The following is a 144,179-nucleotide window of genomic DNA, read 5'->3' as shown; positions in this document are numbered from 1 at the left end:
GATGTCACACCACTTCCTCAAACTCAACTTGTCCAGAACTGAGCTTATAATATTCCTCCCCCACGTGCCTCTTCCCTTGACTTCTCTGTCAAGAGCAATGGCACAACCATCCACCCATCCCCACATGTCAGGGTGCTAGGTGTTATCCTGGATTCTGAACTCTCCTTTCAGCCCCACATCCAATCACTTTCCAAAGTTTGCCGCTTCAACCTCCGCAACATCTCTAAACTACGTCCCTTTCTAACCAATGAAACCACAAAGCTCCTGATTCACTCCCTGGTCATCTCTCGCCACGACTACTGCAACTCCCTTCTCATTGGCTTACCTTTAAACAGACTATCCCCCCTGCAGTCCATCATGAATGCTGCTGCCAGACTTATCCACCTTACAAACCGCTCAGTGTCTGCTACTCCTCTCTGCCAATCCCTCCATTGGCTGCCACTCGCCCAACAAATTAAATTCAAAATACTAACAATAAGTTACAAAGCCATCCATAACTCTGCCCCCAGCTACATCACTAACCTAGTCTCAAAATACCAACCTAATCGCCATCTCCGTTCCTCCCAAGACCTCCTGCTCTCTAGCTCCCTCATCACCTCCTCCCATATCCGCCTCCGGGACTTCTCCCGAGCCTCGCCCATCCTCTGGAATTCCCTACCCCAATCTGTCAGACTGTCTCCAAATGTATCCACTTTTAGGCGATCCCTGAAAACTTTCCTCTTCAGAGAAGCCTATCCTGCCTCCATCTAATAACTGCACTATTTTCTCCATTAGCTCATCCCCCACAGCTATTACCCTTTTGTATAACTTGACCCTCCCTCCTAGATTGTAAGCTCTAACGAGCAGGGCCCTCTGATTCCTCCTGTATTGAATTGTATTGTACTTGTATTGTCTGCCCTAATGTTGTAAAGGGCTGCGTAAACTGTCGGCGCTATATAAATCCTGTATAATAATAATAATAATAATAATAATAATATATATATATATATACACACAACACCTGGGATGCATATATATACACAATACACTGTACGTGCAGCTAACTGACTGACTGCCCTGCCTAATCTATCTAACCTAACCGGTTCAATACAGGGCATTCATTTTCACCCTCTTCCTTCCCTGGCCAAGTTTTAGTTTTCAGCGCTGTCGCACTTTAAACAACAATAGCGCGGTCGTGCAACGTTGTACCCAAAAAAAATTGACGTCCTTTTTTCCCCACAAATAGAGCTGTCTTTTGGTGGTATTTGATCGCCTCTGCGGTTTTTATTTTTTGCGCTATAAACAAAAGAAGAGCGTCAATTTTGAAAAAAACAATATTTTTTACTTTTTGCTATAATAAATTAACTCAATTTTTTTTTTTAAAAACAATTTTTTTCCTCAGTTTCGGCCGATACGTATTCTTCTACATATTTTTGGTAAAAAAAAATCGCAATAAGCGTATATTGATTGGTTTGCACAAAAGTTATAGCGTCTACAAAATGCAGGATAGATTTATGGCATTTTTAAAAGAAAAATATTTATTTTTTTTTTTAACGGCGATTGCGATTTTTTTCTGTGACTGCGACATTATGGCGGACACATCGGACACTATTGACACATTTTTGGGACCATTCACATTTATGCAGTGATAAAATTGCATTGATTACTGTGTAAATGTGACAGGCAGTGAAGGGGTTAACCACTAGGGGGCGGGGAGGGGTTAATATGTTTCCTAGGGAATGCTTCTAACTGTAGGGGGAGGGGATGTACAAGGGGAGGAGACCGATCAGTGTTCCTCCGTTCTGGGAACACAGATCGCTCTCCTCTCACCTGACAGGCTGTGGATCTGTGTGTTTACACACACAGATCCACGGTCCGGCCCAGTTAACGGGCAATCGCGTGTGCCCGGCGGCCATCGCGGCCGCCGGGCACACGCACCGGGTCCCGAGCAACGCGGCGAGCGTGCGCGCCCCCTAGACGGCGGGGATTTCCAGGACATCATATGACGTCCACCCAGGATGGGAGATCCCATCCCAGGACATCATATGACTATATGTGGGTAGGGAAGTGGTTAAATCAAATGACACTGTCTCTCTGTCTCTCAACGACGGAACACACACTACACAGGGCCGCCGTGCAGGCGGCCTTATATAGTGTGGGGTGTGTACTAAACCCCCTGAGCCATAATTGGCCAAAGCCACCCTGGCTTTGGCCAATTACAGCTCTCTGTACAGACGGTGCTGTGGTTGGCCAAGCATGCGGGTCATAGTGCATGCTTGGCCAATCATCAGCCAGCAATGCACTGCGATGCCGCAGTGAATTATGGGCCGTGACGCGCCACACGAATTTGGCGGGAACAGCCCATATCGTTCGGAATTCGGCGAATGGGCAAACAGACAATGTTTGAGTCGAACATGGGTTCGACTCGAACACGAAGCTCATCCCTAATCATGACATAAAAGGGAGAGATAACTTCAGACAATACATCAGACAGTGTGGGTTAAGGGGAGCCCCCAGGAATATGCAAGTGTTGTAAGTCCTCACTATCTCTTCTATTTCATCCAAGGGTGCAGAGCTTTGTTAACGATGGTCTCAATCAGGTACTGGGTGGAGACCTATATCTCTGCGAGTGTATATGTCTCTGCCATAGTATCCCCATTCTGTTTGTTCTCAGTCTTTTAAGCATTCTCAGCACTTTCAGTGTCCTTTGCAGTGGAGTGAGTAAGGCGCTCAAACCTCACAGACACTTTCTTTTTGCTCCTTTTGTTTGTCCCACTGCTGCTTCACTACGGGGAAAGAGAAATCATTACCATCTTGAGCCTGGACTTTATGGTCCAGGCTGGCCTGGGTCATCCTTGTTGCACCTGGTCATATCTGAAAGGTGTCCCAAAGGATCCCAAAAGGTAGCCCCTGGCAGTGCCCTAATACGGAGCCCAGAAAACAGTGACACCGGATAAGGAGACTCCATAACAGACTGACGATTAGAGCTGCAGCTGCAGGCAAGCTAATGTGAAGTGCTGCCGGCTAATCAGGATAGCAGTGCTGGAGTATCAAGCAGGAGCTCCAGGTCTTTCCCAGTCACTCACATGCAGGTCAATCCCCACATTTTTACAAGAGGAAATCCCTCTCTGATTGCTACCAGAGTACTCCAATTTCATGGGGTGACGCTTTATGCTTGGGTCTTGGATCCCACCAGCTGTTCACCTGTGTGACCTGACCTACCCTAGACATCACTGTGAGGGATACTGTCTACAGAGATAATTGCAACTAGTTCTGTCCAGTACTGCATTACTGAAATTTTTATTTTCAGCTTTAGTCTTGATGTTATAGAGTCTTTTGGAGACTTTTCTATACAGCCATATGTTACCCTGACTGAGTCACAGTGACATTGCTGTGAAGAGTCCATGTTTGTGCAGATTTCATTATTCTGCAGTGTGTGTGTGCGTAGTACTTTTTTTTGCCATTCTGAATCTATTTTGCATTATTGATTCAACTTTGTACCTGTTTACTAAACTGCGAGTTGCTGTTACTCTCTGATCATATGTCTGATTACTCATTCTATTAAAAGTGCACTTTGTTTAAAAGCAAACAGGAGTTTGTGAGGTAGCTTCTATGTCAGATATCTGTTAAATGATGTAGAATATTCTAGGTTGCTGGGGTATGTTCTCAGCCAATTCATGAAAGAGCTAGAGGCTGCTGTTGAATATTACTTCCCCTAAGTTTTTACAATATTTTTGTATAACTGGTGCACCCCTTTAAAGTTAATATACTAGCACAAAAGCAGACATAAAATTTACTCTGTGCTGGGCTTGGTGTATAACCTTAATTGTGGGTTGTGGCACTTTCCCAAATCTGCATTCAGACGCAAGAGGAGAATGGTCTGGTTTTTAAATCCAGGTCCAAAAATAGCTGCATTTTTATACATATTTGGAGTGTTCAATGGTACGTACTATCTGTACTAGTCTGAACAAGTGAAAAGCTGTAAGATTACGTTATAAATTAGCATTGTAAGATGTTTCCAATCAATTCACTTCAAATGCTTAATTCTTTGTTTGGGCATCCCCTACACTTATCCACCATCTCAACTCAAACAAACAAAGTCCCCTGCAAAGATAAGAGTTAATCATCATCCACATTCCCATTTGACTTGTCTTCAGTAAAAAAAAAACAGATGAAAGAGAAAGATATAACATCTCTTAACAAAAGAAGTCTTCAGGCCCTCATAAAAAAACAAATTAATCCAGAAATCTTGCCAGAGCTACACTTCAACATGATCTACAGCAAAGAAAGCCTTGGCGATAGTATTACGATTAGGGAAGAGCTTCGGGTTCAGATTGAGCATGTGTTCTTAGCAAATCCAACCCACCCTCTGTTTGTGGACATAGCAAACTAATGTGTTCATTTAGCTGCCATTTAATAACCAACTACCACTAATGCACAACCTGGCCTCTGAACTTAGGTCAGATAGCTTAGAATGGCCAGTAATGGGGACTTTATTATGTGCAAGCCTTTCACTATAAAAAGGCAGGGTTTCCAGTAGCCATATTGACAATGTGCTTAGCTGGGTTGTGAAAGCACATGAAGTGCTGCTGATAAAAGTGCAGAAGGACAGATTAGAGTAGGGCTTGGAGGCAATTTTGTTGTAAAGTAAACCCTTGACTGAATGTCCTTTAGGGAGAAAAACACAGGGGCAGATTTACTAAAACCGGTGCAAACAGAATCTGGTGCAAATGTGCACAGTAACCAATCAACTTCTAACATCAGCTTGTTTAATTAAAAAAATTAATTAATTAAGGAATAAAATTTGGTGGAAACTGTGACAATGAGAAGCCACTTAAAGTCAATCAGTATGCGGTAAAAAAGGAAGACCACAAAAAATTCTTACAGTATAGATGGTGGTCCGTATCCCCTTAGCAGAAAGAAACAAACTTCCTCATCTGAATACCATCACCAGCCGTCACGTGGCTCCCTTGTCTGTCTGTCTCAGAGCTTGTCTTCCCAGGTTCCATCACAGCCAATACCATCTAGGAGGTGGTGAGAGTGACATGCGCTGTGCCGCACAGACATTTAATTCATATGCTGCTTTATCCTGTGCTTCTTGAGTCTTCCTCAAGTCTCAGGTGATCGAGTGCCTTTTGCAATTGCATCGATCTTGGAGGAGTCCAAGGATTGGAGATCATCTTATAGTGTATGGTGATACAAGGCTCGTATATCACTTATTTGTGGTACCAACAGGGATTATCCGTGCACAAGGTGCTGGTGATGGTATTCAGATGAGAAAGTTTGTTTCTTTCTGTTAAGGGGATACGGACCACCATCTATACCAGTGTTTCTCAACTCCAGTCCTCAAGGTGCCCCAACAGGTCATGTTTTCAGGCTCTCCATTTATTTGCACAGGTGATTTGATCAGTTTCACTGCCTTAGTAATTACCACAGCCGTTTCATCTGAGGGAAATCTTGAAAACATGACCTGTTGGGGCTCCTTGAGGACTGGAGTTGAGAAACACTGATCTATACTATAAGAATTTTTTGTCGATTCCTTTTTTACCGCGTACTGATTGACTTTGAGTGGCTTCTCATTGCCACAGTTTGCACCAAATATTATTAATTATTCTATTAGCGCTGTTAGTGCTGGGATGACTGTTTTGATTTTTATCTTTTGTGCATTTTGGTAATTGCGTGTTCTTATAATAGCTGCTACCGTGCATTGATCTGTCTTTGTCCATTAGAGTGCTGTGATCAGTGACACCTGGTACTACTGATATATATCTTTTGATTGTTTAATTAAGGTTTGACAATAAAACCTAGAAGCTGATTATTTACTATGCACAGCTGCACCACATTCTGTGTGCACCAGTTTTAGTGGTCAGCATTTCACTTACAGCCTTGCCATCTTTGCCAGAGGAGGGAAATTTACAGAAGGACAGCAAAGCATAGCGAGTTTAGTGGTCAAGAGTATGTAATGTATGACACAACATGTAGGGTGCAGTGGTAAGGAATTTGTAAAACACCTTGTACATCACATATTCAAAACCAATAGAATCTGTATGCTTTGCTATATGTTACATACTTCTTACTGTCATATACTATATATAAATTGCCACTGGATTGTGCTCCTCAATGCTGCACTCTGTACAATTGGTTGTATGATACACATTCTTTGTATATTGGGCTAAATATAATACACCCTTTACCACTGCATTCTGTATGCTGGGCTGTATGTTACATACTCCAAAACTAACAGGAAGACAAGGGCCATCTAAGTATAGCAAATATAAAAGAAAAAAAAACATTTTATTGCGCAATTAGAGCAACTCACATAGAAAAGTGAAGGCAGTGCTTATCTGAATCAACCACTCAACCGCTCCCATAATTCCCATGGTGTCTAAGTTGAGTGACACAGAAAGTCATGCTAGGTTTCCTCGGCGGAAGGACTGGAGCCTTCCTGGGGCAGCGTGGAACACACTGGGGAAGCTGACATGACATCACTAGTGATAATGTGTGGGCATGGCTACACACTGTGGAGCATGTGTGCTCCTTCCTCAGGCCTTCCTCAGATCTAAGGAGATGGCCAGAGGAAGGAGCACAAATGCTCAGAGAGATGCATGTAGTCCCAGAAAGTGCCTACATTTCTTACACTGCTCCAAGCTACCCCACTAAGGGGAAGCTACACAAATAAGACCCAACTGCCTGCATGTTGTTCTGGTCTAACTAACTTCCTAGCTAGCTCTCCACATTCTTAATATGACTTAATGCAGGATGCCCTTTTCCTATCAGGGGTAAAACTTAAACCACAAAGCTCTTGAGCCTTCCCTAACTGCTGGCTATAGGGACAGCTAGTGGGCTTGTTGGAATGTTATTCCAACAAGCCCACTTTGTGCAACAACTACATCAACCAGCAGGTGGCAGTGTTTATTAGTTTGTAGCTGCATCCATGGTGCTGTATACTCCATTGTCTTTTCTCTGATAATAAACTTCCTGTTTTCTGTCTGCAGTAGACAGAAAGCAGCAGATACGCCCATGTGGACTGTGCAGTGCCTGTTCTGTGGGGCTATATACAGGATTTCTAACATTTTATGGGCCCAGACATAGCCCAGGCACTCACAAACAGAAAAGCTGTGAGTCCAGTCATAGCCAGCTACAGCTACAGTACAAGATACAGCAACAGAAAGAAGACTGCAAAAGAATAAATGTAACACAGCTGCAACAAAGCTTTCATTTGATATTGATAAACCAGAACTACCAGTTTTGGAAATTCTAGATGAAAATTCTGCTAATAAGAGAAGGTACAGTGCCTTGCAAAAGTATTCACCCCCCTTGGCTTTTTACCTATTTTGTTACATTACAGCCTTTAGTTCAATGTTTTTTTAATCTGAATTATATGTGATGGACATAACACAATAGTCTAAGTTAGTGAAGTAAAATTAGAAAAATATATACATATAACTATTTTACAGAAATAAAAAATTGATAATTGGCATGTGGGTATGCACCCTCTTTGTTATAAAGCCCATAAAAAGCTCTGGTGCACCCAATTACCTTCAGAAGTCACATAATTAGTGAAATGATGTCCACCTGTGTGCAATCTAAATGTCACATGATCTGTCATTACATATACACACACCTTTTTGAAAGGCCCCAGAGGCTGTAACACCTAAGCAAGAGGCACCACTAACCAAACACTGCCATGAAGACCAAAGAACTCTCCAAACAAGTAAGGGACAATGTTGTTGAGAAGTACAAGTCAGGGTTAGGTTATAAAAAAAATCAAAATCTTTGATGATCATAATCTATCATAACCAAATAGAAAGAACATGGCACTACAGCAAACCTGCCAAGAGACGGCCGCACACCAAAACTCACGGACCGGGCAAGGAGGGCATTAATCAGAGAGGCAGCACAGAGACCTAAGGTAACCCTGGAGGAGCTGCAGAGTTCCACAGCAGAAACTGGAGTATCTGTACATGGGACGACAAGAAGCCGTACGCTCCATAGAGTTGGGCTTTATGGCAGAGTGGCCAGAATAAAGCATTACTTTCAGCTAAAAACAAAATGGCACATTTTGAGTTTGTGAAAAGGCATGTGGCTAGGACGGAGGTTCACCTTCCAGCAGGACAATGACCCCAAACACACTGCTAAAGCAACACTTGAGTGGTTTAAGGGGAAACTAGTAAATGTGTTGGAATGGCCTGGTCAAAGCCCAGACCTCAATCCAATAAAAAATCTGTGATCAGATTTAAAGATTGCTGTTTATAAGCACTAACCATCCAACTTGAAGGAGCCAGAGCAGTTTTGCAAGGAGGAATGGGCAAAAATCCCAGTGGTAAGATGTGGCAAGCTCATAGAGATTTATCCAAAGTGACTTGGAGCTGTGATAGCCGCAAAAGGTGGCTCTACAGTATTGACTTTGGGGGGGGGGTGTGAATAGTTATGCACATTGACTTTTTCTGTTATTTTGTCCTATTTGTTGTTTACTTCACAATAAAAGAAAAATCTTCAAAGTTGTGGGTATGTTCTGTAAATTAAATGATGCAAATCCTCAAACAATCCATGTTAATTCCAGGTTGTGAGGCAACAAAACATGGAAAATTCCAAAGGGGGTGAATACTTTTGCAAGGCACTGTATGTGGACATGCATAAATTAAGTCAGGCCAGGGCCGATCCTGGGCAGGTGCGCAGGGTGCACTGCACCCAGGCGCCGCAGAGGTGGGGGCGCCAAAGCACCAGAGTGCTCCCCTCCCTCCTCCTCTCCTTGGCCTTGTCTGTTTCACACACAGTGGCATCGGTAAGTTTATCCCTTGCCCCCCGCTTGTGCCCCCCCCACTAGGGGCTGGGGGGTCACATGTGGTAGCACACAGTGGCTGGGAGCTTTCTCTGTTGCCTGTGTCCTCTCCCACACATGCTGCTGCAGCCCAGTGCACATAGTACAGGAGAGCATAGAGAGAACCGAGTGGAGGGAGGATCTGCCCTGACCACCTAGGACTGATGAGCGAGAGATGAGCTCCCTCGGAGGCTGTGCCCGGCCCTTGATCCAGGGTCCTGCTGCCACCCAATCCAGCCTCCACTCAGGTTGGGAGATTGTGGTGGACCTGACAGGAGGAGAGGACTCGGGAGGCAGAAGATCAGGCCACCAGCTGACTGCCAGGGGGAGAAGTGAGTGAGCCATCACACAGAGCCTGAGCAAAGTCCAGTGGGGTGACTAGGGTTGAGATTTGGGAAGTGTAGGGGGTAATGTTGGGGGTTAATAGTGTGTCTGCTGAGAACAGTGATGGGGGTTAATAGTGCATCTGCTGAGAACAATGATGGGGGTTAATGATGCATCCGCTGAGACCAATGATGGGGGTTAATGGTGCGTCCACTGAAATTAGTGATGGTGGTTAATGGTGCGTCTGCTGAGACCAGTGTTAGGGTTAATAGTGCGTCCACTGAGACCAGTGTTGGGGTTAATAGTGCGTCTGCTGAGACCATCTGCTGTATCATGTCTGCAGTCTCTGAACATCTCTTGTATCATATCTACAGTCTCTGATCATCTCCTGTAGTATGTCTGCCGTCTCTGACCATCTCCTGTAGTATGTCTGCCATCTCTGACCATCTCTTGTATCTTGTCTGCAGTCCCTGACCATCTTCTTTATCATGTCTGCAGTCTCTGACCAGCTCCTGTAGTATGTCTGGGGGCTCTTTCTAACAGACTCTCTAACAGAATCCCTCTCTGTGTGCAACAGAGAGACCCCCATCCAGGTCCCATTAGTGTACTCTCTTCCTGTATTTTCTTTATTGTTAAAAGATCATGGGAGGATCCCAGGGTAATGAAGACTTCTTAGGGGAGCATCTCTGTGTTTGAGTAGTTGCCATAGAAACATTTGTAAAGGGGAAGAGTTAGTAAGATAACCACGCCCATGTGGGGGCTCCAGAAATATTATAGGCGAAGAAATAAAAGATTTTCATGCCGCAGCACTATTACTCACTATTATGCACTATTACTTTCATAACTAAACTTATGAAACGCTTGTCACAGCACTTGATGCACATCCAGATGATGAACTAACATTTGAATATGTTAGTGGCAAGCTTGTGGATGAATATAAGCGTAAAAAAGCAAGCATTAAAGTATAACTAAAGGCAAAACTTTTTTTTTACATTTTGGATAGAGTGGAGATGGATTAGAACTGATCAGTTTTTATTGCTGTCTGTATTACCGCTGGGGAGATTAATTGAAAGTGAATGTAAAAGGAAATCCCAAATTTTGGGCTGCCAAAAAAGTAATAGAGGGGAAATCTTCCAAAAGTGGCAATAATTTTGGTGACCTAGGGATCCCCAAGAGATTCCCTTAATTTGCAGAGATTTCCTCTCACTTCCTGTTTTGGCTATGGGACAGGAAGTGAAGGTAAATCTCCCTAATGGGACAAAGAGGGCAAAAATAAACCTTACAGGGGTTATAACCATTTCTTACAAACAAATGGCCACTGCCCTCACCTATAACTGGCCTTTGAAGCAAGGAGCACATGGAAAGGCAACACATGCAAAACAAAACCAAAGAAATTTCCAGCTCAACTTACCGACCAGCCTGCTAACCAACTGAATTGTCCTGTCCAGCAGTATGTATTAAAAACAGGCATTTAGTTTGCACACACGTGTAGGCTACAGAACCCAGTCAAGGCACCCCAGTGTTTTCCGTAGTCCTAACTCAAAATTTTGAGAGCCTCCACTGTGGAAGCACATGCAATTATAATAGATAGGCAGAGGGCAGGTGAGCCTGGAGGGAGCACACTCCTCCTTAAAAGCACAGGGGTGCACTGGACACCCAGCATATAACACCATGACAGCAAAGGTGTCCAGTACGTCCCCTCACTAATATTTCAACAGTACAAACATATGGTCACTGCCCTCACCTATAACTGGCCTTTGCAGCAAGGAACACATAAAAGGGCAAAGCATGTTAAAGGGTGCTTCCAGATTCCGATAAGCCCCCCACCCACAGACTCCCACAACCACCGCCCATGGTTGTGGGCGAGGCCTTTGTCCCCATCAACATGGGGACAAGGTGCTTTGGGGGGGGCAGAGCCCCCCTGCCCCAAAGCAGGACACGTGGCCTGGTATGGTTCCAGGGGGGGCTCATTGCCCCACCCCTTTCCTGGCCTGCCGGGTTGCATGCTCGGATTAGGGTCTAGTATGAATGATGAGGGAAACCACATGCCATTTTTTAATTTTTGTCATGGGGTTCCCCCATGCTTTTTCCCCCAAAATGTTCCCTAATTCGTTTCGATTTGAATCGTTCCGAAAATTTGGAATTCCTTAGAAAATTAATAAACAAAATTAAATTTAACAAAACAAAACAAAACTAAATGAATTCCAAAACGAATCAATGAAACTAAATTAGTGACATAATGAATCTATCCGAAACTAAATAAAACAAATTTTTCCGTTCTGCACATCTGTCTACTTTTGTAGTTTAGTTTGTTTTTGCATTCTAGCTTTCCAGATTCTGACATCTGCTTTTAAATGACCTTGTTTCTTGCACACAAAACATCCACATGTTTCTTGTTGCATGTTACTGTTTTTATTCCTATTATTTGTCTTTAAAACAGATTCTGTTCAGAAGCATTGTCACTATTAAAGTAGAACTGTAGGCAAAACTTTTTTTTAAATTTTTGGATAGCGTAAGAGAAGGTTATAACCCCTGTAAGGTTTATTTTTTCCCTCTTTGTCCCATTAGGGAGATTTACCGTCACTTAGCCAAAACAGGAAATGGGGGGAAATCTCTGCAAATTAAGGCAATCTCTTGGAGACCCCTAGGTCACCAGAATTAGTGTCACCTTTGGAAGATTTCTTGTCTACTACCTTAGAGCAGAGCCCCAAAGCACCCCCCATGTTGAGGGCATGGGGCCTGGTATGGTTCAGGAGGGGGGGTGCTCGCTTGACCCCCCTTTCCTGGATTGCCAGGCTGTATACTTGGATAAGGGCCTGGTATGGATTTGGGGGGGGGGGCGTTCCCCTCAAAATCCATACTAGACCCAAAGGTCCTCGTATGCATTAGGGGAACCCCATGCTGTTTTAAAAAAAAAAAAAATTATTGCTGGCAATCTTTTTTTTACATTTCCGATCTCAGTGGGGAAGCCCGCTGACAGCTGATGAATCATCTTTTGTTAAGGACGCAGTGGCCAGATTCCCAGCCCACTCCTTAATAACCAGCTATTCTTCACACAAAATTTGAATCGGTCAATAACTTTTCGAACGATCCGAATTTGAATTGTTACGAAAATGTTGAAATCGTTAGAAAACGATTCGTTAGAAAACAATGTTATGAAACGATATTTAACAAAATTCATTACTATCTCATTCCGAGATTCAGATACATCTGAATCTCAGAATAACCAAAAATTTGTACGAATTTATATTCGGACCAAAACTAATCGCATATGTCTAGCCAAAAGTGTGAAGGAAGAAACTGATTTTGTTTCAGATAATGAATGTTTTTCAATCCAAAAGTTTCACCTCATCTTTGCAGGCATGGTGTGTTGATTCAGGAGCTACGAGTCACATGACAAAATTACAGAAATGTCTTTATTCACCTTGACCAGAGTAAAACAGAATAAATCACCACAGCTAATGGGCAAATAATGGAATCAGAAGGAATAGTAGACATGTGCAATTTGTTTCATTCCGAATTAGTTTTTCGCCAAATTTCGACAAATTTGTTAGTTCAGAAATATTTGAATTAATGAACACCCATTTAACAATTTTTTATGAAAATTCGTAAATTTGAAATATCTTAAATTCCTAAATTCAAAAATCTGAAAATTTGAAAATTAACTAACTAATAATAATAACTTTTACTAACTATGAAATGGAATAACCAAATGCTGCATCAATGCCGAAATAACGAATGCCGCATCTAAATGAATGGAACGTAACTCATTAATAATGATAAATAATAATAAAAACATTTTATTGATATTATTATTTATTATTAATTTGTTACGTTTAATTCATTTAGCTGTGGCATTCGTTATTTCGGATAATTCGTAACTTCAGATAAATTTGTATTCGTTACGTTCATAAACAGACAAATTTGAAAGGAAATTCCAATACCTATAATCTAATATTTAGTTATTATTAGTTAGTTAGTTAGTTAGTTATTATTTTGGATTTTCTTGACAAATTTTTGAATTTATGAATACCACATCTAAACAAATGGAACATAATTAATCCAAATTTTTCTGAAGTTACAAATTTATTTGAAATAACGAATTTCGATCATAAAGAATGACCCGAAAAAAACAAACAAAAAAATAACGAATGAAAACGAAAACGAACATTGGCAGTGCAGTGTCTAAGGAATAGGAGAAGGTTTTCTTACTGTTAGGTACCTGGTAGTTGAGCCTGACTGGTAGAAGAAGACCTCTCCTAAGCGCTGGTTCAGGAGCCACTGGAGTGGGAACAGTGGTCTCTTGAGCACAGTGGGTAGAAGTGCCTGGTGTGGGTCCTTGCGGTGGCTGACGCAGGAGCTGGGAAGACGTCCTTCCGGAATGGCTGAGCTGCGGATGCAGGCAAGTGGGAGCTGGTAGCAAGCAGGCAGGTAGAAGCTGGTAGCAGGCAGGCAGGTAGAAGATATGGCCGCAGCAGAACCTGGAGCTGGAAGAGCAGACTGGAACAGAGTCACAGGACACAGGCAAAGCAGAGTCAGACAGTCCGTTTGGCAGGAGATCAGGCAGGTATATGGCAGGAGGGATGATCACAGATTGGTCAGGCAGGCAGGCAGGCAGAGGTTCGGCAAAGGGTCACAAGATATAAGCAGAGTCAGGCAAGCCGGGTCGGGATGGAGACAGAAGAATAGTCAGACGTAGCCGGGTCAATAGCAAATAATAACAACAGGCAGGGGCGCACGCGGGAAGGCGCAGGCGGCCCCGGTGGTGAATTCAGCTGAACTGCCCTGGAAAAGCCCCTCGTGCACACACGCGCACGCATGTTCGCCCGACGGGCACCGGCACGTCCCTGACATTGCCCCCTCTCAACGGGCAGCCTCCGGATGCCCAGACAACTCTTCTTTTCAGGATGAGCAGAGAAAAAGGCATGAATCAAATGTTTAGCGTGGATATTGCTGTCAGGTTCCCATGAATTATTCTCTGGACCATACCCTTTCCATTTGATCTAAAACTGTACTTGCCCCAGTCTCTTCCTGCAATCAAGAATGGCCTCCACCTCGTATTCCTCATCTCCGTCCACCAAGACAGGTTCAGGGACCCTGGTGCCCCTATCAGGAAAAGGATTGGTCACGGCAGGCTTCAATAGCGACACATGGAATACAGGGTGGATTTTAAGTGAGTCAGGTAAACATAATTCATAGGAAACTTCATCAATCTTCCTTTTCACTGGGAAGGGCCCGATAAACTTAGGAGCAAACTTTTTAGAAGGACAAGTCAGTTTAATGTTATTGGTAGACAGCCATACCTTATCACCAAGCTGAAGGTTTAGGTCTCCTCTTCTCTTTTGATCGAAGATCCTTTTACTGTCTGCTTGTGCCTTGGATACTGCTTCCTGTAACATCTGATTATTGCGAGAAACTGTAGTGTGTCCTGGACCGCTGGAATTGAGGATTCTGGAAGAAAATCAGGTAAGAAAGATACATGAAAACCATAATTGGCAAAGAAAGGAGACTGACCAGTGGCAGAGTGGCTGGCATTATTATAAGCAAATTCCACTAGGGGCAGCAGGGACACCCAGTCATCTTGTACAAAAGATGTAAAACACCTAATGTATTGCTCCAACGTCTGATTTGTCCTTTCTGTTTGCCCGTTAGTTTGGGGATGGTATGCTGAGGACAGGGCTAGTTCAATCTTCAAGATCTCACACAGGGCCTTCCAGAAGCGTGAAGTAAACTGCACCCCCCTATCAGATACTATATTTGCAGGAATTCCGTGCAGCCTGACGATCTCTTTGATGAAGACACGGGCCGTCTCTACAGCAGAAGGCGTCCCCTTTAAGGGCACGAAATGGGCCATCTTAGACAGACGGTCGACGACCACAAAGATCGCCGAACATCTTTCCGAGCATGGTAGCTCAACTATAAAGTCCATTGCTATCATCCTCCAGGGCTTATCTGGTATGGGCAATGGCCTCAACAGTCCCCAGGCTCGGTTCCTGGGGGTTTTGTTCTGGATGCAAACAGGACAAGAGCTGACGTACTTCCTGCAGAATTCTTTCAGATTAGGCCACCAGAACGTGCGTTGCACGAGTTCAAGGGTCTTATGCACCCCAAAATGTCCTGCAAGTGGATGGTCGTGAAGCAAGGTCAGCACCTTGACTCGGACGTTCTCTGGTACAAATATTTGACTTCCTCTCCACAATAATCCATTTCGAGGTGTTAAGGTGGTTCCCTGGAGACTTGAAGGTTCTGGCGATGCTTCTCTGATCAAAGACAGGAGATCCGTCTGAAGAAGTAAGAAATTATCAGAATGGTGTCAGGTACGGAAAGGTCTTTAGGGCTATCGAACGTGCGTGATAGTGCGTCTGGTTTTATGTTCTTAGTCCCTGGCCGGTAAGTGATGTGGAAACAGAAACGTGTAAAGAATAAGGCCCAGCGAGCTTGTCGGGGTTTCAGTCTCTTAGCAGATCTCAAGTATTCTAGATTTTTGTGATCGGTATATATTGGAACTGGGTGAACTGCGCCCTCTAACAGATACCTCCACTCCTCCAATGCTGTCTTGATAGCAAGTAGTTCCCGATCACCCACGTCATAATTCCGCTCTGCCGGCTAGAGTTTCCTAGAGAAGAATCCCACGGGATGCATCAGGTCCTTGTTGCCCTGCCGTTGAGAGATGACTGCACCCACGGCCACTTTGGAAGCATCAACCTCCAGAATGAAGGGTAAAGATGGGTCAGGGTGGCTGAGGATCGGAGCTGAAGTAAAGCGCCTTTTCAATTCCTCAAAGGCCTCCTGAAGCCTCCGGGCTCCAGTGGAAACGACAGTTCTGCTTGGTTAACTGCGTGATGGGTGAAATGATGGCAGAAAATCCCTTAATGAATTTCCTATAGAAATTTGCGAATCCAATGAAGCGCTGCACGCCCTTCTTGTCCAGAGGGGCTGGCCAATCTAGCACGGCTGACACCTTCTGAGGGTCCAGCTTGATGCCAGCTGGGGAGATCACTAACCCCAAAAACTGAATGTCTTCTTGCTCGAATTCGCACTTCTCCGCTTTAGCATATAGTCCGTGCAAACGAAGATGGCCCAAGACTCTGCGAACATGTTCCCGATGTTGATTAAGTGAGCTGGAAAAAATTAAAATGTCATCCAGGTAGACGATTACAAAGATGTCTAGGAAGTCTCTGAATACATCGTTGACCAGATGCTGGAATGTGGCAGGGGCATTGCATAGGCCGAAGGGCATGACTAAGTACTCGTAGTGCCCAAACCGGGTCCTGAAAGCCGTCTTCCATTCATCCCCGGCCCGGATGCGGACCAGGTTGTAGGCTCCTCTTAAATCCAGCTTGGTGAAGATGCTGGCAGACCTCAATTTCTGGAATAATTTGGGTATCAGAGGCAACGGATAGCGGCTCTTAACCGTGATTTTATTTAACTCCCGATAATCCACACATGGCCTAAGAGTCTGATCTTTCTTGGAGACGAAAAATATTCCGGCACCAGCTGGGGAGGTAGAAGGTCGAATAAAGCCCTTTTTGAGATTCTCATCAATGTATTGCTTGAGTGCTTCTTGCTCTTTTTCAGATAAAGGGAAGATGCGCCCGAAAGGAATCTCGGCCCCAGAAAGCAGCTCAATTGGGCAATCATAAGGATGATGGGGTGGTAGGGAGTCTGCTCCCTTTTTACTGAATACGTCCGCAAACTCCCGGTAGACCTCTGGTATGGTTTGAAGCAGGTCTTGGTCAACATCCATGCAAAGTAAGGTGGTAGCAGATTTGGAGGGTTCAGGTAAACAATGTCTTTGGCAATAGGGTGACAAAAACTTGACTTCACCGGTAGTCCAATTAATGTGGGGGTTATGGGCCTGGAGCCAGGGCATGCCCAAAATGATCGGGAATAATGGAGAGGAGATAACATCCAAAGTTAGGATTTCTTTATGCTGAGATAAACAGGTGACAGACAGAGGAAGGGTTTCTTGAGAGACTTGTCCCGACCTGATGTGGGACCCATCGGCCAGAAAAACTGAGAGTTTGTGAGTCTTGTCTTTCAGGGGAAGATTTTGTTGAGTAGCAAAGGCAGAGTCAATAAAGCAGCTACATGCCCCAGAATCAATGATGGCGTTGACTTGAATCGTTCTTCCCTGGAGCTGTAACGAGAGAGGAAGAGCAAGTTGAGTTGCATTGGAGGTCATAGCGGATAGACTGGCCGGAGTAAAAGGAAAACACTTACGGGTCTTGACTGGGCAGTTGTTGACATAGTGGCCTGCACCACCACAGTAAAGGCAGAGGTTTAGCTGGCGTCTGCGCGCCCGTTCTTCTGGGGGCAGAGTAGAACGTATTAATCCTAGTTGCATTGGTTCAGGAGCATCAGGCGTTGGGGTAGCTGGGCTTGTGCAGGCGGAAGGTAGGTATCGTGAGGCAGGAGCCGGAACTCTTGCAGTCATCCACATTGGGCGTGTTTGCTGGGAGGAACATTCAGACCGGCGTTCACGAAGGCGTCGGTCAATCTGGATTGTTAGGGCAATAAGTTCCTCAAGGGTATCGGGTATTCCAACCCGAGCAAGCTCATCCTTTAGACCCTCAGATAACCCCATGCGGAATTGATGGCGTAAAGCTGCATTGTTCCATTGAGTGTCCGCGCTCCAGCGTCGAAAGTCCGTGACATAGTCTTTGGCCGGTCTGCGGCCTTGCTGGAGCGCGAACAGAGCTGACTCGGCTGTGGCAGTCCCCTGAGGATCCTCATACAACTGGGCCATGGCTTCGAAGAAAGCGGGCAGAGACTGGATCTGTACGGAGTCAGTTTCAAGCAGGCGGGGGGCCCAAGTCTGAGGTTCTCCTTGCAGGAGGAATATAACAAATCCCACTTTGGTAGCCTCTAAAGAAAAAGTCCGTGGCTGTAGGGCAAAGTAGAGTTGACATGCGCTGCGGAAGGCCCGGAACTTGGTTCGGTCACCAGAAAACCTTTCTGGGATGGGGACCCTTGGTTCGGGCGGAAGCATGACCACAGAGGGAGAAGAAGCTGCCTGTGCTGGGGCAGCTGCTGAGGCAGAAGTCACACACTCCAGGGCCACTGAGGTTCAGGACTTGACCCTCCAGTCTGGTGTAGCTTTCTTGCAAGGTCTTCACGGCCTGGGTGAGTGCCGCTAAGTGCATGCAGATCTCCTTAATGGGGGAGGTCTCTCCTGCAGGCTCAGTAATGGCTGTTCGTACTGTTAGGTACCTGGTAGTTGAGCCCGACTGGTAGAAGAAGACCTCTCCTAAGCGCTGGTTCAGGAGCCACTGGAGTGGGAACAGTGGTCTCTTGAGCACAGTGGGTAGAAGTGCCTGGTGTGGGTCCTTGCGGTGGCTGACGCAGGAGCTGGGAAGACGTCCTTCCGGAATGGCTGAGCTGCGGATGCAGGCAAGTGGGAGCTGGTAGCAAACAGGCAGGTAGAAACTGGTAACAGGCAGGCAGGTAGAAGATATGGCCACAGCAGAACCTGGAGCTGGAAGAGCAGACTGGAACAGCGTCACAGGACACAGGCAAAGCAGAGTCAGACAGTCCGTTTGGCAGGAGATCAGGCTTGTATATGGCAGGAGGGATGATCACAGAATGGTCAGGCAGGCAGGCAGAGGTTCGGCAATGGGTCACAAGATATAAGCAGAGTCAGACAAGCCGGGTCGGGATGGAGACAGAAGAATAGTCAGACTTAGCCGGGTCAATAGCAAATAATAACAACAGGCAGGATACAGGAACTCAGGTGCAGAGCTGCAGACGAACAGCACCTGATGAAAGCATCTGACAACCTTTTAAAGGGTCCTTGGCACCAAACAGCGCTAGCGTGCACGGGCGCACGCGGGAGTGCACCGGCACCCCCCAGTGGGGAATTCAGCTGAACTGCCCTGGAAAAGCCCCTCATGCGCACGCGCGCACGCATGTTCGCCCGACGGGCACCGGCACGTCCCTGACACTTACTGTCCTATTTCCCAGACTGTCATTAGAAAGATACCGGTGAAAAATGTTCGGTATATCCCTGCTCTTGAAACAAATCTTTTGTCTGTGAAGAAGCTCAAAAACAACCCAAGTTGACAGCTGTACCATCACAAACGGGGATATCTTACTTGCAAAGGCTAAAATTACAGATGAACTGTATCAGCTGAACTGCAATGAGGTGGTTGATACTGCCAGGGAGGAAAAACATTCAAACCGCATCCACGCATGGCACAGACTACTTGGGCACAGAAATCCTGACATAATAAAGAAATTAACTGAGAATTACTATACAAGTGGAATAAAAATTATTCCATGTGATGAAACAATGAAATGCACTAGCTATATAAAAGGAAAAATGACAAGAAAAGCCTTTCCAAAGCAGAGTAACAGCAGAGCTAAGAAATCTCACCTACATGGTTGTATTCTCTACCTGTGTTACCAGTGCTAGCCAGCGTGACTTCAGATGAATTGATATTGATTGAATATCGGAGGGTTTATTCCATTTTTTTTGATCAACCATATTCCACACATGACTGACTGACTGACCTATGACAGTGCAGATATCCCTGTGGGTTTAGTAGGTTGTGGGTTCATACTGACCAGTGTATCCCCGTTCCATTACGGGGCAGTGTACTACACGCCCATTGAGGTTATGAGGTTGATCACGGCACCCTTTAGGGAATGGATTTTAGGGATCTCAGGTAGGTTTGCTTAGAGACATTCTTCAAGTGGGGGCTCGCTTTGGAGAGGATGGGCTCAGCTCCCTGTAGGGACTGCATCCCCCACCCCTCATTTGTTTACGAGGGGTGGTGCATTTCTGTTCCATGCAGAGTGAGGTATTAAAGACAACATAGGGGAGAGGGTGTTGTTGGGAGGTTTTGGGGATTGTGGGGGTTCTGTTTTTTGTGCGAGCAATGTTTTGTTTAGTTTTCTGATGCAATAAATGATGTAGTTAACTCAGCTGGGTGTGTAGAATCCTCTGTTTTGTATTTTTGTTTATCATATATTTTGATTACACCCCCTATATATACAGGGTGAGTACTACACATAGAAATTATTATTATTATTATTATTATACAGGATTTATATAGCGCCGGCAGTTTACGCAGCGCTTTACAACAACATTAGGGCAGACAGTACAAGTACAATACAATTCAATACAGAAGGAATCAGAGGGCCCTGCTCGTTGGAGCTTACAATCTAGGAGGGAGGGTCAAGTTATACAAAAGGGTAATAGCTGTGGGGGATGAGCTAATGGAGAAAATAATGCAGTTGTTAGATGGAGGCAGGATAGGCTTCTCTGAAGAGGAAAGTCTTCAGGGATCGCCTAAAAGTGGATAAATTTGGAGACAGTCTGACAGATTGGGGTAGGGAATTCCAGAGGATGGGCGAGGCTCGGGAGAAGTCCTGGAGGCGGATATGGGAGGAGGTGATGAGGGAGCTAGAGAGCAGGAGATCTTGGGAGGAACGGAGATGGCGTTTAGGTTGGTATTTTGAGACTAGGTTAGTGATGTAGCTGGGGGCACAGTTGTGGATGGCGAGTGGCAGCCAATGGAGGGATTGGCAGAGAGGGGTAGCAGACACTGATCGGTTTGTAAGGTGGATGAGTCTGGCAGCAGCATTCATGATGGACTGCAGGGGGGATAGTCTGTTTAAAGGTAAGCCAATGAGGAGTGAGTTGCAGTAGTCAAGGCGAGAGATAACCAGGGAGTGAATAAGGAGCTTTGTAGTTTCATTGGTTAGAAAGGGACGTAGTTTAGAGATGTTGCGGAGGTTGAGGCGGCAAGCTTTGGAAAGTGATTGGATGTGGGGCTGAAAGGAGAGTTCAGAATCTAGGATAACACCTAGCACCCTGACATGTGTGGACGGGTGGATGGTTTTGCCATTGCTCTTGACAGAGAAGTCAGGGGAAGAGGCACGTGGGGGAGGAAATATTATAAGCTCAGTTTTGGACAAGTTGAGTTTGAGGAAGTGGTGTGACATCCATACAGATATGTCGGTTAGTAAGTTAGTGATGCGTGAAGAGACTGATGGAGTGAGTTGAGGGGTGGAGAGATAGATTTGTGTGTCATCAGCATAGAAATGATATTGAAAGCCATGAGAGGCTATCAGCTGACCCAGGGAAGAGGTGTAGATTGAAAATAAAAGAGGTCCAAGAACAGAACCTTGGGGGACCCCGACAGAGAAGGGAAGAGGAGTGGAGGAAGTAGAATTGTAAGTGACACTGAAGGTGCGTTGGGATAGGTAGGATGAGAGCCACTGAAGAGCACAGTCACGGAGACCGATGGAGTGAAGTTTTTTGAGGAGGAGGGGGTGGTCAACCGTGTCAAAGGCAGCTGAAAGATCCAGAAGTAGGAGTACAGAATAGTGTCCGTTGGTTTTTGCAGTTAGTAGGTCATTTGTGAGTTTTAAAAGAGCAGTTTCTGTGGAGTGTTGAGGGCGAAATCCAGATTGAAGGGGATCAAGAAGGTTGTTTTTAATGAGGTGGTCACTCAGTTGGTTGTAAACCAGGCGTTCAAGGAGTTTAGAGGAAAAGGGGAGCAAGGATATAGGGCGTAGGTTGTTAAGATTGGTAGGGTCCAAGGATGGTTTTTTGAGTATGGGAGTGACCAGTGCATGTTTTAGAGCATCGGGGAAGACGCCAGAGGTGAGGGAGAGATTGAAGATGTGGGTTAGAGAGTGTAGGATGGGGTCAGAGGGTGACCGTAGCATTTGAGAGGGAACAGGGTCCAGGGGACAGGTAGTTAGGTGGGCGATAGAAAGGAGTTTAGCAACTTCGTCTGGAGTAGTAGATTTGAATAGAGGTAGTGTCAGTTGTATCTGTTGACATGGGGTCTTAGCTGGGGGAGATACCTGTAGAGTGGAGATTTTATCACGGATTGTATCAATCTTGTTTTTGAAGTGATTAGCGATTTCCTGGGCAGTGAGTAAATCAGTGGGGGGAGGCGGTGGAGGACAAAGTAGAGAGTTGAAGGTAGAGAAGAGTTTACGGGGATTGGATGAGAAGGTATTAATAAGAGTTGTAAAATAGGTTTGCTTGGCAGTGTGGAGGAAAGAATAGTATTTTTGGAGGGCAGATTTGTATTGGTTGAAGTCTTTGAGAGACTTAGTCTTGTGCCACAGACGCTCAAGAGCGCGACTACGTTTTTTGAGAATTTTAGTGTCATCTGTTTGCCAGGGTTGTAGAGGTCGAGGCCTGATTCTGCGTGTAGTGAGGGGAGCGAGCTTGTCCAGGGTGGAGGACAGAGATTTATTGTAGATGGATATGGCTTGGTTGGGGCAGGACAGTGGAGAGATTTTGTCATAGAGGTGGTCGGTAGCAGAGTAGAGGAGAGAGGAGTTGAAGTTGCGAAAGTTTCTACGTTTGACGGTTAGGCGATTGGAGGGAAAGGTGGTGGAAGACAGGGGGAGATAGAAACTAATAAGGTGGTGGTCGGAGAGAGGAAAAGGATTGTTTGAGAAGTTGCATGGAGTGCATAGGTAGGAGAATACAAGATCAAGGGTATTGCCATCAGAGTGAGTAGAAGCCTGTACCCATTGCTTCAGGTCAAATGAAGAGGTTAGACTAAGAAGTTTAGAAGTAGCAGGAATGTTTGTATTAGCAGGGATGTTGAAATCACCGAGAAGGATTGTGGGAATTTCCGAAGAGAGAAAGTAGGGTAGCCAGGCAGAGAACTCATCAAGGAAAGTCGATAATGGTCCAGGGGGCCGGTAGATCACAGCAATTTTTAGGGAAGTGGGAGAGAATAGACGTATACAGTGGGCTTCGAATGATGAGAGTGAAAAAGAGGGAGGAGGGAGAATAACCTGGAAGGTGCTCTGGGGGGATAGGAGGAATCCCACTCCACCTCCCTTGCGTCCATTAGGCCTGGGGGAGTGAGTCCAGTGAAGGCCACCCTGGGAGAGGGAAGCAGGAGAAGGGGTGTCATATTCGTGGAGCCAGGTTTCTGTGAGAGCAAGTAGATTAAAGGAATTAGTGACAAAGAGGTCATGAACAGCAGTGAGTTTGTTGCAGACAGAGCGGGCGTTCCAGAGGGCGCAGGAGAGAGTGAGGCTGGTGTTGGCAAGAAGAGGAATGGAGACTAGATTGTGTAGATTGCGACTACTGCCAGAGGGTGTAGGGTGATGGCGATGGGTGTGTTGGGCACAGTTAAATAAAGTGGGCCCAGGGTTTGGGGAAATATCTCCAGCGATTAGGAGAAGCAGAAGAGTGAGGGAGGTAATATGAGAATATGATTTGTATGAGGGGACATGCTTCAGTATCCTGGGGGGTATGTTAGCAAGTGGGCTTAGAGTTAGAAAGAGGTGATGAGTGCAGTAATAGGGGGAGGGGAGAAGTGAGGGTGATATGTACAGGTTGTGGGGTGGAGCAGAGGGATGTAGAAAAGAGAGTTTGAGGAGAGAGGCAGCAATTGTGAAAAGGAGGAGAGGTAAAGAGTGCATGTTTCAGAGAGGAAGATGATAAAATTAGGAAATGGGGTCACCTGCAGTCTTTTATAGTTTGCTTTGTGCAAATCGCTGAAGTGCAAGAGCAGTAGTGTCACTTATTTTCAGAACCCCACTTCTTTGGAAGAACCCCCTGTATGTGCAGCCCCCTGTATGTGTTCCCCCGTAAGGAAGGCCTTGTTTTTATACTGTGTGTTGGGTGTGGGTTGAATCTGGCAATTAATCAATTAGGAGGGCATATTAGCAACACAGCTAGCAGGGCATAACTTTCACACCACAATCAAACTGCAAGGGGACTAAAAGGCCAAAATTGTAAAGATAAGGCAACCCATAATTTAGGTAAGACTTAATGGCTAAATAAACATTGAAATAATGTGAGCATGGCTACAGATGGAGTTGAAACAGTGGTGACAAACAGATTTACCCAATAAGCTTTTTTGCAGTCATGCAATGTTCAGTTTTAAGGTATGTGGAGATATAAACGCAGGTTTACCCAATAAGCTTTTTTGCAGTCATGCAATGTTCAGTTTTAAGGTATGTGGAGATATAAACGCAGGTTTACCCAATAAGCTTTTTTGCAGTCATGCAATGTTCAGTTTTAAGGTGGGATTATTAGGTGGGATTCCCATTTTTCTCTTAATTTCTTTTATTTTTGTAATAAAGAAATTATCTGAGAATGACTATGCAAGTGGAATACAAATTAGTCCATGTGATTAAACAATGAAATGCACCAGCTGTATAAAAGGAAAAATAACAGGAAAAGCCTTTCCAAAGCAGAGTAACAGCAGAGCTAAGAAACCTCTGGACCTAATTCATTCAGATCTTTGAGGTCCAATGAAAAAAGGAAGGTGTACTTGTGGTATACAGTGAATCTCAAAATGAATATAGAATTCTACACCAAGACACAAACAAGGTAACCATCAGTAGAAATGTAATTGTTGATGAAACCTCAGTGTGTTCAAAATGTCATGAACAAACACAAACACTTCAAACAGGGAAATTCCACATCAGTGTCACATGAAGAAAAGTAACAAAGTAACACAGCAATAGAGATGAACACAGACAATCCAAATGCGGTAAAAGAAGAAACCAGGCCACAAGAGGCTTCAATCAGGAAATCCACCAGATGCAATAAAGGCATTCCAGCCAAATGTCTGTCCTATGTTGTTCACGTAGCATTAAAACCAGAGCCAGATATATGGGATAAGATGCAAAAACTCATGAGAAACAAAAGTGGATCAGAGCTGCTGATGAAGATTGCAGATGCTTTGACAAAACCGCTTTCAAGAAACAGATTTATAGATTTATAGAACTGAGATTTGAAATTAGACTAATATAAGGAGTAGTTGTTTAGTGGAGGTGTTGGAATATAATGTTCATTGGTATTTTGTGCAACAACTACATCAGCCAGTAGATTTATTTGTTTGTAGCTGCAGCTATGGTACTGTATACTCTACTGTCTTTTCTCTAATAACAAAGTTCTTGTTAGCTGTCTGCAATTAAACAACAGATAAGTTCATGTGGACTATGCATCGTCTGTTCTGTAGGGCTATATACAGAATTTCTAACGGGGTTGAACATGAATTACAATGGGTCATACACATATTAGAGACATACTACAACCATCCCTTGAAGGTGGTGGCACTCAGCTTAACCACTTAAGGACCGCCTAACGCCGATTTACGTCGGCAAAGCGGCACGGGCAGGCAAAATCACGTACATGTACGTGATTTGCCTTCCGCGGGTGGGGGGTCCGATCGGACCCCCCCCCCGGTGCCCGAGGCGGTCCCGTTCTGTTCCCCGGCGATCCGAGATGAGGGGGAGGCCATCCGTTCGTGGCCCCCCCCTCGCGATTGCCGCCGGCCAATGGGAACATTCCTTTGCTGCTGTATGCTAAACAGCAGCAAAGGAAATGATGTCATCTCCCCTCGGCTCGGTATTCCGTTCCAGCGCCGAGGGGAGAAGACATCAATGTAAGTGCACAACACACTACACACACAGTAGAACATGCCAGGCACACAAAACACCCCGATCCCCCCCCAATCACCCCCCCCCCGTCACAAACTGACACCAGCAGGTTTTTTTTTTTCTGATTACTGCATAGTGTCAGTTTGTGACAGTTACAGTGTTGGGACAGTTAGTATTACCCCCCTTTAGGTCTAGGGTACCCCCCTAACCCCCCCTAATAAAGTTTTAACCCCTTGATCACCCCCTGTCACCAGTGTTGCTAAGCGATCATTTTTCTGATCGCTTTATTAGTGTCACTGGTGACGCTAGTTAGTGAGGTAAATATTTAGGTTCGCCGTCAGCGTTTTATAGTGTCAGGGACCCCCATATACTATCTAATAAATGTTTTAACCCCTTGATTGCCCCCTAGTTAACCCTTTCACCACTGATCACCGTATAAACGTTACGGTTGACGCTGGTTAGTTCGTTTATTTTTTATAGTGTCAGGGCACCCGCCGTTTATTACCGAATAAAGGTTTAGCCCCCTGATCGCCCGGCGGTGATATGCGTCGCCCCAGGCAGCGTCAGATTAGCGCCAGTACCGCTAACACCCACGCACGCAGCATACGCCTCCCTTAGTGGTATAGTATCTGATCGGATCAATATCTGATCCGATCAGATCTATACTAGCGTCCCCAGCAGTTTAGGGTTCCCAAAAACGCAGTGTTAGCGGGATCAGCCCAGATACCCGCTAGCACCTGCGTTTTGCCCCTCCGCCCGGCCCACCCAAGTGCAGTATCGATCGATCGCTGTCACTTACAAAACACTAAACGCATAACTGCAGTGTTCGCAGAGTCAGGCCTGATCCCTGCGATCGCTAACAGTTTTTTTGGTAGCATTTTGGTGAGCTGGCAAGCAAGCACCAGGCAGCGTCAGGTTAGCGCCAGTAGCGCTAACACCCACGCACGCACCGTACACCTCCCTTAGTGGTATAGTATCTGATCGGATCAATATCTGATCCGATCAGATCTATACTAGCGTCCCCAGCAGTTTAGGGTTCCCAAAAACGCAGTGTTAGCGGGATCAGCCCAGATACCTGCTAGCACCTGCGTTTTGCCCCTCCGCCCGGCCCGGCCCACCCAAGTGCAGTATCGATCGATCACTGTCCCTTACAAAACACTAAACGCATAACTGCAGCGTTCGCAGAGTCAGGCCTGATCCCTGCGATCGCTAACAGTTTTTTTGGTAGCGTTTTGGTGAACTGGCAAGCACCAGCCCCAGGCAGCGTCAGGTTAGCGCCAGTACCGCTAACACCCACGCATGCAGCATACACCTCCCTTAGTGGTATAGTATCTGAACGGATCAATATCTGATCCGATCAGATCTATACTAGCGTCCCCAGCAGTTTAGGGTTCCCAAAAACGCAGTGTTAGCGGGATCAGCCCAGATACCTGCTAGCACCTGCGTTTTGCCCCTCCGCCCGGCCCAGCCCAGCCCACCCAAGTGCAGTATCGATCGATCACTGACACTTACAAAACACTAAACGCATAACTGCAGCGTTTGCAGAGTCAGGCCTTGATCCCTGTGATCGCTAACAGTTTTTTTGGTAGCGTTTTGGTGAACTGGCAAGCACCAGCGGCCTAGTACACCCCGGTCGTAGTCAAACCAGCACTGCAGCAACACTTGGTGACGTGGCGAGTCCCATAAGTGCAGTTCAAGCTGGTGAGGTGACAAGCACAAGTAGTGTCCCGCTGCCACCAAAAAGACAAACACAGGCCCATTGTGCCCATAGTGCACTTCCTGCTGCATTCGCCAATCCTAATTGGGAACACACCGCTTCTGCAGCACCCGTACTTCCCCCATTCACATCCCCAATCAAATGCAGTCGGCTGCATGAGAGGCATTTTCTTTATGTCCTCCCGAGTACCCCTACCCAACGAACCCCCAAAAAAGATGTTGTGTCTGCAGGAAGCGCGGATATAGGCGTGACACCCGCTATTATTGTCCCTCCTGTCCTGACAATCCTGGTCTTTGCATTGGTGAATGTTTTGAACGCTACCATGCACTAGTTGAGTATTAGCGTAGGGTACAGCATTGCACAGACTAGGCACACTTTCACAGGGTCTCCCAAGATGCCATCGCATTTTGTGAGACCCGAGCCTGGAACCGGTTACAGTTACAAAAGTTAGTTACAAAAAAAGTGTCAAAAAAAAAATATATATATAAAATAAAAAAAAAATAGTTGTCGTTTTATTGTTCTCTCTCTCTCTATTCTCTCTCTATTGTTCTGCTCTTTTTTACTGTATTCTATTCTGCAATGTTTTATTGTTATTATGTTTTATCATGTTTGCTTTTTCAGGTATGCAATTTTTTATACTTTACCGTTTACTGTGCTTTATTGTTAACCATTTTTTTGTCTTCAGGTACGCCATTCACGACTTTGAGTGGTTATACCAGAATGATGCCTGCAGATTTAGGTATCATCTTGGTATCATTCTTTTCAGCCAGCGGTCGGCTTTCATGTAAAAGCAATCCTAGCGGCTAATTAGCCTCTAGACTGCTTTTACAAGCCGTGGGAGGGAATGCCCCCCCCCCACCGTCTTCCGTGTTTTTCTCTGGCTCTCCTGTCTCAACAGGGAACCTGAGAATGCAGCCGGTGATTCAGCCAGCTGACCATAGAGCTGATCAGAGACCAGAGTGGCTCCAAACATCTCTATGGCCTAAGAAACCGGAAGCTACGAGCATTTTATGACTTAGATTTCGCCGGATGTAAATAGCGCCATTGGGAAATTGGGGAAGCATTTTATCACACCGATCTTGGTGTGGTCAGATGCTTTGAGGGGAGAGGAGAGATCTAGGGTCTAATAGACCCCAATTTTTTCAAAAAAGAGTACCTGTCACTACCTATTGCTATCATAGGGGATATTTACATTCCCCGAGATAACAATAAAAATGATTAAAAAAAAAAATATGAAAGGAACAGTTTAAAAATAAGATAAAAAAAGCAGAAAAATAATAAAGAAAAAAAAAAAAAAAAAAAAAAAAGCACCCCTGTCGCCCCCTGCTCTCGCGCTAAGGCGAACGCAATCGGCGGTCTGTCGTCAAACGTAAACAGCAATTGCACCATGCATGTGAGGTATCACCGCTAAGGTCAGATCGAGGGCAGTAATTTTTGCAGTAGACCTCCTCTGTAGATCTAAAGTGGTAACCTGTAAAGGCTTTTAAAGGCTTTTAAAAATGTATTTATTTTGTTGCCACTGCACGTTTGTGCGCAATTTTAAAGCATGTCATGTTTGGTATCCATGTACTCGGCCTAAGATCATCTTTTTTATTTCATCAAACATTTGGGCAATATAGTGTGTTTTAGTGCATTAAAATTTAAAAAAGTGTGTTTTTTCCCCAAAAAATGCGTTTGAAAAATCGCTGCGCAAATACTGTGTGAAAAAAAAAAATGAAACACCCACCATTTTAATCTGTAGGGCATTTGCTTTAAAAAAATATATAATGTTTGGGGGTTCAAAGTAATTTTTTTGCAAAAAAAAAATAACTTTTTCATGTAAACAATAAGTGTCAGAAAGGGCTTTGTCTTCAAGTGGTTAGAAGAGTGGGTGATGTGTGACATAAGCTTCTAAATGTTGTGCATAAAATGCCAGGACAGTTCAAAACCCCCCCAAATGACCCCATTTTGGAAAGTAGACACCCCAAGCTATTTGCTGAGAGGCATGTCGAGTCCATGGAATATTTTATATTGCGACACAAGTTGCGGGAAAGAGACACATTTTTTTTTTTTTTTTTTTTTTTTTTGCACAAAGTTGTCACTAAATGATATATTGCTCAAACATGCCATGGGAATATGTGAAATTACACCCCAAAATACATTCTGCTGCTTCTCCTGAGTACGGGGATACCACATGTGTGAGACTTTTTAGGAGCCTAGCCACGTACGGGACCCCGAAAACCAAGCACCGCCTTCAGGCTTTCTAAGGGCGTGAATTTTTGATTTCACTCTTCACTGCCTATCACAGTTTCGGAGGCCATGGAAAGCCCAGGTGGCACAAACCCCCCCCAAATGACCCCATTTTGGAAAGTAGACACCCCAAGCTATTTGCTGAGAGGTATAGTGAGTATTTTGCAGACCTCACTTTTTGTCACAAAGTTTTGAAAATTGAAAAAAGAAAAAAAAAATGTTTTTTCTTGTCTTTCTTCATTTTCAAAAACAAATGAGAGCTGCAAAATACTCACCATGCCTCTCAGCAAATAGCTTGGGGTGTCTACTTTCCAAAATGGGGTCATTTGGGGGGGTTTTGTGCCACCTGGGCATTCCATGGCCTCCGAAACTGTGATAGGCAGTGAAGAGTGAAATCAAAAATTTTCACCCTTAGAAATCCTGAAGGCGGTGATTGGATTTTGGGGCCCCGTACGCGGCTAGGCTCCCAAAAAGTCCCACACATGTGGTATCCCCATACTCAGGAGAAGCAGCTAAATGTATTTTGGGGTGCAATTCCACATATGCCCATGGCCTGTGTGAGCAATATATCATTTAGTGACAACTTTATGCAAAAAAAAAAAAAAAAAAAGTGTCACTTTCCCACAACTTGTGTCAAAATATAAAATATTCCATGGACTCAATATGCCTCTCAGCAAATAGCTTGGGGTGTCTACTTTCCAAAATGGGGTCATTTTGGGGGGTTTTGTGCCACCTGGGCATTCCATGGCCTCCGAAACTGTGATAGGTAGTGAGGAGTAAAATCAAAAATTTACACCCTTAGAAATCCTGAAGGTGGTGATTGGTTTTCGGGGCCCCGTACGCGGCTAGGCTCCCAAAAAGTCCCACATATGTGGTATCCCCATACTCAGGAGAAGCAGCTGAATGTATTTTGGGGTGCAATTCCACATAGGCCCATGGCCTGTGTGAGCAATATATCATTTAGTGACAACTTTTTGTAAATATTTTTTTTTTTTTTGTCATTATTCAATCACTTGGGACAAAAAAAATAAATATTCAATGGGTTCAACATGCCTCTCAGCAATTTCCTTGGGGTGTCTACTTTCCAAAATGGGGTCACTTGGGGGAGTTTTGTACTGCCCTGCCATTTTAGCACCTCAAGAAATGACATAGGCAGTCATAAACTAAAAGCTGTGTAAATTACAGAAAATGTACCCTAGTTTGTAGACGCTATAACTTTTGCGTAAACCAATAAATATACGCTTATTGACATTTTTTTTACCAAAGACATGTGGCCGAATACATTTTGGCCTAAATGTATGACTAAAATTTAGTTTATTGGATTTTTTTTATAACAAAAAGTAGAAAATATCATTTTTTTTCAAAATTTTCGGTCTTTTTCCGTTTATAGCGCAAAAAATAAAAACCGCAGAGGTGATCAAATACCATCAAAAGAAAGCTCTATTTGTGGGAAGAAAAGGACGCAAATTTCGTTTGGGTACAGCATTGCATGACCGCGCAATTAGCAGTTAAAGCGACGCAGTGCCAAATTGGAAAAAGACCTCTGGTCCTTAGGCAGCATAATGGTCCGGGGCTCAAGTGGTTAAGTTACCAACAGTTCAACATAGTTCAGAGGGATATGGCCCGAAAGAAGAGACAAGAGATGCAAGTAGTCCCAGACATTTGTTACACTGCTCCAGGCTTCCCCACTAAAGGGAAGCTAAACAAATAAGACCCAACTGTCTGCATGTTGTTCTCGTCCAGTCTACCCATAGAGAAAACCAATAAAAACTCTCCTTGTGGCAACTAACCAACTTCCTAGCTAGCTCTCCACCTTCCGTATATGGCCCAGGGGTAGGGCTGCCACTTAAACCAACAGCTCTTGAGCCTCCCCTAACTCCTGGCTATAGAGGCAGGTAGGCTAGTGGGTTGAACATGAATTACAAGAAGTCATACACGTATTAGAGACAATTATGTCTTAAATAAAAAAGAAAATAAATATTTAATTCTGAGTTTTGGCAGGATTCATATAATTTATACACTACCAAAAGTGCATAAAGACAGTAAAAGCCCACCAGCAAGGCCTATAGTGAATTGTGTTGGCTCTGTGACTGCCAGATTGGGACAATATCTGGACAGTTTCCTGCAAGCTAGCATTGTCACTACTAGGACCTACTTAAGGGACATCAAAAATTTCTTACAGATGATTGATGCCATCCACTTATCTGGAAAATCTGAAGTTTTTATGGTGACGGCAGATGTAGCCTCACTTTATACCATCATACAGCATGATGATGCTTTGTTGGCATTAAACTGGGCTTTTAGTAAACGGGACGATTTACCGCCCCAGCAGAAAGTTTTTTTGGGACAGGCATTAGACTTCTGCCTGTCCCATAACTATTTCTGATATAACCAGCATTTAAATTCACAGAAGAGGGGGGTCGCAATGGGCGCAAAATTCGCTCTGTGTTTGGCAAACCTTTTTATGGGGGGGTGGGAGGATAAAACTGAGAAAGGTTATTGTTCTACAAATGATACATTGCTGATTTATTCTTTATTTGGGGAGGGAGTTAAAATACCTTACATGATTTCATGAGAGAACTTAATGCCACTAAAAATAATATCAAATTGGAGTATGAATTCAACAAAGAACATATTCACTTCCTTGATGTTAATTTTACCAGGCAAGGTGATATTATCACCACTAAAGTTTTTTTCAAGTCGACAGACAGAAACAGCTACCTCCCCATAAATAGTGGACACCATCCACATTGGTTGAAAAATATACCTAAAGGTCAAATTTTAAGGCGTAATTGCACCACCAATTCCAATTTCCTTGAACAATCCAATATTTTTAAAGATAGATTTTTACAAAATGGGTATACTGAACATCATCTTGATGAGATTATAAAGGCAACAGCAATGGTCCCCCCGACAGGTTGTTTTGAGGGATAAGGTCCATCAAGACTACTCTAGACAGAATTGGGGATTTATCTTTAACTTTCATGGTCAGTATAAAGAAATTGAAAGTATTTTTAAGCGTCATTGGCATGTCCTCTGTATGGGCAAGACTCTGACCGATTCACTTCCCCCAAGACCATCCTTTATTTATAGCAAGGCACCCAACTTTGGAGCCAAAGTGATCAAAAGGGTACTAGATGTACCCATTAAGCCATCCATTTTTGGGATAGTGCAGGATTTTATTCCTGCAGGAGGTGTAGTACATGTTTACAAGTGAGTAGACCAGTTAGGGGACTGACCAAATTTATATCTACTGGAAATAATAAGTCTTTCCAAATCACTGAATTTATAACATGTAATACTACCTACGTGGTTTATGTTCTAGTATGTCCGTGCAATCTTCTTTACGTAGGACGTACTAAAAGAACACAAAAAAAATCTATTCCCCAAAATTTGAGGCCCGATGGATCTTGATTGTGAACCAAGATCCATTGGGCCTCAAATTTTGGGTAATAGATTGCATCCAACCCAATTGGAGGGGATCCAATCTAGTCCGCGAAATTTCCAAACACGAGACCCACTGGATATATCTTATGAATATCATTAGCTCCAAGCGGTATGAACATTGAATTGGATGCCAACTGCTTCATAAGTGATTATTAGGACTTTCAGACCAGACTTTTTTATAAGTAGATATTCTGGGGGTTTTTTCCCAGAGTGGTCTAATTTGACAACAATTTTTTGTCATAATAATAGGTATTTCCACCTCGGTTTCCTTACGTATTATTTGATCAATCTGTCCGCCTATTAACTGATGTTGCCACTTACAGTGGGGACAGAAAGTATTCAGACCCCCTTAAATTTTTCACTCTTTGATATATTGCAGCCATTTGCTAAAATCATTTAAGTTCATTTTTTTTCCTCATTAACCCTTTCATGACTAAGCCTATTTTTGAAATTTGGTGTTTACAAGTTAAAATCCATATTTTTTGCTAGAAAATTACTTAGGAACACCCAAACATTATGTATATTTTTTTTTAGCGGAGAATCTAGAGAATAAAATGGAGATTGTTGCAATATTTTATATCACACGGTATTTGTGCAGCGGTGTTTTAAACGCAAATTTTTGGAAAAGGGACACTTCCATGAATTTTAAAAAATCCAAACAGTAAAGTTACCCCAATTTTTTTCTATAATGTGAAAGATGATGTTACGCTGAGTAAATAGATACCAAACATGTCACGCTTTATAATTGCACGCACTCGTGGAATGGCGACAAACTATGGTAGCTATGAATTTCCATAGGCGACGCTTTAAATTTTTTTTACCAGGTTAGAGTTACAGAGGAGGTCTAGGGCTAGAATTATTGATCTCGCTCTGACGATCGCGGCGATACCTCACATGTGTGGTTTGAACACCGTTTACATATGCGCGCACGACTTCCGTATGTGTTTTCTTCGCTGCGCAAGCTCACGGGGACGGGGCGCTTTAAAATTTTTTTTTTTATTTATTTTATTTATTTTTGGACTTATAAATTGTGTTTTAAGACAAAAAGTTTTTTTTTTTACTTTTATTGCTGTCACAAGGAATGTAAACATCCCTTGTGACAGTAATAGGTGGTGACAGGTACTCTTTATGGAGGGATCGGGGGTCTAAAAGACCCCCGATCCCTCCTCTGCACTTCAAAGTATTCAGATCGCTGAAAACGGCGATTCTGAATACTGTGTATTTTTTTAAATTCGGCGCCATTGGCAGCAGAGTAAACGGAAGTGACGTCATGACGTTGCTTCCGCGTTTACACTGAGAAGGCTGGAACGAAGCCACCCACGGCTTCATTCCAGCCTGCCCACAGCCGCCGAAGGCAGCTGATTGGACACCGGGCCTCCCGATCGCACGGGAGGCCCGGTAAGAGCGGTGGGAGGTGGCGGGAGGGGGGATGTCCGCTCCCGCTCCTCCGGTATAACAGCCGAGCGGCTTTTAGCTGCATCGGTTGTTATATACGGGTAGCCAATCGCCCGCTCTGAACAACGGTACCGGGATGATGCCTGCAGCTGCGGGCATCATCCCTGTATAACCCCGGAAAGCCGAGTACGCACATATGCGTACGGTCGGCGGGAAGGGGTTTAATGTAAACACAGCACCCCATATTGACAGAAAAACACAGAATTGTTGACATTTTTGCAGATTTATTAAAAAAGAAAAACTAAAATATCACATGGTCCTAAGTATTCAGACCCTTTGCTGTGACACTCATATATTTAACTCAGGTGCTGTCTATTTCTTCTGATCATCCTTGAGATGGTTCTACACCTTCATTTGAGTCCAGCTGTGTTTGATTATACTGATTGGATTTGATTAGGAAAGCCACACATCTGTCTATATAAGACCTTACAGCTTACAGTGCATGTCAGAGCAAATGAGAATCATGAGGTCAAAGGAACTGCCTGAAGAGCTCAGAGACAGAACTGTGGCAAGGCACAGATCTGGCCAAGGTTACAAAAAAAAATCTGCTGCACTTAAGGGCCTTGGTGAGAGAGTGTCACATACCTTACAGCGGAGCCCGAAATAATGAGGGTGGCCTCTTGCACAGTTCCTGTACAAGCACCCCTGGTGGTGGGTACAGGGAGTGCGAGGGCAACATAAGGGTGCAGGTGCCTGCAGGCAGGAGGCTGGAACTTGGAGATACAGGAACCTCTGCTGAGGAGATGTGGAAACTGATCACCAGCGGGAGCTAGATCAAGATCAACTGCAGAATCAGGAACAGGCAGGAGTCGGCAACAGGCTGGCTGCGGGGTACCAAATCAGAAGGCAAAATCGTAGTCAGAAACAGGCAGAGGTTGGTAAGAGACGGGCAGCAGGGTACAGAATCAGAAGGCAGAGCCGTAATCATAAGTCCAAGCCAAGGTCAGTATTGCAGGTAGAGGCAGGTTCAGCAGGCAGGGGAGATCCAAGAGAATGGTCAGAAGATAGACGGGTTTTCAGGAACAAGGCCAATCAGGCAGAGTAACAACAGGAACACAAGAATAAGCTGAAGACAATCCAGCACTGATGCTAGGCAGACTCTCTGTTTATATAGGGTGCTGTGTGCCAGGATTCGCGCCAGCGTACATGCGTGCACGCATGCGCCTTAACACATTAGCACCTTAGCACATTGGGCATGCGCGTTAGCACATTAGCACTTTGGCACTCGCGGTGCGCATTAGCGCGCGTGCGTTCGCATAGAGGTACCATTGTGCATGCCCACCCTGGATCTCATTTGTCTCTGGCTATGGTTCTGTACATATTGGCATTAGCGGAACTAGGATTGGCAGCTGCTGCATGGAGATGGGTGCTTGCTGTGTGAGTTCTCTGACATTGCCCCCTCCTTAGGGGCAGCCTCCAGATGCCCATTTGAGCCATCTTCTCTGGATGGGAACGATGAAAGGCCTGTATCAGTCTCTGAGCATGGAGATTGGTCTCAGGTTCCCCTGGAATTTTCCTCCAGGCCAAAACCTTTCCACTTGATCAGGTATTGGTTCTGCCCCTGTCATTTCCTACAATCCAAGATGGCTTCAATCTCAAACTCTTCTTCTCCATCCACCATTATAGCTTCTGGGGGTCCCACTTCACAATCCCGAAAGGGATTCGCTACGTCAGGCTTAAGTAGCGAGGCATGAAACACAGGGTGGATCCTAGAGTTGGGAAGTTCGAGTTCAAATGCTACCAGATTAATCTACCTCTTAACTGGGAAGGGTCCCAAGTATCCGGGTCCCAGTTTCCTGGAAGGGCATGCCAGTTTCAGGTTTGCTGTTGAAAGCCACACACGGTCACCAGTTTTCAGGTCCAGTTCCCCCCTTCTTCTTTTATCAAAGAATCTTTTACTATTTTCCTGTGCCTTGGAGATGGTTTCTCTCAACACCTGATTGTTGGTAACAAGGAAGTTTAGTCTATCCTGGACAGCTGGCAAAGGAGAGTCCGGCACTAGTATTGGCAAAAAAGAGGGGTGGAACCCATAATTGGAGAAGAAGGGTGACTGGTCTGTGGTAGAGTGGGTGGAATTATTGAATGCAAATTCTGCCAGGGGCAGTAGTGAGGCCCAATCTTCATGGGTGAAGGAGGAAAAACAACGTAGATACTGCTCCAACGTTTGGTTGGAACATTCAGTCTGCCCGTTGGTCTGGGGGTGGTAAGCTAAGGAGAAACTGAGTTTGATACCCAGGGCTTCACACAATGCTTTCCAAAACTTTAACGTGAACTGTACCCCACGATCAGAAATAATGTCACCAGGAATTCCGTGAAGTCTAACAATTTCTTTAATGAACACCATGGCTGTCTCTGTTGCTGATGGAGTCCCCTTCATGGGGATAAAATGTGCCATCTTAGAAAGAAAATCAACCACCATAAAGATGGACGAAAATCCTTCAGAAGGAGGAAGCTCAACAATGAAATCCATTGCGATCTTATCCCATTGTTTTTCAGGAATGGGCAGCGGTCTTAGTAACCCCCAAGCCTTGTTTTTACTGTTTTACTGTTCTTATTCTTGAGGCAGGTTAAACAAGAACTAACGTAATCCCTGCAATCCTTTGCTAGATTGGGCCACCAGAAATGTCTTTGAACTAAGTCCATAGTTTTGTGTCCCCCAAAGGATATTCATGGCAGGCCTGTAGGATGGTAGTGCGCGGGTCCTGTGGTACAAATATTTTATTTCCCTGCCAGTAAAGCCCATTTCTTTCTTGTAGGTTCCTGCCTGGAGGTTAGGAAGTTCTCAGGGATGCCTGACGGATCTGCGATACAAAATCGGATTGGGTTAACAGAAAATTTCCAGCTTGCAGGATAGTATCTGGAGGGGATGAAACTTTGATCTCTGTGAACATGTGGGATAACGCATCGGGTTTGACATTTTTGGACCCTGGCCGGTAAGTGATATGGAAGTTAAAGCGTGAAAAAAAAGAGCCTGGGTCTGAGGCGTTTGGCAGTTCTGAGATATTCTAAATTTTTATGATCCGTGAAGATCAATATTGCGTGTGCTGCTCCCTCCAAGAGGTACCACCACTCCTCCAAGGCTGATTTTATCGCCAACAGTTCTCAGTCCCCCACATCGTAATTCCTCTCTGATAACCCTAGTTTCTTGGAGAAGAAAGCTACGGGATGCATTAAAGACTTAGGTCCTTGACGCTGGGACAGGATGGCCCCTACAGTACTCTCAGAAGCATCCACCTTAAGGATGTACGGCAAAGCAGGATCAGGATGCTTTAATACTGGAGCGGAGGTAAATAGTCCTTTTAGCTTGTCGAAAGCACCTTGAGCTGCCTCAGTCCATTGGAAACGGTTTTGTTTCTTTGTGAGTTGTGTAATAGGTGCTATGATACCAGAAAATTTTTTGATAAATTTTCTGTAGAAATTGGAAAACCCGATAAAATGTTGAACCTCTTTCTTGTCGGTTGGAGGTGGCCAGGACATTATAGCCGAGACTTTCTGAGGGTCCATTGCCACACCCCCAGTTGATATTACCAAGCCGAGAAAGTGAATGGTCTGATGTTCAAATTCACATTTCTTAGCTTTAGCGTACAATCTGTTCTGTCTCATTCTGTGGAGAACTTGCTTCACATGGCTACGGTGTAATTCTAGGGAAATTGAAAAGATCAGAATGTCTTCCAGATAAAAAATCATGAATAAGTCTAGGAAGTCCCTGAAGATGTTATTAACAAAATGTTGAAAAGTGACCAAAACGTTTCCGAAAAGCCGTCTTCCATTCATTCCCCTCACGGATTCTGATTAAGTTGTAGGCACCTCGTAAGTCTAGTTTTGTAAATATTTTTGAACGGAGTCTCTGAAAAAGCTCTGGGATCAGAGGAAGAGGATAGTGATTTTGACTGTTATTCTATTCAATTCCCTGTAGTCTACGCATGGGCGGAGGGAATGATCTTTTTTCTCTACAAAAAATATTCCTGTGCCAGCTGGAGAAGAGAAGTGTCGGATGAACCCTTTCCTAAGATTCTCATTGATGTATTCTTTAAGGACCAGGAGCTCAGGCTCTGAAAGAGGGAAGATCCTTCCAAAAGGGATTTCTGCCCCAGGCAACAGTTCAATTGGGCAATCATAAACCCGGTGAGGCGGAAGATTATCTGCCTTCTGCTTGTTGAACATGTCCAGGAAGTCATGGTATACAGACGGGACGAGTTTCCGGGTTTCAGATATGGATTTCAAGCAGCCGATGACTGGAACTACATGGTGGGAGGACTTGAGACAGTTCTGGAGACAGTAGGAGGACAGGAAAATCACCTGGCCTGTAACTCAATTAATTTGGGGCTTATGGGCTTGCATTCCCAGAATGATCGGGAATAATGGGGATGAGATGACATCAAGGCATAACAGTTCTTGGTGATCTGGCAAAATGTCCGCAGACAAAGGTTGAGTTTCATGGGTAATAGGTCCTGATTTGATACCCATCAGCTAGCTGTATGGAGAGTCGCTATTGTTTGGGTTGCAGAGGAATGTTGTGCTGCTGGACGAAAGCATGGTCGATGAAGCAGCTGCAGGCTCCTGAGTCAATTATAGCCATTTGAATTATGGACTTTTTCACCTATTCACTTTATTGATCTTTATGTATCACATGATTATATGTGTGTGATATACAGGGATATATTGATTACACCAGTTAGGTGTTTTTACAGCGCTGTCTACATTTGTGTGTGTTTTAATCATATTAGAAACATTATGGTCTTTTGCAATGGCTACTTGCAATGACTTCGCAAATCCTGTGACATTCATACAGTGAATGTTTTATAAATAGACAGCTTTACCTAATAATAGTGTGATAATCGGCAGCATGCTTTAACCTTGCACATGATGTACCCAGGTATTACATACTTGTCATAAATGACACCTGGGAATCAACTACTGAAAAAAGGAGGGACTTTAAATGAAGCAATGACCTAGTCATATGTCTCCATCCCTATCAATATGAACTAAAAGGAGAAAAGGAAGTGGGACTTTAACTGCTTGCTGACCAGCCACCGTCATTATACGGTGGCAGGTCTGCACGTTCCTGCGAACCGTCGTAGCTGTATGTCGGCCCTTTAAGCAGAGATAGCAGGCACGCTGCACTGCAGGGGTGCCGATGCACGTGGCAGGTGGTCACAATGACCTCTGGTCACGCATGTTTGGGGGCACGAGAGCCAGAACAGAGACGTGTGTGTGTAAACACACAAATTCCTGTTCTGTGAGGAGAGGAGAGACAGATTGTGTGTTCCTACTAGCTAGAAACGATAATCTGTCATCTCCTCTAGTCAGTCCCATCCCCCTACAGTTAGAACACACACGAGGGAACATAGTTAACCCCTTGATTGCCCCTAGTGTTAACCCCTTCCCCGCCAATGATAAATATATTGAAATCAGTGCATTTTTATAGCACTGATCGCTGTATAAATGTCAACGGTCCCAAAAATGTGTCAAAAGTGTCCGATCTGTCCGCCATAATGTCGCAGTCCCGATAAAAATCACTGATCGTAGATGTTAAACGACAAACACCCAGTGAGGAATCCTCCACCTAATAAGATGTGCGCTTACCAGAGGTAAGCTGTAAGCCAGCTTATTTATGGACATCCACTCAGGGGAAATCAGCTCCTCAAGTCTCCTCACAGGGAAGGGGCAGACAGGATTTCTCCGTATAAAGGATTCAATCGGCATATCGGGGGGACCCAGAAGGATAAAGAATATTCTCCATGGTGTAAATCGGTATAACCATTTATTAAAGTAAAAGAATAATCACACTTACATGTAAAATCACGGTATTAGGTACATAAGAAGTAAAACAGCCGGCCGGCTAGCATGCACCCGTTCGGAACGAATAAGGATGAAAACGATGACGTCAGCGCGTCAGCCTTCCGACGTATGTTTCGTCCTATTGGACGTCGTCATGGGAACGGGCGACGCACTGACTTATCGCTATTTATAGACCAGAAGACAAAACCAAGCCTCGCTCTGAGGCTCAGATGGCGTCACCACAACATCCTCCATAGAAGCAGGAAGTGTGTGACCCATTAGTAATGGAATGGGCAGACGGTACATCCGCCAGTACTATCAGACCCTCCCAGCGCTAACAAAACTGGAAAGATCAAAGGAATACACCAAATGGACTGGGTCAAAAACTTAAATAAAACCCAAATAAAGAATATATATATATAATATATATTATATAAAAATAGTGAAAGAATATGAAAATGGAATAACAATAAAAAACACTGAAGGGGACACGTGTAAGTACTCTCATTTGTCCTCTAGTGGCACAAATGGAGATTACACTAAAAATCAATTTCAACACCATATAAAAAATATGATTTGGGGACATAAATACAACTAGAATTGGTGAAAGGCTAAGATATTTACTCAAAATGTTATTATGGGTACTAGAATAATAACGCCACTAGAGATTCAGAGCAAGTACACAAAATGTGATGTATATGATAATTAAAAACGTCATAAAATTATCAATATTTACATATGGTAGTAAATAAAAATTTAGAAATAGAGATTTACAGTTGGATGTTATTAGTGTATCACCCCTCACTCATAGTTCACTAAAAAGAATATAACGTAATGAAAAAAATAAAAAAATATTATGAAATGAATAACAATGATCAACCTACAATGTAATTATTCATGAGTTGTCTAAAAACGCGTTCAGATCTACATCTACATTAAGTCCAAAGGGGGTGTAGCACTTCAATCTGTGTATCCAGGTCATTTCAAGCCTAGAGATCCCACGTATTATAGACCCCCCCCCCTCCAATGTGGGGTGTATCTATCAATGCCAAGAAAAATGGTCTTCCTGGGGTCTCGGTTATGTACCTCGAGGTAATGTCTGGAGACCGGATGTTTGGGGAAACCAGTTAGGATGTTGGTGATGTGCTCGTTAAGTCTTACAGATGGGGGCGTTTGGTCCTCCCCACGTATTGTAATCCACAAGGACATTGGAGAAGATACACCACCCGCTCTGTGGAGCATGTGATAAATGATCTGATTTCAAATTCCATTGAAGTACTGGTGGAAATAAACTTATGGGTTCTTCTGTGGGTGCATCCACTAAGAGAGCACACCCTACACTTCCTGCATTGATAGAAGCCAATCATATATTCAAAAAATCCCCTCTTAGTAGGAGGAGGGTCAAGAATGTTCGGGGCCACTCTACCTCTAAGAGAGGGGGCACCCTTATATACTACCTGTGGCTTGGCCGGAAGGATGGTACCTAGTATATGGTCATTCTTAAGGACATGCCAATGTTTACCTATCAACTTAGCTACATTTTTGTGTTGTAAGGAATAGGTGGTGATAAAGGGGACTGAGGGTGTTCTGCCAACATCTGGTGTCCTAGTCCTAAGTAAAGTACTCCTATCAATGGTAGCCACTTCCTCCAATGTATTTTTTAGAGAGGTCTTAGAATAGCCCTTCTCCAAAAAACGTTCTATTAAGATATTAGCTTGGGCTAAAAATTCTCCATGATCGGAGCAATTGCGTTTTAGGCGAATAAGTTGACTTTTCGGCACCGACCTCAGCCAGGTCTCATGATGGCAACTATCGGTCGGTATATAAGAATTCCGATCTGTATTTTTAAAAAAGGTTGCCGTGGTGAACTGCCCATCTTTAACGCCAATCTTAAGGTCCAGGAAGTTGATCTCGGACTGACTAGCCTCATAAGAGAGTCTAATGCCCCGGTCGTTGTCATTCAACCCTCTCATGTACATATCCAGGTCTTCACGGTCACCATTCCATAGGAGGAGGATGTCATCTATGTATCTAGCCCACAACACCACCTGAGGTTTTTGTTGGGCATAGATGACATCCTCCTCCCACAGGGCCATGAAGAGGTTCGCCAAGCTGGGGGCATATTTAGCCCCCATGGCAACACCTCTATCCTGCCTATAAAATTGGCCCCCAAACCAAAAGTAATTCCTAGTAGCCACAAAATGAAGTAGCTGCATAATAAAGCATATTTGTTCATCAAACAGAGAAGAATCACGCCTAAGATAGTATTCAACCGCGAATAACCCCAAATCATGCGGTATCACGGTGTATAGTGAGGCGACATCCGCTGTCACTAGCCACCAAGATGGACCAGGGGTGTAATTAGAAAGTTTATTGATTACATGGCGGGTATCCTTCAGGTAGGACGGCATCCCTGTGACCAATGGCTGTAAATAAAAGTCTATATACCTGCCCACCCGGGACGATATGGAATCAATTCCACTGACAATTGGACGTCCCGGGGGGCAGGTAGGATGTTTGTGGATTTTTGGCAAGTAGTAAAGAACCGGGGTGCGCGGGGCCTTAGGAACTAAATAGGATTTCTCCTTATTTAAAATGCCCTGTTCAAACCCAAATTTAATCAACACCTCCAATTCTTTCTTATATTGAACCTTAGGATCAGATCTGAGGGGGGTATATGTCTCAATATTTTGGACATCTCTGTGAGGTAATCCTTTCTGTCTAAAACAATAATGCCCCCCCCCCTTTATCAGCTGGCCTGATTACTAAATTTTTGTTCAAACATAAAGAATCTAACCCAAATTTGAGGTCCTTATTGAAGTAAACTTTTCTAAGGGGTAATTGTTCCAAATCTTTAAGAACTAAGTCCTTAAATACCTTCAAAGAGGGGGCTACAGCCCCTGGGGGGTTGAAGAGGGAGGCATTAGATAACCCGGAATGGCGATACTCATTAGGGCCAATCACATTGTTTGTAATGGGATTAGAGGCCAAATATCTCTTGATATTGACCTTACGTACAAATTTGTGTACATCAATGTAAGTTTGGAATTTATCAAGGCCTCGGGGGGGTGCAAATTTAAGACCCTTATTGAGTAAAGATTTCTCAGAATCACTCAGGGAGACTGAACTTAGATTGAATATCCCATTGCTGGTTACGATTTTTTCTTTTTTTGATCGCACTCGCCTCCCCCCTCTAGATCCTCTCTTTGATCTGCTGGCCTTTTGATGCCCTGACTTGGCCGGTGAAAACCCCATTGCTGGTAACTCGAATTAGAAGGGCCCGGTTTGTTCCCATCATCCATGGGTCCCATCGATCTAGGATAAGATTGTAAGGCTACACCATTACGTTCTTCCATAATAGTGGAACCAGTGGGAGGACCATCAAGATCTCTTAAGGGGTAGAATTGATTATGGGTACTAATGTTGTACTCCGAGTAGCCTCTTCTGAAACTCATAGGCCCAGGATTTTGAAATTCACGTATCCTTCCATCATAATAGCCTGCATTAGGGCCATAGTCAGGACCATAGGAACGGTCATGGTGAGGTTCAAAATCAAAGGTACGGGGGGACGGTAGATGGTCCTCATACACATTATACTGATCATGTGGTCTGCCCTCATAGGGACGGCTCCCTGAGGATCCCGTATTACTGAAACCTCTACCCCTACCACGTCCTCCATAGTTGGAACCACCCGTCCCACGGGATCGTCTTGGTAGTGTGGGCAGATAATGGGATGAGGTGCCTCCCTTTCCCCCACCACCCCGTCTAGAGGAGGACTGTTGTATTCCTTGTTGGAATCTCCCTGAGGGGCCATTAGGGCCTCCTGGAGGGTACTTTGAATGGCTAGGCTGTGGTGGAGGGGGGGCATACACTACAGTGGGAGGTGGTCCCCCTGTATTGGACGGACCCCATTCCATAGTACTAGCCGAAGTTTGTTCTGCTAATAATTTCTTTTGCCATTCAAAAACTACTGCCCCTTGATAGTCAAGTAAATCTCTATTATATTTCTTTTTCTTTTTAGTTCTCTGGTCCCCCTCCTCCTTCTCCAATAAAGTGAGAAGGGAGAGGGATCTTTCCTTATATTCATTACTCTCCTTGAGGGGGTTCAATTTTTCTTTGATAGTTTTAATCTCATCGTCCAGTCTCGTGAGTTTAGTTTTCTTACGACCAATAAGAAATTTTTAAAAATCTATTCCGGCCGTATTGAAATAACTAAACCATTCTTCAAGCTGGACATCACCTTTCTGTGGGCTGACCTCCCACCTAAGGCTTCTAGGCACCATACCCCCTTTCACATATGTATCAAGGTAGGCTATATCCCACTGAGTATGTATTTCGGATATTGTCAAGTTCTTTAGCCTCGTAAAAAGGCCACTGAGGTCACCCTCATCATCCTTGTACATCTCAAATACACCATCAGTGTTGACCTGCCTGGCGGCTCTGTAATCAAATACATCCATTGGAATAAAGAACACCCGTTCTAATTGACAACTATTAGGTAGGTATCTAAATTGAGTGGCTGCAGTAATAAAGCCAAAATTAGCCCAAAGACAAAATAAACACCAAGAATTACCGCGCTACTCTATGCAATGATGATAAAGTTCTATAAAATTAAATTAAATTAAATTTAACATCTACGATCACCAATTGTATCTACCTTGGCTCTAAGGATTGTTTGCTTTTCGATCATTCCTATTCCATCTTCAATCACTTTTGTTATTTGGTGCTCAATACTTAATTTTATTTGGGACTTTTCTTATTTATTTACTTTTATTTTCACTAGACTTTTTGTGTTTAACCATCATTATTTTGTATTACTTGATAAATTGTATTCATTTTTTCACTTATTCATGTTTGTATAGTTACAACACATGTCATTCCTTTTAGCGCAGTCTTTTTTGATTATTTTTGTCTATTATGTGCACGCCTCACCCTAAGACTGCAGCTTTAATTTAATTTAATTTTATAGAACTTTATCATCATTGCATAGAGTAGCACGGTAATTCTTGGTGTTTATTTAAAAATCACTGATCACCACCATTACTAGTAAAAAAAAATAATAATACAAATGCCATAAATCTTTCTTCTATTTTGTAGACGCTATAACTTTTGCGCAAACCAATCAATATACGCTTATTGCGATTTTTATTACCAAAAATATGTGTATAGTGCAAAAAATAAAAACCCCAGAGATGATCAAATGCCACCAAAAGAAAGCTCTTTTTGTGGGAAAAAGGACATCAATTTTGTTTGGGTATAGTGTCGCACAACCATGCAATTGTCAGTTAAAGCGACGCAGTGCCATATCGCAAAAAATGGCCTGGTCATTGAGCAGCCAAATCTTCCGAGGGTGAAATGGTTACATGAAGTACGCGGTTGCAAATAAATGGATTGATGAGTATAAGATAATGTTTATTGGTTCATATATTTATATATAGTCTTTGTAATAGTATATATCAGAGTACAAAACAATTTTACATAATAGTAACGCATATCCAATAAAATTCATACATCTACAAACACATATTACTAAATAGTACCCGTGTGACCTATGATTTCTCTAATACCTGTCATTATTGGTAGAAATAAAAATTGCAATGATTGTAATAAATTCATGTAAAAATCCTGTAAACACATAATTCATATGAAAGAGTTCCATGTAAAATCTTATAAACACATGATTAATATTGAACACGGCATCTAATAGCTTGACGTGTTTTGTGGCTTTAAGCCACTCTTCAGGAGCAAGCACGTGGTATAAATCTGTAATGAAATGCATGAATTCCAAAATAATCTGGCATGATCAAAAGTAAAAACAAAAATATCTGTGTATTGGTGTTATGGTGCTGAGAGTTGTGAGCCCCCTGGGGACATAATTTCGGGGAACTGTGGTGGTGTGTTCCGCGACAGAGAACCAGCACAAACCGCATCCAAAGTGGAAATGTATCCATAAAATAATCTTCATGTGTAATCAGGATTGTGACCAAAACCAACTGTGTGAGGCTTCTGTGAAAAATATTTTTATATGTTTTAGTCCATGGTGTGCAATATAACCCAATACTCATAGTTAAAATGGGGTAAGTGCTGGTTTACAGCTAGTAACAAATGTGAAGGCACTCACAGCTCATAGGGGGCGCAGGGGCGCCGCCCTCCTAATCTCCAATGCGCCCGGCCCTTAATCTCCATGCAGGATGCCGGACGCAAGGATTTCTATGGGTTTTTTTCTTTTTTTTTTCTTTTTAAAGCACATTATCAGAGCCTGAGGCTCTAATTGACTTTACATTGGGTGAGCTCGAGGTGCAGGGCACTGCGCCCCAAGCCCACTAACTTGTATGACATTAGCAAATTAATATTCACTAATGTCTTCCTGCCTCCTGGCCAATCGGGAAGCCGGACTTAAGAGAAGCAACCTGATTGGCCAGCAGGAGAAGCAGTGGGGAAGCTGCCAAAGCCGCCCGGAAAACCGCAGAGGAGGAGAAGCAGCTGGGAAGCCGCTGAAGCTACCTGGGAAGCCACCGAGGAGGGGAAGCAGCTAGGAAGACGCCGAGGCCTCCCAGGAAGCCGCCGAGGAGGAGAAGCAGTGGAGACCTGGATGGGGTAAGTAGTGCGGGACAATCAACCGAACAAAAAATTGAGCACCAGCCACCACTGGTTCTGAGATGGCATAGGGTACATACCTTTTTAGATTTAATAAGAAAACACACACATTTTTGAATCCACTACTGTGTCCAGGGGTGTTGCCAGAACCTGGCACCTGAAGCACTTGACCAGTCTCCGGATCTTAAGCCTGTAGCCACTACCTCCTAGGTGCCCTGTGTGTAGGAGAGTTTTAATAGAACTAATTTATTTAGTGTAACAGGCATATTATTGACAGGCATACTTGTGAGCTGTTCGATGCCAGGTCACATGTATGGTATAAAGTGAATATGAAATTTCCTGTTTAAAAAGTCCATTGTGGGTCTGACTTTCAGCCAGAAGTTTTTGGAAAGAATTGAAGGCAGAAATAAACTCTAACTGGGTGGCAGTTTTCTTGTATTTAGCTGGCTTGTGCATTGCAAAAGAATGGCACCCCAAAGAATGCATACAATAGTTGCCACTGTACCTACATTATAGTGCACTGCAGTTTGCATATTATCATGGTGCACTGCTTTACCAATAATCCAATAGGTGCATTATTTGTGCTTTGAAGTGCCCCACCAAATTAAATAGACTGCCCTAACACAGCCAGCCTCAATGTATGAAAATGTGTAAGTTAATGCAAACACAAGCCTGAATAGACCCTTTAACCACTTGCTTACTGGGCACTTAAACCCCCCCCCCCGTCCAAACCAATTTTCAGCTTTCAGCGCTGTCTCACTTTGAATGACAATTGCTCGGTCATACAACACTGTACCCAAATGAAATTTTTATAACTTTTTTCACACAAATAGAGCTTTTTTTTGTGGTATTTGATCACCTCTGCGGTTTTTATTTTTTGTTAAAAAAATTTAAAAAGACCAAATTAAAAAAAAAAGATATATTTTTATATTTTGTTATAAAATTTTGCAAACAGGTAATTTTTCTCCTTCATTGATGTATGCTGATGAGGCTACACTTATGGGCACTGATGGGCTGCACTGATGGGCACCGATGGGCTGCACTGATGGGCAACGATGGGCTGCACTGATGGGCACCGATAAGGCGGCACCGGTGAGCACTGTTAGGTGGCACTGGTGCGCACTGATAGGCGGCACTGGTGTGCACTGAGAGGTGACACTGAGAGGTGGCAATGATGGGTGGCACTAAAGGGCATTGATAGGTGGCACTGGTGGGCACTGAAAAGTGGCACTAATAGGTGGCACTGATAGCTGGCAATGATGGGCACTGATAGGTGGCAGTGATGGGCACTGATGGGTGGCGGTGATGGGCACTGATGGGTGGCAATAATGGGCACTGATCTGCACTGGTAGGTTACACTGATAGGCAGCACTGCTAGGTGGCACTGATTGACACCACTGGTGGGAATTGATAGGTGGCACTTGTGAGCATTGATAGGTGGCACTCATGGGCATTGATAAGTGGCACTGTGGGCACTGGCAGGTGGCAATGGCAGGTGGCACTGGCAGGGGGTACTGATTGGCACAGATGATTGGCACAGATGAGGGTACTAATTGGCATCCTCTTCGGGACCGATGTCCCTTGCACATAAGCCGGGGATTGGCTTTTTTCTGAGGAGAAAAAGAAAGATTACCGAGCTTTTGTTTACACACATGATCAGCTGTCATTGGCTGACAGTTGATCACGTGGTAAGGGGCAGAAATCGGCCCCTTACTTGGATCTGTGATCACCCGAGTCTCTGTGACTCGGTGATCACAGCGCATGCCGTGCGTGCCCTGAAGGGGGCACGCGGGGAGAGTGCAAAGGGGAGGACGTCATATGACGGCCTCCCAAAAATTGCTATGTGGAAATTCCCTTTGTAACATAAACAGCCTATTTGCCTATAGATTCTTAGAGCTCTTTCCTGTAAAAGGGGGGCTAGCATGGTTTTCCTCTTTTCCAGTATAGGACAAGCCACATAATCACAGTGGGACAGAAGAACCCATCTTTATTCCAGCACCAAAAAGGGGTCTACCCGCTATCACAGGAACATGCTGTAAGGTAAGTATTCTAACCTAATCCCCTTGCAAAAATGAACCACTGATTCTTGAGCAGGAAAGGCAGTTTTATGACTTTTTAATGTGTTCAAAATGATTCTTTAAAGTCCGCTTTCATTTAAAACAATGTGTTGTTTTAATTCCATTCTTTATTTTATACCTTGATAATGTTCTAGTATTGATCAGTGCATTTGCATTCAGCTATAGAATTAGTATTTTTTCACATTAAAATACATGGTTTAACTTTTTTCCTATGAATCGTTATTTTATCTCACAACATGTTATTTTATCACCACTAATTACTCTTTTTCCTGCTCTCCTCAGTGGAGCTGAACTGAAGCTCACAGTTAACAGCAGCCTAAAGCTGACCTATATAAAAAACGATAACTTGCGTGATAAACTTGGTGGATTGACTTTTAACCCTTGTATACACGCAAGTTTTTTTTTTCGTTCACAAAAAAACTGACAGCTCAGGTCGGAGCCGCTGTACTAACAATCTGATCTTAATCTGATCTAATCTGAATCTCCTCTGCTGTACTTTTGTGTTCTGACAGGGGGACAGACCCCCCACCAGAACACTGTAATCAGAACTCTCAGCCATTGGCTTAGAACACTCGGGAACCAGCCAGCAGACCTTTTTGTCTGGTATGAATATTAAGGGGAATCCCGAACCAAAATTTAAAAAAAAATGGAGTGGGGGTCCCCCTCAAAATCCATACCAGACCCTTCAGGTCTGGTATGGATTTTAAGGGGAACCCCGTGCCACAATTAAAAAATGGCATGGGGGTCCCCCCAAAAATCCATACCAGACCCTTATCCGAGCACGCAACCTGGCAGGCAGCAGGAAAAGGGGGGGGGACGAGAGAGCGCCTCCCCCTCTTGAACCGTACTAGGCCACATGCCCTCAACATGGGGAGGGTGTTTTGGGGTAGCCCCCCAGAGCACCGTGTCTCCATGTTGATGGGGACAAGGGCCTCATCCCCACAACCCTTGCCCGGTGGTTGTGGCGGTCTTACTTAACCGGGTGACCCGGGTGATATAGGGATGTTCCCGTGTGTCAGAGGGGGGCGGGGTCACCCGTGTGGTCCCACCCTCAGTTATAAAAGAACTGTCACCTGATAGAATGGTCATTACGGCGGGTGCCTCCCATGGAGGCGGATCGGTGGCTGCATGCAGGTTTTTTTTTTTTTTTTTTTCTTTTTTGGACCATCGGAGTGAGAGAAGAAGATGAATGGACTTCGTGGGACATTTTTATTTTTTTATTTTTTAATAAGTGACTTGTCCCCAAGCCATGTCATGTCATTTTTACCATTTTCACACTTTTTTTGTGAAATGGTAGGGATACATTTGTACCCCGTTACCATTTCACACAGGGGGGAAGCCGGAATCTGGGGGTCCCCTTGTTAAAGATTCCGATAAGCCCCTGCTTGCAGACCCCCACAACCACTGGGCAAGGGTTGTGGGGATGAGGCCCTTGTCCCCATCAACATGGGGACACGGTGCTTTGGGGGGCTACCCCAAAACACCCTCCCCATGTTGAGGGCATGTGGCCTAGGAAGGTTCACAAGGGGGGCGCTCTCTCATCCCCCCCTCTTTTCCTGCGGCCTGCCAGGTTGCGTGCTCGGATAAGGGGCTGGCATGGACTTTTGGGGGGACCCCGTGCAATTTTTAAAATAAATTTGGGCGTGGGGTTCCCCTTAAAATCCATACCAGACCTGAAGGGTCTGGTATGAATCCATACCAGACCTGAAGGGTCTGTTATGGATTTTGAGGGAGACCCCATGCCATTTTTTTTTTAAATCTTGGAGCGGGGTTCCCCTTAATATTCATACCAGACCCAAAGGGCCTGGTAATGGACTGTGGGGGAATCCCATGCCATTTTTTGCAATGACTTTTATGTGTATTGCTGGGACCAACAATTGATTATAGCCGAGAGTACTTTTAAATGACTTTTTATTCTTTACAAATGTCATTTTGTGCAGGGACTGTTGTAAACACGGGAAACAAGCACCACTTTACAGGCATACTATAGACACCCCCAGGTATGAAATTTAAAGGAATATTTCACTTGTATTTTTTCACTTTAAGCATTATTAAAATCACCGCTCCCAAAAAAAGGCAGTTTTTTAAACTTTTTTTTGCATTGATACATGTCCCTGGGGCAGGACCCAGGTCCCCAAACACTTTTTATGACAATACCATGCATATAAGCCTTTAAAATTAGCACTTTTGATTTCTCCCATAGACTTTTAAAGGGTGTTCCGCGGCTTTCGAATTTGACGCGAACACCCCAAATTGTTTGTTATTCGGAGAACAGGCAAACACCCGATGTCATCCCTAGTCAGCAGTAGCAACTTCCATGTATTTCTCATGATAGGTTTCCTTTAAGTTGTTGATGGAAAGCTTGTCATAACAAAGTATTACTAGTATGACATGGACATAAAGCTCAAAGCTTGCTTAACCACTTGAACTTCCCCACACCATATACCCCTTATGGACCAGAGACATTTTCACATTTAGGCTATAGGCCTATTGATTTAGCAAAACTTTTATTATTACTTTTTAGACTGAAGTAATACATATATCATTTTTGGCAACAGTCAAGGTTATTTTTTGGCAATATTGTCTTGTATGTTAAATCCTATACAATCTAAACACTAGAAGATGAAACATGTTCCATGTATTTCTCTTGATGAGTTTCCTTTAAGAATGCTGCAGTGAAAAAAAAAGCCTAATGAGTAGGGATGAGCTTCGTGTTCGAGTCGAACCCATGTTCGACTCGGCGGCCCTGTGTAGTGTGTGTTCCAGCTTTGACAGAGAGACAGTGTCATTTGATTTAAGTTAGATTAGGCAGGACAGTCAGTGAGTTAGCTGCACTTACAGTGTATTGTGTACATACATACAGTATGCATCCCAGGTGTTTTATATATATATATATATATATATATACACTGTATTCAGTTTAGCTAGATCCGTTCCCGTTATCTTCCTACTGACAGGCAGGCTTGTCTTGTTACAGTATTTACAGCTACCTGAAGAAAACTGCTGGTGTTCTTTTGATCCTATTAGTACCACAGTCAGGCAGCTAGACTATTTACAGTTAGTGTAGTGCGTCCTCCTCACAGTGTTCAGTTAAAGCTACAAGTTAGTTTAGTGTGACCTCTGCACATTGTTCAGCTAAAGCTACAAGTTAGTGTGTCCTCCTCACAGTGTTCAGTTAAAGCTACAAGTTAGTATAGTGCGACCTCTGCACAGTGTTCAGCTAAAGCTACAAGTTAGTGTTGTGCGTCCTCTGAACAGTGTTCAGCTAAAACTACAAGTTAGTGTAGTGTGATCTCTGCACAGTGTTCAGCTAAAGCTACAAGTTAGTGTAATGCATCCTCTGAACAGTGTTCAGCTAAAACTACAAGTTAGTGTAGTGCGTCCTCCTCGCAGTGTTCAGCTAAAACTACAAGTTAGTGTAGTGTGAGCTCTGCACAGTGTTCAGCTAAAACTACCTGTAGAAGGTTGGTGGTGTTTTCCTGATCCTATCACTACCGCAGGCAGCTAAATAAGCTATAAGTTATTTTTTTGCGAGCTCTGCACAGTGTTCACCTAAAGCTACCTGTAGAAGGTTGGTGGTGTTTTCCCGAACCTAACACTACAGCAGGCAGCTAAATAAACTACAAGTTAGTTTTTTGCGAGCTCTGCACAGTGTTCAGCTAAAGCTACCTGTAGAAGGTTGGTGGTGTTCTCATACTACAGGCAGGCAGTTGATTTTGCTAGCTGCAGTATCAGTATATATATATATATATATATATATATATATATATCCCAGTTTAGTGCAGCTACAGGCCATTAGTATGTCTGGAAGGCCAACAAGGAGAGGCAGACAGTCACAAGCCAATAAAAGAGGGCAAGCAGGCTCTGTGTCTAGAGGCAACAGTGCTGGTCGTGGAGACGGTGCATCCTCATCAGCACGTGGCCGTGGGACACGCTTGGCCTTTTTTTTAGCAGCTGGCCATGTTGAGCTGCAACATGCGGAAGACTTGGTCGAGTGGATAACCAAGCTGTCCTCATCCTCCTCAGCCTCTCAAAGCAGCTGCCAACGCGGCCTCTTCCCTCGGCTCAATGGCATCAGTGACTCCTTCCCTAGCCCCACCATGTCCTCCTGAGGAGTCCCTCGAACTGTTTGACCACAGTGTTGGGTACATGCTCCAGGAGGATGCCCAGCGTTTAGAAGGCTCTGATGATGATACTGAGCTAGATGAAGGCAGTAACGTGAGCACGGACAGAGGAGGTGCCCAAGAAGGACAGCAATCTGGCAGTCATTCTCCCCCTACTGCAGCATACTGCCAGGTTTGCTCCAGTGATGAGGAGGGAGGGGATGGTGAGGTCACTGACTCAACGTGGGTGCCTAATAGGATAGAGGAGGAGGAGGAGGCACATCACCAATGAGGCAGGATGCCCTCCAGGGGCCAGCCTAAGGGCAGCACACTGACTGCATCACACCCCAAAGCTCCGCATGTGCAGGGCGCTGCTGTCTCTGCGCATTATTCCAAAAGTTCTTTGGTGTGGGGATTTTTTGAGACGAGTGCATCAGATCGCACCACTGCTATTTGCAACATATGTCTCAAGCGTATCTCGCGTGGCCAAAACATCTCCCACTTGGGCACCACATGCTTGACCAGACATATGTTGACCTGCCATGCAGTTCGTTGGCAAGCGTATCTAAAAGACCCACACCAAAGAACAAAGAAGACCTCTCCTTGCTCCTCATCAGCTGAGATCTCCAACCCCACTATACCTTCAGTCCTCTCTGAGACCTGCACTGAGAGGAATGAAGGTGTAGAATTAGGTGTGGGCAATCTGCTTTCAGTACACCGACGTCAGATTGTACAAGGCAAATTTCCCTGCCCCAGCTGCTGCACCGACGAAAGAAGTTCGCTCCCAGCCATCCACATGCCCAGCGGTTGAATGCTAGTTTGGCAAAATTGCTAGCACTTCAACTGCTGCCTTTTCAGTTGGTAGACTCTGCCCCCTTCCTGAGTTTGTGGAATGTGTGGTTCCTCAGTGGCAGGTACCCAAATGCCACTTTTTCCTTACGGAAGGCAATTCCGGCTCTCTACCGGCATGTGGAAGGCAATGTCCATGCCTCGCTGGACAGGGCGGTCAGCGGGAAGGTGCATATTACCGCTGACTCATGGTCCAGCAGGCATGAACAGGGATGTTACCTAAGTTTCACCGTGCATTGGGTGACTCTGCCGGCAGCTGGGAAGGATGCAGGGCAAGGTGTTGGAGGTTGTTCCGCTACCACGCCTCCAAAATGGCACTACTAATGATTGTGACACACCTCTCTCCTCCACCCCCTCCTCTTCTTCTTCCTCAATGGCCTCTTCCTGTGCTTTATCCTCGGAACCAGCGGTTCCAAGGACAAAGCCGTTGCCGTTCAAGGGGCTATGCAGGTATGCAGGCCAAAAGATGCCATGAGGTGCTTGAGCTGGTGTGCTTGGGGGACAGGAGCCACACTGGGGCAGAGGTTCTGTCAGCTCTGCAGGGGCAGGTTCAGAGGTGGTTGACGCCACGCCAACTTAAGGTAGGAATGGTGGTTTGCGACAATGGCACCAACCTCCTCTCTGCCCTCCGACAGGGACAAATGACCCATGTGCCCTGTTTGTCTCGCGTCCTTAACTTGGTGGTGCAGAGGTTCTTGGGCAGGTACCCAGGCTTACAGGATGTCCTGAGGCAGGCCAGGAAAGTCTGTGTGCATTTCTGCCGGTCATATAATGCCAGTGCTCGGCTGGCAGACCTCCAAAAGGAGTTTAACCTGCCCAAGAACCGCCTAATCTGTGACATGCCCATCAGGTGGAACTCAACGTTGGCCATGCTGCAGTGGCTGCACACGCAGCAGAGGGCCATCAATGAGTACCTATGTGACTATGGCACCAGGACAGGGTCAGGGGAGCTTTTTTTTTCCCCACGCCAGTGGGCCATGATCAGGGATGCATGCACTGTCCTGTCACCATTTGAGGAGGCCACGAGGATGGTGAGCAGTGACAGTGCATGCATCAGTGACACTGTCCCCCTTGTCCACCTGTTGGAGCACACGCTGCGTGGAATAATGGACAGGGCACTTGAGGCAGAACAGAGGCAGGAAGAGGAGGACTTCCTTAGCTCTCAAGGCCCTCTTTATCCAAACAGTTTTCCTGCGTGCCTGCCAATCACACAGGAAGAGGAGGAGGAGGAGGAGGATTGTGCCAATATGGAGGTGGAGCCTGGCACTCAGCATCAGCAGCAGTCTTTAAGGGATCAGTCCCAAGAAACACATGGACTTGAACGTGGCTGGGAGGAGGTGGCTGCGGACCATGTCGTCCTTAGTGACCCAGAGGACTCCGGACCAATTGCCTCAGCAAACCTACGCTGCATGGCCTCCCTGATCCTGCAAAGCCTGCGTAAGGATCCTCGTATTCATGGTATCAAGGAGAAGGAGCAATACTGGCTGGCAACCCTCCTTGATCCACGTTACAAGGGTAAGGTTACGGACCTTATCTTGCCGTTGCAGAGGGAGCAGAGGAGGAAACATCTTCGGGAGGCCTTGCAGAAAGGTCTGTGTAACGCGTTCCCAGAGACTGGGAGGTTACAAACTCCTGTTTCTGGACAACGTGTTGCTGAGGCTTCGGTCAGTCAAAGAAGGAGCGGTGGAGAAGAAGGCCGTCTGACCGATGCGTTCAGACAATTTTTTAGTCCGCAGCCCCAAGGTATGATCGGTTCCAGCAACCATCGCCAGCTTCTGTTTTACATGGTGCAGGAATACCTAGGGGCAAGATCTGACTTGGACACCTTTCTCACCAAAAATCCTCTTGGTTACTGGGTCCTGAGGATGGATCACTGGCCAGAGCTTGCACAGTATGCAATTGAGCTACTGGCCTGTCCTGCATCCAGCGTTCTCTCGGAACGCAGATTCAGTGCTGCTGGAGGCTTTGTAACCGATCACAGGGTGTGTCTGTCCACCGACTCGGTCAATCGACTGACCTTCATAAAAATGAATCAGTCTTGGATCACCACCAGCTACCAAGCACCTGATGCTGATGTAACCGAATAATTTTTTTTGAAATCTCAGATCCCTTCAAAGACTGCCTATGCTGATGCTAAGTGACTATCTTGAGTAATTATCCTCTTCCTCCTCAATGATCACGCTGATAGCTTGTAGGAACATTTCTGGTTCTGGTCGCCGCTACCAGTGCCTAAGGCCCAATTTTTCAGCCCCTGTTTAACAGGGATGTGCAATTACAATTTTTGTTGCAATACTTTACAGCAGGGCTCTTTCCTGCATTCCAACTAGAGTATCTGTGAGGGGTTGCAGTGTTGTGGCACCAGCACCAGTGCCTAAGGCCCAATTTTTCAGCCCCTGTTTAACAGGGGCATGTAATAACAATTTTTGATGCAATACTTTGCAGCAGGGCTCGTTCCTGTGTTCCAGCTAGAGTATCTGTGAGGGGTTGCAGTGTTGTGGCACCAGCACCAGTGCCTAAGGCCCAATTTTTCAGCCCCTGTTTAACAGGGGCGTGTAATTACAATTTTTGATGCAATACTTTGCAGCAGGGCTCATAATTACAATTCTTGATCTAATATTTCACAGCAGGGCCCGTTTCTGTGCTCACCAAGAGTGAGTGAGGACTTACAGTGTTGTAGCACCAGCACCACCACCACCACCACCAAAGGCCCAATTTTTCTGCCCCTGTTCAACAGGGGCATGTAATTACAATTCTTGATCTAATATTTCACAGCAAGGCTCTGTGAGGGCTTACAGTGTTGTGGCCACAACAACACCTAAGGCCAAATTTCTGCTGAGTATATAGGGCAGGCCCCTACTTTCAAACATCCAACTTACAAATGACTCCTACTTGCAAACGGAAGGAGACAACAGGAAGTGAGATGAAATCTACCCCTAGGAAGGGAAATTCTCTCCTGTAAGAGTTAATATGGGAAAAACATTTCTCCTTTCCACTGATGCTTTATCACCAATCCTTGTTTCACAAAAAAAACCAAATTTTCAAAAAACATTTGTCATTGGGACAAAAAGTGAGGTGAAATCTTCTGAAGAGGAGCACAGACAGCAAAATAAATGTCACAGGGGTGATAACCCTTCCCCATGTTTTCCAAAAAGCTTAAAATAGATTTTTTGGCTGGAGCTAAACACGTTAAAAATGTACCAGTTCAAAATTACAAACAGATTCTACTTAACAACAAACCTACAACAACAAACCTACAGTCCCTGTCTTGTTTGCACTGCCTGTATACTGCTGTTCAGAGTACAGAGCCTGTATACTGCTGTTTCCTTTTTTAATTTGGGTGCGGGGTTCCCCTTAATATCCATACAAGACATTACATTAAAGCCGCAAGCAGTTTTAAATGACTTTTTTCCTTTAAAAATGACATTTTGTGTAGCGACTGTTCTAAGCACGGGAAACACGCGCCACTTTACAAGCATACTATAGACACCCCCCATGTACGATATTTAAAGGAATATTTCACTTTTTTATTTTTTTTTTATTTTAAGCATCATTAAAATCATTTCTCCCGAAAAAACGGCCGTTTTTAAAAGTTTTTTTTGCATTGATACATGTCCCCTGGGGCAGGACCCGGGTCCCCAAACACTTTTTAGGACAATACCATGCAAATTAGCCTTTAAAATGAGCACTTTTGATTTTGAACGTTCGAGTCCCATAGACGTCAATGGGGTTCTAACGGCGAATTTTCGGTCCGTTCGCAGGTTCTGGTGCGAACCGAACCGGGGGGTGTTCGGCTCATCCCTACTAATGAGTAGCCATTGTTCTGAAAATTTAATTTCTCTGTCTTGAAGACTGCTATGCAATCATAAGAGCACTTGCATGTTCTCTCTGCAATGTTTAGTAATTCTATTGGTGCAAAGCATTGATAGTATGCTATGGTGGGCCTAAGGCTCAAAGCTAGCTTAACCACTTGAACTCCCCATATCATATACCCCTTATGGACCAGAGACATGCTCACATTTAGGGAAAGGGATATCACCGCTCACGGTGCCTTCAAACAATCCTTTGAGATTTAACCCACAGACACACACGCTCCAATCCTACAATGACAACGAAGTTGCATTGATACGTTTGTTCAGGAAACTGGAGCATTTAATGGCCAAGGAAATCAGGTCATATTGGGATACTACTTTTTAACTGAATATATACCTTTGACATAGATTCCACGAGGTTTGAGGATCAAAACATTTCCTACCTCAGAATTGTTCAACGAGGACCTAAAAAAAGAGTGGACTGACACGCTAAATGTCTGCTCATTTAAACTTATGGACATTTTAATATCGTCTAAAAAAAGGGAAGTGGAGACACTACAAGCCGAGATGTCATTAATACAGAAAGATCTCACCAGCTTACAATATCATGCTGGCTATACGGAGTTGGATGGACGTTTGAATAAAAAACTGGGTAAAACAGAGAAATCTGTTATAGACAATAAGAGAGGTAAAATGACCCGGGATTGAATAGACTATGAGAACAATAATGTCTATATTTGGAGGAAACCTCAGTTTTTTTCTGGTTGTTCACGAAAGAATCATAGAAAACGAGTAAGCTTTTCTGATCAGGAAAGCGTACCAGCCAATGATACGTTAGCCACCTCAACATCGGACCCAACACCTGAACGCTCCATAACATCTACAGGGCCAGTTCGGACAGGTGATAGCTGGGGTTCAGGAAACCCTCATGGATCCAACAAAAAAGCAAAAAAGAAACTGATCACAAAAAACAGAGATGAGGAAGGAGACACAAAGGCTTCAAGGAATACTCATTACGCACTACGAGGCAAGACAAAACATTCATTTCCCATGTTATGAATATCTCCAACAGGATTTTAAATAATGAGGAAATGAGTTTACTCTCAAAGGGATTGAACTTTTGCCCTAGTAGACATTTTGAATATTTGGGACGTTGTTGGATGTTTTCTCGCAGTCTTACCCTTAAGAAGCACTATTTTGAATTCCCGTCTGAGAGAGGGGAGAGTCCGCCTAACAATACGGACACAGGTGAGTTACTTCCCTCTCCCCGTTTTTTTACAGAGGTCTGTGCTTTACAGGATCTTATTGATCTGGCTTCTGAGTCTAGTCCATGCCTCACAGATCCCACTGATATTTCCAATAGTATATCATTTAAACTCAGATCGGATTTTTTTCCAGTGGCATCAAGAGGCAGGAATCTTGACTTGTTCCAAAAAATGGTAGAGAGGGATTTGACTCACCTGGCCTGGGATTGCCATAAAGGTCTGCTATCCGGTAACCTGTCTGCTACAGAGAGGCAAGCCCCTAAAGTTTTAGCGTCCAATAGCAGCATTGTGATTCGAAATGCTGATAAAGGGGGTACTATGGTTGTACTAGACTCTGAGATGTACAAAATTGAGGCACTGCATCAGTTATCTGATATTAATACATACCAAAAACTCAGGGCAGATCCCACATCCCCCTTTAAAAAAGAATAATCCTCTCTTTTAGACAGGGCAGTCCATGCTGGCATCTTTTCTGAGAAAGAAAAAGAATTGTTCATTCCTGAATGCCCTATTATGCCCGTGTTCCACCATTTACCGAAGGTCCACAAGGGGTTAAGTCCCCTTGTGGGTAGACCAATTGTTGCGGGAATAGGCTCTAAATAGGCTCTAAATGAGCGCCTTGGTGAATGGATGGACAGCCAGCTTCAGCCTCTTTAGTCTTCCTGGGTTTCTTAGGGACACAAAACAACTGCTTATTAAACTGCAGGATTTTCAATGGAAGAACAACTATAGGTGGATTAGTTGTGATGTGACAAGCCTATATTCCTGCATCCCACATCATCTGGACATACAGTCAGTTAGTTTCTTTCTAAAAGAATCAGGCAGATTTTCATTGGTGCTTCAGGAATTTATTTTACAATCGTTGGATTATTTGTTAACACAACTTTTTTATGTTTGACGGGGGCTATTATCTCAGAGATGCGGGGCCTCTATGGGGGCGAAATTTTCTCCCTCAGTGGCCAACCTCTATATGAGGAGGTGGGAGAGGTCCCACATCTTTGAACATGATATCCCCCGCTGTCTGGACCCCATTTTTTTCTGTCGCTACATTGACGATCTCCTGTTCGTCACATCGGACGATAAGGTTGATCTAGATCTGTGGCTTTCCTACTTGAATAAAAATTCTTTGAATTTGAAATTCACTGGGGATCTTGGCAAGGTCTCCATAGAATATCTAAAGTGGTAGAGAAAATCCACAGCAGGTAATGCACTTCTAAGAGCTGATTCTGCCTATCCAGGGAACACCATCAAAGGTGTGCCTTATGGCCAGTTTCTTAGATTGAAACATTTATGCAGTACACCTGCCAACTTTGAGAAGGAAGCCATAAACATGACCCTACGATTTAAAGGCAGGGGATATTCAGATAAAATTGTCAATAGGGCTTTCCTTGCAGCTGCAAGTATTCCTAGGAATACCCTATTGACAGAAACCATTAACAACAGGAACAAAAACAAAAAACATTCCCCGTCTTTCTGTAATATTCCTGCTTTTTTCACACCCTATAGCTCAGAATTCACCAAAATCAAGAATATAGTTAATGAGTACCTCCTGATTTTATTTAATGATTCCTGCTATAGTGAAATCCTTTCAAGGGGTATTAAATCTGTGTCCCAAAGAGTACCTACTGAGCTTCTTTTCAAGTCAATCTTCGGGTTCCAATTGGTTGCATCTTAAAGGCAATTTTAAAGTGGTATCAAAGGATGCAACTATTGTCGCTTCATTAAAAAAGTTAAATGTGTGAACTCTAGTATTAATGGCAAAACTTTTGATATCTCATCATTTATTAACTCTAATACTAAATTTTTAGTGTATTTAATTACATGTGAGTTATGCCACATCCAATACGTAGGTCGCACTACACGCAGACTAAAGGATCAGTTGTATGACCATCTGCATGATATTGAGAAAAATAAATCCACCAATGTGGCCAAACATTGGAACCTCATTCACTTTAAAGATGTTACAAGTCTCTCAATTTAGGGTGTGGAAAAGATAGTTGACCCCCAGTAGAGGAGGAGACAAATTCAGAACACTTTGCAAACGTGAAGTGTTCTGGATATTTTCTCTACATACAAGGATCCCATTGGGGTTAAACTTTGAGTGGGATATTTCCCACTATTATGATTGACCCCAACATTTATCGGCATTGTTGTTTGAGATATTGTTCATTTTGCCTTTTTCCACCCCCTCCCTCTTGTTCCTCGACGTCCGATGTCTTGCATTGTTGTTGTGTGTATGTTGGCCAATATTGTTTAAGACCAGTTTAGGTCGATTGTTGGAGCTTTTTGGGCATACATACATTTGCAGACATCTCTGGTTGTATAGGTGAATGTGCTGACTACATGTAGTGGAGTTAAAAAATATATACATCCACAGTGCGCATGCGCGAGAGCTCCGACATGGCTGCCTGAGCCAGGAGCTCCGCTCCACCCCGGACTGACGAGCCGCACACCAGCCGCCTCAGCCCATTAACGGGCGACACAGCACCCCACCCAGGTAGGGGAACAGCCGGGGACCAGAAGGAGATGTCGGGGCCCCCGGCAAGACGCGATCTCGGCCCACAATTTACCTCGGCAGGCGCGGACAGGAGTCCCAAGATGGCCGCCAGCACGGACGGGCCGCTGCATCAGGCAGGCATCCACTCCAGGATACAAGAGAACAGGCCAGTACTCTCTCCTCCGACCCTGACCTACGCACAGGCAGCACAGGGACGCTCACAAACTCCCCATTTACCCCCGCAAGGCCATATGAAGCCCCAGGCCACAGCAAAGGCCCCCTCTGAGACGCTGTCCCTCTCACAACAAGAGATACTCTCACAGGCCCTCTCTGCACAAGCCCAACTACCACCTCCAGCTATGCAGCATTCTGGCTTCTCAGTAACTGACCTCACAGCAATGCAAGAAGACATGTTTGTAAAATTCTCATCCCTTTTAGAGAAAGGACTGGCTAATACAGCAAAACAGATCACCAACACTATTAAAGCGGACCTGTCCAATTTAGGCGCCAGAATTGAAGCCATTGAGGATAAAGTGGAATGCACAACCGCTAGAACCAACCAAAACGCAGCACACCTCATGACCATTCAAGAACAATTAGATGTTGCCCTCTCCAGGATCGATGAACTCGAAAACCGGTCTAGGAGGTGCAACTTTCGGATTAGAGGCCTCCCGGAAACTTTTTCGGACATACCCTCCACGGTTCAGGACATTATCGCAGCCCTGATTCCCAACATACCCCCCCAACGTCTTGAACTTGACAGAGCACACAGGTCTCTTGGCCCCCCCAGACAAGATGGCTCCCCAAGGGACATAATCGTCAAGCCGCACTTTTATGCGGTAAAGGAAGAGGTCATGCGTCAATCCCGTCAAAAGTCTATGCTGCAGCACCAGGGTCACCAGATCCAGATTTTTGCTGACCTCGCCCCTACAACTATTCAAAGACGCAGGACACTAAAACCCCTTCTCACGGTCCTCTCTCAGCGGGACATCAAATACCGTTGGACCTTCCCCTTCGCTGTAAAGTTCTCCATCCAAGGCAAGACCCACTCATTCGCTAGCCTCCAGGAAGGGGAAAGGCTATTACTCGGCCTCAGGCTGATTTCCCATGAGGCTCCAATGGACTTCTCGTATGCATCCTCGGGCTCCACTAAACGCCCTCCTCCAGGCAGCCCGGTATCCCCACTCTGGATGAAGGGCCCTTCCAAGAAGAGCAAGGAGGGGAAACCACCCTAAGGCTGACTTACTCATCTCTTTTCTCCAGTCTCTGTAGAGACATTTTTGGGCCTGTTCTCCCCCCAAGTTGATGGAGCAGGTGCTCCAATACCTTCCCACGACTCATGGACATGGCATACCCCACATCTAAATTCTCATCGAGTCTCACTGTATTACACACCGTTTTCTACATTTGAAAATTTTCCCGATGAAGAAGGTCTGAAACATTCACTCACCTCCCTTTTCCTCAACCTGCCGCCTGCAAGAACCAGCTAATTTAACTGGCAACCTTCCCAGAAGAAGAGGACTTCTACAGAAAATACAATACTACATGAAGACCAAGGTCCCTCTAACATAAAGATCAGAATACAGGACTAGAATACCAGTATAGATTATGCTAGGCCAATTCTTAGTTCAGTTATAAACCTCGGTTTAACGATAATACCCATATCTCTCCCCCATTTTCAGATGGAGGTCATGTTAGCTAGGCCATTAAGGCCTCTCTCATTTTCAGGGGACCCCCAGGAATTCTCCCTCACATAGTCAGTTAGGGGGCGGGGGGACTTCTGGGGATGAGAGGGGGGCGGGATACTAAGGTTCTTGTTTACCTGTTCCTACCTGGGTTGAATATTGTTTCAGGCATAGAGAGCCCTGCAAGTAGGGTTGTTATTACAGTTACTCTGTTAACTATTGTTGTGTGTTTATGTTATGGTTTAAATTTGTCTCACCTAGGGTCCGGGGTGGACCCCTTGTGCCTCCACTCGATTCCAAAGAACCGTTGGTGTCCTTTGGTGTCGGAACTTCAGACGCCCCACAGGGCGGTCAGAAGTAGTTCATGCGGGTTATAGCGGATTCTGATTCGCATAACCCCAAGGGTATTTTCAGGGTACCCATGTCTTTGTTTTCGTCTTTAGTGTTTAGTAAGTCTCTTATTTTTCTCTCCCCCATCTCATCCCTTTTTCTTTCTTCTAGCCAACCTGGGTGGGGGTACCCCTCCCCGTCCCAGAGTCGATCCTGGGACTACTCCGCACTACCGGGCCTAAATTCAGTATCAGAAGACTCCCAAGGGTAAGTGACTGCGTGATTACTAGCTTCTATCCCCTCTGCTCCTATGGGTGACCTGACCGTGAAGGGTATTGACCTCAAGATCGGTTCACATAATGTCCAGGGCCTAAACTCTCCTAGGAAACGGAGACTAGCCATGGATCATTACAAATCACTGAGAATTGATGTGATGCTCCTGCAGGAGACACATTTCCACACCCGGTACACCCCCAAGTTCCTACATGCACACTTTCCAACATTTTACTTAGCGAACGCCCCTAATAAGGCGAAGGGGGTAGCTATCCTCTTCTCTAAAAACTGCAAATTTTCACACTTCTCTGACTTCAGGGATCCAGAGGGAAGATTCATTTTGGTGAAAGGTACCCTGGAAGGCGTTTTATATTCTTTCGTCTCATACTATGCCCCAAACAAGGGCCAAGCGTCATTTTTCCAGGATCTGTTCTCAACTTTGGCCACTCCTGGAAGGCAAAGTTATCCTGGGAGGGGACTCAAATGTTGCATTTGATCAGAGTCTAGACAAAACCAAGCCCCCTAAAGACCAACTCACACGCCCCACAAAACTTAGCATGAGGATTGCCAAAATGGTCCACTCACAGGGTCTGGTAGATGTATGGAGGGAATTGAACCCCAACAAAAGGGACTATACGCACTTTTCCGCTCCCCACCAGTCGTACGCTAGAATTGATCACATCCTCACCCAGACGGCCCTCATTCCCTTGTCAACTAAGGCCGCAATACTGGACACAGCATGGTCTGATCATTCCTTGGTTACCCTTACCCTGAGAAATGTTCTGTCTGGGCGAGGAGGTTTCTTCTGGCGACTAAACGAATCCCTTTTAGCTGACCCTAGCCTGGTTCAGGAAATTGCTAAATCTATCAAAGAATATTTCCTCTTAAATGATGTGGAGAACATACCCCCCGAAACCCTGTGGGCAGCCCACAAGGCAACTATTCGAGGAGTTATAATTAGACTAGCGTCCAAATTTAAGAAGGAACGATTGATAGACATTCAAAGACTTGAAAAATCCTTCCTCCAACTAAAAGCAGAACATAAAAAACACCCGTCCAGGACCCTTTTAAGTAAACTTGACACCACCAGACTTGAGCTGAATCTCGCTTTAACGGCTAAAGCAGAGAAAAATCTTAGATGGTGTGGAGCCAAATTTTATTGCCATAAGGATAGATTCAGCTCAATGTTGGCTTCTAAACTCTCACCTAAATTTCGTTTTCTTTCCTTCCCCAAATTGAGGATAGCAGGTCAACCTCCAACAGCAAACCCAATCAGTATTATGTCTGCTTTCCACGATTTTTATGCTTCTCTCTACAACTCACCCCAACCAAAGAAAGGCCCCTTAGTAAATTAATTCCTTTCGCATCTACAACTTCCCTCACTCTCCAGAGACTGTAGAGACTTAATGGAAGCCCCCATCACGGAGGCTGAAATCAGGGAGGTAATAAAAGGACTTAAATCCGGCTTTGCCCCGGGGCCAGACGGCCTCTCAGTCCCCTACTATAAGGAATATAGCGATATCCTAGCCCCGTATCTAGCAAAATTCTTTAATTCTAAAGAGACAGGATCCCCCCTGGAAACCCAACTAAACACAGCATTCATCTCAGTAATTCCCAAACCCAACAAAAACCATGAGGAAGTTGAGAACTACAGGCCCATATCTTTAATTAATAATGACCTCAAAATTCTTACAAAAATTCTTGCCAACCGTCTATCCTCTTTCATCAATCTCTATGTACACAAGGATCAGGTCGGTTTTATACCCGGTAGGCAAGGACCCGACCAAATTAGGAGAGCAATAGATATAGTATCCATCCTACAATCTAACTGGGAGGGGGGGCCGAAACAAGAAGGTATGATCCTCTCGCTGGATCTTCACAAAGCTTTCGACTTGATCGAATGGCCTTATCTCTTCTCCATACTGGAAAAGTGGGGTTTTGGACCCAACTTTTTAGGGACCCTAAAATCACTATACTCCTCTCCTAAAGCGGTGATTCGCTTACAAGGTCAATACTCTAAAACCCTAACTATTGCAAGAGGCACTAGGCAGGGATGCCCACTCTCCTACCTAATTTTTGCTATTGCGATCGAAACGTTAGCAATAGCAATCGGAGCAGATCCCAACATCCAAGGGGTCGCCTGTGGTGACCAGGTCCACAAATGTGGGTTGTTTGCGGACGATATGCTCCTTTTCATCACATCCCCAACCACCTCCCTTCCAAACCTTTGCAAGCTCCTGAAAGAGTTCTCGAAGGTTTCTGGACTGAAGGTCAATTATGCCAAATCGTCAGCCTTGAACATCTCCCTTAACCCAACTTTACTGGCATCCCTGCAGAGTGCCTTTGAATTCAAATGGAGTGACTCATACATTGATTACTTGGGGATTAGGCTCACAGCGAAAACAGAACTTCTTTATGCAACCAACTTCCCTCACACTTACCGCAAACTAGAGGCTGACTTATCCAAATGGGCTAGAGGGGGTTTATCCTGGTTAGGGAGGATTCATGCAGTCAAAATGAATTTGCTCCCCAGAATCCTCTACCTATTTAGAGCCATTCCAATCAACATCAATAAAGAGCACTTGAAATCGTTCCAAAGGAAAATAGTAAAATTCATCTGGGGAGGGAAGGGGTACAGACTCCAACAGAGCACATTATACTTAAATAGACCACAAGGGGGATTAGGCCTTCCGCAGCTATTATGGTACTACCAATCAGCCAGGTTAGCCCAGATTTCGACGGTATACGCAAAGGCGGAGAGACCGGATTGGATACAGATTGAGAGACAGGCAGTTCCTTCATTTACTATCGATTTTCTTTTGTGGGTCCCCCCTAAAAAACGTCCCCCCATCTTATCCCCAGTCCTCTCGCAATCCTTTCAATTATGGGATTCTCTAAGAAACCTTCCAACCATAACTTCCTACAGACAACCACTGTCTCATATCTTCAATAACCCTGACTTTCCCCCAGGAACTGACATTAAAGCTTTCCGATGGTGGCTGAACAAGGGGATGTACCGGATTGGACACTACTTCACATCAATGGGGCCTATATCCAGGGCCTTCTGTGTGAGTCAGCTGGAGATGCCTAGCTCTGAGAACTTTCGCTTTCAGCAGATCAGACACTTTCTCACACATAAGGGAAAAGACAATCCTTCAAACCACTCATTCACCCCTTACGAAATATGGTGCGGTCGGTCTACGGAGCAGAGGGGCGGAATCTCTATCATTTACCAGTCACTCTCTAATCAAACAACCAAGACTCCATACATGTTAGCTTGGGAGTCAGACTTATCCCTGGCGTGGGACCTGGAGAAGTGGAGAGTCACTTTAAATAGGGCATACAAGAGCATTCTGAACATCTCACTGGTGGAGTCCAGCGTAAAGGTCATCACAAGATGGTACCTTCCACCGGAGAGACTAGCCAAAATGTTCCCCTCCACGGACCCCAGGTGCTTTAGGGGTTGTCTTCTTAGGGGCTCCTTGGCCCATATCTTTTGGGAATGTCCACGTCTGAGGCCTTTCTGGTATAGGATTTTTCATATGATCAAGAAAGTCACTGGAGTTCAGATCCCAAGAACCCCCGCCTTAGCGCTTTTAAATGACCATTTACCTAAGACTCCCAAACTGGCCCGTAAATTGATTCACTTCATTTTGCTGGGGGCTAAACTATCTATAGCCAAGGCATGGAAACAACCCAAGGTATCCCTCAAAGCGGCTATCTGCAAAATTTCATGGATCATGGCCCAAGAGAAGCTTGCTAGTACCCTGAACAATACCAAAGAGAAATTCGAAGCTATCTGGGAACCATGGGCTAATTTCTTGGGCATATCCCTGATCCCAGGGGTTCAACCTTAAAGCGTCAGGCTGTTAATGGGTCTGGGGGGACTCCTCCCGTGGCTAGGCTTTCGACTACTTTCTCCTCTTCCTCTATCCCCCCATTCTCACCTCTCCTTCTTCTCTTCTTTTCCTACCTTTGGTTTTTTAGCAGGTTGATCTACCAAGACGATGTTTCACCTGCTTTAATTTAAACCATGGTAGGGACCCCTGGGAGACTAGCTCCCAAGGGAAGCATACGAAGTAGGTTCTTACTTCCTGTTCTTTGGCCCAGAGACCTTTAGCACTAACTAAGGGGGTGCTAGGGGCAAGTTGGAGTGTTCCGCTAAGGCACAGTGTGTTCCCAGTTGGGGTGCAGACGGTCTCTCCTTCTTCCCCCTCTCCCAACCATTCCTTGTCTCAGGGTTCCAAGATTTAAGCGAACAAATTTTGACACTTAAAGGTATTATTGCAAAGTCTTAGACCGTTTTTATATTCGTATCTACTGTCGTAAGGTTAACTTGTAACCCCTAAGGGGTTCGAACTATTCTCCTTTATACTCCTGCATTCAACGCTAATGATATGTATGTTTTTTTTTTCTTGAAAACTCAATAAAATATTTTGAAATTAAAAAAAATATATACATCCATCTATAGTTCCAGCCTATTGTGTCCTAGAACCATGTGTCATTTCTGTGTATTTAAATGGCCAAATAAACTTTTTTATTTTTATTTTAATGTTTTAGCCTCTGACATAACATTCTGTTATTATGGAATTTATATGTCAAGTTTGGGCTTTATACATGAAGTGAGTGTTCTGCTTCAATTTTATATGATCACTTTTCCTCTTGTTCTTCTGCACCTGTTGATGGGTATTCTCATCACAACAATATCATCTACATTATCGGTACATTGTAATCAAATTAGTAAACTATTTAAAATAGATAAATTGAGCTTGCTTTAGACTAAGATATGAGGGTATAAGTGCTCATTAGTGCACATTATAAATCTTGTGCGGATCTATTTTATGTTTTTGAGGACTATATGCGTTTTAACATAATCATTTCTTTTTCATCTATTTTAATAATCTTTTTTTTGGAATGAAGACATGCTAATTGATCTATTAAGAATCATGCTGTCAGTTCATTAAATTAGATTTATCGGGGTTCACCCATATTTATACATATAGCCACACATAGTAGGGTCGAGTTTCGTGGTAACACTTATGCCCCATACACACGGTCGGATTTTCCAACGAAAAATGTGCGATCGGAGCTTGTTGTCGGAAATTCCGACCGTGTGTGGGCTCCATCGGACATTTTCCATCGGATTTTCCGACACACAAAGTTTGAGAGCAGGCTATAAAATTTTCAGACAACAAAATCCGATTGCGTCAATTCCGACCGTGTGTGGCCAATTCCGACGCACAAAGTGCCACGCATGCTCAGAAGAAATTCCGAGACGAAACAGCTCGGTCTGGTAAAATTAGCATTCGGAATGGATACAGCACTTTTGTCACTCTGCAATGTTTTAAATTGTTTAATACAGCGCACTCTCTTCTTCTTTATAATATGAGAAGAATGAAGTAGTTTTGCTGCTCATATTCACACAGACTTCTCACAAACTTCTTTCTTTATTTTTTATCGTGATTCCCTCAATATATTTTGATTTGTCACATCTGACCAAATTTCTTTTTTGTTGTTTTATTTTTGTTTTGTAATTTTTTCAAGGCTGATGTTTTTTTAGTTTTTTTGGGTTTTACTCCATAATATTTTTGTGTGTGTTTTGTGTGTCAAGTTACCACAACACCATTATTATCTTGTATTATTTAATCTCAAGGAGATTGTTTGGTGTTGGTGTCTCTTGTTAATTTCACATTGTTGTTTTGAAATGTACCTGCCTCCTCACAAACTGTCCTTTTTGAAGGAAAACACACATAGGCGAGTATAATTGAACCAAAAATTCCTTTATTAAGAGCTCACAACCAAACAAAGAGGGAGGCAACGCTGGAGAAACAGCAGAAATTGGTGAAGCCTTTGGCCCCCAGGGCACACATCAATTATTTTACTGCAAAATTGGTGGCCTGAGGAGTCCATATCTAAGGGAGTTCAATTTGGTCCAGAAGTCCAAGAGATCATGAAAGCAGCAGATGACATGTATGTCCCCAGGCTGTGGTCATACAAGAGACTGCATCTTTTGTCAGACCAGACTGAACCCAGGGCCATCACTCTCTGGTCTTCCTTCCACGCTTCCTTCCATGCTGTGGCTGTGGTGGTGTAGTTGTGGCAGGAAGAGGAGGAGGAGGATGGTCCAACTAACTCAGGTGGATATTGGGTGTGATTTCGCCACTCACCCCCTTAGTTAGGACTTTATAAAGAAGGTTCTCACACAGCTGGCGTTGACCCTCCTGCATGCCCTTCAGTTTGGTGGCAGCCATGCAGGCAAAGGCCTCTTCAGGAGTGGGTAAGGCTCTGAGGGACGCAGAAGCCTCCTGAATCAGCCTGAGAGCTGAATCCTGCACGTGACTCCCCTTCCTGGGTCTTTTGTTTCGAAGGCGGAGGGGAGGAACCTGCGATTCGGTCAGGCTCCTACTGGGCCCAGGCTTCTCCTGGCTGCCACTTAGCCCCGCCTCCTCCTGGCTGCCACTAACACCCGCCTCCTCCTGGCTGCCACATTCCACAGCCTCCTCCTGTGTGCCACATTCCAGAGCCTCGTCCTGGCTGAGGTCTTCCTGTGTATGAAAAAGGGACATAGTTTTAGTTTTTTATTCAATCACACACAATTTTCATCTCATGACTGTTGCAAATTGAATGTTAACAAATATAACAGATTTTCCTTCTGAGCCCAGCAGTTTTCATTCTTGTCCCAATTATTTTTGCCCACTACTGTCCATTGATATGTAAAACATTTTATTAAATCAGCAATTAGTGATCAATAATAACATCTAGTAAAGATCATTTATTTATTGACCAGAAATCTGTAGAAGAATGCTATACCTGGCTCAAGCTGGGCTCCTCCACTTCTTCCTGGCTGGAATTCCCAGGTTGGACATCGGAAGCCTCAGCTGGGGTGGAAGGAAGAGTGGAAGGAAGGGTTGAGAGGGATTCCCTGACTTCAGTCTGGTCTGACAGAAAACGAAGTCTCTCATAGTACCACAGCCTGGGGACATAAATGTCATCTGCTCCAGCTTCTGATCTCTGGGAATCCGTGACCTTCTTGCGCTCCCTTAGATAAGTGCTCTTCAGGCCATCAATTTTGGCTTTTAAATAAGGGATGTTTGCCATGGGGACCACCAGCTTCACCAACTCTAGCAGTTTCTCCAGTGCTGTCTGCCTCTTTTGTTTATTATTATAATGTTGAGGTTTGACCTGCCACAGACAGGGCAGCTCCCTGTACTTGTCTATGAACAGGGGGAGGAAGTCGTGGTCATTGAAGCCATCCATTTTATCTGCAAGACACCACACAAGACAAACCCTAATGTCAGGCAAAACTCTCCTAATCTTGTTACAATATAGGCCTCAATCTAGAAGCAGTATAGGCCCAAGTTTTGCTCTTACCTTCATTATCAACGATCAGCGCCTTCGATACTCTCACAGATCATACGTACTACGCACGCGTGTTACGCTTTATAGACACTGCGCATGCGTGTAACTCCGCCCGCCCCTGATGTTCTTTCTAGTCTATTCCCCGCCCCTTCTCGTTTGGCGCAGTGGGGGAAGAGCACATGGCGGAGACACAACAGGTGCGTGCTAATTACAGCAACGAGGAGGAGGGGGAGGAAAGCCCGGAGCCAGAAACGTCTGGATCCAGAAGGAGACGATTTAAGGCATCTTATATGTCCTTTGGGGAGATGTTGGAGATGGTGGACATCCTGAAGAAGGCCGACTATGACGGGAAGTATGGACCTTACCCCAACCCCAATGTCAGAAAGGCCAAGATCATGGTGAAAGTGGTCAAGAGTCTGCACCGGAATTTCGGGGTACGACGATCGAAAGATCAGCTAAGGAAGCGGTGGTGGGACCTGAAATTAAGAGAGCACGAGCAGTACCGAAAGATCCGGAGAGTGCTGCAAAAAAGTAAGTAGTTGTCCTGTGTTCCTATTCTTTATGTTTATTACGTTCCTGCTGATCCATGTGCTTTTCTTAACTGTTATCCAGTTTCAAAAGGCAACTTTCATGTTCATGGGCACATTATTCGTTCGTATAAAACATTGTTCGTTCGGCCTATAAAACACCATTGTTTTGGCCATATGCATTTGCCCACATTTTTTAGGGCCTACTTGTCTGAAACTAATTTGGTTGTGTAGATGGGTTTGTTACTAGAATGAAATGCAAACTAGATTCTGTGTAAGGAGAGGACACTCAGCAGCTGTTTACATATCTGGACGCTGGAGCACTAGTGTGGGACACAAGAACACCCTTTTTATTAGGGGCCCACACAGGTGCTCCAGTGTATACTATAGGGGTGTCTCCATCTGTGAAGCTTGTACAAAACAGGTAAGTATTGAAGCTTGACAAAGGACAAGAAAAATGCAACATCTTGGAACTCTGCCAAAACAGACAATTGTACCCCACTTCCAAGCAATGTTTCATATTTAGAGTTCTGCCATCAAATATCTGTGTGCTAAGTATACCTATTTTTTTTACATAGGGGATAAAAGATTCGGAGGACACCCCTCATCCGAGGAGACCAGAGACCCCCCACCTCTGGAAGAAGGGGAAATCCACCCAAGCCAAGCAGAGCAGGAGGAGGAAGACGTGGTGGAAATTGGCACCACAACAGGTGAGTGTTTGCAACCACAGGCTAAGGTAAGATGGTGGATGCCGGCATATTTATAATACATGGTGTTTTTTGGTTTCTATCTTTTTAGGTGATCGTGATGTTGTGGATCCAGATCCTTTCACCTCGGAAAGTGCACAGATCCTGATCGGGGAGATCATGGGGTGTAATAGGGACTTGGAAAACATCCTTAAAAACATCAATGATGTTCAACAAAAAATGAAGAACATCAATGATGTTTTAGGGAGAGTTTAACCCCCCCCCATCCCTTTTTTTGGTGCTTTTTGTGAGCTAAAAATTTTTGCCATTTTTTGACATATTTGCGAAAAGCCAAATTTTAAAGATGTACACAGTGTGTCAACATGTGCTATCTGCCATCACTGGAGATCAATGGACGCGTTTTGGGGGTGCAACCCCTTCCTCAATAATAAAGTAGCTGTGAGGAAGGGGTTGCGCCCCAAAAACACGTCCCTTGATCCCCCATGTTGGCAGGTAGCACATGTTGACATTCGGCAATTGGTGTGCATCTTCAAAATTTGGCTTTTCTAGGGGTGACTTCACCCCATCTGAACGCAATATCAAACTCAGTTTGTAAATACTCATGTCTGATACTGCCTTCAAGTTCTACCAAATGTGAACTTTGTAAGTTCAAGATTTGTGTCTTTCTTGTTGGTTTTAAACATGCCTGTTTTATCTCAAATGGACATTTCTACTTTTTCTAATGTGAACCCAAAAATTGTTATACGACAAACATGTTGGTTTGTTTTAAAAACCTTTTCTAAATGCACATGTGATTGTGCTGGTATTAAAAAGATTGTTAATCAAGAATGTGTGGATTATTGTTTCAACGCTCCAACACTTTTGTGGTGCTCTAATTGGTGTTTTCTGTGACAATGGGTGTTATTTCCTAAGGGCAAATCCACTTTGCACTACAAGTGCAGTTTCAAGTGCACTTGTAGTGCAAAGTGTCTTTGCCTTTAGCAAATAACACCCAACAGTGCTTTGTAAGGTTACACAATCAGGCCATTTTCAGGACTCATCACATTTCTGTCAGGGTCAGCTAAAAGAAACACAAGCAGTAAATGTCCCCAAAGATTTGAGTAGTTATTTGTTTTTTTTTATTTGAAAAAGGTTTCAGACATTGGCATATTGATGGCCCCCCTACCCGCAAAGAATTCAAGGTATCTTAGCCGGACATCACGGGCACTCAGGGGGGGCAAGCCAGGACGGCCACTTTCAAGTGCCGTCAGGGTTGTTTCATTTTGAATTCCAGCCTCAGGCCCAACTGAGCCAGCATAGTTGGCAGAATGTTGCCGTAAAAAGTTGTGTAGAACACAGCACGCCAGGATAATATGATTCAGTTTATACTCCGCCATATGAATGGATGTAAGAAATAGGCGGAACCAGCTGGCCATGATTCCAAACGTGTTCTCCACCACTCTTCTGGCTCTGGCCAGCAGGTAATTAAAAACCCTCTGGTCCGGGGTGAGGGTCCTCATCGGGAATAGCCGCATAAGATGGTCCCCCAGCGCAAACGCTTCATCTGCAACTAAGTTGAATGGGAGTCCTTCCACATTGTCTTCTGGAGGTGGCAAGTCCAAGCTGCCATTCTGGAGATGCCTGTAGAACTCCGTCTGGGTAATGACTCCACCATCGGACATCCGGCCATTCTTCCCCACGTCCACATACAGGAACTCATAAGTAGCCGACACCACCGCCAACATCACAATACTATTGAACCCCTTATAATTATAATAGTACGACCCCGAGTTGGGTGGTGGGACGATGTGGACGTGTTTCCCATCAATTGCCCCTCCACAGTTAGGAAAGTCCCACCGCTGGGCAAAGTGGGAGGCCACAGCCTGCCATTCCTGTAGCGTGGAAGGAAACTGTGGAGTCAAACAAAGAAAAAAATTTAGTCATTTTGCACATAAACAGGGAAAGCAGATTAGACACAAACATTCTTGGCCAACATCAAGATAACATTTATTTGATGGAGTTTTTAAAGACCAAAGTATAAGGTACGCCTAAATAATGGGTATTACTTTGAACAGCCCCTCCTTAGTTACACTATTGGCAGCCCACTGGACAGGTAAGAAGTGTCATAATACAAAGATATAAATACACATTGTACACATTTGAGCACATTTGGACATTCTGCTATTACCTATCAAGATAATAATAGTAAACAGAAACTTGAAACAGTACCATTTGAAAGTATACAGGCAGGCCCTTGCACTACATGCTTTGGGGAATTCATCCATACATCTGACCACAAAAGAGGTGGGTATAGTGTGTGTATGGGTTTGGCAAAGTCAGCAGATGATTGAGGATAGATAGAGAATTGGTATCAGCTGACTTAGCAGTTGGGGGGAGGGAGGGTTAAAAATGATTTGGGGACCCCCCAAAAAAAGCCTCTGGCACTCTGCCTGAATTTAAAGCACAAATCACATTTAAAAACATTTTAGGGGGTGTTTGGGGTAAAGCACTACTATGGAGCTGATAAAAATACATTGTTAAGTGACTACATGAGGTGAATATAGGGCCAGGAGAGCATGCTGGGGAGGTAAGTGAAGGCAAATATGTATGAAGGACAACAATAATTACCTAAAAATCCAGCATGCATGAGGACAAAGGGGACATTCACAGCATATTACAATCATGATAATTATGGAATGAGGAAAGAAATACAATATATTAGCAAACATTAAATACAATAAAATGTGATATTAAAGGATAAAAATCTTACCTTCATATACTCCTTCTGCAGGACCTGGATGATGGCAGAACAGGTCTCTGGGATAATGATCCCCAGAGCTTGGGGGGAGATGCCTGTCGAGAACTTCAAGTCCTGCAGGCTTCTCCCCGTCACCAAGTACCGCAGGGTGGCGATGAGCCTCTGCTCCGGAGTGATGGCTTGCCTCATGCAGGTATACTGCCTGCTAATATAAGGGGACTGCAAAGCCAACAAACGGTGAAATACGGAGTCCGTCATCCGGAGAAAGTTCCTGAAATCATCAGGATTATTCTCACGGATCTCACGGAGCAAAGGCATATGACAGAACTGGTCACGCTGAAGCAACCAATTCTTGGTCCATGAACTCCTCCCCACCCTGTTCATGGACTGGACTTGTGTCAAGGTAAGGACCCCAACACTAAGCCCCCGCACAGCACGAACTCTACGAGGAGTACGTATACGCAATATGGCTAGAAAACGGTCGGCTGCTCAGAACATAGTAACAGAACGCACTGAAGAACAGCAAGGCCTGTGAAGAGCGACCTGAAAAACAGTAACGAGGGGACAAGATCGCACTGAATAGTACAATACAAACTGACTGCACGCACTGCAGAGCAGATACAAACCCACAAGCACAAACTGAACGGCAGAAAACGATCTGAAAACCACGAGTCTGAAAAAGAGCGAATCGTCTCTCACCAAACTTTTACTAACACGAGATTAGCAAAAGGAGCCCAAAGGGTGCCGCGCTTGGTTCTGAACTGGCCTTTTCTAGTCTCATCATATGTGGTGTACGTCACCGTGTTCTTGGCGATAAGAAATTCCGACAACTTTGTGCGACCGTGTGTACGCAAAACAACTTTGAGCTGACATCCGTCGGAAAAAATCCATGGATTTTGTTGTCGGAATGTCCGATCAATGTCCAATCGTGTGTATGGGGCATTACAGTTTGGTGATGTACAATGAAGGCTTTTGCCTCCACTGTCTTCGAATATTTACACCAGCACAGACTCTTCTTCCTATTTCTGTGTACATAATTCTGGCTTGTCTGGGTCAGGTTCACTAGTTCATGAACACATTCTAATATTGGTTTATTATTAATATATTTACGAGAATATTCTTTAATGTTACACATATCTGTCATAGTTATGCAATAGCGTTTGTCTGTCAGCTTACCTGTCTCCATGTGTTCATCTCTAGAGACCAGCTGACCCTCACCTGACTGCTTTTATAAACTCTCCTCTACCATGGTTTCACCCCAGCTCCTATCAGGGAACCCTATATTAACCTGTGCACTGCAAGTCAGCAGTGCTGATCAACCATTGTGTGTTAGCTTTCGTGTGTACTTGCTGTGTTTCCTACGTCTGACTCCAGTTACCGACTGTGGCCTGTTCTTGACTTTCCCTGTCTGCTTGTGACCCTGACCTTTGGCGTGTTATGTTTATCCTTGTCTGCTAGTTGCCCTGACATTTGGCTTTCCTTACTTTCCTTGTTGTTCCAGCCTGCTGCCTCCTTCCTCTTCTCCTGTAGTCTACCGTGAGCATGAGCTGTGAGACCCTGGGGGCCGCGACCTGGAGCCAGACTGCAGCTCAGTCCATTCTCACCACTAGGGGCTCTGGTGAACACCTGCTGGCTCTTAGACTCCGTGCCCTGGGGAATCTATGCTCTAGCTCCCAGTGGGATCTGTGTTAGTGATCCAGTAGACCTACTTCCTGAACCTCCCAGGGTTCAATCCGCAGCAGTCACTCCTAGGGTTCACTACCTAGCGGTGCACTTCCGACTCCTACAGAGTGCATCTGCCACCTAGCCTCAAGGTGACCTGACAATATCACATTTAATTTATGTGTACGAGAGGTCTCCTCTCCTCCTCCTTAACATGATGGAAGTTGAGATATTATATGCACTGTATGTATTTAATATATGCATGTGTTCATTTTATTTTTATTATTATCTTTATTTTTCACATATTTCACATGAATTTTTATTTGTTTATATGGGCTTGATATGAGCTTGAGTGTTTATATGGGCTTGATAAATATGATATTTACATGAACATCATGCACATCTAGTATATACAGAGATTAATGGATTCACACAGACATATATATTTTTCTTCCTTTTTGCACAGATTTAGATTTGTTAGGAATTGATAAAGTGTCACTACCTATTTTTTTATTTATTTTGTACATAAAATTCTTTTCTTGGGTTTAAATGCATATATATATATATATATATATATATATATATATATATATATATATATATATATATATATATATATATATATGTTTTTTCACTTTCCACCTAGACAAATTCATGAGCACTTTATTCAATCACACAGGTTACCCATGTTCTTGATTGAGTCCACAGCATTTGTCTATCTGTCGATTGGACTCAATTAATCAATTATTTGGTCACATGGTTAAAAGACACGAGTATTTATATGATATTCATTTCTGTGATTGTCAGCTATGATTAAGCACTGTTTGATAGTGTGAAACGCGTCAGATTCTGTCCATTCTGCTGTGGTATGTATTTTTTATTTTTCTTGACTAATAAAGGCTACTTTTTGGATTGCGGCTGTCCAGAATTTTTCTCATTTCAATGCTCACATTTAGGCTATAGGCCTATCGATTCAGAAAAAAGTGTATCATTACTTTTTAGACAGAAGTAAAGCATATATCATTTTTTTATGACAATAGCCAAGGCTATTTTTGGCAATATTGCCTTGTATGTTATTATGTAATCTAAAGACGAGAAGATGAAACAAAACACAAAATTTAGTATTTTTTTTCTCTTTTTTGACTAGTTTAGGTTTTGTCTTGTTTATTAACACTAAAAGTAAATGTTTGGTACAAAACATACTATAGCAGTTATTTACAGACAAAATGAGAGTGTGTAGTATTGTGCATATTATAAAATGAGAGTATGTAGTATTATGCATATTATTCATTTAAAGTGCAAGTTAACCTTTTCACAAGTAATGACAAGGTGAACTAACACTTATACCATGGGTGCTCAACCTGTGGCCCTTCTGCTGTTGCAGAACTACAAGTCCCATCCGAGTGGAATTCCCAACCCAACCCAAGGGGAGATATAACAAACAAGTGGACAATTTACATATGGGGACTACCTATCTATCTAAGATGGCATGGCTCTACTATATCTAAACATCTGATGTCAATCCACTTGTTGTCCTTTTGGATGATTCATATATATGGTACACTTTCTGACCATAGGGAAAGCTCTCTTCTTTGGCTGTACTATACCCAATGCACACTCATTCAGGGGCTGTATGTAAGTTGCTCCCCTCTCTTGCTTCCATGCTGTGAACTGGGCATTCCATATTTCCCATTTAAACCTGGTACGAATAGGATCACCCGATGAAGATATAAGCAAAATGCTTAGTGATCCCTTGGTACTCTGCTTGCCTGTTGGGCCCTGATATGGAAGATGACCACAGATACAAGCATTAAACTCTTCATACCTATGGGCATACCTACAGGTCTCTTTTTACAATGACATATATGATTAGCCTATATATGAGATGATGTTGCATGTATATATCATGTACAAATCTTTTTGATATATCTTTCTTTGATGTGATTTTAAGGTGTTTTTATCATGTTGTTGCAATAAATTTGGATTTTATATTCTATTGAGTACTCTTTTCCTCTTTTGGGATTGCTAATGGCTACCAGTTAAAAGTCTATTTCAATAACTGTTTTTTCTTTTCTCTACAAATCCCACTGTGCTTCTGCCTTTGTGAGTCATGCTTGTAACTGTCAGAGGCTTGCAATGACTTGTAGTTCCTCAACAGCTGGAGGGTGACAGGTTACGCACCCATGCCCTATACCCTCCCCATCACACTCCATTATTCTTCACCTTCTATCCTTTAGGCTTTCAAGAAAGATCAGAGTGTTTCTGATTGGTCAAAGTGGTCACATGGTGACTTTCAAATCCCTGAAGTACTGCACTGGCTGCATGTACATTGGCAGACAATCACCCACCGCGGTAAGTGCAGTGGGGACCAGGGGGTGGGGAGGATATAGGCTGTTAATTCACCTTTTCATTTTTTATGAAAAGGTGAACTTACACTATAATGTTGAACTCTGGGATAAGCGAATATTGGGTAAATACAAGTGGCATGTAAATTCTAACTTGAACCTTGGTGTGCTTTGTGTATTTCTTCCAGATCTGTGCACTAAGCCAGTGTGCAACTTTAAAACATATTTTAGATAGAATAACTGATTAGGTAATAAGGTGGTGGTGGGGTTGAAAGTAAGAGTATTACACAACAGCATCTGCCACACATTACACACACTTCATTAGTGTTCATTTATTTTTACAATACCTCGGGCCAAAAAATATTTTTGTCAGGAGTTCAGCTTTAACTTACTCCTGTGCATGGCCAATTTAAGCTGGTGGATGTTTGTTTACCAAAGACTGCCTGCAGAGTTCTGCAATCTGATGACTAAAGTCACATTTGTGTAGGACAGTAATGCAGGTTTCGACGAGATCTTTATTTCAGTTATCTTTGATACAGTACATACAATATATTTGGAAATGTCCAATTTGAAAAAACAACCATATCTTGGTTTTCAGGACCTTTAATTAAAAACAGAGTCCTACAAGCTTTCCTAATTGCCATGTGCACTCAATTCTGGGCACAGACACAAGGATTCTTTTTTTTAAATCTCTGTCGAACGATACCCCGTTTCACATTGTTCCTTAAAACGACTTATAGAGCTTAACCCAGATTACAAAGTGCAAAGAATGGGGAATACTGCTGGACAGCTGCTTCATCCTTCAGGAGTTCTCACTACATCTTAGGCCATGTTCAGCAGTGGGAAAAATGGAAAGCAGACATCCCTATGTTCTGTATGAAATAGCTAGACTAGAGGACCTTCCACTGAACACAGGGAAATAGTCAAACAATGAAAAATTGCCATGCATCAGAAAAGGTGACATCACCCTTTAACAGTGCATGCGGTGACAGGAAAGGAATTTCTCTCGATTTGTAATAGCAGACGGTAGTGACGGCACACTGCAGGAAAACATGTAAAGATCCAAATGGCAATTGTTATGTTTTTAATTAAAGGAGCTAGCATGAAATCTGTCCTAAACAATCCAATATGTTTTAAAGGACAGAGATTTGGAAACCTCCACCTCTTACCACGTTCCACTGAGGTTTTATGAACAAGAAGTCTATTAATTATCATAACTAAAAGAACCAACACGACATAACAAGTCAATGAGGAGGGTTTAAGAGTGACCCAGTTGTTTTGCATCTCTTACTGTTGCCAGACTCATAATTACAGAAAAATCATATGGCCAGAACAGTTTGGCATACAAACGTGGGTTGTGTTTTTTCCAAATATTAATCACATATTTCAGTTCTAAAGGACAACTGATTTGGTGAGCTAATTTCAAGGGGCTTGTTCATAGCTTATATTGGTTCGACAAAAGCCCTAAGCTGTCAAGACATTTTTATGACTCGTCTGAGAAGTGAGGATGTGAGAGTGTTTGCAATGGGGTCATGAACAGGAGAAATGAAATAGTGGATTTAAAATGAGAAATGATCTCTCAATATTAATACACATATTTTATATTCTTGAGTTTATGGCTGAATAATAACTCTCCAATTCTTCGTATTTGCTGCATGCCAGTCTCATTCATGTCCTCAACTAAGTGCTACAGCCTTGTCTATGACCACATGGTTATCATAAACACTGTATACTTTATTGAATTCCATTATCAACCTTCCTCTAATCTAAATAACTTTTTCTTTCTAACCACATATATCCACATCTGGTTCATTCTTAAACGTAAATCTTCAAAGCCTCATCTCTCAACATCTAACAACGAACTTGTTTTTACTTCAGTTGTTATCAAATATTATTTCTTTGCGATGTCCAGTTTTATTCAAATTACTATAAAAAGACCCATTTTCATCAAGCTGCATCCTTTATTTAATTAAACTCAAAGTTGAACGCCAGGCAAATAGCTTGAAATATGAACATGCATACACACTAGATGGTACCTGACGCCCAAGAAAGTACATCTGTTTTACCCGAATCTTCAAAGCCTCATCTCTCAACATCTAACAACGAACTTGTTTTTACTTCAGTTGTTGTCAAATATTATTTCTTTGCAATGTCCAGTTTTATTCAAATTACTATAAAAAGACCCATTTTCATCAAGCTGCATCCTTTATTTAATTAAACTCAAAGTTGAACGCCAGGCAAATAGCTTGAAATATGAACATGCATACACATTAGATGGTACCTGACGCCCAAGAAAGTACATCTGTTTTACCCGAATCTCACAGACAACTACTTCAGGGGTTGCCAAGCTACAGGCACGTTTCTCCATATATTTTGGAGCTGCCCTGCCCTCCAACCGATTTGGCATAAAGCGGCCACCAAGGTGGCCAAAATAACAGGATCCTTAATCACACTGACTGCACCAATGGGCCTACTTAGTGCCCCACTTCCAGAGGTTTCAGCCCCATCCCAAAAATTAGCCCATACACTTTTCTGCTCTGCTTTATGGGCTATTGCACTAAACTGGCGGTCCCCTACAGTGTATTGGATGCAGGTACTACAGAGAATGGAGGCAATTAGATTAATGGAGCCTGTGCATCATACCATCATGCATACGATGCATATCTTTGACCGCAAATGGACAAACTGGGAACCTTATGGTGGTTGAGTGGACCGCAGTTAATTCCCCTACTAAATTATCTATAGTAACAAGTTTTATTGGCTTTATATGGTGAATCGCATACCTCTCTTTCTTAATTCTCATTACGGTTATGATTTTGTTTAGTACATAGCTTATTTTGCTTTTCTTTACTCAATGTTACTGTTCTGTTACTGGATCCAAGCGACAGAGTTGAAATCACCCTGGATACGGTTACCCCCCCCCCCTAGAATTTGTAGTTCAGACTACAGTATATCTCGATTAAGGCAACCAGGTTCTTTTCATAAACCAATATGGAAGTATATAACATGTTTAGACCTTTACTGTGTATACTCATCGTACTGTCATGAAAAGGTTTACCCGTTGATGGCGCTGTCAGTCTCTTGGACCGCAGTACCAGTGTCCACCAGCGGGTGTCTTCCATCACCCAGGACCTGTAATAAGAGGATTCACCTGCTGGTGGTACTGGTGCATCCTTGGGCTGTAGTACCAGTGTCCACCAATGGGTGTATTCCGGCAGTATGGAGCAGACAGCACCTTCTGCGCTCAGGTGTAACATGAGGGCAATTACTGCAGTCTGATAAATACCCGGCAAACCCTCACATGCTTGCCTTGGTGTCTCTCTCCTTTCCTGGTCCTGTCCCTTCTGTTTTCTGGTTACCTTGGATCCCTGCCCTGCATCCCATCCATCCATCCTCTCCCTGTCCTGTTGGTTTCCCGTCCTTACCATCTGCTGATCTCCCTGTGTATGCCCTTGGCCTGGCTTCTGTTTACGGTTCTGGTATCTCCCATTTTATTGTTTATACTGTTTTGTTGCTTGTGGGTCTTGTGATTGATTGTGCACTGTTATATTCACTTACCTGTCACTTATGTAAATAAACACCATTTTTATTCACTTATATAGGTTTCTGGTTTCTTCTGTGCAGTCCACACAGTCTGGTTTACTAATTCTCTGACAGTACCAAGGCCATCCCTACCAGACGTGGCTGCACTGAGGAATCACCCTGTTTTGTTGGACGTATTAAGATGGATTTAAATGAAATTACCTATTATTCTCTGCTGGCAGAAGAGGATGGCGAATATTGCCGCCAGATTTTAAAAGATTGGAGCAGTGACCAGCTGATGGAAACGATCCGATCAGCTCATTCCCTAGTGGATCAGGGTTACATGTCTTTTGAAGATGTTCAGCCCCTGATACGGTTATGTGCAAAACCAGCCCTGTCATGTTTTCCTGAAGGAAGCAATGATTTTTCTCCCCCCTTCAATTATGGCCAAGTTGAATTCCTGGTATGGTTATTAGAGGATGATCCAGCCTTTTTCATGGAACGTTATGCCTCTTGTTCACAGCAGGTGTTGTCTGATTGCATCCATTCAGTGCAATCTCTGGTTAGTCAGGCTGTGTGTGAATCAATGTTTGTTCAACCTATGCTACAGCATGGTCAGATCTCCTTTATTTAGCCAAGCCAAAACAACCCAGCCCTGCCATTAATCACCTGCCTTCCCAATAATCTATTCCCCCGTCCCTCATGGCAAACTCAGCTACAGCCCAGTATACACAGCTTTCCACCAAGTATTATTACCCAGTCTCTATTCACTGCACCTATCCTGCTTTCAATCCACCTGCCTTTTCTCCTCCACCTGTAACAATCCCACAAAACCCTTTCAGCCACTGTTCCTTGGTCTTCTTTTTGCCCAACTACTTTCTTTTCTTACAGCCCTGCACCTACGTACAAAGCTGCAGTGGCTAAAACAAAAAAGAAACAAAAGTTCTTTCCGACCCACACAATCCTGCCAGTAAACCAACTTGCCTCCACACCAACCAACCTATTCCAGCCTGCGTTCATGCCAGTTGAACCTGATGACCCACCTAAGTCTGCCAACCCAGTACCTGCTACCCAGTCTGATGTCCAGTGCCTGCTATCCAGTCTGACGTCCCAGTGCCTGCTGCCCAATCTGATGTCCCAGTACCTGCTACCCAGTCTATCGTTCCAGTGCCTGCTGCCAAGTCTGACGTCTCAGTGCCTGCTGCCCAGTATGACATCCCAGTGCCTGCTGCCCAGTCTGACATCCCAGTGCCTGCTACCCTGACGTCCCAGTGCCTGCTACCCAGTCTAACGTCCCAGTGCCTGCTACCCAGTCTGACGTCCCAGTGCCTGCTACCCAGTCTGACGTCCTAGTGCCTGCTACCCAGTCTGACGTCCCAGTGCCTGTTACCCTGACGTCCCAGTGCCTGCTACCCAGTCTGACGTCCCAGTGCCTGCTACCCAGTCTGACGTCCCAGTGCCTGCTACCCAGTCTGACGTCCCAGTGCCTGCTACCCAGTCTGACGCCCCAGTGCCTGCTACCCAGTCTGACATCCCAGTGTCCATGTTCCAGTCTGATGCTCCAGTGACTACTGTCCAGTCCGATGTACCTGCTGTTTTGCCTGTTGTGCCAGCACCTGCTGTTCTGCCTGATGTGCGAGCGCCCATGTCTGCTGCCCAGTCTGAAGTTCCAGTACCTGCTGCCCAGTCTGATGTCTCGGTGCCCGCTGTCCAGTCCGATGAGCCTGCCTTCCAGTCTGATGTGCCCGCTGCCCAGCCTGATGTGCCCGCCTTCCAGCCTGATGTGCCTGCCTTCCAGCCTGATGTGCCCGCTACCCAGCCTGATGCCTCGGTGCTTGTCGTCCTGCCTGATGTCTCGGTGCCTGCCTACCAGCTTGATGTCTCCGCTTCCCAGTCTGATGTGCCCGCTTCTCAGTCTGATGTGTCCGCTTTCCAGTCTGATATCCTGGTACCTGCCTTCAAGCCTGATGTCTCGTTGCCTGCCTTCCAGCCTGGTGTCTCATTGCCTGCCTTCCAGCCTGAGGGTCTTGAAATTGGAATCTCAGCCTGAAGTTTCGGTACCCATGTCTCAGCCTGAAGTTTTGGTGCCCGTGTCTCAGCCTGCTGAACCGGTGCCCGTTACCCAGTCTGTTGAACCGGTGCCCATTACCCAGTCTCTTGAACTGGTGCCCATTACCCAGTCTGCTGAACCGGTGCCCGTTACCCAGTCTGCTAAACCGGAGTCCGTCACTCAGCCTGTTAAGCCAGTACCCACTATTCGGCTTGCAGGACCAGTTCCCGGGGCCCATTACCCAGCCCACTGGGCTGGAGCCTGTTACCCAGCTTGCTGAGCAGGTGCCTGTGATCCAGCCTGCCCTTACAGTGCTCACTGTTTGGCCTAATGTTCCAGAGCCTGCTGCCCAGCTCGATGACCCGGAGCCTACTGCCTAGCTTGACGACCCAGGACCTGCTGCCCAGCTTGACGACCCAGAGCCTGCTGCCCAGCTCGACGACGCGGAGCCCGCTGTCTGCTCTGATGTGCCCATTGTCTGCTCTGATGTGCCCGCTGTCTGCTCTGATGTGCCCGCTGTCCAGTTTGACGCATCTGCTACCCAGTCTAAAGTACCCGATGCCCAGCCGGATGTGCCCTCATCCGTTGTTTGGTGTGAGACCATCAACTTTGGACAATTTCATTTACTTGGAGCATCTGGAGGACGCTCCTTTGAGGGGGGCACTGTCATGAAAAGATTCACCCGTTGATGGCGCTGTCAGTCTCTTGGATTGCAGTACCAGTGTCCACCAGCGGGTGTCTTCCATCACCCAGGACCTGTAATAAGAGGATTCACCTGCTGGTGGCACTGTTGCATCCTTGGGCTGTAGTATTAGTGTACACCAACGGGTGTATTCCGGCAGTATGGAGCAGACAGCACCTTCTGAGCTCAGGTGTAACGTGAGGGCAATTACTGCAGGCTGATAAATACCCAGAAAGCCCTCACATGCTTGCCTTGATGTCTCTCTCCCTGCATTCTGACCTTGCTGCCTGTTATTTTGACCTTGAGCCTGCATCTGCCCTGTCCTGACCTGACCTGATCTGATCCTATCCCTATCCCGAGCCCTTCCTTGTCCTGTCCCTTCTGTTTCCTGGTTACCTTGTGGATACCTGCCCTGCATCCTATCCATCCTCTCCCTGTCCTGTTGGTTTCCCGTCCTTACCATCTGCTGATCTCCCGGTGTATGACCTTGGCATGGCTTCTGTTTACGGTTCCGGTATCTCCCATTTTATTGTATATACTGTTTTGTTGTTTGTGGGTCTTGTGCTTGGTTGTGCACTGTTATATTCACTTACCTGTCACTTATGTAAATAAACACCATTTTTATTCACTTACGTTTCTGGTTTCTTCTGTGCAGTCCACACAGTCTGGTTTACTAATTCTCTGACACGTACAATGTACCCAGGTTATGTTCACATTTTCAATTTTTTTTATACATGATATACTCTGTATATGATTCCTTTTGTTATGCTTTTTTTAAAAAAAAACAATAAAAGAGTTTGTATTAAAAAAGAAATATGAACATGCAAACTGCCTGCCTAGCCACAATTGCATTTTATGCACCTTTTGCCACACACCACAACCAAGAGAATGACACCACTTTCTCTGTTACAGTTAAGGAGTTCATAAGTAAAAAATATAAGTGCGCAACCTAAAACCTAAACATCAATATAACATATACACATTATGAAAAAATAATGAGTCCATATAATACTATATCAAAAGAAAACCACAATGATATAGTGAAACAATGATTATATATATATATATATATATATATAATCCAAAAATGAAAGTCCAAAGTGTGCTCTTAATAGTGAAGGGTAATTCACAAGAAACGGTGCTTCACCCAATGCACTCTTCACACAAAATCAGCGCCTCTTACCAGATAGGTTGGATCTCAGATTATAGAAATCTCAATCTCTCTCACAAAGGCCAACTGACAGGGATAATCCACTCCTCGGACTCCTCTGAGGGTATTTTCTCCAGTAAGCAGGTGATTCAGCTATGAAGGTTTTTCCAAGGTATGGACCATCACGGTATAGATAATCTCCAACATGGGAAGCAATGGAAGGAAAGAGGCTTTATAGTATAGTTTATCAGATGAAGATTTATTAAAAAATTGTAGTACTTACACTTGGGATAACGGTAAACAGTAAACCAAAGCAACACACAGCCGCAGATTTTGCCTGCAGGCTGGTACGTGGTGACGTCAAAGAATTCAGCTCCACCCGACACGTTCGGAGACTATTCTGAGACGTCACTCACCACACACTTCTCCCCTCAGTATCCCCTGAGAAAGTTCCCTCTTCAGTGGAGTCCTTGTGCTGCAATTATCCCTCCACTGTTTTCTCAGCACTGTGTCATTCACTTCCTCGTCTGGAGTCTCATGACCTCTTTGAGTGCGGGAGAATGTGGGGAGCCTGTCCTGTCAGAAACAGTTTGATTTAGTGAAGGGAAAGGCTTTTGCTCTGTGGGAACAGAGTAAGGATTTTCTGGGTTCCCTTCTATTCCTGGATCAGGTGACAAGCACCCCAGCTCCACTGCTCAGATACTGATCAGGTGCATCCTTGAGCACCTGGGAAGTAAGAGAAAAGATACAATATCTCCCTTGTCTGAGTCCTGTTGCACAGCCATGAGGAATTCTGCATAAGGATGCAAGCCTCCGGGGGCCAGCCCATGTAGGCACTGCATAATTGTGGTATTCTATATTACTGAAGATATTTTATCCCTTTGCCATTAAAGTAGAATTCCAGGCTAAACCCAACTATCCTTAAAAATGCTCCCTCTCCCTTCCTAACACCTATGCTGGGAATGCCTGGGAGTGGTGACATCACCCATAGGCTCCCATAGCACATCCATTTTCAGTGATCCCTCCTCTTGGCTGACTGACACAGGGGAGCCGGATAACCTGACTGGACTGGAGCAGGCTGAAAATAGGTAAGTGTGCACATCTTTCTTACACAGGTTAGTGAGCATAGATGTTAGGAAGGGGAAAGGATAATTTTTAAGACTGGTTGGGTTTACCCTGAAATTCTCCTTTAAGTGCCTTTGAAACTCATGTGAACCCTTGTTGTAATTATCATTTTCCACTGAGGATCTAAGAAATTTGTTGTCCAGCTCCTAACAATTATTTTTTTATTACTTTTTTAAAAGCTTTTGCAGCATCAGTGCTTAGAATTTTCAATTTTTGTCTTGTGTCTTCGGTTACTTTTAATGTTTCTCTTAAACACAGAGTTGGTCTTTGGAGGACTTTGTTTGATGTCCGACCAAGTCCAAAAACTTTTCTGGGTTACCAAAAGAGATATGATAAATTAATATTTAGAATGCATCACAATTAGGAGCTTGCCTCCTTGGATGTGTCTGATTAATCTTTTGACTAGCCTGATATAGCTGTCAATGCTTCAATCAATAGCTCATAGAGTTCTACAAAGTCAGTGACTGCATTAAATCTCTCAAGCTATCTAGCTGCAAAAAGTATTTTCCTTGTCAAAAGAAGTTTATTGAGTATACAATGTTATAAAGATACATAAAGATACATAAAGTAAGTTTACAAGGATCTATAAAGTAAGCTCATTGTTTTACAGTAGGGTTTATATAGGTAAATATCATGAAATTTCAAATATTAAACATTGGGTTCACGTAAACCTAAATTAAAGATATATATCATTTCCTTAGTTACTTTTGTAGGTATTTAAATGATTTATACCTACTATACATATTGTTTACAAGTAGAGTGTATATAGGTCAAATAAATTCTGATAATGAGCTTTAATCGTAAGGTGGAGAAAAGGAAAGAGAAAGAAGAAAAAGGGTTGAAAGGTAGAGGTATGGTCCACAAGGTTGTCCCGCTTGTCAGTTTATTATTCTTTTTAGTTCTCTTTGAAGCCTTAGAATGGGTGTCTCTGTAAGTCATTTAATCTGTTACCATGGCAACAGGACAGAGTCATTGAAATTTGACAGGAACTGTTGTTTTATCCAAGGATGCCAAAGTTTTTCAAATTTTGGAATTTGATTTTGATCGATGGCTACCATCTTAGCATGGGACATTGTATTATTCATTCTGTGAATTGTTTCTGCTAGTACCAATGTAGGAGATTTCCATGCCTTGGCCACTGTTTGTTTTGCAGCCGTTATTAGTTGGATCATAAGTTTGAATTGAGAGAGTGTTAACCATTCCGGTTTTAGATTAAGTAAAGTTAAATATGGATCTGGTTGTATTATTTTTTTAAATATTTTAGATGCAATCACGAAGACTTCCTTCCAGAAGGTTTGGATTACTGGGCACGTCCACCATATGTGTAAATATGTGCCTATTTCTGGGCATCCTCGAAAACAAAGAGTTGAGGTATTAGGTGAATATTTTGCCACTCTAGCGGGTACAAGGTACCAGCGAGTTAGGACTTTATAATTTGTCTCCAGTGCCAAGATGTTGGGTGAAGATGACTTAAATGTGAGCCATATATTAGACCAGTCCATGTCTTCTAAAGTTCGTCCCAGGTCCTCCTCCCACCTCTGAAAGTAAGAGGGTCTATTAAGATTTGCTACTCCATATAATTGATTATAAAGTGATGAAATTGTACCTTTAGCAAATGGATCTTTTGTACAGATTGATTCAAAAATGGATAATTGGGATAATGGTGTATCCCCCTTTAGGAATGGTGTATAGAAATTTTTGATTTGGAGATATCTAAATATCTCAGAGTTTGGTAGATCATATTTTTCTCTAAGCGATGGGAATGAAAGGAATGATTTAGATGCTATGAAGTCATTTAGTGTCTGAATGCCTGATATTGTCCAAGCTTTAAAAGAATTTGGGTAGATCCATGCCGGATAAAAGGCCGGATTTCTGATAAAAGAAAGGAGAGGATTGTGTGGAGATTGTAACTGATATTTGGTTTTTAGTTTATCCCAGAGAGATAAGAAGTGTTTAGTTATGGGATGATGAATTTTAAAGCGGTCTTTAGGATCAAGCCATAATAAATTTGATATTAATAGAGGGTCATTTTCTGAAGCCTCTATAAATACCCATAATGGGATTTCCTGTTTTGCATGGTATTTGGACAGACTGGCCAAATGTGCTGCTCTGTAGTAGTTAGTAAAATTAGGGTATCCCAGGCCTCCTTTATTTTTGGGAAGATGTAGTGTGTGTATAGGTATACGTGGTTTAAAAGAGCCCCATATAAACGAAGTTGCTCTTTTTTGTACTATTCTCAAAAAATAGGAAGGAATTGGAATAGGGAGGACTCTGAATAGATAAAGCAATTTGGGTAGAATAGTCATTTTGATTGCATTAATCTTCCCTATCCAGGATAAAGGAAGTTGCGACCATTGTTTTATTAGATTTGTGATCTGTCTTAATACAGGAGGATAATTGGTTGAGAATAAGTCAGAATGAGATGCTGTTAAATGAATTCCAAGATATGGGATTGATTTTTCTGCCCATGTGAATGGGAGTGCAGCCCTAGCCGGGATCAATTCCATGTTTGTGAGTGAAATATTAAGCACTAGGCATTTCTTAGGATTAATCATAAGGCCGGATAGGGCTGCAAATCCATCAAGAGCTGGTATTAAGTTAGGACCAGAGACCTGTGGTGATGATAGAAAAAGTAATATATCGTCTGCAAATATACATAATTTGTGTGTAATACCTCCTACTTCAATGCCAGTTATAGCTTGGTTTGTTCTGATGTATTGCAAAAAGTATTTTCAAACATTTTGCAGTAGGTAGCACATCACATCTTTCAATACAGTGTAGAAAAACTGCTATTCTTTTTTAGATATTACAAAAGTTGTGCGCTGCACCTATGATCCCTAAGTAGTTCCTAAGTAGTTCCTGAAGGCGATGGTTGGTTTTCGGGGTCCCGTACGCAGCTAGGCTCCCAAAAAGTCTCACACGTGGTATCCCTGTACTCAGGAGAAGTAACAGAATGTATTTTGGGGTGTAATTTCACATATTCCCATGGCATATTTGACCAATATATCATTTAGTGACAGCTTTGTGCAAAAAAAAAAAAAAAATGTGCCTTTTTCCAGCAACTTGTGTCACAATATAAAATATTCCATAGACTCGACATGCCTCTCAGCAAATAGCTTGGGGTGTCTACTTTCCAAAATGGGGTCATTTGCGGGGGGGGGGTTGAACTGTCCTGGCATTTTATGCACAACATTTAGAAGCTTATGTCACACATCACCCACTCTTCTAACTACTTGAAGACAAAGCCCTTTCTGACACTTTTTGTTTACATGAAAAAAAAATTTTTTTTTCAAGAAAATTACTTTGAACCCCCAAACATTATATACATTTTTTATAGCAAACGCCCTACAGATTGAAATGGTGGGTGTTTCATTTTTTTTTTTTCACACAGTATTTGAGCAGCGATTTTTCAAACGCATTTTTTTGGGGAAAAAACACACTTTTTAAAATTTTAATGCACTAAAACACACTATATTGCCCAAATGTTTGATGAAATAAAAAAGATGATCTTAGGCCGAGTACATGGATACCAAACACGACATGCTTTAAAATTGCGCACAAATGTGCAGTGGCGACAAACTACATACATTTTTAAAAGCTTTACAGGTTACCACTTTAGATTTACAGAGGAGGTCTACTGCTAAAATTACTGCCCTCGATCTGACCTTTGCGGTGATACCTTACATGCATGGTGCAATTGCTTTTTACATTTGACCGACGCTTGCGTTCACCTATGCGCGAGAGCAGGGTGGGGACAGGGGTGCTTTTTTTTTCTTTATTATTTTTTGCTTTTTTATCTTATTTTTAAACCGTCCCTTTCATTTTTTTTAAATCATTTTCATTGTTATCTCAGGGAATGTAAATATCCCCTATGATAGCAATAGGTAATGACAGGTACTCTTTATTGAAAAAATTGGAGTCTATTAGACCCTAGATCTCTCCTCTGCCCTCAAAGCATCTGACCACACCAAGATCGGTGTGATAAAATGCTTTCCCAATTTCCCAATGGCGCTGTTTACATCTGGCGAAGTCTAAGTCATAAAATGCTTGTAGCTTTCGGTTTCTTAGGCCATAGAGATGATTGGAGCCATTCTGGTCTCTGATCAGCTCTATGGTCAGCTGGCCGAATCACCGGCTGCATTCTCAGGTTCCCTGTTGGGACAGGAGAGCCAGAGAAAAACATGGAAAAGGGGGACATTCCCTCCCACTGCTTGTAAAAGTAGTCTAGAGGCTAATTAGCCACTAGGATTGCTTTTACATGAAAGCCGACCGCTGGCTGAAAAGAATGATACCAAGATGATACCTAAACCTGCAGGCATCATTCTGGTATAACCACTCAAAGTCCAGCAACATACCAGTACGTTGCTGGTCCTTGTTGGGCATACTGTATATTGTAAACTTTTTTTTCATGAAGCCTGTGGGCTGAACGAAAAAAAAGAGATTGGCGGGTATTCCCACCATTAGAATACCTCCCTTCATCCACCCTCTTCTATGATGGGCATACATGCACCGTTTATATATGCCGAAGCACCCCCCCCCCCCCCCCAAAAGGTAGGAGCAAATAGCTCCTCCACCCCTGCTGCCCCCATACTTCGGCATATGTGCTCTTTTTTTTTAACTGTGGTGGTGAAATCACCTCCTACAGCGCAGGAGTCACGTCTTTATGTATCGTGGGAGCAAACACTGTTGCTGTCAAGATAAATAAATCCGCCCTGCAGCTGAATGGTGTACCTGAAAACAAAAAAATGGTTAACAATAAAACACAGTAAACAGTAAAGTATAACAAAATTGCATACCTATAAAGCAAACATGATAAAACATAATAATAATAAAACATTGCAGAATAGAATACAGTAAAAAAGTGCAGAACAATAGAGAGAGAATAGAGAGAGAACCATAAAATGACAACTACAGTATTTTTGTTTTTTTTATTTTATATATTTTTTTGTGTTTTTTTTTTTTTTTACACTTTTTTTTGTAACTGTAACTTTAGTAACTGTAACGGTTCCAGGTTTGGATCTTTCAAAATGCGATGGCATCTTGGGAGACCCTGTGAAAGTGTGCCTAGTCTGTGCAGTGCTGTACCCTACGCTAATACTCAACTAGTGTATGGTAGCGTTCAAAATATTCATCAATGCAAAGACCAGGATTGTCAGGACAGGAGGGACAATAATAGGGGGTGTCACGCCTATATCCACACTTGCTGCAGACACAACATCTTTTTTGGGGTGTTCGTTGGGTAGGGGTACTCAGGAGGACATAAAGAAAATGCCTCTCATGCAACCGGCTTACTGCATTTGGTTGGGGAAGGTGAGGTGGAGCACAGTCTGTAAACATAAGGGCTCTGATGATCTCTTCCTGGAATTTAAGGAAGGATCCAGTCCGTCCAGAAGCTCCATATAGCATATGAGCGTTCAGCAAAGCCAATTGAAATAAATAAACAGACACTTTCTTGTACCAGCGTCTGGCCTTAAGGGCAATTAGGTACGGCGCCAACAACTGGTCGTTGAGGTCCACCCCTCCCATATATTGGTTATATTCGTGGACACAGAGGGGTTTCTCCACAACACCAGTTGCCGTAGTAATTTGGACCATCGTGTCTGCATGAAGGGAGGTAAGAACGAAAACATTCTTATTATCCCTCCACTTCATAGCGAGCAAGTTATTACACTTGAAGCAGGCTCTCTCCCCCAGCCTAAGACGGGAATCTACAAGCCGCTGGGGAAAGCCCCGGCGATTAGGTCACACAGTGCCACATGCTCCAATCTGCTGATCAAACAAGTGACTAAAAAGTGTCACACTCGTGTAATAATTGTCCACATATAAGTGGTACCCCTTTCCGAATAAGGGTGACACCAAGTCCCACACAATCTTGCCAGCACTTCCTATGTAGTCAGGGCAGTTTGTCGGCTCTACGTGGCTATCTTTTCCCTCATAAACCATAAAACTACATGTATAGCCTGTGGCCCTATCACAGAGCTTATACATCTTGACCCCGTATCTGGCACGCTTGCTGGGAAGGTACTGTTTGAATGACAAGCGGCCAGAAAACTTAATCAGGGACTCATCAACGCAGACAACTTGATGGGGAGTAAACAAGTCTGCAAAACGCTGGTTGAAGTGGTTTACGAGGGGCCGAATTTGGTAGAGCCGATCGTATCCAGGGTCTCCACGAGGATGACAGAGTTCATTGTCATTGAAGTGCATGAACCGTAAGATCTGCTCGTATCATGCCCTGGTCATGGAGGCAGAGAACAAGGGCATATGGTGAATAGGGTCAGTGGACCAATATGACCGCAACTCACTCTTTTTAGTTATGCCCATGTTGAGGGAAAGGTTCAGAAAGAGCTTAAATTTGGAAACCGTAATTGGTCTCCAATCTCTGGCAAGGGAGGACTGGGGAATAGTGGCGATGTGTTGACCAGCGTACAAATTGCTTTGGTCCACAATAGATCTATAGAGATCTTCGGTGAAAAACAGCGAATAAAAATCAAGTGACGTAAAAGCAACTGTTTCCACCTGAATGCCGGGTTGGCCAGTGAATGGGGGAAGTACAGGTGCTGCAGAAGTGGTGGGTTCCCAATTAGGATTGGCAAATGCAGCAGGAAGGGCACTATGGGCATGACAGGCCTGTGTTCGTCTTCTTGGTGGCAGCGGGACACTACTTGTGCTTGCCACCTCACCAGCTTGAACTGCACTTATGGGACTAGCCACGTCAGCACGTGATACTGCAGTGCTGGATTGACTACGACCAGGGTGTACTAGGCCGCTGGTGCTTGCCAGTTCACCAGAAGGAATAGCGGCGCTAGTACTGCTCTGCTCCATACGAGGGACCTGCGGTTCTTGCACATCAACGACAAAAGAAGAAGTTCGGGGTCTGGTACGCCTGACCTTTGCAGGGACCACAACTCCATCATCAGAGCTATCTGTCATGGAGCCGCTGTCCTCTACAGGATCGTATTCTGAGCCTGAATCTGACAGATGAGTGACATCCTCTTCACTATCTGTCATGCTCAGAAACGTGTAGGCCTCTTCAATAGTGTACCTTCGATTTGCCATTTTGAGCTCTAAATTTAGTTGTACACTAGTGAGACTCACAGTTAAAAAAGCTCCTGACTGTTAGCGACTGTATCAAAACGCTACCAAAAAAACTGTTAGCGATCGCAGGGATCAGGCCTGACTATGCGAACGCTGCAGTTATGTGTGTTTAGTGTTTTGTAAGTGACAGTGATTAGGGTTTTGGGAACCCTAAACTGCTGGGGACACTAGTATAGATCTGATCAGATCAGATATTGATCTGTTCAGATACTATACCACTAAGGGAAGTGTATGCTGCGTGCGTGGGTGTTAGCGGTACTGGCACTAACCTGACGCTGCCTGGGGTGACGCAGACCCTATCTGACCCTAAAACCTAACTTGTATCACCTGCCGAGTGATCAGGGGGTTAAACCTTTATTGGGTAATAAACGGCGGGTGCCCTGACACTATAAAAAATAAACTAACTAACCAGCGTCACCCGTAACAGTTATACGGTGATTACTGGTGAAAGGTTAAACTAGGGGGCAATCAGGGGCTTAAAACCTTTACTAGGTAGTATATGGGGTCCCTGATGCTTTAAAACGCTGACGACGAACCTAAATACTTACCTCCCTAACTAGCGTCACCTGTGACACTAATACAGCTATCAGAAAAACGATCGCTTAGTGACACTAGCGACAGGGGGTGTTAAACCTTTATTAGGGGGGGTTAGGGGGGTACCCTAGACCTAAAGGGGCCCACCACTAACTGCCCTACCACTTATAACAGTCACAAATGACACCAATGCAGTAATCAGTAAAAAAAAACAAAAAAAACTGCTATTGGTGTCACTGTGACAGGGGGTGCAGGAGGGTGATCGGGGGGTGATTGGGGGGTGAAATGTGTGCCTAGAGTGTTCTACTGTAATGTGTAGTGTTGGTGCACTTACTTGGATGTCTTCTCTCCTCAGCGTCGGAACGAAAAGACCGACACAAGGAGAGATGACATCACTTCCTCTGCCGCTGTTTACATTACAGCAGCAGAGGAAGATTTTCATTCATTGGGAGCGATCGCGAGGGGGTGGCCATGAATGAGTGGCCTCATCCTCATCCCGGATCACTCCCCTAATGATGCTGACCGCCTCAGGCACCGGGGGGGGCGTGATGCGCCCCCCGCCCGCGCGAGGGAAATCAGATATCAGATACGTGTTTTGCCTGCCTGTGCCATTCTGCCGCAGTATATCTGCGTTAGATGGTCGGCAAGTGGTTAAAGGATAGAGGCAGAGGGTGTATCCTATGCCTACATACTTTTGTTAATAGGCGTCACTCATTCTCATCTCAAAAAGTTGGGAGGTATGCTGACTCCACCTCTTGAAACTTACAAGGCATTGAGAATATGTGTCATGGAATTCAAGTAAGTTTGGGGATCCTTGCAATGTAAGTATAAAAATGTCAAGATCATTACATATACATTGCAGTCTCCAAGTGGTTTACCAAGATTATGTCTGAAGATATCAGCAATAACCCTGGTGTTGTACTCTGCAGCCGGTGGCTGGCCTTCTCAAGAAACCGTTCTGAGCGGCTCATGACAGCTGGAATGGTTTCCAAAGAGGCGGGAATAGACATTCCCCTCTCTTCCGCTGCTCGCCAGTGTTTCTCAGGTTTACCTTTTTGCTGGTTAGATACACTTCGATACACTTCACACTCTATGACCTTGGAGGACTGGAGCGAAGTCATGACGTCACTTCCGGGCCAGGCTAGAAGTAAAATTATTTTTTTTTAAAAGCAAAAGATCAAAAGAAAATTTGTTTTTTTTTGATCTTTTGCTTTTAAAGATAAAGAAGAGATTTGGGGTCTTTTTGACCCCAGATCTCTCCATAAAGAGGACCTGTCATACTTATTTCTATTGCAAGGGATGTTTACAAAAAAAAAAATAAAATAAAGGGACAGTGTAAAAATAAAAAGTAAAATAAACAAGAAAAAAAAACATTTAAAAAAAAAACATTTAACCCCTTAAGGTCTGAAAGATTTGCCCGCTTAATGACTAGGCCATTTTTTGCTATACGGCACTGCGTTGCTTTAACTGATAATTGAATTGTCGTGCGACGTTGTACCCAAACAAAATTGATGTCATTTTTTCCCACAAATAGAGCTTTCTTCTGGGGGTATTTGATCACCTCTGAGATTTTTATTTTTTGCGCTATAAACATTAACTGTTTTGAAAAAAAAAACAATATTTTTTACATTTTGTCTAATAAATACACCCCCCCCCCCCAAAAAAAATAAAAAAACGTTTTCATCAGTCTAGGCCAATATGTATTCTTCTACATATTTTTGGTAAAAAAAATCACAATAAGCGTATATTGATTGGTTTGCACAAAAGTTATAGCGTCTACAAAATAGGGTATATATTAATGGCATTTGTATTATTATTATTTATTTTACTAGTAATGGCGGTGATCTGTGATTTTTAGTGGGACTGGAATATTGCGGCGGACAGATTGGACACTTTTGACACTTTTTTGGGACCACTGACATTTATACAGTGATCAGAGTTAAAAATAGCCACTGATTACTGTATAAATGTCACTGGCAGGGAAGGGTTTAACACCAGGGGGCGGTCAAGGGGTTAAGTGTGTTCCCTGGGAGGTTTTGCTAGCTGTATGGGGGCTGTTCCTAATCACTAGGAACAGACGATCTCTGTCTCCTCCCCTAACAGAACGGGGATCTGATTGTTTACACTGACAGATCCCCGTTCTGCCTGTCCCTGGAGTAATTGCTGGTGTCTCCCCCGCTCGTGAATTGGCGGTGACACGCACGTTCACAACTCGTTGTGGACGTGCCCGATGCACAATGTCGGTGATTCACGCAGGGGTGCCAACTTGCCACAGTACAACTGCGGTGGGTGGTCCGTAACTAGTTAAAGTGCTCTTGTCCCTCCATGCTCGTGCGCCGAAGGGAACGCATACGTAAGTCACACAAGCATATGTAAACGGTATTCGCACCACACATGTGAGTTATCACTGCAAACATTAGAGCAAGATCAATTATTCTAGCACTGGACCTCCTCTGTAACTTTAACCACTTAAGCCCATACAGAAAAGGAGGGTTCCCCTAGTGGTGGACTTTACAGGCACATATAAAAGGGCGCAAAAGAGTATATAAAGTACAAAATATGGTTTATTAAATAGAAAAACAATAAAAATAAGACAATAATATAGCAACAATTATTGGAAATGCGAATCAAGCAATTTTACATTGGTACAGTGTTTAAAGCGATACTCTTGCACTGACGCATTTCGGAGTTAATTAGCCTCCTTCCTCAGGGGTGGGTGTGAGTTACAGATAGTTGTTAACACTGTATTTAGCTGACTTGGCATTCCATGACACTTTGAATTAAAAACAGCGGCACTGACAAGGTCTGTCTTCTTGATTCCGAGAAAAAAGTATTTATTTGCAGTATTTAAAAGTATTTATTCCCTTGCAGTCTGCGGTATGATACTGGCCTGAACAGACACCCATCTATTTGCTTGGCATCTACCTACTATACACCCTTTAACGCCATCTATTGAGCCACTTCCAGGACCTGCCCCTCGGCCTCAATGGAGCCTCAAGTTTCTACCCTTTTACACGCCCTTTATGGGCCTTCTCTTCTTCCTTTTTTGAAGAGAATACTATATAAATACATTTTGTACCCAGACAGAAACCTCATTGCTACTTATATAGAAATCCTTTTTTTACAAATAAATACTTTTTTCTCGGAATCAAGAACAGTAAAAAAGAGCAGAACAATAGAGAGAGAATAGAGAGAGAGAGAGAACAATAAAACAACTATTTTTGTTTTTTATTTTATATATTTTTTTTGTTTTTTTTACACTTATTTGTAACTGTAACTGTAACGGTTCGGTTCCAGGTTTGGGTCTCTCAAAATGCGATGGCATCTTTGGAGACCCTGTGAATACTCCACTAGTGTATGGTAGCGTTCAAAACATTCACCAATGCAAAGACCAGGATTGTCAGGACAGGAGGGACAATAATAATGGGTGTCACGCCTATATCCGCACTTGCTACAGACACGACATCTCCTTTGGGGGGCTCGTTGGGTAGGGGTACTCGGGAGGACATCTGGAAAATGCCTCTCATGCAGCTGGTTTACTGCATTTGGACGATCTCTTCCTGGAATTTAAGGAAGGATCCTGTCTGTCCTGAATCTGTAAGAGAATGAGTGTGGTCTCTAATAGGTTACTAGATAGAAATAGATAAACTTGTACCATCATCCAGGATTCTAGAAATGAGGAATTGGGAGCCTGGTCCCCAACCAGGCTACCATAGAGGACAAAAGGGCAGTTTGTACTATCGCGGTACAGTAAAATAAATAAAGTATAGGTTTGAAACAAGTAAGCAATTAAAAAGTTGGTTTATTAATAAAAATAATAATCAATGACACTTAAAACATGACAACAGTTCATATATGTCACCAGAACAGTTAACCCCGGAGTGGGGGGATCACAGTGGGACAATTCATCACAAGAAAACAACTCGACTAGTTTCGCGGGCAGTGGCCGCTTCATCAGGAGAGTATCTGTGAATTAATTTAATAGGTGATCAAAGAACAGTATAACTGCCCTAAGACATAAAAAATAAAGGAACTTTTAATATGACACAACATTGAAACAAAGTATTGGTTACGTGAGGGGGTAGGAAGAGCAAAACTGCTTACCCGTGTCCCGACAGGCCCTGATCGCAGGGCATAGCCACCAAAGGGGGGGTCTCCCGCGGTGACTCGGGGGAGCTAGAAAGCATGATGGACTGGAATCTGGATAAATAAATTAAGACACAGGATAGATGTACTATAGGCCTTCAGAGCCACGCACAAGTGGGCCAGTGAAAAAATATTGGGTATAAAAATGGTCTGATGGAGCAAAGTGAAAAAATAGATAGTGAAAACAGTGAAGGGAGAATGATTAAAGGTGAAACTAGTGAAAAAATGAAAAAACTAATGAAAAAAATGAAAAAAAAGTGTCCAATTAAGATTCAAGCAGTGGGTGAATTAAAATCGTGAGGGGATGAACAAAATGGGGAAGGTGTAGGGAAATAAAAGTGACAAAGAGTGAAGGGGGAGGGAGATCAAGTGATATTTTGTGTAATGTAAGTGAAGGACAAAACATATACCTGGTAATTAAGTGTAAAAGGGTTAAAGGTCCCGGGAGAAGTGGTTCGGCTGAAAGTATCAGTCTACAGCCACAGTGTGTGATATTCCAACCAGATGGCATAGGGTGGAGGCATAGAAGAGCTTATCCACCCATGCCAGAGTCACCTATAGGGGAAAAACAAGGGAGAGCGATGCCAAAAATTAGAGAGGCCAATGGCCAGTAACCTGAAAAGACAGGTGCTGCGAAACGGCTATAGTAAAATAGTTAATTACTAGGTGACTTACTGAGTACTGGCCGGAGTGTATAATTCCAGGCACCTAGGGTCCAGAGCATGGATAAACTGACAAATTGTCTGTTATTTATAGCTCCCAACCCATCGATGTAAAACACATCCAGGCGGACGCCAGTGTGCGACGTCACAGGGTCAGTGCTCCCGCATAGCACGCGATGCCAATGCGCGCGCGCATGCGCACTGGCCCTATTGTAAAGAGATATAGATCCCAGCCAGGACCAGTGCAAGAGGAGAGGGTGGCTCCCATACGGGACCAGCCTCTCCGCCAGGGAGCACACCAGGCTGCCGCAGAAAGGCACAAGATTGAGGCTCCATGCATCAGCGCCAGTCATAAAGCGGCAGCAAAGGGGGGCAAGCAGTAGGGCTCAATTACAAAGGTAAAACGAGAATATTTTTCATACCAATAAAACAAATGAAATAAGAATAAATAGTGTAGGATAATAATGTAACATGAGATATATATATAGTGTGGGCATACAGGTATAAGGTAAATACCCTGTGCAGCTACTGAAAAAATGGGGGGACAGGGGTGCAGCCCTGTCCACCCAATGGCTCACCAAATCCACCACTCAGCAGCACGCCAGGTGTGTTATCCACCTAATGAATATAAGAGATTGAGTGTGGTCTCTAAGAGGTTACTAGATAGAAATAGATAAACTTGTACCATCATCCAGGATTCTAGAAATGAGGAATTGGGAGCCTGGTCTCTAACCAGGCTACGATAGAGGACAAAAGGGCAATTTGGACTATCGCGGTACAGTAAAACAAATAAAGTATAGGTGTGAAACAAGTAAGCAATTAAAAAGTTGAACAAATGGTTTATTAATAAAAATAATAATCAATGACACTTAAAACATGACAACAATTCATATATGTCACCAGAACAGTTAACCCCGGAGTGGGGGGATCACAGTGGGACAATTCATCACAAGAAAACAACTCGACTAGTTTCGCGGGCAGTGGCCGCTTCATCAGGAGAGTATCTGTGAATTAATTTAACAGGTGATCAAAGAACAGTATAACTGCCCTAAGGCATAAAAAATAAAGGAACTTTTAATATGACACAACATTGAAACAAAGTATTGGTTACATGAGGGGGTAGGAAGAGCAAAACTGCTTACCCGTGTCCCGACAGGCCCTGATCGCAGGGCATAGCCACCAAAGGGGGGTTTCCCGCAGCGACTCGGGGGTACTAGAAAGCATGATGGACTGGAATCTGGATAAATAAATTAAGACACAAGGTAGATGTACTATAGGCCTTCAGAGCCACGCACAAGTGGGCCAGTGAAAAAATACTGGGTATACAAATATTCTGGTGGAGCAAAGTGAAAAAATAGATAGTGAAAACAGTGAAGGGAGAGGGATTAAAGGTGAAACTAGTGAAAAAATTCTCTTATATTCATTAGGTGGATAACACACCTAGCGTGCTGCCGAGTGGTGCGTTTGGTGAGCCATTGGGGTGGACATGGCTGCCCCCCTGTCCCCCCATTTTTTGGCTCCCATTTACCACACTACGCAGTTTAAAAAAAAAAAACTTAGACTACATGTCTCTATGGGGGGGTCTCTTATATTACATGTAGTTATTCCTAGTTTACCAACTAAATATTGTTATATTCAGCCTTATGCAGCCATTCATTACGGACTTCCAAGTATGGGCCGGTTAGACTCTTTGATCATATTACAGGCTACCACACCTCATTAACATGTTGTACCCCATCATGTTTTCCAGTCTCCGGCCCTTCGGGCTTCCGTCATGAATTTTGGTTGCAGTAGCTGCACAGGGTATTTACCTTATCCCTGTATGCCCACACTATATATATCTCATGTTACATTATTAACCTACACTATTTATTCTTATTTCATTTGTTTTATTGGTATGAAAAATATTCTTGTTTTAACTTTGTAATTGAGCCCAACTGCTTGCCCCCCTTTGCTGCTCCTTTATGTCTGGCGCTGATGCATAGCGCCTCAATCGTGTGCCTTTCCGCGGCGGCCTGGTGTGCTCCCTGGCAGAGAGGCTGGTCCTGTATCGGAGCCACCCTCTCCTCTTGCACTGGTCCTGGCTGGGATCTATATCCCTTTACCATAGGGCCAGTGCGCATGCGTGCGCGCATTGTCATCGCGCGCGCATGCTATGCGGGAGCACTGACCCTGTGTGTTTTACGTCGCTGGCTTGGGAGCTATAAATAACGGACAGTTTGTCGATTTATCCATGCTCTGGACCCTAAGTGCCCAGGATTATACACGCCGGCCAGTACTCAGTAAGTCACCTGGTAATTAACTATTTTACTATAGCCGTTTCGCAGCACCTGTCTTTTCAGGTTACTGCCCATTGGCCTCTCTAAATTTTGGCATAGCTCTCCCTTTTTTTCCCCTATAGGTAACTCTGGCATGGGTGGATAAGCTCTTCTATGCCTCCACCCTATGCCATCTGGTTGGAATATCGCACACTGTGGCTGTAGGCTGATACTTCCCTTTCAGCTGAACCACTTCTCCGGGGACCTTTAAATCTTTTACACTTAATTACCAGGTATATGTTTTGTCCTTCACTTACACTACACAAAATATCACTTGATCTCCCTCCCCCTTCACTCTTTGTCACTTTTATTTCCCTACACCTTTCCCATTTTGTTCATCCCCTCACGATTTTAATTCACCCACTGCTTGAATCTTAATTGGACACTTTTTTTCATTTTTTTTTTCATTTCTTTCACGTTTTTCACTAGTTTCACCTTTAATCATTCTCCTTTCACTGTTTTCACTATCTATTTTTTCACTTTGCTCCACCAGACCATTTTTATACCCAATATTTTTTCACTGGCCCACTTGTGCATGGCTCTGAAGGCCTATAGTACATCTACCCTGTGTCTTAATTTATTTATCCAGATTTCAGTCCATCATGCTTTCTAGCTCCACCGAGTCGCCGCGGGAGACCCCCTTTTGGTGGCTATGCCCTGCGATCAGGGCCTGTCGGGACACGGGTAAGCAGTTTTGCTCTTCCTACCCCCTCACGTAACCAATACTTTGTTTTAATGTTGTGTCATATTAAAAGTTCCTTTATTTTTTTATGCCTTAGGGCAGTTATACTGTTCTTTGATCACCTGTTAAATTAATTCACAGATACTCTCCTGATGAAGCGAAACTAGTCGAGTTGTTTTCTTGTGATGAATTGTCCCACTGTGATCCCCCCACTCTGGGGTTAACTGTTCTGGTGACATATATGAATTGTTGTCATGTTTTAAGTGTCATTGATTATTATTTTTATTAATAAACCATTTGTTCAACCTTTTAATTGCTTACTTGTTTCACACCTATACTTTATTTGTTTTACTGTACCGCGATAGTCCAAATTGCCCTTTTGTCCTCTATGGTAGCCTGGTTGGGGACCAGGCTCCCAATTCCTCACGTCCTGAAGCTCTGTATAGCACATGAGCGTTCAGGAAAGCCAATTGAAGTAAATAAACAGACACTTTTTTGTACCAGCGTCTGGCTTTACGGGCAACTAGGTACGGCATCAACAACTGGTCTTTGAGGTCCACCCCTCCCATATTTTGGTTATATTCGTGAACACAGAGGGGTTTCTCCACAACACCAGTTGCTGTAGGAATTTGGACCGTCGTGTCTGCATGAAGGGAGGACAGAACGAAAACATTCTTATTATGCCTCCACTTCACAGTGAGCAAGTTATTACACTTCAAGCAGGCTCTCTTCCCCAGCCTAAGACAGGAATCTATAAGCTTCTGGGGAAAGGCCCAACGATTAGATCGCACGGTGCCACATGCCCCAATCTGATGATCAAACAAGTGACTAAAAAGTGGCACGCTCGTGTAATAATTGTCCACATACAAATGGTACCCCTTTCGGAATAAGGGTGACACCAAGTCCCACACAATCTTGCCAGCACTCCCTATGTAATCTGGGCAGTTTGGCAGCTCTACGTGGCTATCTCTTCCCTCATAAACCATAAAACTATATGTATAGCCTGTGGCCCTGTCACAGAGCTTACACATCTTGACCCCTTATCTGACACGCTTGCTGGGAAGATACTGTTTGAAAGACAAGCGGCCAGAAAACTTAATCAGGGACTCATCAATGCAGACAACTCGATGGGGAGTAAACAAGGCTGCAAAATGTTGGATGAAGTGGTTTACGAGGGGCTGAATTTTGTAGAGCCGATCGTATTCAGAGTCTCCACGAGGACGACAGAGTTCACTGTTGTTGAAATGCATGAACCGCAAGATCTGCTCGTATTGTGCCCTGGTCATGGAGGCAGAGAACATGGGCATATGGTAAATTGGGTCAGTGGACCAATATGACCACAACATACTCATTTCAACTATGCCCATGTCGAGGGATAGGCTCAGAAAGGACTTAAATTCAAAACCGTAATTGGTCTCCAATCTCTGGCAAGGTTCAGTTGGGGTTTAGGGGCGATGAATTGACCAACATACAAATTACTTTGGTCCACAATAGATCTATAGAGATCTTCGGTGAAAAACAGCAAATAAAAATCAAGTACGTAAAATCAACTGTTTCCACCTGAATTTCGGGTTGGCCAGTGAATGGGGGAAGTACGTGTGCTGCAGAAGTGCTGGGTTCCCAATTAGGATTGTTGAATTCTGCAGGAAGGACACTATGGGTATGACGGGCCTGTCTTTGTCTTCTTGGTGGCAGAGGGACACTACTTGTGCTTGCCACCTCGCCAGCTTGAACTGCACTTATGGGACTTGTCACCACGTGATACTGCAGTCCTGGATGTACGACCAGGGTGTACTAGGCCGCTGGTGCTTGCCAGTTCACCAGAAGGATGAGCGGCACTAGTACTTCTCTGCTCCATACGAGAGCCCTGCGGTTCTTGCACCTCAACAGCCGCGAAACTGTTGAGGCTTACGTCCTTAAGTATATCAACTCGCCTTCATTTACCCATGCGGGCTCTTTATATCGCTATCTAGGAATATATTGTTCTGTAATATTTCTTAAATTGTCTTGTTGTCAATCTGTATTTTCATATAGATTTTTTATTGTTTATAATTTAATAAACTGGAATTTTATCAATACTGTATGTCTTCATGAGGTACCGCAATAGTCCACATTCTCTCCCATGGGGAGGTAGGACTTGTTTGGAGTAGTCCTTGCTATTTCATCCCCAGTTCTTTCTATTACAAACAGCAGAAGAAGATCGGGGTCTGGTACGCCTGACTTGGCAGGGACCACAACTCCGTCGTCAGAGCTATCTGTCATGGAGTCGCTGTCGTCTAGTACGTCTACAGGATCGTATTCTGAGCCTGAATCTGACAGATGGGTGACTTCCTCTTCACTATCTGTCATGCTCAGAAACGTGTAGGCCTCTTCACTACTGTACCTTTGATTTGCCATTTTGGGCTCTAAATTTACTGGTACAGTAGTGAGACTCACAGGTAAAAAAGCTCCTAGGCTGTCAGCAACTGTTCAAATGCTACCAAAAAAACTGTTAGCGATCGTATAGATCAGGCCTGACTCTGCGAACGCTGCAGTTATGTGTTTAGTGTTTTGTAAGTGACAGTCATCGATCGATACTGCACTTGGGTGGGCTGGGCTGGGCGAAGGGGCAATGCCGCTAACACTGCGTGTTTGGGAACCCTAAACTGCCGGGGACGCTAGTATAGATCTAATCAGATCAGATATTGATCCGTTCAGACACTATACCACTAAAGGAGGTGTATTCTGCGTGCGTGGGTGCTAGCGGTACAGGCACTGATCTGACGCTGCCTGGCACGACGCAGACCCTAACTGACCCTAAAACCTAATTGATATCACCCACTGGGCGATCAGGGGGTTCAACCTTTATTGGGTAATAAACGGCGGGTATAAAAAACAAACTAACCAGTGTCACCCGTAACACTTATATGGTGATCACTGGTGAAAGGGTTAACTAGGGGGCAATCGGGGGTTAAAACCTTTATTAGGCAGTATATGGGGGTACCTGACGCTATAAAAAGTTGACGGTGAATCAGCTTTCATGTCAATTTCATCTCCAAATACGGAAAGGTTTTTTCACAGTAAGAGCTGTGAAAATGTGGAATAGACTCCCGCCAGAGGTTGTTCTGGCCAGCTCAGTAGATTTAGCTTTAACCACTTGCCGCCCGCCATATATAGCAAAATGACGGCTGCAAAGTGGTTTCAATACCCTGACTGGGTGTCATATGATGTCCTCAGGATATTGAGCCGCTGCGCACCCCCGGGGACGTGCAGCACGGCGATCGTTGTTGCGGGGTGTCAGTCTGACACCCTGCAACACCGATCTAGGTAAAGAGTCTCTGACGGAGAATCTTTACCACGTGATCAGCCATGACTCACTCTGACAGACGCGAGTAGAGGAGAGCCGATCAGCTGCTCTCCTGACAGGGGGGTCTGTGCTGATTGCTTATCAGCACAGCCCCCCTCGGATCCCACCCAGGACCACCAGGGAAGCTGCCCAGGACCACCAGGGAAGCAATCCACACTGGACCACCAGGTATGTCCCCTAGACCCCCAGGGAAATACTAATCAGTGCCCAGGCAGCTGCCAATCAATGCCCAGGCAGCTGCCCATCAGTGCCTACTTACAATGCCTACCACTGCCAGTGCCACCAGGGATGCCTATCAGTGCCGCATATCAGTGCCCATCAGTGCCACGTATCAGTGCCCATCAGTGCCCAGCAGTGCCGCCTATCAGTGCCCAGCAGTGCCACCTATCAGTGCCCATAAGTGCTGCCTATCAGTGCCACCCATAAGAACCCATCTTCACAGCCTTTCAGTGACCATCAGTATTGCCCATCAGCTCCCATCAGTGCCCACCAGTGCCACCCAGTGCCACCCATGAGTGCCCATCAGTGCCGCCTATCAATGCCCATCAGTGCTGCATATCAGTGCTACCCATCAGTGCCGCCTACCAGTGCCCATCAGTGCCGCATATCAGTGCCCATCGTCAGTGCCCGTCAGTGCCCGTCCATTGGTGCCACCTCATCGGTGCCGCCCTATCAGTGCCTGTCAGTGCCGCCTTATCAGTGCCCATCAGTGAAAGAGAAAACTTACTTTTTTACAAAATTTTTTAACAGAAACAAAAGCAAAACTTTTATTTTTTTCAAAATTTTCGGTCTTTTTTTATTTGTTTAGCAAAAAATAAAAACCACAGAGGTGATCAAATACCACCAAAAGAAAGCTCTATTTGTGGGAACAAAATGATTAAATTTAGTTGGGGTACAGTGATGGATGACCACGCAGTTGTCATTCAAACTGCGACAACACTGAAAGCTGAAAATTGGTCTGGGCAGGAAGGTGTATAAGTGCCTGGTATTGAAGTGGTTAAGAAAGGCCTGGATACTTTCCTAAATGTACATAATATAACTGGGTACTAACAATTATAGGTAAAGTTGATCCAGGGAAAATCCGATTGCCTCTTGGGGGATCAGGAAGAAATTTTTTTCCCCTGCTGTAGAAAATTGGAGCACGCTCTGCTGGGGTTTTTTGCCTTCCTCTGGATCAACTGTGGGTATAGAATTGGGTATATTGAATATTTTTTATTTATTTATTTATTTATTTTATGGTTGAACTGGATGGACTTGTGTCTTTTTTCAACCTGACTAACTATGTAACTATGTGAACCTAAATAACTAACAGGCTAACTAGCGTCACCCGTGACACTTATACGGTGATCAGAAAAATGATCGGTTAGTGAGACTGGCGACAGGGGGTAAAAGGGTTAACTGGGGAGCGATCAAGGGGTTAAACCTTTATTAGGGGGGTTAGGGTGGTGCCCTAGACCTAAAGGGGCCTACCACTAATTGTCCTAACACTTATAACAGTCACAAAATGACACCAATGCAGTGATCAGTAAAAAAATAAAATCTGCTATTGGTGTCACTGTGACAGGGGGTGCAGGGGGGGTAATCGGGGGGTAATTTATGTGCCTAGGTGTACTAGTGTTAGTGTAGTGTTGGTGCAAACTCACATTGATGTCTTCTCTCCTCGGGCGCCGGAACAAAAAGGCTGCACAAGGAGAGATGACATCACTTCCTCTGCTTCTGTTTACATTTCAGAAGCAGAGGAAACTTCCCATTCGACAGGAGCGATCGTGAGGGGGTGGCCATGAATCAGTGGCCTCCCCCTCAGGACGGATCGCTCCTGCAACGATGCTGACCACCTCGGGCACTGGCCCGCGGGAGGGGAGTAGCGTACGGGTACTTTACTTTGCCTGCCCGTGCCATTCTGCTGACGTATATCGTCGTGAGGCGGTCAGCAAGTGGGTGGTTAAACTGGTAACCTGTAAAGGCGTTTAAAGCTCCTATGGAGATTTTTAAGTACCTGTAGTTTGTCACCATTCCACGAGCGTGTGCAATTTTAAAGCGTGACGTGTTAGGTATCTATTTGCTCAGCATAGCATATTCTTTCACAATATACAAAAAAATTAAGGTCAGTAGTGTTTTTTGTAAGTCATTAAAGTGTATTTTTTCCCAAACAATTATGTTTGCAAAACTGCTGAGCAAATACCATGTGACATAAAAAATTGCAACAATTGCCATTTTATTCCCTGGGGTCTCTGGTAAAAAAAAAAGTATAGTGTTTGGGGGTTATAAGTAATTTTCTAGCAAAAAATACTGTTTTAAACTTGTTAACAAAAAGCGCCAGAAAAAGCCTGGTCGGCAAGTGGTTAATAGGAGTAGGGTAGAAATAAACTAATACAATGTAAAAATGAAGAAGATATAGGGTTATACATTTTGACCTTAGATACACATTAACAGTATCCACTTTATCTAGGTATCTTAAAAAAGCATGGACAGTTCCTTTAGTATGGTCTGACAGATCAGAGCAATCAGTCATACCTTACTTCTCCTTCAGGTGATCTCTGGAATGCTGCCAATACAGGCAGGAAGGCTTGGAACAACAAGTGCCTCGCCCCATACCTTCCCCACTGGATCCATGAACGTGGCTCCTTGCAAGCCCTGTGGACTATGGACCTGCCTGGAGGGGGCGGAGGGAGTGTGCGGACATTGTGGGGCTACCGAAAGCAACTGTTTTTAATAATCCTGGCTGTGCGATACATCCCCACTTTTCCATCCCTTTAACGAAAAAAAAAATCTCCCTGAAGAAGACCAGAATTGAAAAGGGTCGAAATTCATCGGGGTATTCATGTGGATAGCTATATTGTAATTAACTGATAAATTAGGATCTCTTTGGTGTATTGTTTGCCATGAGCGATGTTGTTATTTGTGTCGCCAACCGAATTTATATTAAAAATTGATTGTAGAGATGTAATTTAATTTCTTGTCAGAATAAAAATTTTTTTACTAATTACGGTTTCAGAAATATCTTGCTGCTAAAAAATCCCTTGGGGAACTTGTAGGCATTTATTTCTTTCTGTCCTCGGCTGCTTTTCTCAAGTTTTCTGCAACCAAGTGGTTTTCCACAGACTTTTTAGAGTTTTTTTTGGACAGACAAAAAGCGTCATGAAAGCAGTTTTTGGTTGGCAGAATATATTTCTAAATATTTAACTGCTTTTTCCAATTGGGAAGCAAGAAGATGAGAGTTAATTCCAGCTCCTGACTTGGAAATATCAATGTGTAGTAAGCCCCATCATCAGTAACAGAATAGGCTAACCACTTACATCCAGACAGCCACTTGTACTGGAATCTTAGATTTTGGCCCTTTTCTTGATAGTGTTTTGACACTGGAAATGAACATGTTTTATCTGCGACCAACAGAATCTTTAGAATGCAAAACACTTATGTTGCTCCTGTTTATAAAATTATATATGTAATTCTTCAAAAGAGGAGGTGAACATAAAGCAATACTAGTTGAAGCGTTATATTCCTCTGCATCTGTGGAATTGGGCCCAGTCACAGACAAGAACTAGAGCTAGCTTGGTGTAAAGTTAACACAACTGTACATTTGTCTTGATTTTAATCCAGTAATTCCTGTCTTGGAACCTTACTGAAAAAATGAAAACTCATTTGAGCTTGCTTTGATCTTTTTCCTGCTGTTGGCTCTATTGTGGTTCCTCAAAGAACATAAAAAAACATAAAAAAAGGTCAAACTTGTTTTGGAAACACAATTTAGGAAATTCATTTTAGGCCTGGTTCATAGGCGATTTCAGATGCGATTTCAGTTGCACAGAACTGCATGACAATGGAAATCACATTGTTTTCAATGGTGACCATTCACATCAATGAAACACAGCACAGCGTGATTTTGGGAAAAGGTTCTGTACTGCTTTGGTGCAATTCCAGCACAATTTTGGCCCCACAGAATATACAAATCAAATCCAAAAATTCAACCAAGTAGCAACCAAATCAATTTAGATAATTGCTCTGCAAATAAGATTAACTGGTTCCGGACCACCTTCCACACATTCCCTCTGGCAAAGCAGCCCTGCTGTGCGAAACAACGTAACTGTATGTCGTTTCGTGCAGTAGAGACTGGGGGGGCGTGCGTGCCGCCAGAGGCACAATCGCACGCTGATTGGATAGAGGGGGAGCCAATCAGCGGGTCTGGAGGACCCGATGTATGCCGGCCATCCGCGATCATCATTCCCCGGAGAGGCAGAACAGTAATCTGCCTATGTAAACAAGGCAGATCGCCATTCTGACAGGAGAAAAGAGGCAGATCTTGTGTTCCTGCTAAGCAGGAACACCGATCTCTGTCTTCACCCAGTCATAGCAAGCCCCCCAGAGTTAGCAAGCACCCCCTAGGGACACACTTAACCCTTCGATCGCCCCTGGTGTTAACCCCTTCCCTGCCAGTGTCATTAGTACAGTAACAGTGCATATTTTTAGCACTTATCACTGTATTAGTGTCACTGGTCCCCAAAAAAGTATCAAAAGTGTTACTGAGGTGTCCGTCTTGTCCACCACAATGTCTAAGTCCCGCTAAAAATCATTGATCGCCGCCATTACTAGTAAAAATAAAATAAAAAATTTCATTAAAATATCCCATCATTTGTAGATGCTATAACTTTTGCGTAAACCAATCACTATACAGGGATTTTTTTTACCAAAAGTATGTAGCTGAATACATATTGGCTTAAATTGATGAAGAAATTAGATTTAAAAAAACATTTTATTGGATATGTATTATAGCAGAAAGTAAAAAATCTATATTTTTTTTTTTCAAAATTGTCGCTCTTTTTTAGTTTATAGCGCAAAAAATAAAAAACACAGAGGTGATCAAATACCACCAAAAGAAAGCTCTATTTTTGGGAAAAAAAAGGACATTTTTTTCGTATTTGGGTATAGTGTCACACGACCGTGAAAATGCCAGTTAAAGTAACGCAGTGCCTTATTGCAAAAATTTGCCTGGTCGTTAAGGTGGTAAAACCTTCCGGGGCTTATATGGTTAAAATCTGATTGCAGTAGTGTAAACCTGGCTTGATCACCATAGGTTCTGTATCAATAGCGATATCCAAGAAAAACTCTTAGACATGGAGCCATAGTGCCAATGAGCTGACCTCTTGGTAATTGTGCCTGTCACAGAGGCAGGCAGCCATAGCAGCAATGTACCAGCTGTGGTGCTCACACAGTACCTGTGTCCAGGAGATCAGCTTAGCAGCACTATGCTTGGACTGTAACCCCTTTCTATCGCTCCTTTAAAGTGGTTGTAAACCCCATTTATGAAATTTGATCTAGGCATGTACATCTGTAGTGTTTACTTATCTCTCCACAAAGCTCTAAGTGCCGTGTCTTTCTGCTGCTTGTTCCTCTGTTATCAGCAGAGTATCTTCTGAGAAGTTCTCTGACACCCGAAATAACAGCAGCAGAAAATTTATGTCGGGAGGGAGCTTGGAGGTAACTAAGCAGGGAGCTTGTCTATTCAGAGTACAGCTCTGCATGTTGCTTAGTTCCTCTGCCTATGTGGAGGGGGGGTGTGGAGGGGGGGTGTGCACAGCTCTCACACAGTGTAAGTCCAGACTACAAACCCACCCCTATGTGCTGCTGAAACAGGAAGAAAAGTTTTTAACATGATGTGCACTTTCCAAAGAGTGTAGAAAGGGAAAGACAGCAGATATATCTGTAAACTTATGTAGGAAGATTTTTTTAATCTCTGTGTATTATCTGAGGCTGGTCACTTCACTGGGTATATGTGAGGGTTTACATCCACATTAAGGAGATCTTAATGCTGAAGGAATTTCCTAGACTTTCGGACTATTTGATCACTGTGATTGGCTACTGGTTGCCGATTGTAAACATTCCCGATGGTAATAGTAAATACAGTAAATATATGTTACAGTGCTGATGGCATGCAACTAAGTGCACTTCCAGCACATGGGATTGTATAACTTATATGTCCATCCAAATACCCAAACACAAATTACAATAATAAATAAACACACAATCCAGAATGTGCGAGAAATTAGGCTGCAGCCCTTTTATTGGGTTTAGAAATATTAATAATAACTGTATTTGTTTTTCAATTAAAACCTACAAACAACCAAATGACATTTCTGCTAGTAAATACCTTATACAGCCCACTTCCTGTCTGGTAAAAAGCCTAGGCTTATGACACCATGCATAGCACTCTCTCTCACTCTCGTGAGAGTTTACCAGGAAGGGAAGGGCGATGAGTCTTGAGAGGGTCAATGAGAGCTGCAGAGCTGGAGGTGTGCCTCTGTGTGACTGTGTAAGTCCAGGAAGTGAACAGGAATAAGCTTCAGCTGCCCAAAGTTAAAATGGATGCAGCCAGACTCAGTGGAGGGAGATTTCTGCAGCATATTTGGCAAATACAGAATCACAGTATATATAAAATAATATGCAAAGTGGTTGGAGGGAAACTTTAGAGTGGCAAAGATGTTTTTATTACAAATTATGTGAGAAGACTGCAGTTACTCTTTAAGACTCAACCTGACCAAATTTAACTATACCAACCATACTATTGCAGACAGTGTCCATCCAGAAAGTAGGTAACATTACCTCATAAAGCTCGAAAAAGAAAAGAAAACAGAAAAGCAAGAAAACAGGGAAGGTTGGGTGGGGGAAAGCAATCTGGCGTTCAGGTGAAGCAGTAGGAAGATCCCAAGGTAACTGTTGATAGCTGCCCAATGGCTCGTACACACGATCCAAATAGCATATGACAGATCGTACGAATTTATTCGCTTAATAGTCGCAAGTAGAGATTGAATAGGTTACTAAAGTCACGAAAAGTGATGTCATGAGTTGTAATGTATTTGTATTGTATTTTAGGACGACAACTGTACTGACTAAAGTGTCAGTTAGTCAGTGTACCTCCCTGCGAGGGTCTGTTAGCGCCAGATTGCCTGCTACCCTATCACAGTCCCACAAAAAGTCATACAGTACTATACACTGACACTGTACTAATGACACTTGCTAGGAAGGGGTTAACATATAGGGGTTAACTGTGTGCCTAGCAAGTGTAATGTGTGTAATATGTGTTGATTTTACTAACAGAACTGGTTGTTTTTTCTCCCTGCTTTCCAGGGAGAAGAAACAGCAAAATCCAAAATCGCTGTTCTGTGTACAGAGTTACGTGTGTTTTTTTAACACAGAACTCTGTGCTGTGATTGGACACAGCTGATCAGCAGGATTCCATCAAAAACATTGGGTGAAACCAACCTGTTGATTAACTTGTGCTATGTCCAATCACAGCACGGGTTGGCAGTGGGCATGCATGCTCCAAAAACCAGGAAGACAGGTGGCGATGTACAAGTATGTTGTCTGGGCTGCTTGCCATCAATAAAATTACAGCGGGTGGGTAGCAAGTGGTTAAGGTATATTTTACACCAGATGTGGTGGCACTGCCCTGGGTGGCTATTTTAGCATGGTCCCACTGCATGACAAGGCAAAATGCCTGGTCTCTGGCATGTCCATTTCACAGCACTGTGGCCAATTTAACTTTATGAATTGTCAGTGTGACATTTCAATAAAGTTGGTTTAACCACTTGCCCTACGGAAGATTTACCCTCCTTCATGACCAGGCAATTTTTTGGTATAAGGCACTGTGTTATTTTAACTGACAATTGCGTGGTCGTGCGACGCTGTACTCAAATAAAAATAAAAAGTTGTCCTTTTTTCCCCACAAATAGAGCATTCTAGATTCTGGTATTTGATCACCTCTGCGGTTTTTATTTTTTGTGCTATAAACAAAAAAAGGCTGACAACTTTGAATAAAAAACAGTATTTTTTACTTTCTGCTATAAAACATACCCAATAAAAAATGTAGAAAATCTAATTTCTTTATCAATTTAGGCCAATATGAATTCTGCTACATACATTTGGTTAAAAAAATCCCAATAAGTGTATATTGAGTGGTTTGAGCAAAAGTTATAGCGTCTACAAACTATGGGATATATTTATGGAGTTTTTTTTTTTTTTACTAGTAATGGCGATGATCAGTGACTTATAGTGGGACTACGATATTGCGGTGGACAAATGGGACGCTGACACTTTTTGGGGACCAGTGACACCAATACAGTAATCAATGCTAAAAACATGCACTGTCACTGTACTAATGACACCCGGGGGTTAACTGTGTGTCTAGGGAGTGCTTGCTAACTGCGTGCCTAGCCTGTGCTTGGTTACTGTGGGGAGGTGCTTTTACTAAAAGAAGGCGATGATTCATGTTCCTGCTTTGCAGAAACACAGGATCAATACCTTCCCTACTGACAGAACGACAGTCTGTCTTGTTTACATAGGCACAGGGCCGATCCCAGACAGGGTGCAGTGCACCCGGGCGCCAGAGAGGTGGGGGCGCTGAAGCGCCAGAGTGCTCCCTTCCCTCCTCCTCCTTTGCATGTCCGGGGGCGGCTCTCCGCCGGTGTCCTACGGAGAAAGGCGCCGTTGTGTTTCCTGCTCAAGCCCCTCCCTCCTCCTGTCAGAGAAGGAGAGCAGCCAGGCAGAGATGAGATCAGAGGCAGAGCGGCTGGTCTCTGTGTGGAGAGAGACCAGCCACGCAGTGAAGTCGCGCGGGGGGGCGGGGAGGTCCATGCCTGATACGTTCTCCTCCTCTCTGTGTCTCTCACTCCTGCCTGCTGTGAACTGCTCTGCTCTCCACCCGGGCAGTGCAGCTGCACACTGTCCTCTCCTCTCCAGCTGCCGCCCGGGTGTTTTTATGTACCCTAATGGAGGGGGGGTGACGGTCTGTCCTGGGGATCTGTACTAATGGAGGGTGGTCTGTCCTGGGGGGTCTGTACTAATGGAGGGGGGGTCTGTCCTGGGGGGTCTGTACAAATGGAGGGGGGGTGGGCTTGGGGGGTCTGTACTAATAGAGGGGGGTCTGTACTAATGGGGGGGTCTGTACTAATGGAGGGGGGTCTGTACTAATGGGGGGGTCTGTCCTAATGGAGGAGGGTCTGTCCTGGGGGTCTGTACTAATGGGGGGTCTGTACTAATGGAGGGGGTCTGTACTAGTGGGGGGTCTGTCCTAATGGAGGGGGGGTCTGTCCTGTGGGGTCTGTACTAATGGGGGGTCTGTACTAATGGAGGGGGAGGTCTGTCGTGGGGGGGTCTGTACTAATGGAGGGGGTTTTCCTGGGGGGGGGTCTGTACTGATGTAGGGGGGTCTGTACTAATGGAGGGGGTCTGTCCTGTGGGGTCTGTCCTGTGGGGTCTGTACTAATGGGGGGGGTCTGTACTAATGGAGGGGGAGGTCTGTCCTGGGGGGTCTGTACTAATGGAGGGGGGGGTTCCTGGGGGGTCTGTACTGATGTAGGGGGGTCTGTACTGAGGAAGGTCTGTACTGAGGGAGGGGTTTATACTTAGTGCGGGTTCTGCACTGACAGAGGGGGATCTATACTTAGTGGCAGGGAGTCTGTACTGAGGGGCGACTATAGTTGGTGGAAGGGGGGTGCCCCCAACCCTAGTGATACCAATGCAGCTGCGGGCTCTTCTTTCCCCCCTCCCTCTCGCGCGTGCTGCTGTACTAGTGAGCAGCGCTTGCCAGCACAGCTGCCCACTATGTATCTTCCCCCGCCTTCATATCAGCCAGGGAAGAAATAGAATAGAAAAAGGAGCAGAGAAGAGGATTGTGGGACATATAGTCTTGAGGACTGGCAGCCCCACTGTAACATGGAAACTGCAGCTCACACAGCATGCTCAGCTGAATGGGAGAAAGAGACAGGAGCCCGGGAAAGCTTTCAGGGAAGTGCACCCAGGACTCCAGAGGGAGAGGACAGTGCTGAGAGAATACCACCTAAAGAAAACCCTGCTGCCCTGTGCCACCAGAGGGAAAGCCACATAGCCTAGCGCCATCCCTGGCAGAGAAAGGAATAGAGTCATTGCAGGAATACAGATCTGGTTGCTACCCAGTGGAGTCACCATGGGCAATTCAGTGTGAGCTGACTCCTGATCAGAGGAACTGTTGCAGTATCGCTGGGTCAGGTGAGAGGGCCAATCGGCCATTATCTACTAACATCCATAGGAACTGCAGTCTCTGACCATCTCCTGTACTATGTCTTCAGTCTCTGACCATTTACTGTGCTATGTCTGCAGTCTCTGACCATCTCCTGTATTATATCTGCAGTCTCTGATCATCTTCTGTAGTATGTCTGCAGTCTCTGATCATCTTCTGTAGTATGTCTGCAGTCTCTGACTGTCTCCTGTAGTATGTCTGCAGTCTCTGACTGTCTCCTGTAGTATGTCTGCAGTTTCTGACTGTCTCCTGTAGTATGTCTGCAGTCTCTGACCATCTCCTGTAGAATGTCTGCAGTCTCTGACCGTCTCCTGTAGTATGTCTGCAGTCTCTGACCATCTCCTGTACTATGTCTGCAGTCTCTGACTATCTCCTGTACTATGTTTGCAGTCTCTGACCATCTGCTGTACTATGTCTGCAGTCTCTGACCACCTCCTGTACTATGTCTGCAATCTCTGATTATCTCCTGTACCATGTCTGCAGTCTCTGACTGTCTCCTGTACTATGTCTGCAGTCTCTGGCTGTCTCCTGTATTATATCTGCAGTCTCTGATCATCTTCTGTAGTATGTCTGCAGTCTCTGACTGTCTCCTGTAGTATGTCTGCAGTTTCTGACTGTCTCCTGTAGTATGTCTGCAGTCTCTGACCATCTCCTGTAGTATGTCTGCAGTCTCTGACCGTCTCCTGTAGTATGTCTGCAGTCTCTGACCATCTCCTGTACTATGTCTGCAGTCTCTGACTATCTCCTGTACTATGTTTGCAGTCTCTGACCATCTGCCGTACTATGTCTGCAGTCTCTGACCACCTCCTGTACTATGTCTGCAATCTCTGATCATCTCCTGTACCATGTCTGCAGTCTCTGACTGTCTCCTGTACTATGTCTGCAGTCTCTGGCTGTCTCCTGTAGTATGTCTGCAGTCTCTGATCGTCTCCTGTACGATGTCTGCAGTCTCTGACCGTCTCCTGTAGTATGTCTGCAGTCTCTGACCATCTCCTGTAGTATGTCTGCAGTCTCTGACCGTCTCCTGTAGTATGTCTGCAGTCTCTGACTGTCTCCTGTAGTATGTCTGCAGTCTCTGACCATCTCCTGTAGTATGTCTGCAGTCTCTGACCATCTCCTGTAGTATGTCTGCAGTCTCTGTCCGTCTCCTGTAGTATGTCTGCAGTCTCTGACCATCTCCTGTATTATATCTGCGATCACTGATCATCTCCTGTACCATGTCTGCAGTCTCTGACCGTCTCCTATACTATGTCTGCAGTCTCTGGCTGTCTCCTGTAGTATGTCTGCAGTCTCTGATCGTCTCCTGTACGATGTCTGCAGTCTCTGACCGTCTCCTGTAGTATGTCTGCAGTCTCTGACCGTCTCCTGTAGTATGTCTGCAGTCTCTGACCGTCTCCTGTAGTATGTCTGTAGTCTCTGATTGTCTCCTGTAGTATGTCTGCAGTCTCTGACCGTCTCCTGTACTATGTCTGCAGTCTCTGACCATCTCCTGTAGTATGTCTGCAGTCTCTGACTGTCTCCTGTAGTATGTCTGCAGTCTCTGACCATCTCCTGTATTATATCTGCAGTTTCTGACCATCTCCTGTACCATGATTGCAGTCTCTGACCGTCTCTTGTATCATAATGACAATCTCTGACCATCTCTTGTATCATGCCTGCAGTCTCTGACCATCTCCTGTACTATGTCTGCAGTCTCTGGCCATCTCCTGTACCATGATTGCAGTCTCTGACCATCTCCTGTAATATGTCTGGGGGCTCTTTCTAACAGACTCCCTAACAGAAGCCATATCTGTGTGCATCAGAGAGACCCCCTCCAGGTCTCATTATTGTACGCTCTTCCTGTATTTTTTTTATTGTTAAAAGATCATGGGGGGATCCCAGGGTAACAAAGACTTCTTAGGGGAGCATCTCTGTGTTTGAGTCGTTGCCATTGAAACATTTGTAAAGGGGAGGAGTTGGTAAGATGACCACGCCCATGTGGGGGCGCCAGAAATATTTCTGCACCCAGGCGCCGGTGACCCTAGGATTGGCCCCGCATAGGTAGACTACCGTTCTGCTTGTGTCCCGCTGTTTCCAATCACAGTGGGGATGGATTGCCAGCGGTGTGCATGCGCCCCAGACCTGTGTAGCGGTGCAGTTGCCACTAGTAACAAACATCCACCAATTCACCCCCCTGCCAGACTCCCATATATCACTTGCAGAGACAATAAACAGTCTTTTGCTGGTTTTGTTTTTGTTTATTGGGGGGTACAACTTGGTTGGGGCAAAGGGTATATGGGATGCCCATAGGATAGTTTATTTCACCATCATACTTTAAAGATTTCACAAATTAGCACATTATTAGAGCCAGAAGAGATGATGTGCATATTTAATTGCTATGATCTTTCTCCGGCATCACCATGCAGACTGTTGCTCCTCCTCTGCTTAACTCCCGCAGACCATTGCTTCCAGGAATTCCTCGCCCATTACCGTTTAAGGATGAGGACATCACTGTTGACCGTGTAAGGGTGATGTTCCCAGAACTCCTCTCCTCCTGCACAAACTTTTCCTGAAGTAAAGTAATATCACATCTTCTTCTGTAAACAAGAAGGCCCCACTCTGAATAATTCCTTAAGCTGGCTTTGGTTGCTCACTGCTACTAGGCCAGAGGCCTTCAGCACCTCTCCCCGGAGGCCTAGTAGTTTAAAAGCACATGTTGGACGGTGGACTACTGTTCCCAGCTAGCCCAGCTTGCAAATCTTGTGCCCTCAGGCCACATCGATTTGACACACATCCCCACAGTCTCTCCTCTGATCCAGGACTCCTCATCATTGACCGTGTAATGATGAAGACTTTGCTAATGACCGTGTAATGATGAAGACTTTGCTAATGACCGTGTAAAAGCAAAGTTCCCTCACAGACTTCCTAGCACATCCAGCCCTCCACTGTGGGCACCAACCTTTCTCTGCCCTGAGTCCTTGATGGAGAACTTGACCGGACCATACGTTCCGACAGCTTCACCTGCCCCTCCGCTCCAGGAGTTCCTTATCAAAGACCGTGTGATGATAAGGACATCGCCAATGACCGTGTAAAGACGAAGTTCCCTCACAGTTCTCCCTGGGCCTCCTCCTGCAATCGGCTTCCCCCCAGATGGGGGTGCCCTCTTGCTGCTGTCTTGTATTCCATTCTCCACTTCACTCAGCCGACAATTCTCCCCAGTGGCATGTTACCTCAGCTTATATAGAAGGCCGTCCCTGCCAATTCCAGTTGGGGATTGGTTAGGGCTCTCAATGAGCTGCCTGCCACTCCAGTTCCAGACCCTGCCCCTCTTCCAGAACATTCTCCCTGGAAGTAGGGGAGGCGCCTCAGAACCAAAGCACAGATGGCCACACCCACTGCTACTCTAACCACTCCCAGCCCCCAGATCAAAACAGACAGGCCCAGCTTGCAGCATAGGCCTGGCTAAATTTACCTGTGCTGACAGTCTATTTAACAAAAATCCTATTACTAGCACCTACCTATTAGTAGAAGGTGCTACACCTGGAAGTACATGATCATGTACTAGTTACGTGTTGCTGCGCAGGAGAGCCACTCCGCCACCGTATATATACAGTATACAGCTGGCAAGTGGTTAAAAAGGAAAGCACAGCATGTTGTAATGCAGCAGCTGGGGTGAATTGCTGACAAGACAGTAGCTGGGGGAAACTTTGATTCCTGACTGTGGCAAGAATCATATCACCAGTTGCTTTTGGCGGGCACTAATGCTTACCAAATGCAACCAAATTAAATAAGAGTCTGTGCTGCAACTTTCCCGCAACCACGTGCAATACATATAGTTTTGGTGGGGGTGATGCAGCATTTAGGGGGTTAAAATAGGCGGTGAGGAGGCAACATACCACCTCCTCACCGCCTGTCTAATACCTCTGAAAAGCAATCCATGTGCGGCCATTTTTTACAGTAAGAGACTAAGTGCTGGTTCACACTTTTGCGCTGTGAATTCACAACAAATTCTGTGCAGATTCTACACCACATCCAAATCACACCCCATTCATGCGAACCGCTGCAAGTGTGTATGTTAAGGTAACGACACCCTGAAATCGGTTCGCAAAATGCAGTGTGATTTGCAGAATTGGATCACATGGGTGACCAATGAGATATGATTCTGGGGCGGGCAAAAAAAAAAAAAAAAGGGTCCTGCACCATTTTGATTCAGATTTGGTGTGATTTAAGCCATACAGAATGAATGGGCTCAATTCACACTGATGAAGAATCGCATGTGATTTGAATAGGAATGTGGTGCGATGCATTCGCATGCAGTTCTTGCACCGCATATTATGATCCGGCTCAGCGCAGCAGAGAAGGAAATTTGTTATGTTGAGTGGGGTGTCTAGACAGTGGACTTACCGATTTTCCAGTCTCTAGTCTCCTCCAATTGCAGTTTTCATGCTGCAGCTGCACACACACACCTATCTAGCACCATGCTGTGTGTGCACATCAGGGGATGGGGTTACTAGCCTGGCTGGGCACAGCAGGGAATCAGGGATTGGTCAGTTTACAAGGGTCTTCAGCACCCTGAGGTCCTGTGCTGTTCACTCTGAATCCTCCTGTGAGAATATGAGTGACAGTGCAGGATCGGCACAGGCAGCTACAAAGGCAGCACACTTCACTGGGCAACCAACCTGGAGGCGGATCTGCCGACATTCAGATCTCTCAGGGAAGAGTGAAGGAGAGGAGAGAGAAGTGACAGCCAGCCCCACAGGCAGAAGCAGAATAAAAGCGGCCACCCGACTCCTGAACCAGGCAGCCCCAGCGTTCCGCTGATAGTTGTCACTTTTCCATGCTGCAGAGACCACACACTGCAGTCCTTCCAGCTCACCTCCGCTCTGCCGCATCCTGCAAGGTTGTGACAGAACCAGCCCTGATGGGGCCCCAGGAGCACCTGGGGCCCCCGGGCAGTGCCCGGGGGTGCCCGCTCAATAAGACGGCCTTGCCCAGGGTGTGTCTTTGTTTACATACAAAATGTAATAGCAGGTATTAACATAATGCTATAGACAAGAAAAATGCACGCAGGTGCCTGGGATCCGTTCTGAAGTTCTGAGAGAACAAAGCTGCCATAAGCAATAAATCAGCACAGGTAACAAAAAAGACGCACTGACCTAGGATTTATCAGAAAAGAAACCAGATACCAATGTGCATGCAACCTAAAATATATCTATATCACGTACATAAAATATATCTGTGTCACATACCTGGTTTGTGAGCCTGATGTGCAGAGGAAAGCCTCTTGTACAGCTCTGGCTCAGGGACCACTGGTAGTAAGACAGTGGCCACGAGAATGCGGTGAGGTACAAGTGCCTGTAGAGTGTCCAGCAGGCCACAGATGAAGAGCAGGTGATTTGCCAGGAATGGATCAGATGGCTAACACAGCAGATGGCAGCAGGAGCAGCAGTTCCAGGACCTGGCAGACAGCAAGCTGGCAGTTGACTAGTCACAGGTGCAGGGTAGACTAGTAACACATGGCAGGCGGATGACCAGCAAGGACCAGGTAAGTGGTGTATGGAGCAGAGCAGACAGGTAACAGGATACGTAGTAGTGCGAGCCAGGTCAACAACAGACGATCAGGTACAGGCATGGACAGCAGACAGGAGAATGGTCAGGATACAGACAAAGATCCGAAACACTGAAGCAGGCAGATGAGCAAGAGGCAAGCAGAATACAAAGACAGGCCGAGGTCAGGGCAGGTAGCATACAAGCATTGTCAGGACAAACAGATCGGCAGCCAGATCAGACAGCAACTAACTAGTGCAGCTGCTGCACTTATATAGGCCACTTGGCACCAGTATCAGTGGCAAATGCACACACGCCTGCACCTGCTCCTGCACCTGCGCATCTGGGTGCACCTCGGAGCTTCACTTGCACTGTAGCCAGTGCATCCCTGACACCAAGCTCTCACTTGTGAGTGACTAGAGGTGGTAACTGGTGACTGCAGATGGTGGTTTCTCACAGACAGAGAATAGATAGTAGTGGTGTTTTAGAGAAGGGCAAATACTTACTACCTGTGATGGCGCAAGCACTAGTGGTGCTTTCAAGCATAAGCATGTCTGTAAGCATACAATCAGTATCATACTGGCACAACTAGAAACATGTCCCAATCAGTATCACGCTAACACAAAAGAAGCATGTTCCCAGAGACACAATCAGTACCACACTAACACGACAGAAACATGTCCTCACACATAGAATCAGTACCACACCGACACAACAGAAACATGTCCTAAGGGACATAATCAATGTCACACTAACACAATAGAAACACCTCCATAGTGCCAAATCAGTTCCATACTGACGCAATAGAAACATTTCCCCACAGACACCATTAATACCACACTGACACAACAGAAACGTGTCCTCAGGAACACAGTAATAAGTGCCGCACTAACACAATAGAAACACCTCCACAGAGATAAATCAGTTCCACACTGACAAAACAGAAACAGAAAACAGACCCAATAGTGTTAACAAAAACAGCTTTTTTGCTTGCACATGATTGGATGATGGAAGTCAGCAGAGCTTCTTCTCATTTACTAAGCTGTGGAGCAAATGCCTTTGCAGAGTGCAACTGCACTTGCAAAATTCACAGTGTTTTTGCCTTTAGTAAATCGACCCTAATTAGTACAATTTTTAAACACAAAGCGAAGGGAACACATATATTTCATATCACATGTGTAGGAAATTAACTAAATGGATCCAAGTTTGGTTAGATAAAGGCAGCAATAAGTAGACTGGGTGTGTCTTGACATGACGGTGGATGGGAATTACATTTGTTATTCCAACTTTATAATTTGGAGGTTCGATGAGACAAATGAGGATAAGTTATCAATAATATGTCATTTAATGTGTAAAAATATTTCAGTTGTGTTTGTTGATCTTTGGATTCTAATTGTTAATAGCGATAAGCTTGGGTATTCAGATTTAGAGGGGTCCAAATTCTCAGACTTTGAATGAGGTGAGTCTGAAGACTTTTGAAGCATTTTAGGAATGCCTTACTTCATTGCAACATTGGCTCTTCTCCTCTGGTCATGCTTTGTGGAAAAACCCTTAGGTTTGGAAAATTGCTTGATTATGTGGCAGGCTGTAATGTTACCAAGTTCACATTGGAAACATTTCAGTTGAATAATTTACATATTTTTTTACATACTGTATTTGCTGACAGTCCTTCATTGAAAGAAACAGAGAATCTTCGGATCGGCAGCACACCCACAGAGAAAGTAAAGTCTTTATTGAAGCATAAATATTAAAAGCACTGGATGGGTACAGGCAGGGGAAATGCAGGTAGGTTGACTCGTTTCACACTATAGAAGTGCTTTGTAAAAACCAAAACACTTCTATAGTGTGAAACGCGTCAACCTACTTGCATTTCCCCTGCCTGTACCCATCCAGTGCTTTTAATATTTATACGTCAATAAAGACTTTACACTTTACTTTCTGTGTAGGTGTGCTGCCGATCGGAAGATTCTCTGTCCCATGTTTTCTGCTGCAGTGGCAGGGTGTGCACCCCACTTCACAGAAGGAACATTGGAGTGTTACTGATTGCATCACCTGTGAGCAGCGATCTCTTTTTCTCCTTCATTGAAAGGGATGTGCCTAATTTTCAGAGACATGGGGGGGATTTAATAAAACTGGAGCAGACGGAATCCTAAACAGCTGTGCATAGTAATCAATCAGATTCTATCTTTCGTTTGCTCTGTTAAAGTAGAACTAAACCCATAGATTTAACTGTTGAATTTAACAGTTAAGGCTCATTCACATATTCACACATTTGTGCAGTGACAGGCATTTTTGCGCACTAGATGAATGGCAGTCACCGTAATTGCACATAGAGAACAATTGTTTTTCTATGTGTTCATTTTGCACTGCAACACAGAGGTGCAGTGCAGTGAGCTGTGGTATAATGTAGACAAGTTGCATTTTATCACAGCACCCAGGAAGGCGCCGCATTTCACCTCATGGCAGCACAACACACCATGCTGCTGCATGGAGATTGAAGGAAGTGTCACTTTGTGCACTTCAAATAAAGTTAACAAAAAAAAACAACAAAAATAAAAAACTGTGTGATGTGGTGAAACATGCATCATACTGTCCCTTCACTGAGGCTGAAACTGACAGCTGCCTGCATGATAGAACAGAGAAACTGACAGCTGCCATTCATCTAGCTGTCACAGATGTATGTGCTCCCAACCGAACTGTCAAGCCATGAAATGGCGATCATATGTCATCACTATATACTGTACATGATTTTAATAATGAGAACGGTATCATTAGCAGTAATCAGCATGGATTCATGAAGAATCGTTCTTGCCAAACCAATCTATTAACCTTCTATGAGGAGGTGAGTTGCCATCTAGATAAAGGAAGGCCCATAGACGTGGTGTATCTGGATTTTGCAAAAGCATTTGACACAGTTCCATACAAACGTTTACTGTACAAAATGCATGGCATGGACCATAGGGTGAGTACATGGATTGAAAACTGGCTACAAGGGTGAGTTCAGAGGGTGGTGATAAATGGGGAGTACTCGGAATGGTCAGGGGTGGGTAGTGGGGTCCCCCAGGGTTCTGTGTTGGGACCAATCCTATTTATTTGTTCATAAATGACCTGGAGGATGGGCTAAACAGTTCAATCTCTGTATTTGCGGATGATACAAAGCTAAGCAGGGCAATATCTTCTCCGTAGGATGTGGAAACTTTGCAAAAAGATCTGAACAAATTAATGGGGTGGGCAACTACATGGCAAATGAGGTTTAATGTAGAAAAAATTTAAATAATGCATTTGGGTGGCAAAAATATGAATGCAATCTATACACTGGAGGGAAAACCTCTGAGGGAATCTAGGATGGAACAAGACATGGGAGTCCTAGTAGATGATAGGCTCAGCAATGGCATGCAATGTCAAGCTGCTGCTAACAAAGCAAACAAAATATTGGCATGCTTTAAAAAGGAGATCAACTCCAAAGATAAAACAATAATTCTCCCGATCTGCAAGACTCTGGTCCGGCCACACCTAGAGTATGCTATCCAGTTCTGGGCACCAGTCCTCAGGAAGGATGTACTGGAAATGGAGCGAGTACAAAGAAAGGCAACAAAGCTAATAAAGGGTCTGGAGGATATTAGTTATGAGGAAAGGTTACAAGCACTGAACTTATTCTCTCTGGAGAAGAGACGCTTGAGAGAGGATATGATTTCAATTTACAAATACCGTACTGGTGACCCCACAATAGGGATAAAACTTTTTCGCGGAAGGGAGTTTAACAAGACACATGGCCACTCATTAAAATTAGGAGAAAAAAGGTTTAACCTTAAACTACGTAGAGGGTTCTTTAATGTAAGAGCGGCAAGGATGTGGAATTCCCTTCCACAGGCGGTGGTCTCAGCGGGGAGCATCAAAAGTTTCCAAAAACTATTAGATAAGCACCTGAACAACCACAACATACAGGGATATACAATGTAATACTGACATATAATCACACACATAGGTTGGACTCAATGGACAAGATGTGTCTTTTTTCCACCTCACCTACGAAGTAACTATGTAACTATATGCAGCACCATGGCAACTGCAGATCAAACAGAGGCTAAGATGGTAGCTTCTGTGGCTGTAACAGATATGAAGATTTATTTCCACTTTAAAGTGGTTGTAAAGTCAGTTTTTCCATTTCCTGCCAACCCCTCTGTAATACCAAGATATACTACACAATATATATTAATTGTATATATTAATCCTGCAGCTAAATACTTTTTTTTCAAATCGCCAATGTGCAGTCACGTGACCGACCGCAGCTCTCCTTCCCTGATCTAAGGATTACAGTGGGAGGGACTGAGTTTCGCCACTCACCCCCTTAGTTAGAACTTTATAAATAAGTTTCTCACACATGAGGCATTGACCCTCCTGCATGCCCTTCAGTTTGGTGGCAGCCATGCAGTCAAAGGCCTCTTCAGGAGTGGGTAAGGCTCTGAGGGATGCAGAGGCCTCCTGAATGAGCCTGAGTGTTGAATCCTGAACGTGACTCCCCTTCCTGGGTCTTTTGTATGGAAGGCGGAGAGGAGGGACCTGCGATTCGGTCAGGCTCCGACTGGTCCCAGGGTTCTCCTGGCTGCCACTTAGCCCCGCCTCCTCCTGGCTGCCACTAACCCCCGCCTCCTCCTGGCTGCCACATTCAACAGCCTCCTCCTGTGTGCCACATTCCAGAGCCTCGTCCTGGCTGAGGTCTTCCTGTGTATAAAAAAGGGACATAGTTTGAGTTTTTGATTCATCAATCACACAATTTTCATCTCATGATTGTTGCAAATTGAATGTTAACAAATATAACAGACTATCCTTCTGAGCCCAGCATTTTTCATTCTTGTCCCAATTTTTTGTGCCCACTACTGTCTATTGATATGTAAAACACTTTATGAAATCAGCAATTAGTGATCAATAATAACATCTAGTAAAGATCATTTATTTATTGACCAGAAATCTGTTGAAGAATGCTATACCTGGCTCAAGCTGGGCTCCTCCACTTCTTCCTGGCTGGAAGTCCCAGGTTGGACATCGGAAGCCTCAGCTGAGGTGGAAGGAAGAGTGGAAGGAAGGCTTGAGAGGGATTCCCTGACTCCAGTCTGGTCTGACAGAAATCGCAGTCTCTCATAGTACCACAGTCTGGGGACATAAACGTCATCTGCTGCAGCACCTGATCTATGGGAATCCATGACCTTCTTATGCTCCCTAAGATAAGTGCTCCTCAGGCCACCAATTTTGGCTTTTAAATAGGGGATGGTTGCCGTGGGGACCACCGGCTTCACCAACTCCAGCAGTTTATCCAGCGCTGCCTGCCTCTTTTGTTTATGATTATAATGTGGATGTTTCACCTGCCACAGACAGGGCAGCTCCCTGTACTTGTCTATGAACAGGGGGAGGAAGTTGTGGTCATTGAAACCATCCATTTTATCTGCAAAACACAACATGAGACAAACCCTAATGTCAGGCAAAACTCTCCTAATCTTGTTACAATATAGGCCTCAATCTAGAAGCAGTATAGGCCCAAGTTTAGATCTTACCTTCGTTATCACGATCGGCGCCTCCGATACTCCTTCCTCCGCTCACAGATCATACGTACTACGCACGCATGTTACGATTTATACACACTGCGCATGCGTGTAACTCTGCCCGCCCCTGACATTCTTTCTAGTCTATTCCCCGCCCCTTTTCGTTCGGCGCAGTGGGGGGAAGAGCACATGGCGGAGACAGAGCAGGTGTGTGCTAATTATAGCAACCAGGAGGAGAGGGAGGAAAGCCCGGAGCCGGAAACGTCTGGATCCAGAAGGAGACGATATAAGGCCTCAAATATGTCCTTTGGGGAGATGTTAGAGATGGTCGACATCCTGAAAAGGGCCGACTATGATGGAAAGTATGGACCTTACCCCAACCCCAATGTCAGAAAGGCCAAGATAATGGCGAAAGTGGTCAAAAGTCTGCACCGGAATTTCGGGGTACGACGATCAAAAGATCAGCTCAGGAAGCGGTAATCGGACCTAAAATTAAGAGAGCATGAGCAGTACCGAAAGATCCGGAGAGTGCTGCAAAAAAGTAAGTAGTTGTCCTGTGTTCCTATTCTTTTCTGTTTATTACGTTTGTGCTGCTCCATGTGCTTTTCTTAACTGTTATCCAGTTTAAAATGTCAACTTTCATGTTCATGGGCACATTATTCGTTTGTATCAAACATTTTTCTTTCGGCCTATAAAACACCATTGTTTTGGCCATATGCATTTGACCACCTTGTTTAGGGCCTACTTGTATGAAAATAATTTGGTTATGTAGATGGGTTTCTTACTAGAATGAAATGCAAACTCGATTCTGTGTAAGGAGAGGACACTCAGCAGCAGTTTTCACATCTGGACACTGGAGCACTAGTGTGGGACACAAGAACACCCTTTTTATTAGGGGGCCCACACAGGTGCTCCAGTGTATACTATAGGGGTGTCTCCATCTGTGAAGCTTGGACAAAACAGGTAAAGTATTGAAGCTTGACAAAGGACACTAAAAATTCTACATCTTGGAACTCTGCCAAAATAAACAATTGTACCCCACTTCCAAGCAATGTTTCATATTTATAGTTCTGCCATCAAATATCTGTGTGCTAAGTATACCATTTTTTTTTTTTTTACATAGGGGAGAAAAGACTCGGAGGACACCACTCATCCGAGGAGACCAGAGATCCCCCACCTCTGGAAGAAGGAGAAATCCCCCAAAGACAAGAAGAGCAAGAGGAGGAAGATGTGGTGGAAATTGGCACCACAACAGGTGAGTGTCTGCGACCACAGGCTCAGGTAAGAGATGGATGCCGGCATATTTATAATACATTTTTTTTTTTGGTTTCTATCTTTTTAGGTGATTGTGATGTTGTGGATCCAGGGCATTTCACCTCGGAAAGTGCACAGATCCTGATTGGGGAGATCATGGGGTGTAATAGGGGCTTGGAAAACATCAAGAAAAACATCAATGATGTTATTCAAAAAAATAAGAACATCATTGATGTTTTGGGGAGAGTTTAAAACCCCTCCAAATCCCTTTGTTTTATGGTGTGTTACAATTTTAACATTTTTTGTCTAATTGGAGAAAAGCCAAATTTTGAGCCACCCCTTCCTCAATAATAAAGTAGCTGTGAAGAAGGGGTGGCTCCCCCAAAACACATCCCTTGACCCCCCATGATGGTAGCTAGCACATGTTGACATTCGGCTATTTGTGTGCATCTTCAAAATTTGGCTTTTCCGGGGGTGACTTCACCCCATCTGAACGCAATATCAAACACAGTTCCTAAATACTCATGTCTGATATTGCCTACAAGTTCTACCAAATGTGAACTTTGTAAGTTCAAGATTTGTGTCTTTCTTGTGGGTTTTAAACATGCCTGTTTTATCTTAAATAGACATTTCTACATTTTCAAATGTGACCCCAAAAATTGTTATACAACATGTTGGTTTGTTTTAAAAACCTTTTCTAAATGCACATGTGATTGTGCAGGTATTAAAAAGATTGTTAATCAAGAATGTGTGGATTATTGTCTCAACGCTACAACACTTTTGTGGTGCTCTAATTGGTGTTTTCTGTGACAATGGGTGTTATTTCCTAAGGGCAAATCCACTTTGCACTCCAAGTGCAGTTTCAAGTGCACTTGGAGTGCAAAGTGTCTTTGCCTTTAGTAAATAACACCCAACAGTGCTTTGTATAAGGTTACATAATCACGCCATTTTCAGGACTCAAAACATTTCTGTCAGGGTCAGCTAAAACAAACACAAGCAGTAAATGTCACCAAAGATTTGCTTAATTTTTTTTTATTTGATAAAGGTTTCACACATTGTCTGGCATATTGATAGCCCCCTACCCACAAAGAATTCCAGGTATCTTAGCCGGACATCACGGGCACTCAGGGAGGGCAAGCCAGGACGGCCACTTTCAAGCGCCGTCAGGGTTGGTTCATTTTGAATTCTGGCCTCAGGCCCAACTGAGCCAGCATAGTTGGCAGAATGTTGCAGTAAAAAGTTGTGTAGAACACAGCATGCCAGGATAATATGATTCAGTTTATACTCCGCCATATGTATGGGTGTAAGAAATAGGCGGAACCGGCTGGCCATGATTCCAAATGTGTTCTCCATCACTCTTCTGGCTCTGGCCAGCCGGTAATTAAAAACCCTCTAGTTCGGGGTGAGGGTCCTCATCGGGAATGGCCGCATAAGATGGTCCCCCAGCGCAAAGGCTTCATCTGCAATGAAGACGAATGGGAGTCCTTCCACATTGTCTTCTGGAGGTGGCAAGTCCAAGCTGCCATTCTGGAGACGCCTGTAGAACACCGTCTGGGTGATGACTCCACCATCGGACATCCGGCCATTCTTCCCCACGTCCACATACAGGAACTCATAAGTAGCCGACACCACCGCCAACATCACAATACTATTGAACCCCTTATAATTATAATAGTACGACCCCGAGTTGGGTGGTGGGATGATGTGGACATGTTTCCCATCAATTGCCCCTCCACAGTTAGGAAAGTCCCACCGCTGGACAAAGTGGGAGGCCACAGTCTGCAATTCCTGTGGCGTGGAAGGAAACTGTTGAGGAAAACAAAAAAAAAAAGTCTTTCTGCACATAAACATGGGAAGCAGATTAGACACAAACATTCTTGGCCAACAGCAAGATAACATTTAAAGACCAAAGTATAAGGTACACCTATCATATTCCCCCTCCCCTCCTCATGGGCCATTTCTAACATTATAGGGGGGGAGCTCTTGGACAGGTAACCCTCTCCACTTCATTGAGAGATGAATGCCTAAATAATGGGTATTACTTTGAACAGCCCCTCCTTAGTTACACTATTGGCAGCCCACTGGACAGGTAAGCAGTGTCATAATACAAAGATATAAATACACACTGTACACATTTGAGCACATTTGGACATTCTGCTATTACCTATCAAGATAATAATAGTATACAAAAACTTTAAATAGTACCATTTGAAAGTATACAGGCAGGCCCTTGCACTACATGCTTTGGGGAATTCATCCATAAATCTGACCACAAAAGAGGTGGGTATAGTGTGTATGGGTTTGGCAAAGTCAGCAGATAGATGATTGAGGATAGATAGAGAATTGGTATCAGCTGACTTAGCAGTTGGGGGGAGGGAGGGTCCAAATGATTTGGGGACCCCCAAAAAAAAGCCTCTGGCACTCTGCCTGAATTTAACGCACAAATCACATTTCAACACATTTTAGGGGGTGTTTGGGATAAAGCACTGCTATGGAGCTGACAAAATACATTGTTAACTGACTACATGAGGTGAATATAGGGCCAGGAGAGCATGCTAGGGAGGTAAGTGAAGGCAAATATGTATGAAGGACAACAAAAATAATTACAGAAAAATCCAGCATGCATGAGAACAAAGGGGACATTCACAGCATATTACAATCATGGTAATTAGGGAATAAGGAAAGAAATACAATATATTATCAAACATTAAATACAATAAAATGTGATATTAAAGGATAAATCTTACCTTCATATACTCCTTCTGCAGGACCTGGATGATGGCAGAACAGGTCTCTGAGATAATGATCCCCAGAGCCTGGGGGGAGATGCCTGTCGAGAACTTCAAGTCCTGCAGGCTTCTCCCCATCGCCAAGTACCGCAGGGTGGCGATGAGCCTCTGCTCCAGAGTGATGGCTTGCCTCATGCAGGTATCCTGCCTGCTAATATAGGGGGTCAGCAAAGCCAACAAACGGTGAAATATGGGGTCCGTCATCCGGAGAAAGTTCCTGAAATCATCAGGATTATTCTCACAGATCTTACGGAGCAAAGGCATATGACAGAACTGGTCACGCTGAAGCAACCAATTCTTGGTCCATGAACTCCTCCCCACCCTGTTCATGGACTGGACTTGTGTCAAGGTCAGGACCCCAACACCAAGCCCCCGCACAGCATGAACTCTACGAGGAGTACGTATACACAACATGGCTAGAAAACGGTCGGCTGCTCAGAACGAAGTAACAGAACGCACTGAAGAACAGCAAGGCCTGTGAAGAGCGACCTGAAAAACAGTAACGAACGAACAAGAACATAATGACAAAGATACAAACCCACAAGCACAAACTGAACAGCAGAAAACAATCTGAAAACCACGAGTCTGAAAAAGCGCGAATCGTCTCTCACCAAACTTTTACTAACACAAGATTAGCAAAAGGAGCCCAAAGGGTGCCTCGCTTGGTTCTGAACTGGCCTTTTCTAGTCTCGTCGTACGTGGTGTACGTCACCGCGTTCTTGGCGATCGGAAATTCCGACAACTTTGTGCGACCGTGTGTAAGCAAAACAAGTTTGATCCAACATCCGTCGGAAAAAATCCTAGGATTTTGTTGTCGGAATGTCCGATCAATGTTCGACCGTGTGTACAGGGCATTAGAGTCTCTGGGTGTAATTGGGAAATATCAGGGGACTGATTAAGACAGATCATGTGCTGGGCCAAATTAATCCCATGATTGAATTATGAAATATTTACTAGTATGTGCATATATTCTTATGTACTGAAGTTGTACTAAAAATTATATTCTCACATTATTCATGCAATATAGTAATTGGCTGTGTCACTTGGATTGTGTTCTTCCAAATGGTCAGCCTATGAAATTGCAACATTAGTACAGAGTCCTAGAGGCTGCACTCCAGTATAATCTGTTTCAGGACTTTGTACAAAATATATAGTGGGAAGCTCACATAAAAAATATACTGTAAACCCAATTATGACATGTAAACTGATAAAAATTGGCGACCTCTGAATAAATGACACTTGATATTACAACAAATGTTTATGCTTTTCTCACTGCAGGGGAGCTTGTCTCCCAGTGTCCAGCCTAGCAGAGCCATTACAGCCTAAGGCTTTAGTTTCCGGCAAGTGCTGCTAATTTGAACCAAATGTCCAGGCCATTTGGTAGTTTTTCCTTCCCAAGCAGATCCATGAGGAGACTGCAGTCCGGCACTCATGTTATGTCTTATGTAGGAGTGATAAATAGGTCCCACAGGTTTTTTTGGCTGTGGCTGAAACAGCAACAATATTCTGCAGTTTTCACTTTAGCCTAAGCTTTGGTATGTGACTAGGGATTTGAATATGTTCTGGCAGTCTCCCTCTTCCAACCTAACACATGTCTCTCAAATTACCAGCAAACTCTTTTCTTTTATTATTTTAATATATTTTCAGCTCTCGATCCTAATTAGAATTAAGACCTGGAGGGAATTTGCAGCCTTTTACCATCCTCGATGCCAGAGTAAGCTGCACAGATCTTCCATTACGCTCTAAAATCCTGTTTGTGTTCTTCTTTTGAAGCATTTTTTCCTGTACATACATGTGTAAGGTGTCCAGCAGCCTTAAGCACTATACTGCAGGGTCCTGGGTTATACATAGCAAGGGCAATGACATTGCCAAATTCCAAAGTCCACCCAGAAAACACACTCTGTTCTGTCAAATCCTTCCATTTAGACACTGTGCAAGTACTATACTGGGAGAGTATTAAAAGCTTTCCCCCTAATTTTATGAACGACAGTTTCTTCCAACCTTCTACTAGACACTGAGCAATTATAAGAAAGATGACTTTTTTTTTTTTTTTTTGCCAGTTAGTTCACAATAAACTGGATATATTCATCTAGAACATAAGCATTGGTGATGCATGTCTACTTCAGCCTGACAATACACAAAACACCTTTTGATTTGCAAACATTAATTAAAAGGATATCAATTCACTATGGTCTTTTCCTTTTCTTCCTTTATTTTTTTATCCAAAACTAAAAAATAAAGTTTGAGCTATACATACATTTTTAAAAAAAATTTATTAGCTACCATTGCAGCTTCAGAGACTGAGCCACAAAATAAAAAAAAAGAGTTTTGCTAAGGGACCTACCCAGTGCTACCTTTAAAAGCTATAAAAGGGCCTTTGTTTGGACGAGATTACTTCTTAAAAAATCTTAACTCAATGCAGATGTTTAGGATAACCAATGGATGTATTCTTTAAAAAATAATAAATGGATTTCTACTGCAAGTATTATAATTTGCCTGGTTTTACTTGGGTTCGGTTTTGGGGCTCTGCTTATAGAGCAGAGAGATGACCTTCTCAGTCTGTTGCTGCTTAAGTTGGGGACAGGAAGGAGACCTAACTGTGCTGGGTCATTGTAACAGTGAAAAATCAAGTTCAAGAGGCTGGCTGTGCTGTGTATATCTCAGGACTAGCTGAATTTAAACACAAAACCTTTGGCAGATAAAACAGATCCTGTATATAGTGCTAATTTGTGTATTTAGCTGTCTACCTGGAGTTCAGTTTAAAACCCTTGTTTCCAGTGTAAATGGTAAAAGGTTTAAATTGCTTCCAGGCTGCAAGAGGAGCAAATGGAGCACTTTGTATAGAAGGCTCTGCTAATGTGACCAGGTCCAAACTTCACTTGTCATCAACATGGTCCCGAAGCAGGATGTAGAGCCCATGTATTTATTAAGATTTAGATAGCTTCACGCATGTGCTAGTATAAAATGAGAAATTACTGACATTAAACTTTACTACATTTTAACATACTGTATGTTCTTACTTGAAATAATGGTATACTGCTTGTATAATAATTCTGCTTTGGAAAAGTTTAAATGACTTGGACTGCACCATAATGCTCACTCAGAGTGCAGTATACAAGTTAGTTTTAATAGCTATTATATTCAAATTAGGTTAATATTGTTTATTGGAAAATATATGTAAAACCAAATGTTCTATCCCTCTTTGTTTTGTAACTACTGATAAGCAAGCCAATAAAGATGTACCATGTGATTTATACAGATCAGACCTCAAACTCTGTCCTCATACAAATGCCTTGTGAATCAGCAAACTGAGATATGGAATTTTAAGGTGTAGTGGACTGCCTCTTGACATACCATGCTCAGATGCAGGTCTGGGCTCATTTAGCTCCTTTTCCCACAATCATTTGGTTTTCTACAACCGCATGGGTTGGCACAATTCCCAAAGTTGCTGGGCATATGTTCTGAAACCAGGTGTGGGGTCCTCCACTGTTAGTCCTGCTGTGCAGAAGCCCAACACAGCTTCCACAGAGGACAAAGCCAATGTGGAGAGCACCTAACCAATTGCTACCAGATTACTGTGCTATACATAGGGTGTCCCTGCATCTCCAGGCACTCAGCTATGTTATCATGCACTTATGACACCTCTGGTTGCTTGCCTGTGTTGCAACTTGCCAGCCCTGGGATCCCTCCAACTGTTTGCCTGTGTTAACAAACTGAGCCTGGACTTCACTATGAGGGATGCTGTCTGTGAGGATAAGTGCAAGTAGCTGTTGAGTTAACTGGAGAAAGGCTTAGGAGTATTCCTCATGTGAACCTCATGTACAAGGGTACCGGAAGAGCATAAAAGGGTGCAGAGACATGAGAGAATATTCAGTGGCTGCCTCCCATGATACAGTCAATACAGTTAGGGAGGTGTCCCAGTGTCAAATAAAGATTAGATCTATTACCAGAAACCAATAAACTGCTCAGTGAATGGGAATATCTTGTCCTGGAGGGTAGTATACTTTACCTTTCAATAATCTTCCCTTATGGCTGGTCAGTGGCATGGCAAGTCATATCCGCAAGGTCCTGGGTCCTCTCTGAGGCAGAGAAAATCCATATAGAAACAGGACACAGGGGTGTCCAGAAAACGTTCCCTGGTTCAAGAAATAAGCATGTGTGTGGATCTGTTCCAGGTGATTGAACAATTCTGACGACACAGGTCTGTTCAATGTCAAAGGGGGCTGAGGTCTAAATTCCAACTTTGACTTGATACACATCCACCCCATTCAACTGACCATTGAGTTTCTTACACTCAAGTCAGAAGAAGGATATTATTACATTCTAGTGAACCACTATGCCAAGTTTGTGGTGCTAGTACTGACCCGCTTTAAAATGGCCACCTGTGTTTCTTTTGTCTGTCTGTGGAAAATTCATTTAGACCAGGGACCCTGTTTTGAAAGTGAGTTCTCCCAAGAGTGCTACAGCTACAGGGGGACACAACACCCCATACCATCCCAAAGAATTATGAAATGTGAGAGGTCCAATCACATTCTGATACAACTATAGAGAAGCTTTTCTCATGAGAAACAAAGGAAATGGACCTATTACTTGGCCAAAGTGGTCTGGAAAACATATAATGCAATCCTCAACAGGCTGGTCACCCTATGTTTTGTTTGGCTGTACTCTCCGGGAGTCCACAGACCTTTGTGCCACAGGCCCCACAGAAGAACTTGAACACACACCAACTTCCTTGATTCAGAAATGGAAATTATGCTCTTTTGAAGATTACCAGTTCATTAAAGTCTGCTCATAGGTGCAGCAAGGCGAGTCGGAAGCATCAGATTTTGACCTTCAACCTGTGAACAGAGTACTAGTCCAAAGCAGAGCTGCACACCAGCAAGGAAAATGGCAAACACTTTATGTGCTGGATAACAGCCTATTCCAGGTGTGCCAATCTGTGGTATCCAGAGAAAAGGAAACCAAGAAAATAACTAAGACACCTAAACCATAAACTTCAAACCCAATGAGACCCACACTCAGGCCCATAAGGAGATTTTCGAAGAGCCTGTCCAAGTTTATGAGCTGCAAGTGTTGTAGCCACCAGAGGCTCAATGGTGGCTGCTCCCTGCGCTTCCACTAGTATCTCCAAAACAGCTCACTGGTCACCCAGCTCTGGTGCACGTTACCACTGTAGAGTCCTTTGAACCACCATCTGTAATGGTTGTGCGCATTGAGCCCATAAAAATCTGTATGCCACGTCCATTTTGTTCATGTCTCAGCTCATCTCAGCCATGTTGTCATGTGAAGTGCATAACCACAGTGACCTGCCCTTTTTTTTAGTTATAAAATACAAATACTGTTAACTGATGCTAGGACCTTATTAGTCCCATGATCGGACACACAGACCCTTTCCATTAACCAATTCACATTCCCGTCTGGAAACCCTAATAAAACAATCGCCCTTGCAAATTTTGAGCTACTGAAGTTTTCCAGACCCTTGCAGTTCTTCCCCTTATTGTAAATTCCATAGCAATTCACATCCCTGAAAGACTGGTTAGCAGCCAAAACTCTAACCCTTCTGCATATTTTATAACTCATGAAAAAATAATAGCACAGCCACAATATGGACATATTTCCCCCCTCAGTTACCCTATAGTGCTTTAAGCCCAAACATTGCTACCCTAGGAGTGCTGGGAGCAGAACCAGCCCAATTCATCTCCAAGTCAAACTGGGCATCCAAACCCTGTCAAGTTTATATTCATTTCAAAGCTAAATTCATGCTGGACAATAACCTGCATGGTAGCAGGCTGCACCCGGTAGGTACTTAGAGATATGAGTACCTAAAGAAAACTGTATTTGGCACATAGTTATAAACATAATGACATCCCAGAAATCACTCCTCAGATGCTTAATTGGTCAGGTGGCCTCTGTCAACACCCTTTTGATAGCAGAGAAAAAGAGAATGCCAGGACAATTTGACAGCTCTCAAACCAAGGAACACCTAACAGTACTTGTGAGAGCCACTATACTGTTTTTTGCTTTTTTGATGTGCTCTGCTAAAACCAGGATTTGCAAGTATTCTTTCTTTTCAACTGCTCCTTTTTTCTCTTTTTCATTATTGTGTCTTTATTTCTTTGTAGCACCCTTTTTCTGTAAATATTTTATTTGCCCTTTTCATTATTAATTCCTATTTTGAAAAGTGTTGAAAATTGTCTCCAAAGCTTTTAATGCAAACTAAAAAAATCCCTGTCTCTTGAAGAGCACTACTGTATAGTGCAAATCTCTGAATATACCTGTTTGTGGTGACAGTGTGTTACAGACATTTATTCTAAAATCATAGTTGGTATTGCTTGTGGATGTTCTGACTCTTCGGTAAAAGTCTGTGGTGACAGTTAAAGGGTTAATTGCTTAATTAACTTAACCCAGTGACAATTGCTCTCAGGCTGCTGGCACCTAGTTTGTTGGCCCACAAGCTGGAAAATCTTTGTACAGCGAGCAGTTGAGAGTGGCATTTATACGCAAGTGACAGCATGGTGTGAGAATGGCCAGTCCTTTGTCATGAGTTGGTGAGAAGGGCAGGGATCTGATCATAGGTGTGCGCAGCCCATTGCATTAGGGTGTGCACAGTTTCCTATGCTTCAGTTATGAATGGACACAGTGAGCGAGTGTTCACTGTGTTCATTTAGAAAAGGAAGGGGCCAGTAAATTATATATTTACTAGCCCCTTTCCCTGCTTTCCATCCTGAAACATCCCCCACAGCAGCTGGGGGGGAGAGGAGAGGAGGGAAGCCAGCAGCACTGTGGAGCCAAAAAGGGGGGGACCAAGGCAGTAGGGGGAATCGGCACTACACCTAGTGATTAGGGTGTGCCCAGGCACACCTGGCACACCCCCTGCGCACGCCTATGGATCTGATATTCATTTTCATCACACTCCAGGTCTGAAGACAAAATATTTCTAGAAGATGGAATCAAGACTCCCTGAGGCGCTTGCAGAGACCTAATTTCAGGAGACCCCCCCCGAACACTCTAACTCACCATGTTCACACATGTAGGCTCCTTTAATTTTTTTACCACCAATCCCTCAGGTTCCCACAATCCCATGGGCTATTAGACATGCCCAGGGAATATAAGGTTCACTGTTTCCTGCTCTTTGAAGCTCAGGCAGACCACATATGATGAGGCAGAGGTGGCTGGGCTTGTGATCTGCAACCAGGAGTATGGTTCTCCACTGTTAACATCTGTGTGCAGTCAGCTGGGTAGGAAGCCAATACCACATAGCTTTGACAGAAGACCCAACCAGTGTGGGGAGCATCTTCCCAACTGATACCATAGTATTGTGTTTCAAGGGGTTGGCCCTGCACCTCCAGCCTGTGTTGACAGCCTTGATATCCCTCCAGATGTTCTCATGTGTTACAAGACCTAGCCTGGATTTCACTGTGAGAGACACTGTCTATTAGGATAAGTGCATGAAGCTATGTGTGTACTGTACTTTTTACAGAAGTAGAGTTTTTTTTTTTTAAATTTCTCTTCCTATAGAGCCTTATAAAGACGGTGCTGTGTCTTATTGAGCTGAAAAGACATTGCTCTTATGAGTTCCTGTTTGCACAGCTTCATCATTTATTTAACAATGGTTCTGTACTGCATGCATGATCTTTGCCAATCTAACCCAGTTTGTATTGTTAACCCTATACTGCATGTATTTAGTAAACTTCAAGTCACAGCCACCCTTTTTCTGATCACTTGACTGATTATGCATTCTGTCTCAAAGGTTTTTCTAAGGGGAAAGGGGGTTCCCACCTAGGGCAGAGCCAAATGTAGCTAATGCTTTTTAAAAATGAATAGCATTTTCTAATGTAAAAAACAGACATTCCTATGCAGAGCAGAAACTACGATTGACAGAGCCTTGTAAGAAAATGTTACGTCATCTCCACCCCAGCTTTCTACTTTCCACAGTGTCCTATCGCTACAGAAACCCACCAATTTGATTTGGTGAACAGTGCGCTATACTGCCTCTTTGGTGGTAGCCTCTTTATATTGGTGGTGAGGGCCTTCAATGCCTTTGATAGTTACTACCTGTGGAGGGTTCACAAACAAAACCTGTTTTGACTTTTTTTTTTAAAAGACTGCAGATGATGACTTACTGGATCCACCCCCACTAAACTACACACTTCTATCACCATCTAACTAATTGTCCCAATAATAAAAAAAAATGGTCCACATTCTTACCTAAATCTGTGATCACATGACCCACTGGGTCCAGTCTGTCTTCTTTTCTACAGAATGGGGGGCCCTTCTTCTGGAGTGACCATGTCACTGCCTGGTGATATGAAATCATTCCATTGACTGTCCATCAGCTGGGTTCTTACAGATTCCTGAAGACTCCAGTGGCAGCTGAAATTGTTGTTGCCACCTAGCCAATATAAAAAGTTGTTACGAGGAAAGAGATAATATGAAAAAAATCATATGCCCATTATTTTTTTTTAACAAAAGGTATGACAATCTTATCTACAATTGAGTTTTCTAACATCCTTGCAATGTATGTAACTTCATCAAATAACACTGCTTTTGCATACCTCCCAACCATCCCGGATTCGCTGGGATCGTCCCGGGATTGCAAGTAAGTCCCGGCGTCCCGCGAATCCGCCTGATGCTCGGCTCCATTGTTGCATGCATCTCACAGGGGCACTCCGTTTACCAGGGAACCTCCCCCACACCTCCCCTGCTCTAGCCAATCACCAGGGAACCTCCCCCGCACCTCTCCTACTCTAGCTAATCACCTGAGAACCTCCCCCGCACCTCCCCCGCTCTAGACAATCACCAGGGAACCTCCCCCCGCACATCCCGTGCTCTAGCCAATCACTAGGGAAGCTCCCCTGCACCTTCCCCTCCTGCCCGAGCATACCACGACCCGCACATGGAGCAGAAATCAGGAATGCGGGCTCTGGGCTGGAAAACATCAGAGCAGATGGGAAACTCCAAGCCTCGGCCACCTGCTGCTGATTCAGGAGGACTGGAGACGGGGACTGGAGATGGGGACTGGCCATTCAACCCAGTCAGCAAAACAAAATTCTGGCCCCGCCCACCTTGCCAATATAAAAAGTTGTTACCAGGAAAGAAATAATATGAAAAAAAATCATATGCTCATTATTTTTTTTTTAACAAAAGGTATGACAATCTTATCTACAATTAAGTTTTCTAACATCCTTGCAATGTATGTAACTTCATCAAATAGTACTGCTTTTGCATACCTTGCATGCCCCGCCTACCTGCTGCCAATCAGGGAACTCTGAGTTTCAACAACTTGCCACAGACTGAAAGATGAGAGTACCGGGGGAAAGAATGGCTTAGTCAACACCCTTCAAGCAGAGGAAGTGTGTGAGTGTGTGTGTGTGCATGGTAGTGTGTGTGTGCATGTGTATGGTAGTGTGTGCATGTGTATGGTAGTGTGTGTGTGTGTGCATGGTAATGTGTGTGTGCATGTGTATGGTAGTGTGTGTGTATGGTAGGGTATGCATGTGTATAGTAGTGTATGTATGGTAGTGTATGTGTGTGTGCATGGTAGTGTGTGTTTGCATGGTAGTGTGTGTGTGCATGGTAGTGTGTGTGTGTGTGTATGGTAGTATGTGTGTATGGTAGCGTGTGTGTGCGCATTGTAGTGTGTGTGTGCATGGTAATGTGTGTGTGTGTGCATGGTAGTGTGTGTGTGCATGGTAGTGTGTGTGTGTGTTCATGCATGGTAGTGTGTGTGTATTGTAGTGTGTGTGCATGGTAGTGTGTGTGTGTGTGTGCGTGCATGTGTATGCATGGTAGTGTGTGTGTGTGCATAGTAGTGTGTGTGTGTGTATGGTAGTGTGTGTATGTGTGTATGGTAGTGTGTGTGCATGGCAGTGTGTGTGTATGGTAGTGTGTTCATGGTAGTGTGTATGCATGTGCATGGTAGTGAGTGTGTGTGCATGGTAGAGTGTGTGTGTGCGTGTGCATGGTAGTGTGTGTGCATGTGTGTATGTGTGCATAGTTACATAGTAGGTGAGGTTGAAAAAAGACACAAGTCCTTCAACTCCAACCTATGTTTGTGATTATATGTCAGTATTACATTGTATATCCCTGTATGTTGTGGTCGTTCAGGTGCTTATCTAATAGTTTTTTGACACTATCAATGCTACCCGCTGAGACCACCGCTTGTGGAAGGGAATTCCACATCCTTGCCGTTCTTACAGTAAAGAACCCTCTCCGTAGTTTAAGGTTAAACCTCTTTTCTTCTAATTTTAATGAGTGGCCACGTGTCTTGTTAAACTCCTTTCCGCGAAAAAGTTTTATCCCTATTGTGGGGTCACCAGTACGGTATTTGTAAATTGCAATTATAGCCCCTCCCAAGCGTCTCTTCTCCAGAGAGAATAAGTTCAGTGCTTGCAAACCTTTCCTCATAACTAATATCCTTCAGACCTGTTATTAGCTTTGTTGCCCTTCTTTGTACTCGCTCCATTTCCAATACATCCTTCTTGAGGGCTGGTGCCCAGAACTGGACAGCATACTCCAGGTGCGGCCGGACGAGAGTCTTGTAGTGCGGAAGAATTATCGTTTTATCTCTGGAGTTGATCCCCTAGTAGTAGTGGTAATGTGAGTGTGTGTGTGTGCATGGTAGTGTGTGTGTGTGCATGGTAGTGTGTACAAGGTAGTGTGTGTATGTGTGCATTTTAGCGTGTGTGTGTGTGTGCATGGTAGTGCGTGTGTGTGCTCGGTAGTGTGTGTATGTGTGCATGGTAGTGTGTGTGTGTGAGCATTGGAGTGTATGTGTGCACGGAAGTGTATGTGCCTGCATGGGAGTGTATGTGTGTGTATGGGTCTATATGTGTGTGTGTGTGTGTGAGATAATGCCTGTGTGTCTTTCTGTATGTGTTGCGCTGCCAAATAATAATGTGAACTGACTTTCAATTCAAAAAAATATATAATATAACTACTACGACACACAATATATAAACATAAAGTACAACATTCATATACCGTGAAGTGTATTAAATATATAAAAAAATATGGGATTTGGAAAATTCATAAAAAATAAATAAATAAATGTAAATAGGTGATTGCAGAAGTTCATGAAAATTCACAGATGATGAAAGAACAATCAAGTGCAGTACTGCATGAAACAAACATGCTCTAATTGTGCACCTAGCAACAATCACAGCAATCCTGTGCCTCCAACCCTCGCCGTTGTACACACCACCAAAGGAGGATAACAAAGCCCCGACCTCTGTAACAGAAGGTCTGACAGCATTTTAGGGAGAAATCCCTTCTGGGATGGATGGATCACCGTTTAAATCCAGTTGTAGCCAGCCAACTAAGGAAGGTCAAAAATGTCTCCACTCTTTGAAATCCCCCACCTCACCTTCTAGCACAAATCCTCTTCCTTCCCAAAGAGCCCCCTTCACATATCTGCCTCACCCACCTTCTAGCACAAGTCTACTCCCCTCCCAAAGCGCCCCTCCAGCACATATCTGACCCCCTCCACCCCACCTTTTAGCACATGCCCTCTCTTCTCCCAAAGCAACTCCCCATTACATCTCCACCCCACCTCCTGGTACAAGTCCACTGCCCTCCCAAAGTGCCCCCTTTATCACATATCCCCCCTCTCCCACCTTCTAGCACAAGTCTACTCCCCTGCTAAGGCCCCCCCAGCATATATCCGCACAGGTGCCCCCCCTACAGAACATATCTGACTCCCTCACCCCACCTTCTAGCACAGGTCCTCTCTTTTCCCAAAGTGCCCCCCAGCATATATCCAAAGCCTGTGTTTTGTTTAACCATGCCCCTTTAAGCCCCTCCCACTGTGAAGTTCAGCCACACCCACTTTTTTGCTGTGGCATGCTTAGAATGCTGCAGGTCTCTGAATCCCTTGAGTGTTCCTCATTCTCAAGTTTGAAAGTTGGGAGGCATGGCTTTTGTCTCAGCAAAAGTAGAGTGATGCTTTAAAACACTGATGTGTCTTGGCTCTACTGTACAACTCACTTACATTAATTACTGACTTGGGCCCTGTTTGTAAAATACAGGTCAAATGACAAGTATAACAGCTCATTTTCCTAAAAGTCAGATTGATGTGTCCTGCCTGTCATAACACAAGCTAAGTAATAGTGTGGGGGAATTGATAAAATATTATCTTATAAATAAGACTGTTATCTGTGGTTGAAATGATTGTAAATATCTGTCAGACAGTTTCAAAGTAATAAAAGCTGCATGGTTTCACACACATAGCCTAACATATTTGTATAAAGGGAGCCCCATGATTCTGTGAGAAGTCAGGAATTCATATTAGAAGGTACGGTTTTTGCCTTGAGTCTCTGTCTGTGTCACATTGTATTGAGGCACTTTGAACGGGTGGGAGAGGGAAGGGGGCTCCTTGCCAGCCACACAATGTTATCTCACTTCATAAACACCCCCCTCCCCTCTGTGGCTGTTCCCTTCGGGACTGTCTGGGAACATGGATATGATTTTTCATGTCAACGGGTTGGAACCAGAATGGGCAGCAAGTATTGATTAACCCCTTCACAGCCACAGAGGACCACTGACAATTTTGTCTGTTTTTGCTTTGCTTTCTGCTGCGTGTTGCTGTTCAAGTAACCTATTTATTTTCTCTATAACTGAAAAAATTAAAAAATTAAAAAGACAAAAAAACTACTTTAGAAAAGTGATGGCTCAGTACCTGTACCCTATCATGTTCTGCTGCTTTAAGATTCAAGCAGTACTAAATCAAAAGATGTGTACCAGCAACATTGCTGTA

Source organism: Aquarana catesbeiana, linkage group LG02 (genome assembly GCF_042186555.1).
Source record: "Aquarana catesbeiana isolate 2022-GZ linkage group LG02, ASM4218655v1, whole genome shotgun sequence".
Classification (NCBI taxonomy): domain Eukaryota; kingdom Metazoa; phylum Chordata; class Amphibia; order Anura; family Ranidae; genus Aquarana; species Aquarana catesbeiana.
This window is presented reverse-complemented; position numbering follows the sequence as displayed.